Genomic DNA, 114,699 nt, shown 5'->3' on the forward strand with positions numbered 1-114,699 from the left:
TATTTTCTATGGATAGAGTATTCTTGACTGAAAGTTTTGTCTTTCAGAATTTTGAATATATCATTCCACCTTCTCCTAGCCTGTAAGGTTTCTGCTGAGAAATCTGCTGAAAGCCTGATGGGGGTTCCTTTGTAAGTTTTTTTCTTCTGCCTTGCTGCCTTTAATATTTTTTCTTTTCATTCACTTTTGCAGCTCTACTACTATACGGCTTGGAGAAGGTCTTCTTACATTGATATAGTTTGGAGATCTATTGGCTTCTGTCACATGTATTTCCAGCTTCTTCCCCAGGTTTTGGAAGTCCTCAGCTATTATTTCTTTGAGCAAGCTTTCTGCTCCATTCTCCTTCTCTTCTCCCTCTGGGTTACCTATAATCCTTATGTTGCATTTCCTAATTGAGTTGGATATTTCTTGGAGAATTTCTTCATTTCTTTTTAGTCTTAGTTCTCGCTCCTCCTCTATCTGAAGGATTTCTATATTTCTGTCCTCCAGACTGCTAATTCTGCCCCCCATAATATCAGAACCTACTGTTCAGGGAGTCCAGATTTTTCTTTATCTCTTCCGTTATGTTTTTAATCTCCAACATTTCTGATTGGTTCTTCTTTAAAGTTTCAATCTCTTTTGTGAAGTAGCTCCTGAAATTGTTGAAGTGTCTATCTGCATTCTCTTTTAGCTCATTTAGTTTTTAAATGATAACTCTTTTGAATTCTCTGTCATTTAGGTTATAGATTTCTGTGTCTTCAGGATTGATTTCTGGGTACTTGTCATTTTCCTTCTGTTCTGGAGATTTAATATATTTTTTTCATGTTGCTTGACAGCATGGGTTTGTGCCTTAGCATAGAGGGAATTTGGTCACAGCTCCCACATGCCACCATCGGGGGAAAGGGGCAGGAGCTGTGTAATCTAAGCCCACCAGGATCCACATCAGCTGTGCCTGTCTGAGCCTGGGCCACTCCTTGGGATTGCAGCAGCCCTGTGGGGTCTCCCATCAACTGGAAGAATAATCACATGGGGGTTCTGGGCTGCTGCCACCTAATACCACAGTCTTGTCCAGACACACTCTGCCCTTTGGGACTGCAGCAGGTCTATGGGTGTTCATGACAGCCAGTGGCACTTTTGCCTGGGCCACAGATATGCTGCTGTCTGCTCCTAGGTTGCACCAACATTTGTGCTTGGTGGGTGGGATCTCTCCACTGGATCTGAGCCAGAGCCACTCCCTGGGTCTGAGGTGGGACTGTGGGCTTTCCTACTGGACCAAAGAGTGATCATCTGGGGACTCAGAGCCACTGCCTCCTGCTCCCACAGTCTTGCTGAGTTGCACTCCCTCCTTTGGGACTGCAGCAGTACTACGGGCATAGGAGGCAGCTTGGGCTTGTTTGCCTGGACTTGCAGCTGCACCACTGTCTGTTCCTAGGTCACACCAGCCTTTGTGCTGGTGGATGGGACATCCCCACTAGGATCGAGCCAGAGCCACCCCCTAGGACTGCAGTGGGACTGTGGGCTTTCCCACTGGACCAAAGAGCGATCATGTGGGAGCTCAGGGCTGCCTCACCTGTTTCCACAGTCTCTCTGAGACACACGCCCATCCTTGGGGCCACAGGTGTGCAAAAGCAGTTGCATTTGGGTACTGGGCTGCCGGGGGGCAGGAGAATTCTCACCTATCTCCACCACCTCCACAGGGGTGGTCCATCCACCTTCAGATGTATAGCAGCACGAGTCTCTCAGGCATCCTGAGGTGCTACATGTGTATCCTCCATTGATCAATGAATGTTCATTTAGTTGTAGTTCAAAGGAGGAGAGACAAAGGGAACAGCTTACTCCATCATGTTGCTGATGTTGCTGTCTTTTTATTTCATTTTCAATGGCAACATTTAATGTAAAACCTCCAAAAGACGGTTTAAGCTAAGCTTATATTCCACATCACCATATTGTTGCAACTACTAGAATTGTAGGTGTTGACCTTAAAAATAAAACAGCCAGTTATTCTACCAGCAAAACAAATTTATTTAGGAATAACCAAAGGATTGAAATCCAGGATGTGCATGCTGTGACAGACCATAGACAAATCTAACAAATGAGGGAGAGGAACATTGTATTATATAGAAAAAGGAGGAAATGGGGGGAAGGTTTGAAGGAAAGTCCATTGGAGAAAAGCAAGAGTTCAGGATGGTGATGGCTTCTCTCTGGCTGAGTTGCTGGGGTAGTCAATTTCTGTTTGGGATGCAATGTAAGTTTCTTCATGTAATTAAGTATTCTTTCCTGTTGAGGACTTCTGTCAGGGTCTGTAATGACTATCTTTGCTGTAACTGACTTTGAGTGGTGCTGTGTGGGAGTTCTCCCTTCTGGCCTCCTGACTTCATTTTAAATGAGGTTTCCCTTTATTAGGTTTCGCATACGTATAGTGCCAATGATGATAACGATCATGATAAAAGGCATCTTCAAGCCACAGATTAATATTATTTTACCAAACACTAACGGAATTAATGAACTCATTACCTCACTAGAACCAATGGAGCGGATGAGGTCCCTGAGTAAGACTGCAAAGGAAAAGATCAAAAAGGAGAAAACCCATACTGAGTGGAAGGTAGAAGGGGACTTTATTTCACAACTAATATGTACCTGTTCTGCATTTCCTTTCCCCATCTCCATCATTCCTTCACTTTACTCCAGAAGGAAAACATAGAATGACCCTACTAAGGGGAAGAGTACTATTGAATTATTCCACATGGGAATGGATCTTTTTGACTTGATAATAAAGAGAGTTAAGACCCTGGGCTTCTGAAAGCTTGGCTTGAAGAAACCCAGAACAGTTGTCTGGCAAAAGACAAATAATCAGTAATATTTGTCAAATGAATGAATGGATAAATATTTGTGGAATGAATCTTTATGTCTCTTGGGACTCTCTATGGCTTGTTTCTTTGGGTGACATGTCTCTTGTTGGGCTGGGCTAGTAGATGGGTCTCAGGCTTCTTTCCCACTGTGATGTGAGGAACCAGGGGGAGAGGCTACTTTTGCCTATTTACTGAGGTCAAAAGGCCTCCTCTCAAGTTGATGTGGTCTGGCATAATTTACCAGGTATGGGTTTCCTAAAGATAGTAGCTGGTTCCTAGTGTTCATAGTCTTATTTTGGTTTTCCAGAAGATTTTGTGATTCAGGCTAAGGCTGACTGTTACTTCACCAATGGGACAGAAAAGGTGCAGTTTGTGGTCAGATTCATCTTTAACCTGGAGGAGTATGCACGTTTCGACAGCGATCTGGGAATATTTGTGGCATTGACAGAGCTGGGGAAGCCTGACGCTGAGCGGTGGAACAACCGGCCAGATATACTAGAGAGGAGTAGAGCTTCTGTGGATGCACTCTGCAGACACAACTACAAGCTGGGTGCACCCTTCACTGTTGCGAGAAAAGGTGAGGTGGAAGGTGAGGTCTGCCAGAGTTCAGGAATCTCCTACATGTGAACCTGGCCATGGCTCTTCTTCCTTATGATAGGGAATTTCCTGCTTCAGGATAAATGGGTTATGAGCAGGGGAGTCTGTGTGTATGTTCTGTCCCCACTTGTGACTCACTCAATATCCTCACAGGGCAGATCACTGCGGTCTTAGTTTCAGATCTCAAAGGTTCTCAGAGACTTTACAGACTAGTTGGTCCTCAAATAGAAGGAGTAATTGTGGGAGTGTCTGATAAGATCTAAATCCTCTTTAGGGTCACTGACATCCCCAGTTTCTGAGTCTTGGGGGCTGAGATTTTCCCAGAATTTCAGTTTCCACTTGGGTGATCTGGGAAAGAGATTAGGGGCTGAGATAGTCCCTAAAGAAATTCCTGTCTTGGCTTGGTGGTTTTTCCTTCACAATGTCTCATTATTCTGTTCATTCCTAGTGCAACCAGAGGTGACAGTGTATCCGGAGACGACCCCATTCTTGCAGCACCACAATCTGCTACTCTGCTCTGTGACAGGTTTCTATCCAGGGGACATCAAGATCAAGTGGTTCCGGAATGGGCTGGAGGAGAGAGCAGGGGTCATGTCCACTGGCCTTATCAGGAATGGAGACTGGACCTTTCAGACAATGGTGATGTTGGAAATGACTCCTGAACTTGGAGATGTCTACACCTGCCTTGTTGACCATCCCAGCCTGCTGAGCCCTGTTTCTGTAGAGTGGAGTGAGAATCAGCTTCTTGTATACCCTGGGACTGACTTAGGGTTATACTGAGTCTATATGAGGCCTGGGTTACCTCAGCAATCATCTTGGTCACAATACTAATTTTTCTTTCCCTTGATCTGAGGGAGTCATAGAAATTGGAGTCCTTGGTCTATGCTGGGAGAAAACATGGCAGACATCTATCCTTGTATCTTCCAAGAAATAAGGAGGTCTAATCACCTCTTCACTTCCTTCCAACTTTGGGAACTAGTGTCCTCTAATACTTTGACCTTAGTATTCAGAGGACATTCCCATGGGCTATGAGAATCAGCAACAGAAACTGCATGGGTGCAAACCTTGGCCTCAACAAACCATTTCTAAACTTATTCCTTCTCTAGATAGCATTGAATTTGGTGTCCAGTCCAGGCTCTGGGATTTCAGGAAGGCACATAAAATATTGGGAGATTTTGACTAACTTGAAGACCTGTTTCCCATAGGAGCTCAGTCTGAATATTCTTGGAGGAAGATGCTGAGTGGAGTTGCAGCCTTCTTGCTTGGGCTAATCTTCCTCCTGGTGGGGATCTTCATCCACCTCAGGGCCCGGAAAGGTAATGAGCCTCTGAGAAGTCCCCTGCCACCTGCCTCATGGCTTCCCCCACTTCCTACTTTTCCTAACATCTAAAATGTGGAAGGCTGGGCTACCAGGGAAGATGTGGAAGGCTGTGCTATCAGGGAAGGCTGATTGTACTTTTCAGGGATACGTGGAATAGTCTTTTCTGAAGCCAAAAACATTCTAGGGGGTAAGCGGAGATGGAGCTCTGATACTGCAGGTCATCCCCCATCCCTCAGGATAACGACAACATTTGGTCCTATTGGGGCATTCTATTTCTTTACTCTCCTTCATTCCAGGATATGTGGAAACTCAGTTGTTTGGTGAGAGGGTAACGTCTTCCTCCTTGTGTTTGGGTGGCAGATCATTCTCTCAATCCGATGGCCAGAGGGAGATGTCTTGGGGATAAGACGCAAGCGTGACTCTGGATGAGTGGAACTGTCTGCTGAGTCCCTGAATGGGAGGATGGTGGTCCCTCACGAGACTTTTATCACTGTCCCTGCAGGTCTCCCACCACAGACATACTAAGGTCCTAACTGAAGCTTCTGCGCCTGGAGCCTGAAGTAGTACCAAGTGGCGTAGGCCCCAGACTAAGTAAAGGACATTCATGAAGTCAATGTTCTGGAGTGACTCTTTTTCCAGGAGGCCTCAGAGGAGTCCTGAACTTATTCTAGAGTTTGTGTTCTGAGATCATGCATCTGTCACCCTATGCCCTTCTTCCTTCTACTTGTCTGTGTCATTAGTCCCCATTTGCAAAAACAGTGTCTAGAAATTCCACAAAGACCTGACTCCTTTCAGCCCTGAACAGTTTACTTTTCTATGGTCCAGCCAGCATTGTAAGTATTTATTCTGTCTTTCTCTCTTCCATCTGCAGTTTCCACAGTCTTCAGAAGACAAATGCTCAGATAGTCACTGTTTCCTTTTCATCATTTTTGAAAACCTTTTTCATTGCAAAATAAAACTGAGATACACTTCATGTTCTTGGTTCCTTTGTTGAATATTAGCAGTCCATAGATGTGTGGGTTTATGTCTGGTCTTTCAATTCTGTTCCATTGATCTGTGTGACTGTTTTTCTGCCAGTAGCATTCTGTTTTGACTACTATAGCTTTGTTGTATCTTTCAAATTCATGGAGTGTTGTACCTTGAGCTTTGTTGTTTTTTCTCAAGATTCCTTTGGCTATTTGTGTTCCACATAAATTTTAGGATTCTTTGTTCTATTTCCATGAAAAGTGTCATTGGGATTCTGATTGTGACTGCATTGGAGAAAGGAAAATCTCTTCAATAAATCGTATTGGGAAAACTGGACAGCCACTTGGAAAAGATGAAAGACAGCCATTATCTTACACCTTACAGAAAAATAACTCAAATGGATTAAAGACTTGGGTGTAAGACCTGAAACCATAAAATTCCTAGAGGAAAACATATACAGTATGCTCTTTGACATCTGTCTTAGCAGCGTCTTTTCAAATATGATGTCTTCTCAGGCAAAGGAAACAAAAGCAAAAATAAACAAATGGGACTACATCAAACTAAAAAGCTTCTGCACAGCAAAGGTAACCATCAAGGCAATGAAAAGACAATCCACCAACTAGGGGAAAATATTTCCAAATCATAGATCTGATAAGGGGTTAATTTCCAAAATATACAAAGAACTCATACAACTCAATAACAAAAAATCTACCCAATTAAAAAATGGGCAGAAATTTTTCCAAAGAAGATATACAGGTGGCCAAGAGGACATGCACATTTGTTCAAGATAACTAATTATTAGGGCAATGCAAATCAAAACTACAATGAAATATCACCCCAAGCCCATCAGAATGGCTATTATTAAGAAGACAAGAAATAACAAATGTTGAAAAGGATGTTGAGAAAAGGGAATACTTGTACATTGCTGGTGGGAATGTAATTGGTGCAGGCACTATGGAAAACAGTATGGAGATTTCCCCAAAATTAAAAATAGAAATACCATATGATCCAGCTATTCCACTTCTGGGTTTTTATCCAAAAAACATGAAACACTAATCCGAAATGATATACGCACCTCTATGTTCTTTGCAGCATTATTCATAATAGTCATGACTTGAGGACAACCTAATTGCTCATTGACAGATGAGTGGATAAGGATGACGTGATATATATATATATAATGGAATACTACTCAGCCATATAAAAGAGAAAAGCATGCCGTTTATGACAACATGGATGGATCTTGAGGGTATTATGCTAAGTGAAATAAGTGAGACAGAGATAGACAAATATCATATGATTTCACTCATATGTGGAATATAAGCAAACAAACAAACAAACACATAGATAAGGAGAACAGATTGGTGGTTACCAGAGGAGAAGGGGATATGGGAAGGGTGAATGGGGTAAAGGAACACATGTATGGTGACGGATGGACACGAGACTTTCGGTGGTGAACATGACGCAGTCTATACAGAAACTGAAATATACTGATGTACACTTGAAATTTACACAATGTTATAAACCAACGTGACCTCAATAAAATAATAGAAAGCAAAAAAAATTCACCCTTACCCCCCTCCCCAAAACCCCTCAGATACCAATAACCACACAAAATGTATAATTTAATGAATTATTTAAGGCAAAACTCCTGTAACCACCACTCGGGTACAGAAATAGAACTTTGCAGCCACTGCGAAGTCTCCATGTGCCTCAGGCTAATCCAAACCCCCTCCCTCCTCTCAAAAGTAATCATGTTCTGACTTTCATAGTAACCACTTTTTTGTATTTCTTCGTAGTCTAGTCACTCAAGTGTGAAGTCCTGGACACTAGAACTTAGTTGTCTTTTATGTCTCTTGTACTTTAAAGGTTTCTCCTCTACCCCTTTATTTTCCTTATGATTAATATGTTGAAAAGCCTGAGCCATGTAACCTGCAGAGTTTTCCACAGCCTGGATTTTGGTGATTGCACAAACAGTGCAGGCTAACATGTGCCTCTGTGTTCTGCCTTTCCTGAAAATTGGCTTCTGGAGGCATCCACTTCCTCACATCTCTCTGCCCCCCTGATCACCCTGACCCTACTTTAGTTTTGGCTCTATCATGTCTGGCCTGTGTTACTCTAATATCATCTAACACTTTCCCTGTGTCCCTCCAACCCATCCTTTCCACCAGAGTATTCTCTCTAAAATGTGAAACTGCTCATGGTACTTTCCTTATTATCAACCTGTGTAATGGCCCCTTCTGTCTGCAGAATAACATCCTAAGTCCTTAGTCTGATGTATGAGACCTCTATTCCTAACCCTTTAGCATCATGTGTCCCTCTCCTGCTTTACCAATCCCAAACTACTCTCACCTCCCTCAAAACCCATGTCTTTCCCTGTCTCCACGCCTCTCGAGCATCATTAGACTTGGAAGCCATTCTCCATGTCCTTCAGCACAAGTGTCTTTTCCACTAGAAAGTTTCCTAGTCTTTGTGACTCCAGAGTATTTTAGGCTTTCCTCTGCCGAGCACCCCTGTCTGTGTATTTTCAAGATGGTAAGCAGGGCTCTACAGCTTATTTATTTATTTTTATCTCTCCAGAGCTCAGCTGACTGTCCGTCACACAAGTGCTTAGTAACGAATGACTATACTTCATTGCTCCTGCCTTGTTTGTTACCAACTTCCACCAATAAAAACAATCTCTCCAGTTCTTTTCCCTGTTGCCACATGACATCCTCAGGGAAATAAAGTTTATTAAGTTTCTGAACCTCTTCTACCTGGGACAAGGCTTTACCATTTCAGACCTTGTCCCCCATCCTCCTCCATACCTGCTCTGATTGCAGATTTTAATTTTTGTGGCTCTCAAGGTCATGGAGTCTCCATGTTTGTTATGTTCTGATTTATCTTTATCATGCCAATCCTACTTGTCTCTGCTGTTCTTTAAGTGATTTGTCCTCAATTTGAAGACCCAACTTTTGATGGATTGTCAGTGCAAGGGTTTCCTGGTTCCCCCTCCTTGTCCAAAATCGATCATTTTTTCAGCTTTTCAGTTTTGATTGATCGTGCCTTTGTGACTTCTAAGAGAGGAAGATTCTAAGGAGTGTCCCTGACAGCAAAGATTTCACCCAGAACTTGGCCTGAATCTGCCCTTCTGCCATCTTGCTCCATCGGGAAGGCTTTTTTGCTTTCATCATTGTCCCAGGAAGGTGTGGTGACCTCTTAGAGTTGGGCTCCAGAATGTGCTGTGGGAGGGGGAGGGTAAGGTGGGAGAAGCAGTCACAAGTCGGTGGTTGGATTTTTGGGGCAGAAAGATCTCCTTATCTATAGCATCCTCAATAAACCAGGGATGAGCGGAAAGACGACTAGGGTTTCATGTCAAAGTGAGGAATACTATGAAGGTGCTATATTAACCTTCAAATAAAATTCCAGTTGGAAAAAGTTCAGAAATTTAACAATCTTAAACTTGAGTCCGATTTAGTTACGGAAAGATCAGGGTCATCGCTCCGGGGATGCGATGTGCCCTTCGACCACCAGATGGCGGTCGAGACTAAAATGTAAGTTGATTTTCTCAACTAACTCTGCGGTGGGAATCCCCGTGGAAAAGTGGACGTTTTCTAAGGGGCTTTCCCCACGTAGCCTTCCCATCTCTTTCTTGTCTCACATTACCTCAATCTGCCAGTGTTTGAAAGGAGCGATGGGCGTTAAAAAAAATCGAAGGAAGGGAGAAGAGGTGGTGGGAAGGTTTCTGAGCAACAGGGAAGCCCTCCTGCTTGTGTCCATCACTGCCCGTCTCCTTTCCCTCAACCCCCTCTCTCCTTAGGCTGCTGTGCTTAATTACCCCACTCGCCCCCTGATCGCTGAAGTCTCCAGCTGTAGCAGTAGGGACCTGGGTCAAAGACAAACTGAATTTAATATTCTATAAAATGGTCTCACAGATACCAAACAAAATCTGTTTAATTAGAACTTGAGTTATAAGAAGCAAGTCCGTTTGGCAAGTTGGCTATTCCGTGACCTCAGGGCACTGGCCAGCTTCCCAATGACCCTGAGATGTCCCCAGGGACCTAATCACAGGGTCCAAGGCTGAGAAAGGACAATGGAGATAGTTCAACCCACGCGTTTGCTGCGTATAGTGTAGCCCTCCGAGAACTGAGCTCCAGGAGGGCTGCTTTTCCCCCTGATGTTTGGGTGGCTCGAGCAGCGCCACTCATTAACTATTTGTTCAATGAAAAGATGAAGTGGAAAAATCCACATCATACTGGTCTAAAGAACTTATCTAGGGTCATACAGCCTGTGAATGGCAAGGCCAGTTCTAGAACTTGGGTTTTTTGACTTTTAGTTTGGTTCTTCTTTCAATAATTTGTATGACACCACAATATTTACATTTTGAGGCATTTGGTCCTGGTTACTGAGCGAAAGTTTTCATCCCTTCTTAAAGTAATATAGTACCAGACAACTGGAGAGATTTTCTTTCTGTTGAAAGTATCTAAACGATATACGTTGTTCTTTAATCTTGACCATGTTCATTAGAGTCCTCTCTTTCCTTTCCTATCTCCCTCCTCAGATGAATAGTTTTGTTAGCATTTACACCTTATCTGAATATTTACATATATATGCACACATGTATATACATATACATACATATGCATAGATAGATAGATAGATAGGTACACTCATACACACTAACTATATGGTGTTTCTTGAGAGACATTAAAATTCTTGTCCTTATTTACCCTAGAATATGTTACGTGAATTCTTCATGTGAATAACAATTTAGCTGTACACTACTTTCTGCAACTCTTTGATTTAGAGTTTGTATTTTTCTTACATTAGTGGCTTATATTTGAAACCACCATGTGTTTGTTTGTTACCTGACCACAATGTCTTGCGCAGAGCAGCCACACAGGTCTCCAGTCTAACTCACCGCCATGCAATGAGCAGAGCAGCTAAAAGCCGCCTGGGTGCTCACTACGATTGCCTGAGTGGTTGGCCCAGGGAACCTCTTCTGCCAGCTGAAGGGGCTGATATGAGACCAAGCTTCAACTTCCTGTCATACCAGAGGATTTACAACTTCCCATGGGCTGAAGTTCTCCAGATGCTGGCAATGGGTGTTCCCAGACAACTCTTGTAAATATCTGTGCCCAAATCCTCTCTTCTTGGCACCAGAGAAATCTGAATATCCCCACTGACATGGTTGCCTTCTCCCATGTGCCCTATAAAAGGGGGAGCAATAAGGAGGTGAGATCCCTGCCCTGGAATAGATGCTCGATGCTTGTCCAGGCTCAGATCACCTCTCTGTGAGGGGGGAGGGTGGTGCCTGTGCCTTTCCTCTGTAGTTGACTCCTGGCCTTAAAAGTTTCCCACTTCTCCAGTGAATCCTTAACTGGTGCAGGGAGACCCTGTGCACAGCAGCACTAACCATCACTGTGTTCCACATTCACTTCCACCTTCTCTGGAGGAAGACTGCCCACCTCTGTGAGCCCACACCCATGCTGGGCTGCAAAGTGAGTTTTGGCTGTTGATGCTTATCAAACCTTTGTGCTATTTTTGCGTGGTAACAGAGGAGCCAAGACACCAAAGTATATAACCTTTTCTTCTTCTTTCTCCCTCACTCCCTCTCTTCATAAATCTATGAGTCTATCTATCTATCTATCTATCTCTTCATCATCGTCATAATCGATCATTTGTCTATCTGTCATCTGACTCTGTATCTGTCATCTATCTGTCTGTCTATCATCCATTGTCTTTCCATCAAGAGATAGTATACCATTGTTGTTTAGAGCACAGACTCTGGAGTCACAATGTCTGAGTTTAAATGCCAGCCCTGCCATGTAATGATTATGTGAACATAGGCATGTTATTTGACATTTCTATGCCTCAATTGCTATGTCTGTAAAATGAGAATGATAATAGTATGTGATCTTATATGATTTTTATGAGGATTATTATTATTTTTTTTAATTTTGAGATTTTTATTTTATTTTTTATTATTTTTTTGAGGACGATTAGCCCTGAGCTAACAGCTGCTGCCAATCCTCCTCTTTTTTGCTGAGGAAGAGTGGCCCTGAGCTAACATCCATGCCCATCTTCCTCTACTTTATATGTGGGACGCCTACCACAGCATGGCTTGCCAGGCGGTGCCGTATCCACACCAGGGATCCAAACTGGTGAACCCTGGGCCCCTAAAGCGAAACGTGTGCACTTAACCATTGCACCATGGGCTGCCCGGCAGTTCTATTTTTAGTCTTTTGAGGAAACGCCATGCTCATTTCTATAGTGACTGCAGCAATTTACATTCCGAAGAACAGTGGACAAGGGTTCCCTTTTCTCCACATCCTCGCCAACATTTATCTTGTGTTATTGAGGATAACCATTCTAAGAGATTTGACTTGACATCTCATTGTAATTTTGACTTACATTTCCCTGATGATGAGTGTTGTCGAACACCTTTCATGCACCATGGGCCATTTGTTAATCTTCTTTGGAAAACTGTCGATTCACTTCCTCTGCACATGTTTTAATTGGGTTGTTTGATTTTTGTGTTGAGTTGTATAAGTTCTTTGTATATATTCTAACCACTTTTAAGTAATATTTCTCATGTTTTCACTGTTAAGGTGCATGAGTTCTTTATATTTTTGGATATTAACCTCATATCAGATATATGATTTGCAAATATTTTCTCCCATTCTATAGGTTGCCTTTTCATTTTCTTGACAACTTCCTTTGCTGTGCAGAAGCTTTTTATTTTGATGTAGTCCCATTTGTTTACTTTTGCTTTTGTTGCCCTTTCTTTTGGGGTCAAATCCAAAAAATCATTGCCAAGACCAATGTCTAGTTACTTACAGCTTACGTTTTTTTCTAGGAGTTTTCTGGTTTGAGGTCTTGTGTCCAAGTCTTTAATTCATTTTGAGTTAACTTTTGCGAATGGTGTAAAATGGTCTACTTTCATTCTTTTGCATGTGGGTGTCCAGTTTTCCCAACACCACTTATTGAAGAGAGTTTCCTTTCTCCAATATATGTTCTTGCCTCCCTTGTTGAAAATTAGCTGTGAAATATGTGTGGCTTTATTTCTGAGCTCTCAATTCTGTTCCATTGATCTGTGTGTCTGTTTTTCTGCCATTACTATGCTACTTTGTTTACTATATCTTTGTAGTATATTTTTAAATCAAGGGGTGTGATACCTGCAGCCTTTTATTCCTCTCAGGATTGCCTTGGCCATTCAGGGTCTCTTGTTGTTCCATATAAGTTTTAGGATTCTTTGTTCCATTTCCATGAAAATTGTCACTGGGATTTTGATAGGAATTGCATTGAATCTGTAGATTGCTTTTGGCTATATTAATTCTTTCAATCCATGAGCACAGAGTATCTTTCTATTTCTTCATGTATTTTTCCATTTTTTTAAACAATGTGTTATAGTTTTCAGTGTAAAGGTCTTTCCTTGGTTAAACTTAGTTCTATGCATTTTATTCTTTTGTTGTGATTGTAAATGGGATTGTTTTCTCTTTCTGCTAGCTCATTTTTAGTGTATAGAAATCTGATTTTTGTATACTGATTTTGTACCCTGCAACATTACTGTATTTATTAGTTCCAACAGTTTTTTTTGGTGGAGCCTTCAGGGGTTTTCTATGTATAATATCATATCATCTTCTAAGAGAGACAATTTTAACTCTTCCTTTCCAATATGGGTGGTTTTTATTTATTTTTCATGCCTAATTTCTCTGACTAGGATTTTCAGTACTATGTTGAATAAAAGTGGTATGAGTAGGCATCCTTGTCTTGTGTCTGATCTTGGAGGAAAAGCTTCCAGCTTCTTACCATTGAGTGTGATGTTAGCCATAGGCTTGTCATAAATGGCCTTTATTATGCATAGGTGTGTTCCCTCCATGCTCTGCTTGTTGAGAATTTTTATCATGAATGCATGGTGAATTTTGTCAAATGCTTTTTCTGCATCTATTGAGATGATTATGTGATTTTTCATCCTTCATTTTCTTAATGTGGTGTATCACATTCATTGATTTGTGGTGTTAAACCATTCCTGCCTCTCTGGAATAAATCCCACTTGATGATGGCGTATGATCTTTTTCACGTAATGTTCAATTAGGCTTGCTAATATTTTGTTGAGGATTTTTGCATCATGTTCATCAGGGACATTGGCCTGAAATTTTCTTTTCTTATAGTATCCTTGTCTGATTTTGGCATCATAGTAATGTTGGCCTCATTAAATGAATTTGGAAGTGTTCCCTCCTCTTCTATCTTTTGGAAGAGTTTGAGGATTGGTATTAATTTTTCTTTAGATGTTTTGTAGAGTTAACCAGTGAAGCTGTCTAGTCCTGGACTTTTGTTTGTTGGGTGGTTTTTTTTTAAAGGAAGATTAGCCCTGAGCTAACATCTGCTGCCAATTCTCCTCTTTTTGCTGAGGAAGATTGGCCCTGAGCTAACATCTGTGCCAATCTTCCTCTATTTGACGTAGGATACCTGCCACAGCATGGCTTTCCAAGTAGTGTGTAGGTCCGCATCCAGGATCTGAACTGGTGAACCCCAGGCTGCTGAAGTGGAACCTGTGATCTTAACCACTGTGCCACTGGCCTGGCCCCTTTTGGGTGGTTTTTGATTACTGATTCAACCTCCTTACTATTAATTGTCTGTTCAAAATTTCTATTTCTTCTTAATTCAGTCTTGGTAGGTGGGATGCTTCTGAGAACTTACCCGTTTCTTCTAGGTTGTCCAATTTGTCGGCATATAATTGTTCATAGTAGTCTCTTATGATCCTTTGTATTTCTCTGGTATTAGTTGCAATGTCTTCTCTTTCATTTATGATTTTATTTACGTGAGCCCTTTCTATTTTTTTCTTAGTGAGTCTAGCTAAGTATTTGTCCATTTTGTTTATGTTTTAAAAACATCAGTTCTTAGTTTCATTGATCTTTTCTATTGTCCTTTTAGTCTCTGTTTAATTTCTTTCTGCTCAGATTTTTATTATTTTCTTCCTTCTACTAACTTTGGGTTTTGGTTTTTTTTGGTCCCCAGTTCCTCAAGGTTTAAAGTTAGGTTGTTTATTTGAGATCTTTCTCTTTTTGTGTAGGCGTTTATCAGTATGAACTTCCCCTTTAGAAGTGCTTTTGCTGCAGTTCTAAAGTTTTGAAGTTCTAGAAGTTTAAAGTTCTAAAGTTTTGATATGTTGTGTTTCCATTTTCCCTTGTCTTAAGATATTCTTTTATTGCTCTTTTGATTTCTTCTTTGACCCACTGGTTGTTAAGTAGCATGTTTTTTAAGCTTCATGTATTTGTATATTTTCCAATTTTATTCTTGTAATTGATTTCTACTTTCATACCACTGTTGCTGGATAAGATACTTGATATGATTTCAATCTTCTTAAACTTATTAAGACTTGTTTTGTGGCTACCATATGACCTACTCTGGAGAATGTTTCATGTGCACTTGAGAATAATGTGTACCCTACTTCTGAGGATGGAATGTTCTGTAAATGTCTGTTAAGTCCATCTGGTCTAATGTGTAGTTTAAAGCCAATGTTTCCTTATAGATTTTCTGTCTGGATGATCCATCCATTATTGAAAGAAGGGTATTGAAGTCCCCTACTGTTACTGTATTGCTATTTTTCTGTTTAGGTTTGTTAATATTTGCTTTACATATTTAGGTGCTCCTATGTTGCGTGCATAAATATTTACAAAAGTTATCTTCTCTTGATGGATTTCCTTTTTATCATTATATAATGACCTACTTTGTCTCTTATTACATTCTTTGTCTTAATGTCTATTTTGTCTAAAATATATAGCTACCCCTGCTCTCTTTTGGTTTCCATTTCCATGGAATATCTTTTTCCATCCCTTCACTTTTAGTCTGTGTGTGTCCTTATTTCTGAAGTGAGTCTCTTGTAGGCAGCATATAGACGAATCTTATTTTTCTGTCCATCCAGCCACTCTATGTCTTTTGTTTGGAGAATTTAGTCCATTTACATTTAAAGTAATTATTGATAGGTATGTACTTATTGCCATTTTATTAATTGTTTTCTGGCTGTTTTGCAATTCCTCTTTTACTTTCCTCTTCTCTTGTTCTCTTTGTGATTTGATGAATTTCTTTACTGATATACTTAGATTACTTTCTCTTTACATTTAGTGTGTCTACTATAGAGTTTTGCTTCGTGGTTGCCTGGAAGCTCACATAAAACAACTTACACTTATAACAGCCTATTTTAAGTTGATAACAACTCAAGTTTGAAAGCATTCTAAAGCTCTACATTTTACTCTCCACATTTTAAGTTTCGATGTCACCATTTACATCTTTCTTTATCTTGTATATCCCTTAACAAATTACTTTAGTTATAGTTATTTTTACTACTTTTGTCTTTTAACCCTTATGCTAGCTTTATAAGTGATTACTACCTTTACTACATATTTACTTTTACCAGTTAGATTTATACTTTCATATGTTTTCTTGTCACTAATTAGTGCCCTTTGTATCAGCCTAAGTAGTCCTTTTAACATTTCTTAGAAGGCTAGTCTAGTGGTGATGAACTCTGTTAGCTTTTGCTTATTTGGAAAATTCTTTATTCCTCCTTCAATTCTGAATGACAACTTTGCTGGTCAGAGTATTCTTGGTTGACAGCAAATATTTTAAAACTTTTTATTGTGAAATAATTATAGACTCACAGATCTTTGCAAAGACAGTACAGAGAGATCCTGTGTACCCATTCATGTAGTTTCCTTAAATGGCTATATCTTAAGAAACTATAGTACAATATCAAGACCAGGAAACTGGTATTGGTACAATGTGTTTATAGTTGTATACATATGTTTTATCACATTTGTAGATTCGTGTAACTACCACCACAAGTTACTTGCACTTTTTATACTTGATGTCCCTCTCTGTATCCCATGATATGAAGGACCTTGTGTGTTTGTTTTTGAGAAGGAATAGAGGTAGGAGATCACTATGATATGGGGTCATTAAGGGCTTTCTCTGAGCTCAGGTAAATATACTTAATTACAGAATGCAGAAAACACAAGAAAAACTGGGGATGGAAGCAAGAAAAACTTCACGATCCATATGTGACCAAAATTCAACAATATAAATGAAAACCATTACTGTTTTGTAATGCAACTCTCCTCTTCTCTTTTCTTTCTAATTCTTGTCCTTGAAGTTGTATGAAGCAGATGACTTTCACTCCATGTTTCATTGAGAAAAACTTTACAAAGAAATGTGGGCAGAATGTGAGTTCAGATGCACAGGAGGCAGTAAGGGTTGAATACAAAGGTGACCGGGAAAGAAGGACGATGAGGTACTGCACTCAATATTGGGGACTTCTAGGCTTAGGGAAGGGTCTGAGGAAGCCAGCAGGGAAGGCATTTTCTGCAGGGTCACTGAACCAGGAGCAAACCAGATCCTGAGAAAGCATTCTTTTGGTAGAATAAGAGCCAAGTTGGAAAACTTTTCACGCTACGAAGAAGCTAGGATAGAAGGTTCCTCCTTGAGGGTCGCCATCGTCACTTCAGCTCAGGAGCCCTGCAGAAGACAGAGGAGAGTGTTGCTTCCAGACCTCACCCTACAAGCAGCTTCTTTTCCCCTCTCTCAGGGCCTCATGATAAAGCTCTGCAGTCAGGAGAAAAAATTCTTTTGTCACCCTGAGCCAACGCTACTTTAGAGAGCAGGGCATTTATTAAGTGGAGAGAAGAAGCTTTACTGCAAACTGCCTGATCAGAATTCAATGTCATTCCCATTATTTCTTCTCTTGTCTTGTCATCTCTACCATCGGTTCCAGGAGACCCAAACCTATCTCTAAAAGATTAAAGAACATTACCTGTTGGCTGAAGTCCACCATGCCCTGAGAAAGAGAAGAGAACACATAACTTAAAAGATATGGAGGCAAGTCTGCCCCCAAATACAATGTCCCCAGCTGCTGGCTCACTACCTGAGATTTCGCTAACACCACAACACACATGATATGATACCAGGGTGGAGAGGAGAGCAGAAACTGAGTGTATGACCCATGAAGTTTCTGCCACACAAATCCAGTGTAACTTCATCAGCCTTAATGGCTCTTCCTGCATTTGCCCCTGGATCTCAACCCAAGATCTCCATGCATATCGACCCTTTTCTTACTTGTACAGCCATAACCTCTTATGTTTCAACATAGTAACCATGGTCGATTGATTTCTGGGTTTCCAGGAAATTTGAGGTTGATCAGTTACAGAAGGTCTTTATACAGGGTCACTGGTACACAGAGAACTAACTTGAGCAAAGCCATGATTCTTCCCCAAAAGGCCTGTGGGGAGTCTCAGCTGCCGGCAGAGTCCTCACCTTTCTGGTTCCTGCAGTGGATGAACAGCCCTGCCCCAAGGAAGAGCAGCCCCAGCACGAAGCCCCCGACTCCACTCAGCATCTTGCTCTGCGCAGACTCAGACGGGGCCCCTGAGAAAAGAAGCTAGTTTTAGTGATTTTTACCCCAAATCCGACTTTTCTAATTGAGACTCTGGGACTGAGAGCTTTGAGAATGGGAGAAGGCTGCCCTGGAAGAACTGCAATAATTGGCCATTTCTGGAAAAGAGATTCAAAAATCACTCTGGGTAACTGCAAAGTTCAAGCATTAAACTCATTTAAATATCACAAGCTCAACATCTGAAGGAAAAGGAGCCTGGACTAAATGAGGCGGACAAGCTTGTTGAGGGTGACAGAGTTTATAAAAGGTGAGCCAAGATTGGACTTCCCTTCTGTCAGGAAGGTCCCTACATTGTAGAGGATGTGCCTCTTCTCAGATCACAATGAAGAGCTCAGAGCAACAGTGCCAGGAGCACAAGCCCAGCCTGAGGCAGGGGACTGGTACCCAGGGCCAAGGGGGAACCATGAACTATGATATCACAGGAAGGCTCAAAACAGGGATAATCTCTTTTATACATGCCAGGCATAATTGCTTCCCCGGGGGGTATAGGTATTTGTAGAAACTATCAGAAGATATCTATAAACTATCAGAGAATTCTATCACAGGATATCACAGTGCTACCCCCAATATCTTATGCTGAAGGAAAGGAGAACACGGAGTGAATGAAAATATGGTGTAGGGAGAGGACAAACCTGACACTCAGGGATAAGGAAAGTCCCCTCTTTGGTGGGCAAGGAATTTATGGGGTCAGAAAGCTTCTCACTCCATTCCACTGTGACAGGGCTTGTCCGGCTTGGGTGCTCCACTTGGCAGGTGTAGACCTCTCCACTCTGAGGAACTGTCTCAAGCATCACCAGGGTCTGGAAGGTCCAGTCTCCATTACGGATCAGACCTGTGGAGATGACTCCAGCCTCCTCTTCCTGGCCATTCCGGAGCCACCTGACTTCGATGTGGCCTGGATAGAAGCCATTCACAGAGCAGACCAGGAGGTTGTGGTGCTGCCGGGGCTGGGTCTTTGCAGGATACACAGTCACTGTAGGCTCAACTAGGAGAGAGAAGGTGGAGGGAGTAAGTGAGGAGGACAGAGTAGGTCTCCTTGGCTGGCTGCCTTTCTGCCTCTGTCCAAACCCAAGCCTCTCTCAAAGCTGCCATGTGGCTGAACAGGAGCCAGAGTTGTGAGTCCTGAATTTAACGCTTATGGGCCCATTGGATTCAAGAGGTGTTGAGGAAAATTGTGGATTTTTTTCATATCTTGAAATAGTTATTCATTGTTGAAGTATTTACAAAGCTTTGTAAGACCATAGGGTGTATTAATTAAAAGCATGATTTCTGGAGCTCGGCTGCCTGGGTTCAAATCTAGGCTCTTCTTCTCCTTACTGGTTGATCATAGGAAAGTTTTTAAATTCCTCTATGCCTCAGCTGTCTCACCCATAAAGTGGGGGTAATAATGCTAACTTATCTCTTGGGGTTATATGAGGAACAATGGACCTAAAATATATAAAACAATGGCTGGCAGCCTTCAATTTTGTTAGCTATTTACTGTTGTTGTTTATGGTAAATAAAATATGATTCACAGTAGTAGGATAAATTGGGGAACAGTGGTACGATAGATGGAGATAGGGGATGAAATCCTAAGAGGGCACCTCGATGCACTCACAGCTTAGAGCACTACAGAAATGGTTCTATCCTGGGACCAAGCAGCAACAGACAGAGGTGATCTCTAAATCTATGAGTTGAATCCTAAGAAAAACATGAGTCCTGAAGGAGAGGGGAAGAGCAAGGAAAGCCATTCACTTAAAAAGTTATTTTTACACTCAGTTGATCAATCTCTCTTCTTTGCAAAAAAGCCATATCTATTATTAGAATTGTTATAATTTATAATTATCTCTCTTTCTAAACTGACATTTGAGGTCAGGGTAGGATCTGGGACCCATTAATACTGTGCTTAGCATCTGAGACAATCTCTGACACTACCAGGCCCTCAACAAATAAGATTATTTTCAAGAAATGGGAAACTGGGGGGTGCAACATTTTTACAGTACTACAAAACAGAAAATTTAAGATTGATGGTATATCATTAGTAAAAATTTTTCAGCATACTTCATTAAGCAAAAATGTTTAAATTCTTAACATAAAAATAATAATCAAAATATAATATAAACGACAAACTGGAGAAGATGTTGACTCAAATATCTGCAAAGTGTTAATAATCCTACTGCATGGAGAACCCATAAAATCACTGAGAAAACACTAGGACCCTGATATGACAGATAATAGATAATGCTTGGAGCAACAATTACAGCTGGCCAATAAATGTGTGAAAACATATAACCTTATAAATAAAAGAATAACCTTATAAATAAAAGAAATATAAATTTAAAAAAGATATAAATTTCCAACTGAGTGGCAATATTAAAAAAAATCTAACAAAGTGGAATGTGAAGTAAATTGTGCTACAATTATACAAAGGAACAACCTGTAACTACTTAAATACTATTAGCATTATAAAAATAGTCACATCAGTATGTTAAGTAAAATTATTATTCAAAAAGCTATTTTCACCATCATTTCAACTACGCAAATATATACACACTAAAAAAAAGTGGCAGGAAATTGAGACCTAAAAGAAGCCTCAGAAAGGTCAGAGGTGCCTGGGAGTTTCCTCCTCCCACCCGGTCCGTCCATATTAGTCTCTCCCACAGATTTCACTGTCGTTGAAATGCTTATGCACACCAACACTTACTTTAGGAGTTTCAGGATGAGGAAGAGTGTGTGCCAAGATCAGTCTGTGAGTAACCCTTCACATTCTCCCAAACCTTTTACAGTCCTGCTCTCTCCTCCCCTGACCTTCACCCCAACCACGGACACCACCTTCAGTTTCCCTCCCTCCATGCCTGGCCTCTCACCCCAACCAACATTTCCCCCCTCTCCAGCCCCCTGCGCTGCCGCTGCCCGCCCCCACAGCCACCCTCCTGCACCCACCACCTCACACCTGCCCCCTTTCTCCCTTCTCTCAGACCCCAGGCCCACTCCCCCCACCACACACACACATTCTCTCTGTCCCACCTCAGCTCACAGTACACCCCTCACACACACACGCTGTCCCCCCACAATCACACACTGACAAACCACACACCCTCTCCACAACCCGCTCTCACACGGTCCCTTGTAACTTGTACTCGCTCACAGTCCTACACACTCACCGGGACTGAGTCTCTCCGTCTCTGTCTCTGTCTCGGTTTCTCTCTCTCTGTCTCTCTCTTTCTCTCTCTCTCTCTCTCACACACACACACTCCCCCGCGCTCACCTCGCCGCGGCACCAGGAAGCTCTCGCTGACGCCGTAGTTGTGTCTGCAGTACGTGTCCACCTCCGCCCGCTTCTGCTCCAGGAAGTCCTTCTGCCCGTTCCAGTACTCGGCGCTCCGCCGCCCCAGCTCGGTCAGCGCCCGGTACTCGCCCACGTCGCTGTCGAAGCGCACGTACTCCTTCCCGTTATAGAAGAGTCTGTGCAAGTATAGCACCCGCTGAGTCCCGTTGGAGAAATGACACTCGAAGGTACTATACTCCAGGAAATGTGCTATGGGGACAGGAAGGATCCGGTCACCCGGGCGGGTTCCCGAGAAGAGATGGATGGCGACGCCCACCAGTGAGGAGCGTCCAGGCGCGCGAGGGGGCACTAAGGCACCCCTGACTGGCTCCACAGGCACCACGCACGAACTACCAGCACTGCACAGGGTCATCTTTCATCTGCCCGCGGAGGAGGGAGACCTGGCCGGGCGGGGAAAATCTCTCTGGTCCGGAGCCATTCAGGATCCACTGGGCTTCCGTGCTTGGCTGCAGACCTCTAAACAGCAGCTGGAGCTGGACAAGGATTTGTCTCCACCACCACCGGACGCCTCCACCTGAAAGACGCTCACCGCTCCCTCCTCTCATCCCACAGCTCTTCAGCTGTTCCTTAAACTCTTCCCACCTCATTCGCTCTGTAAATACTTTATTAGTGCTGTCCCCTGGAAATCCAAAGAAGGGAAAAACAGACATCTTCCCTCCACTCGTGAAGCTTAAAATTTAGTGAAAATGATGGACAAAACTCAACCGCGCAAGAATTTTTATGGAGTGAGAAATGTCAAAACAAAGGTGTGGAGTTTTAGGACAGAAAATAACAGGATGATCTCAATTACCTCAGGGCGCCAGAGAAGTGGTCTCTGAGAGTAACATTTAAGATGTGACAGGAAAAGTTAAGGTGATGTGAGCTAGAGAAGAGGGGGTGTGTGTATATGTTTGGGGAAAAGGGAGGCACATTTCAGGTAAAGGTAACACCACGTGGAGAAGCTTGAAAGAATTGATGAATTTCCTCAAGAAACCAGAAGAAACCAGTTCACTGAAGCAGAGACAGTGAGAGGAAGGAAGGTAAAAGGCTAGCCTGGAGAAATCAAGTGGAGCGGAGGACTTACAAGCCTTGTAGGTGATGTTAGGATTTTGAATTTATACCAACTGTAGTGGGAAACTCCTGAAGAGTTTTAAAGAGATTAAAACCATAATCTCAATACAGATCTACACTCCTTTTTCTGCTTTTCTAAATCCAGATAGCTCAGGAAACCAGATTTTTAAAAAAATTTGGTGTCAGAACTCATTTGGAGTCTCTGACCTGATGAGGTATGGGGTCAAATGTGTCTCTCAGCTCTTATTGGTTGTACGTGCTTCTGTAGCTTCAATGTGCTGACATGCACATATGTATAAATATCCACATACATATCATATAAATGCACACATTTTTGAGGTTTTTGTCTTTACATTTAATTGAACTGTGAAAATGTCAAAAAAGAGTTAAAGAATAACCCTGGGGTTAAAAGTGAGATGAACGAATGGAAGCTTCTGATAGCATCAGTAGTATGGAAAGCAGAATTACTTCAGAAATTTGAGGCACTTTACTGAAAAATATTTGCAGCGGTCACCACTATTTGTGATTTAAAAAGGCAAGTTGTTGAAAGTTAACAGAGATGTCATAACCAAGAAATCTTGAACATTTTCATGAAATTTTGAAAAACATTGCAAAAGGCGAAAAATAAAAACGAAGATCTTGAGCTTGCCTTGATTGAATGGATTCAACAAGAAGTGATGGATGTGTGCAACTGTCTAGTTTTTTTGGTAATGAAAGAAGCTAAAAGAAACCATGAAGAACTGAATTGGAGGGTGTGTGCTTAAAGCATGAGTGTAGAATTTTTAGAAGAAGCACAGCATAAAGTAGAGTTTCCAACCTCGGCACTGTAACATTTTGGACCAGATGATTCTTTGTGGTTGGGGGTGGTGAGGGCTGTTTTGTAAATAGTAAGCTGTCTACCAGCATTCCTGGCCTCCACCCACAAGTTGTCACCAGAAACTCCCAGTGTGACAACCAAAAAGGGCTCCAGATATTGCCAAATGTTCTGGGGTGAGAAGGAGCAGGGAGGAGGGTGGTGAGCTGTCTCTGGCCGGAACCACTGGTGTAAACCACCTGAAAAAACTGTGGTGAAGAAGCCACTGCTAATAATGGGGCAGCTGAGAATTAAACTGACAAATTTGCCAATATTACCTCTGTTGAAAATCTAGGTCCTACGTTAAAGTTATGCTTTTTAGGAATCTGGTCCCAATGCAGAGCTGTTTTTCCAACAAAATAAATTTTTTCATGACCACAGTTTACTAATTTCTTTGCGTTGCCAATCAGTCACTCTGATACTGCAATTTATAGTAAGAAATATGTATTTGGTCTTTGTCCCCTTTTCTGGCACAGAGCTACTAAAACTTAGGGAATTTATAAGTGATGAGAGCGATAAAGGTGTCTTTTGTTATGTTAATGAGATAACTTATGGATTCCACCTTGGGATGGGGCCTGGGTGCCAGGAGATTCAACCATGCGATTGGAGGGTTGGAAATTTCAGTATCACCTTCTTGACCTCCAGGGAGGGGAGAGGATTGGAGATTGAGTTCAATCACCAATGGCCAATGATTCGATCAATCATGTCTATGTATTGAAACCCTCATGAAAGCCCAAAAAGACGGGTTTCAGAGGGGTTCTTGGTTCATGAACATGTGAAGATTTGTGGGAGAATGCTGCACTTAGAGAGCATGGAAGCTCTGTACCCCTTCCCCATACCTTGTCTTGTACATCTCTTCCATCTAGCTGTTCCTGAGTTATATCCTTTTATAATAAACCAGTAATCTAGTAAGTAAAATGTTTTTCTGAGGTCTGTGAACCGCTCTAGCAAATTAATCAAACCCAAGGAGGGGGTCACGGGAACGTCCATTCTATAGCCCTTTGGTCAGAAGCACAGGTGACAACTTGAACTTACCATGGGCATCTGAAGTGGGAGGGGGCTGTCGTGTAGGACTGAGTCCTTAACCTGTGGGATCTGATGCTATCTCCATGTAGCTAGTGTCAGAATTGAGTTGAATTGTAGGACACCCAGCTGGCGTGGGATAATTGCTTGGTGGTGTGGAAAAACTCCCTACACATTGGAATTGGTACCAGAACACTTTAGCCACCAAGTTATATAATTTATCCTTCACATCATCTTCTTTCATAGTTTCTCTGTAGCTGGTCCACTACTTATCTATGGTACTATAGTATAGCCACAACCTATTATGTCTGTTCAATGTCCCAACTAATTCATTTTCTAACTTTCAGTCTCCTACTCCCAATAATACCAGTAGGCATCAAATTACCAGCCGTGGCCAGATGTAGAACTCTCATTTCTGTAGTCAATCTCCTCAGAAGGGGAAAAGCTGCGAAAGAGATGACATTGTCATATAGACAGTTTGCAAAAAATTAGCAGGTCCCCAGACCTTGAGTAGAGATCTTAACAAAGCTCCTTTTGCCCCGTAGAAATGATGGAAGACAGGAGTGCACTCTGGATCATACCAGATTTGTCTCACTATTCAGAAATTCTCTACCTTCTTGACTCATGAGAAAGTCAAAAAATAAAAATGTGTGAAGTTTTTGCTCACTGTAGCTTGTATGGTTAGCACTGTTAATTCATGCTCGTGTCCCCAACTTAAGGTTACTAGATTTAGCACATAAAACTACAGGATGCCCAGTTAAATTTGGATTTCAGATAAATTATTATTGTTGTTTATCTGAAACTCAGATTTATATGTTAATCCTGAATTTTGTTTGGCAACCCTAGCCCAACTGGCTAACAAAATCTCAGAAGGAGTGTGTTTAATGCTTCTTTGTATTCTTCAACACATGATCATGATGGCCTGCGGATAGTATGAATCCATGTGGGACTTTAAAAATAATAAATTCAAAATGAATCTAAATTTCTCCTACATATTGGAAGTAGCAGGCCTTACATCACTCTCCTACCCAAAGACACAAACTGGCACACACGTCGTCAGAAATTTTATCAATTTTACCCAATTGAGCCATTATTCACTAATGGTGATTAGAAGCCCAAGCTCTAGGATCAGGAAGCCTGAATTTGAAGTCAAACTCTTCCAATGGGTCAGTTTTCAACAGCCTTTTTCTTTATCTCTAAAATGAATTTAATAATTGCACATTCCTCACAGGATTATTATTAATTGTGAAATTAAATAGTGACTCTTCCTAGTGCTGATGACATAATAAGTACTTAATAAATACATTACCATTTGAATTTTTATAAATCCTATGAATGCAACCTCATAAGGTCTTTCTATTCCTTAACTTCCTAAAGCAAATAATACCTTCATCATGATTTGGCAATTGTCTTCTATTAATTTTATCACTAATTACCATTTTGAGCACATAAGTGCAGAAACATTGGTTTACGTGTAACAATGGAGTATACATGAACCTAATAAAAAAGGAATATGTTGACGTGGAAGAGAGGGACTTTGTATATACTCAGATTTAGACTACATAATCTGTGTTCTAGTACTAACTATGTGACATTGTGTTACTGAAACTCTTTGAATTTTACATTCCATATATATATTTTCATTGCTACAGATATGATAAGATAGCTATGAAAATTACATACCAAAATTTATAAGCCTGGTACATAGTAACTGCAAAATGTTATGATGCTCCATGCTGATAGTGACCAGACTTGTTTTGTTCATCACTCCATCCTTATCACCTAGGGTAATAACTGGTGTTTTCTAGGTTACTAATAAATATTGGATATATGAATTAATGGCTTTTTGCACATCCATCACATCTGCCTACAAAGCACCGTGGTGCTGCCTTGCTAATGACTGAACATCTCTGGTTCTCAAGTTCTCCAAGCTTGTCTTCAGGCTCCTTTATTGTTATATTTTAGGTCCTGCTGACTCCTTGATCCCAGCACAGTCTTTCTCTGGGGTTGGCTACCCAGAAGAGTCATCTCCTTCACTTCTTCAGCTCCCATTTTCTCTTCTAACTGTCAAATCTAGTTTCTATTTTGTATACTGCGCTGACTGTAAATGTCAGGTCCACCAGACCCAGTGTTCATTTCTCTATCATGTTCTCTCTTCAACCATCTCTTAGTGGTACTCACCATAACCGACCAAGCCACCTCCTGGAAAAGAATCTACTTGCCTTCATTTCCATGCATCACATTCTCTTGATTTTCATCGATATCACTCTACCTCCATCTCATTCCCCTTTGCTGACTTATTGGCCCTTGGCTCTCTGGGCATGGCCCTTGCCATCTTCTTGTCTTCTACATACCACATTCTTTCTATGTAGCCTCCTCTGTTTTCCTGGAATTTAACACAGTACGTGTGTCAGTGACACCAACATGTATACCTCTAGCTCTGGGTCCCCTGAACTCCAGTCTCATATATTCAACTGACACCTTAGACCTCCACATAAAAGTCAACGATTATTTCAAACTTAAGCAAAGCCTTTACTCCTAACCACCCACTTCAAATTATTTCCACACACAGTCTTCCCTATCATAAACAGTACCACCATCCGCCTAGTTACTGTGAAAGACGAAATCCTTAGTAATAAGCTCAATTTTTCTATCCCCCAACCCCTAACTTTAATTCATTAACAAGTCATACAAGACTCCATACCAAATCTGTTCACTTTATCTTGACCACTGTCTTTGTCACTACCACACTAAAGGAAGCCACAGCATGTCTGCCGTGGAGAATTCTGCCCTGCTCCTAAATGGTCTCCCTGGCTCTACTTTCGAATCTCTACAATGCAATCTCCATATGGTAGCTAGGATTATTTTTAAGAAATAAATATAAATTGACTTTCTTTGTAACCCTTCAGTAGCTTCACATTTCTCTTTAAATAAAATTCAAATTTCTTACCCTGGTCATCAGGGCCTAATATGATCTGGCCCCTGACTTCTCAAACCTCATCGTCTGCCACTTCCCAACTTGCTCACTCTGCTTCAGCTACTCTAGCCTTCTCTCTGTCCCTCAAACACAGCAAACATCTTCCCACACTTCAGCCTTTCCCCTGTTCCCTCCCCCTGGAACACTTGTCCCTTAGATCCTTCACGTGACTGGCTTCTTCTCACCATTCATGTCTCATCTAAATATCACTTTCTCAGGGAGAGCTCCCCGGCCACTTGAACTGAAGTCAGGTGAATCCATTCTGTCTGTTCCATAACTCTGATGTGTTTTTATTCAGAGCACTTATTTCTTTCTGAATTTTTTTTCTTTGTTAAATGCTTATGGGGGTGCCTTTCTTCCCTGTCAGTAGGTAAGTTCCATAGTAATAGAGGACTTTTCCATCTTGTTCAAGTAGAATTCTCTGAGCCTAGAACATAGCCTGGTATATAATTGTTCCTCAGAAAAATGTTTGTGGCTAAATGAATAAACTTGGGCTTCTGGAAATTGATCATTGTGGGGATCCTGGAAAGCAAGAATGGGCTCATGTTCCAACACTTTTATTCTGATGACACATTATATCCCTCCGCTTCCTGTGAGAAGTTCAGACAAATTTCCTATTTTCCATCTACCAGTTGGAGGAACATTCAAAGGTAAGGAACAGGTGATTTTAAAAAAGAGGAAAATTTTCATTAAGTATCATCTTTTTCGGTGGGTCTGTTACAGTGCTGAGGGTCTGTGTAAACTTTGGGGATTTTCAATAATGGTGATGACATGGCTGGGCAATAACAGGGAAGCACTGTAAGTAGAGGTAGACAAACATGGTTAGTTAAGGCAGACAGGAGGCATGATAAATGAACCTATGACATTTGGGGCTAAGACTCCAGGAGGGCAATGAGTTCTCTTGACTTGTTTACTGACTTTCAGCCCTATGGGATATAAATAAGTTTTGTACTCTCTCTGTAATTCTGTTCAGTTGTATGCTTTGAACCATATGAAATTGCTGATATTTGAGTATTTTTGGCCTACGAAAATAGAATTTCATATAATTTATTCTGTACTAGTTGAATCCTTTCTTGTGGACTCAGCCCAGAGAAAGGGGAAATGTAGGAGAAACTGATAGTATAGAAAAGTTCAAAATAGATTTATAATGAACACTAACCCATGCCAGTTTTCCAGAAGATGACTCGAGTTCTTTAAGGCATCAAAGAACACCCCACAGATGCTCCTTACTATAGAGTAATTCTAAGTTCTAAGAATCCTTGCTTCAGCTCCAGGGTTCTTTCCATGGGAGAAATAGAGAGCACTAATCCCAACTTCTGTCAGAGACCCTCCCAGACAGGGATACAGGCCTTATAAACATTGGGGTTCAGGGAGAAAGAAAAGAAGGTAATGGGGGAAGCTCTTGATGCATCCTCACCTATTAGGGAGAGGCACCAACATCAGAGATCCTGTTGAGGATATGGCACAGGATCTTCCAGGAGAGATCTTTTTGATTCTTTTTGACTCCTCATAAAATTTTCAGAGAAACTTTCCCTTTTTCTGGCATAACTCAACATAAAAAAGAGGGTTACTGGATGAGAGTTATTTTGAAATTGTTACTTCTAATTCTTCTCAGGATCCTGAGGGAATGGGATGCAAGGCTGGAGAGATCTTATTGGAGGAGAGAGGAGAAGAAATAGCCTATTCATAGAGGCTCCTCATGCAGCTCTCATAGAGAGGACAAGCATCCAGGCCCCTTTTGTTGTGGAAAGATTGGGGAGCCATATGATAAAGATGGGTGGTCACTGAAGAAAATGACACAATTTTCTCAGGGAAATGGCCTGGACGCAGTGACAAAGTTAACTCCCTTCCTCCCCCTACCCCAGAACAGCTCACTACCCAAGGTGTGCACTAACGTTGGGTGTTCCTGGCCCAACCAAGGGGAGGGTTTAGTACCATCAGCATCACTGTCAGAGCTGCCATCCAGGAGCCTCCAGGGAACCACAGACACACCATGCTGGAGAACAGGAGAGACAGGGTGCAAAAGGCAAGTCTCATCCAATGAGGACTAAGACTCTCTTCCACCCACATCCCCAAATAGTATCAACCAGGGACCTCATTTTTTTGTTCCTGGATTGGATAATCTCAGTGTTGAGAACCAATCAGCATCAGAAATGAACAGCATCATCGGTTGCTGGTCAGAGACTCAGTTTGAGGGTCGTCTTCTGAAAGTTAGATTTCATTTGTTAGAAACATTGTTTTAATTTGCTACTTTAAAGGTTTGATCCAGTTGGATCTGTCTACGAAAATAATCCATATCCAATCTATAAATGAAAATTTGGGTGAGTTTATTCTGAGCTTAAATCTGAGGATTATAACCCAGGAGAGTCTTTCCACAAAGGAACAGAGCACTCCAAAGAAGTGGGGGTATCAAGGGTGGTTATATACCCTCAAAGAGGATGTTTCACATAGGATTGAAAGGTCCCTTTTACAATAGTCCCGAGACTGCTCTGTCGGCACAGCGATTGATGGAAACAGCAGGTAGATCTTCTGTCTCTGTGAACATAGCAGGGTGGCAGTCTGTTGTCTCCAGCTGGGTGGTCACAGGTGAGCTGGGAGGTGAGTGCAGCAATCAGTTCCTAGCCTAAGGAAAAATGCTTATCCCTAAGGAAATGCTAATGTGGGGGGAAGTTGCACCTTTATCTCAAGGGCCTTTGTTCTGGCCATAGGAAATGTCTAAGCAGATATGCAATGCGTGCTCAATAGCCACAGTCAGGCCCTTTTGAAAAAAAAAGTCAGGCCGAATTAGGTTTATACCAAATGGCTTCCTCATATACTCCAATATATCCTGTTGCTTGCCATTTTTATTTGTCAGATCTGAAAAATTTTACTTGGGCCCCTATTGTGTGCCAGCTCTGTGATGGACAGTGATGTGTACATAAACTGAGTGCCTTTTTGGGGCATTTATTGCTCTCACTTGAAGACAGAGCTATTTTGATGAATAAATGTTTGTGTGTCTAGGAGTTGAAGGGGTGGAGGGAAGATGATTGCAAGTTGGGAGACCTTTGATCTAGTCCTTATTGCACCATAACTTCGTGTTGTAGATTTTGGAAAATTACTTAATCTGTCACAGTTGAAATGAAAGCACTGTGATCTTTCGGGTATTTCAATACTGAAAAATGCTGTGATTCTTTTGGTGGCTCAAGGAGCAGCATACCCCTGGTAATTGGTCACATGACAGAATTATAGCTGTTAATTGGAGAGTATAATCTGTACCTTCTTACAGTTAGGGATGCCTCTGATAACCTAAAGAAAATTGAAAGTTAGTCAATAATTTAATCTGAGTGAAAAGGTTTTCAAAGTTTGTCTCCTGATGCTGTCACTGAGTTTAGTGGCACCTCCAGAATACGCATAGAGAAAGAGGATAGAGGAGGCCATCTACGTGGAAAGTACTTTTGTGCAGCACTTGAAAGGATCTTTGTATAGCACTTAACCTAACAATGAGATAAGGCCAACTGTCCAAATCAAAGTACGCTGGGGGCTGAGAGATCCACAAAGGACTCAAAGTCAGCCTTTGGCAGAGCTCTGCTTTAGGATAGTTAATGTTTTATGTGAAAAAGTGTTAAGTTTCTTACTCCTGGCCCCGTTATGATTTCCTCATTTTCTTGTCAGTGTCAGTTTATAATTCACCTTCTCTTGTTTTATCCTAAGGAAAGATATAAGAAACTTTGCTAATGAATACATTATAGAATGTTCAGGAAATAGAACACTATGGAAAAACTATGACTTACATCCTTTGATGTAATCATATAATTTATGATTAGAAATTTTTTGATGTAAACATGTAATTCTACTTATAGATATATATAAATACATATATATAAAAGCATATAAATGTTTGGAGATATATATAAACATAATTCTACTTATAGATATTTATTACATATTATTTTAATAACAATGTATATCTCAGATTCAGAATGGACTTTAAAGGACAACTCTGTATCCAAAGTTTTGCATTAATTCACACTCCACCATAGTTTTGTTATGTAGTTATTCTTTATGTGACTTAATATTTCTAGTGACAGAGTACTTACCATACTGCAATAAAAATGACTAAAACTTGTTGAGCAATTTTTTAAAAATTATTTTATTGAGGTCATATTGGTTTATAATATTGTCTAATTTCAGGTGTACCTTCTTAAATATTGGCTTCTGTATAGACTGCATTGTGCTCACCACGAATAGTCTAGGTTTTATCTGTCACCCTACATATGTGCCCCTTTGCCTCTTTCACCCTCCCCACCCTGACCCCCTTCCCCTCTGGTAACCATGAATCTGTTCTCTTTATCCATATGTTCGTTGATCTTCCACATATGAGTGAAATCATACAGTGTTTGCCTTTGTCTGTCTGGCTTATTTTGCTTAATATCATACCCTCAAGTTCCAACCATATTGTTTCAAATGGGATAATACTCTTTTTTATGGCTGAGCAGTATTCCATTGTATATACATACCACATCTTCTTTATCCGCTCCTCTGTTGGTGGACACTTGGGTTACTTCCACATCTTGGCTATTGTGAATAATGCTTCAGTGAACATAGGGCTGCATAGAACTCTTTGTATTGTTGATTTCATGTTCTTTGGATAAATACCAAATAGTGGGATAGCTGGATAGTATGGTATTTCTTTTTAAATCTTTTGAGAAATCTCCATACTGTTTTCCATAGTGCCTGCACCATTTTGCATTTCCACCAGCAGTGTATGAGGGTTCCCTTTTCTCCTCATCCTCTCCAACATTCATTATTTCTCGTCTTGTTAATTATAGCCATACTGACGGGTGTGAGGTGGTATCTCATTGTAGTTTTGATTTATACTTCCTTAATAATTAGTGATGTTGAAGATCTTTTCATATGCCTGTTGGCCATCTGTATATCTTCTTTGGAAAAATGTCTGTTCATATCCTCTGCCCATTTTTTGATCAAGCGATTTTTTATTGTTGTTGAGATGTATGAGTTCTTTATATATTTTGGAAATTAACCTCTTGTTTGATACATGTTTGCAAATATCTTCCCCCAGTTTATGGGTTGTCTTTTTGTTTTGTTCCTGGCTGCCTTTGCCCTGCAGAAGCTTTTTGGTCTGATGTAGTTTCACTTGTTCATCTTTTCTTTTGTTTCCCTTCCTTGAATAGACATAGTATTTGAAAAGATGCTGCTAAGACTGAAGTCAAAGACTGTACTGCCTCTATTTTCTTCTAGGAGTTTTATGGTTTCAGGTCTCACTTTCAAGTCTTTAATCCATTTTGAATTAATTTCTGTGTATGGTGTAAGATAATGTCTACTTCCATTCTTTTGCATGTGGCTGTCCAGTTTTCCAAACACCATTTATTGAAGAGAATTTCCTTTCTCCATTGTATGTTCTTGGCTCCTTTGTTGAAGATTAGCTGTCCATAGATGTGTGGTCTTATTTCTGGGCTTTCAATTCTGCTCCATTGATCTGTGTTGTCTGTTGTTTTTGTCTTTTGTTTTTGCCAGTACTATGCTGTTTGGATTACTATAGCTTTGTAGTATATTTTGCAGCCAGGAATTGTGATGCCTCCAGCTTTGTTCTTTTTTCTCGGGATTGCTTTGGCTACTCAGTGTTTTTTATTGTTCCACATAAGTTTTAGGATTCTTTGTTCTATTTCTGTGTGAAGAATGTCATTGGGATTATGATTGGGATTGTATTGGATCTGTAGATTGCTTAGGTAATATAGACATTTTAACTATATTTGTTCTTCCAACCCATAAACATGGAGTATCTTTCCATTTCTTTATGTCTTCAGTTTCTTTCAATAATGTCCTATAGTTTTCAGTGTATAGGTTTCTCACCTCCTTGGTTGAATTTATTCCTAGATATTTTATTCTTTTTGTTGTGATTGTAAATGGGATTGTATTTGTGACTTCTCTGCCTGCAAATTCGTTATTAGTGTATAGAAATGCAACTGATTTTTGTAGGTTGATTTTGTACCTTGCAATTTTTCTGTAGTTATTGATTAGTTCTAATAGTTTTCTGGTTGATTCTTTGGGGTTTTATGAGAGTTTGCACCCTTGTCCTATTCCTGTTCTTAGAGGGATGGCTTTCAATTTTTCACTGTCAAGTATGATGTTGGCTGTGGGTTTGTTATATATGGCCTCTATGATGTTGAGATACTTTCCATCTATACCTGTTTTATTGAGAGTTTTTTTAATCATGATTGGATGTTGGATCTTGTCAAATGCTTTCTGTGCAACTATTGAGATGATCATGTGATTTTTATTCCTCATTTTGTTAATGTGGTGTATCACATTGATTGATTTGTGGATGGTGAGCCAGCCCTGCATCCCTGGTATAAATCCCAATTGATCACGGTGTCTTATCCTTTTAATGTATTGCTGTATTCTATTTGCAATATTTTCTTTAGTTTTTTTTGCGTCTATATTCATCAGCAATGTTGGCCTGTAATTCTCCTTTTTTGTGTTGTTCTTCTCTGGTTTTGGTATCAGGGCAATGTTGAGCCTCGTGGAATGTGTTAGGAAGTGTTCTATCTTCTTCAATTTTTCCAAATAGTTTGAGAAGGATAGGTATTAACTCTTCTTTGAAGGTTTAGTAGAATTCTCCAGAGAAGTCATCTGGTCCTGGACTTTTGTTTTTTGGGAGGTTTTTCTTTATTTGTGATTGGTCTATTCAGATTTTCTATTTCTTCTTGATTCAGTTTTCAGAGGTTGTATGAATCTAAGAATTTATCCATTTCTTCTAGGATTTCCAATTTGTTGGCATATAGTTTTTCATGGTATTCTCTTATAATCCTTTGTATTTCTGTGGTGTTGGCTCTAATTTCTCCTCTTTCATTTTTAATTTTATTTATTTGAGTCTTCTTTCTTTCTTAGTGAGTCTGGCTAAGAGTCTATCAATTTTGTTTATCTTTTCAAAGAACCACTTCTTAGTTTCATTGATCCTTTCTATTGTTTTTTTTAGTCTCTATTTCATTTATTTCTACTCTAATTTTTATTACTTCCCTCCATCTGCTGACTTTGGGCTTTGTTTGTTCTTCTTTTTCTAGTTGTGTTAAATGTAGTTTAAGATTACTTATGTGAGATTTTTCTTCTTTGATGAGGAGGGCTTGTATTGTTATAAATTTACCTCTTAGAACTTTTTTTGCTGCAACCCCTTAAAGTTGGTATATTGTGTTTTCATGCTCATTTGTCTCCAGGTATTTTTTAAATTTCTCCTTTGATTTCTTCATTGATCCAATGGTTGTACAGGTGCATGTTGTTTAGTCTCCACATATTTGTGACTTTCCCAGGTTTTTTCTTATAGTTTATTTCTTGTTTCATAGCATTGTGGTCAGAAAAGATGCTTGATATGATTTCAATCTTTGTAAATAAATTGAGGCTTGCCTTGTTTCCAAACATATGGTTTATCTTTGAGAATGTTCCATGTGCACTTGAGAGGAATGTGTATTCTGCTGTTTTTGAATGGAATGTTCTATATATTATCTCTTAAGTCCATTTGGTCTAGTGTTTAATTTAAGATCACCATTTCCCTGTTGACTTTCTGTCTGGATGATCCATTCATTGATGTAAATGGGGTATTGAAATCCTCTACTATGATTGTGTTGCTGTTGATTTCTCCCTTTTGGTCTGTTAATAGTTATTTTATATACTTTGGTGCTCTAGGGTTAGGTGCATATATGTTCATAAGTGTTATGCCCTCTTGGTGGAATGTCCCTTTTATCGTTGTATACTGCCCCTCTATGTTTCTCATTGTCTTTTTTATTTTGAAGTCTGCTTTGTCTGATATAAGTATGGAAAAACCTGCTTTATTTTGCTTCCCATTTGCTTGGAGTATTGTCTTTCATCCTTTCACTCTGAGCCTATGTTTGTCTTTAGAGCTGAAATATGTTTCCTGGAGGAAGCATATTGTTTTGTCCTTTTTAAAAAACCCATTCAGCTACTCTATGTATTTTGATTGGAGGATTCAATCCATTTACATTTAGAATGATTATTGATATATGAGGGCTTAATACTGCCATTTTACCTCTAGTTTTCTAGTGGTTCTATATTTCCATTATTTATTTTCCCTTGTCTTTCTGACTGCCATTTCAGTTTTGTGGTTTTCTGTGATGGTTTTCTCAGTTTTGTCTTAATTTATGATTTGTGGCTCTGCTCTGATTTTTTTTTTTGGTGAGGAAGATTGGCCGTAAGCAAACATCTGTTGTCAATCTTCCTCTTTTTGTTTGAGGAAGATTGGCCCTGAGCTGACATCTGTGCCAATATTCTTCCATTTTGTATGTGGGATGCCACCACAGCATGGCTTGATGTGCAATGTGTAGGTCTGCATCAGGGATCTAAACCTGTGAACTCTGGGCCACCAAAGTGGAGCATGTGATCTTAACCACTACATCGCTGGGCCAGAACCTCTGCGCTTACTTTTTGTTTAGTTGTTAACATGAAGTTTGTGTAAAAGACCTCATAGATGAGATAGTCCATTTTCCTATAGCCTCTTACCTCCATTAGCCTAAGTGGGTTACATCCCTTTCCTCTTCTCCTTCTGAGTTTTTGTTGTCACATATTGTTCTCTTCTGTGTTGGGAGTTTGTGGCTAAATTGAAGTGTTTATGGTTATTTTTGATTCTTTCTGTCCCTTTGTCTATTATGTTATAATTAAGTATTTACTAATCTGTTCTAACACGGAGCTGCAACTTCCTGATTCCATCTGTATATTTCTCTCCTTGCTCAAGGTTTTGTAAACCTTTGCTTTTTAGTTTCAGATGGGAGGGCTCTGCTCAATATCTCTTGTAAGGCAGGCCTTGTGGCATTGAGGTCACTCAGCTCTTGTTTATCTGGGATAGCTTTTATTTCTCCATCATATCTGAAGCACGGATTTGCTGGATAGAGTATTCTTGGCTGAAAGTTTTTGTCTTTCATTGTTTTGAGTATATCATTCCATTCTTTCTAGCCTGTAAGGTTTCTGCTGAGAAATCTGCTGAAAGCCTGATAGGAGTTCCTTTGTAGATTATTTTCTTCTGCCTTGCTGCCCTTAGTATTTTTCCTTTGTCATTTACTTTTGCCAGTTTTACTATTATATGCCTTGGAGAAGGTCTTTTTACATTGATGTAATTAGGAGTTCTATTGGTTTCATGTATTTGTGAGACCAGTACTTTATCCAGGTTTGGGATGTTCTCAGCTATTATCTCTTTGAACAAGCTCTCTGCTCTTTTCTCCCTCTGGAATACTTATAATCCTTATGTTGCATTTCCTAATTGAGTCAGATATTTCTCAAAGAATTCCTCCATTTCTTAAAAACCTTAGTTCTCTCTCTTCCACCTGAAACATTTCTATATTCTTTTCCTCTAAATCATTAATTCTGTCCTCCATAATGTCAGCTCTGTTTTTTAAGAATTCTAGATATTATTTTTTCTCTCATTGTGTTCTTCATATTCAGAATTTCTGTTTGTTTTTTTTATAGTTTCAATCTCTGGTGAAGTATTCCCTCTGCTCATTAATTTTATTCCTGAGCTCATTGAATTGTCTTTCTGAGTTTTCTTGTAACTAATTGAGTTTCTTAATGACAGATATTTTGAATTCCCTGTCATTTAGATTGTAAATTTCTGTGGCTTCAGAGTGTTTCTGAAGATGTGTCATTTTCTATCTGTTCTGAATTATTCCATGGTGTTTGATAAACTAATCCTTTGGCAGTGCATTTGTGGTAGTATCAGCTCCCAGATTCCACCTGCTACAGCTGGGGGAAAGCAGGAGCTGTGTTTCTGATCCCACCCCATCTGCTGGAAGTCGTGCAGGTACACTGGGCACTCTGGTAGGCTTTTGCATGTACTCCAGATTGCAACTGCCTCCGCTTACAGTCACACCAGCTGCTGTGCTTGGTGGGTGGGGCTTCTTCACAGGGTCTGAGCTGGGGCCACTCATTAGGGCCACAGTGTCACGATGGGCACTCACACCAGCTTTGAAAGCATGTGCATGCTCACTCAGGATTGCTGCCCCCCTCTTCTTACAGTCATGCTGATGCTTGTTTCCCCTGGTGGAGTTATGGTGGCATGGTGGGTACTACCATTGGTCGGGAAAGCATTCGCATGTGAATGCAGGCCTTCTGCTGCTGCTTCTCACAGTCTTCTTGAGGCAATTTCCCACTGGCAGTGCTGTGGTTCCATGGTGGGCATTCTTGCCAGCTGGGACAGCATTTGCTTGCAGTCTGGACTGTCCCGCCTCCACTTAGAGTACAACCAACTACTGTGTGAAGACCTTTATCTGGCTTGCTTCTGCTGGGAAGGGATAGGTGAGTGCTCACCTATCTCCATAGCCTCCCAGGGACCCAGTCCCTCCGCCTTCAGATATATAGCTGCATGGGTCTCTCAGGCTACCTGTTGTGCTGTGTGGATATCCTCCAGTGGTCAATGAATGTCCATTTAGTTGTAATTCAGAGGAGGAGAGACAAAGGGAACAGCTCACTCTGCCATGTTGCTGAAGTCACCAACAGCTTATATTTATAATAGTCTGTTTTAAGTTGATACCAACTTAAGTCTGAATGTATTCTAAAACTCAATATTTTACTCTACTCCCATGTTTTATGTTTTTGATGTTACAATTTACAGTTTTTTAATCTTGTGTCCCTTAACAAATTATTGTAGTTACAGTTATTTTTACTACTTTTGTTTTTTAACCTTCATTCTAGCTTTATAAGTGATTATTCCACTGCTTTCGCTACATATTTACTTTTACCAGTGAGAGTTATACTTTCATGTTTTCCTGTTCCTAATTAGTGCCCTTCATTTCAGGCTAAAGAAGTCCCTTTAAAATTTCTTATATGGCTGCTCTAATAGTGATGACCTGCTTTAGCTTTTGCTTGTCTGGAAAATTCTTTATCTCTCCATCAATTTTGAACTACAGCTTTTCTAGTCAGAGTATTCTTGGTTGGCAGCTAATATTTAAAATCTTTTTATTTTGAAATAATTATAGATTCACAGATCTTTGTAAGACAGTCCAGGGGATCCTGTGTATCCCTTCACCTAGATTCCTCAAATGGTTATATGTTAAGCTATAGTACACTATCAAAACCAGGAAACTGATATTGATACAACGTGAGTGTGTAGTTTTATGCCTATCTTTTATCACATTTGTAGATTTGTGCAACCACCACAACAATAAAGCACAGAACCATTCCATTACTATGGAGCTTTCCCTCATGCTTCCCTTTATAGTCACAGCTACTTTCCATCAGTCACCATCACCCTAACACCTGACAACCACTAATTTGTTCTCCATCTCTATAATTTTGTCATTTTAAGAATGTTAGATAAATGGAAACATATAGTATATGACTATTTGAAATTAACATTTTAAACTCAGCATAATGTCCTTGAGATCTGTCCAAGTTGTTGGGTGTATGAGAAGTTTGTTCTTTTCTTTATTGCTGAGTAATATTCCATGGTATGGATATACTACAGGTTGTTCAAATATTCACCTGTTTAAGGGCATCTTGGTTCTTTCCACTTCAGGACTATTACAAATTAAGCTGCCGTGAACATTTGTGTAAGATTACTATGTGAACATGAGTTTTCATTTGTTTAGCAATAATGCCCAGAAATGTGATTACTTAGTCATGAGGTAAGTGTATGTCTAGTTTTTCAAGAAACTGCCATACTATTTTCCAGAAGGATTGTACTATTTCAGAGTGTGTGAGAGATTCAGTTTCCCTGCATTCTTACCAGAATTTTGCATTGTCAGTATTTCATATTTTATCTGTTTTAATAAGTATGTAGTGATATGTCATCATGTTCTTAGTTTGTGTTCCCTTAATGGGTAGTGATGCTACACATCATTCAGTGTGCTTATTTGCCATCTGGATATCCTCTTTGATAAAATGCTCCTTCGTATCTTTGATAATTTTATAATTAAAATTTTTAAATTTTTTTATTGTGGAGTTTTGAGAGTCCTTTATATATTCTAGATATATGCCTTTGGTGATATTTGGAGTGTGCAAACATTTTCTCTTTGTCTATAGGTGGTTTTTTTTTTCTATTTTTTAAGTCTTTTTTTCAGAAAAAAGTTTTTAATTTTTATAAAGCTCAATTTATTGTTTTTCTTTTCTGGATTGTGCTTTTGGTGTCATGTCTAAGAACTCTTCATCACGCCCTAGGACCCAAGCATTTTCACCTAAATTTTCTTCTAAATGTTTAACAGTTTGCATTTAAATTTATGCTCTATTTTGAATGAATTTTTGTATAAAATGTGAGAATTGGCCCAGCTTTCTTTTTCTCCTTTTCCTTTTTTTTGGCCATGGATATTCACTTGCTTCAGCACCATTGTTTGAAAAAACTATTCATCTTCAATTGAGTTTCTTTGAACCTTTGTCTAAAGTGAGTTGTTGTAGGTCTGTTTCTGGATTCTCTAGTACTGTTCCATCAATATATGTGTCTATCCTACCACAATACCCATAGTCTTGACTACTGTAGGTATATAAAAGTTTTAAATTTGGTTAGAGTAATCCCTCAACTTTTTCTTTATCAAATTTGTTTTACCTATTCTAAATCCTTTGCTTTTTAAAATAAATTTTAGAATAACTTTGTTTAAAATTAGTAAAAATTTTGCTGGAATTTGTTTTGAAATTGCATTAAACTGTGATATCAATCCAGGGGAGAACTGACCACCTTTACTGTCTTGAGGTTTCAGCGGATGAATGTGGTAAGTCTCTCCATTTATTTAGATCTTTGATTTCTTTCATCAGCACATCAGCATACAAGTCCTGTACATGTTCTATTAGAGTTTTACTTAAGTGTTTCCTTTTTTTGAGTCATTATAAATATTACTGTATTTTAAATTTTTTTAAAAATATCTTCATTGCTTCATTGCTTTTTTATGCTTCATTGCAATACAGGTTGATTATTTTGGTTGATCTTGAATTCTGCAAACTTGATGAACTCTTTAGTTCTCAGAGGCTCTTTTGGGAGGAAAGGCATTCCTTGGTATTTTTGTTGTTGTTGTTTTTTTCTTTGGAAGATTAGCCCTGAGCTAACTACTGCTAATCCTCTTTTTGCTGAGGAAGACTGGCCCTGAGCTAACATTCATGCCCATCTTCTTCTACTTTATACGTGGGATGCCTGCCACAGCATGGCTTTTGCCAAGCGGTGCCATGTCTGCACCTGGGATTTGAACCGGTGAACCCGGGCCTCCTAGAACAGATCGTGCGCACTTAACTACTGTGCCACCGGGTCCTTGGTATTTTTAATATAGACCATCATATCAACTGAGGACAAAAATAGTTTTATTTCTTCCTTTCTGATCTGCATGCATTCTGACCACCTCCTCTTCACCCTGTTGATGAAGGGGGGGGTCTCCCACCCTAAATAATATGAAATGGCTGAACACACCACACTCTGCGTGGACAGATGAGATTGACAGCAGTTTATCACATATACTCACAGCCTGAGGGACAAGGACACTGCATTCCCCGTAGGGCCACATGGAGGTTGCATTTAGGAACAGAATGAACCAGTAGGGGCTGTGAGAGGCAGGATTTGTAGTAACAAGAGAATAGAGTCCTTCTGGTTCCCAAAGGAGGGTACTATTGGTTTTTTTGAGTAGTTCCATGGGCTGGCAGGGAACTGAAGCCCTTAGGCTGAGGATCAGGTGGAGTGCACCTGTTCAGGCTTACAGGAGAAGTAGCCAGGTGGGGATGCTTTCCTGCTGGGTGGGGGAACATATCTGGTAAAAGCAGGAGAACTAACAGTTAAGCCTTTTGGGCCTTTTGAGCCTAAAAGATGTCATGGCAGTACTTGAAATTTAGAGATCTCACAATATAACATGCCATTTATTTCCTTTTCTTATTTTATTGTGTTGGCTAGGACTTCTTTTACTAGGTTAACTGAAAGAAGGAGAAAATGCATATGACCATCTTGATAGAATCAAAAAATATCATTTGACAGAATTCAACATCTGATCTTAATTATTAGAAAATCTAGTATCGAAAAAACCCCTAGTATTAAAAAACAATTTTTTCAATCTAAGAAAGGATAGCTACCCTATTGCACACATCAGACTCAATGGTGAAATATTTAAAAATTTCCCCTTGATTTCTGGAGTATTGGAGGTGTAAGACAATGAAAAATGGCAATAAATAAATAAATAAATAAAAGGAATAAGGTGGTAAAAGAGGTAAAATTTCCATTATTTACTTTTAACATGATCATGTACATTTTATTACATAAAATATTTGAGTGTTCTTCAAGTTAAAACTATTAAATAAAATATATTTGGAAAAGTCTACCTTTCAATTGTGTTCCTTACTACTCATTCCCTCTCTTGCCCTATAGGCAACTATTTCTAAAATCCTCCCATTGTTTCTATTTACAAATGCATGCAGAATAGAATAGAATGGGTACAGCTAGATATCCCTAACCTTCTCCTCTGTTTTATTAGACAAAATGTTGTATACTACACACACTCTCCTGTACCTTGCTCCAAATGTATTTTAGATATTATTCCATAGCAGGGTACAGAGATCCTCTCATTTTTTCTTCTACCTGCAGAATATTTCATTGTTTGGATGCACATCAGTGTATTTATATATCACCCCTTTTCCCCCCAGCATTATCTCTGATTTCTGCTGCAGTAAGATCCATACAGGATTCTCCTGTGGCAGACAGTTTGTTACCCAATCTGGAGAGTCTCAAAAATATATCTTTTCCACTAGAGTTGTGGCTTTGTCCTGATGGCCTTCTGGGACCACTAATGGGGAAGAGTACATTCCAAGGCAAAGAGTCAGCATCCGTCAATTTTTGTTCAAGCGACAGAAAAAAGATTGAGGTTTTGAATCCTACCCTTAACAAGTGAAAGAGGAATACAAGAAGTTCCTAAGTTTAGATATTCTCTTTAAAAAATCAGGGAAAAAGAGACCAAAGAATATGATTATAAAAATCTTGAAGGCATCATATTCTAACAAATTACCTGAATTTCTCCTATTTGTAGTCCCCTCTCTGTATTCCATGGTGTGAAGGACCTTCTGTGTTTGTCTTTGAGGATGAATAAATGTAGGCGATCACCAGCATATGGGGTCATTAAGGGCCTTCTACTAGCTCAAGTAAATATGCCTAATTATAGAATGGAGAATAGGCAGAAAAACTGGGGAAGTAAGCCACAAAACCTTCCTGATCCACATGAGGCCAAAATTCAGGAATATAAATGAAAACCATTACTGTATTGTGATACAATCTTCCCTTTCTGCTGTTTTTCTACTTCTGGTCCTTGAAGCTGTATGAAGCAGATGATTTTCACTCCATGTTTATTTGAGAAAAACCTCATGAAGAAATGTGAGCAGAAGGTGAGTTCAGATGCAATGGAGACCATAAGCGTTGAATACAATGGAGACTGGGAGAGAATGAAGATGAGGTACTGCAATCAATATTGGGGACTTCCAGGCCTAGATCTGGGACTGAGGAAGCCGTCAGGGAGGGCAATTTCTGCAGGGTCACTGAACCAGGAGCAAACGAGATCCTGAGAAAGCACTCTCTGGGTGGAGTAAGAGTCAAGTAGGAAATGCTTTCATGCTGTGAAGCAGTTGGGACAGACGGTTCTTCCTTGAGGGTCACCATCTTCACTTCAGCTCAGGAGTCCTGCAGAAGACAGAGGAGAGTGTTGTTTCCAGACTTAACTCTACAAGCAGATTCCTTTCCCATCTCTGAGGGCTTCCTGTTAAAGCTCTGTAGTAAGAAGAAGCAAAAAATTCTGTCACCCTGAGCCAAGGCTACTTCAGAGCACAGGCCATTTTATTAAGTGGAGAGAAGATTTACTGCAAACTGCCTGGTCAGAATTCGAAGTCTTTCCCATTATTTCTTCTCCTGTCTTGTTATCTCTACCATCTGTTCCAGGAGAACCAAACCTCTCTCTAAAAGAGAATCAAAGGGCATTACCTGTTGGCTGCAGTCAATCGTGTCCTGGGAAAGAGAAGGGAAGACATAACTTAAGGTATGGAGGCAAGTCTGTCCGCAAATATAATGTCCTCAGCCCCAACCTCCCCCCACCTGAGAGTTCTCTAACACCATGACCCCTATCACATGATGCCAGAGCAGAGAGGAGAGGAGAAAATGAGAGCCTGTGACCCATGAAGTTTCTGTCACACAAATCCAGTGTAATTTTGTCAGCCTTAGTGTCTCTTCCTGCATTTATTCCAGGGTCTTGAAAGATCTCCATGCATGTTGACCCTTCTATCACTTCTTTGGGCCATAACCATTCATGTTTTAACACAGTAAACATGGATGGTTGATTTCTGGATTTCCAGGAAATTTGTGGTCGACTAGGTAAACAAAGGCTTTGTACAGGGCCACTGGTATATAGAGAACTAATTGAGCAAAGCCATGATTCTTCCCCCAAAGGTCTGTGTGGGTCTCAGCTGCCAGCAGGGTCCTCACCTTTCTGGTTCCTGCAGTGGATGAACAGCCCCGCCCCAAGGATGAGCAGCCCCAGCACGAAGCCCCCGACTCCACTCAGCATCTTGCTCTGTGCAGACTCAGACTGGGCCCCTGAGAAAAGAAGCTAGTTTTAGTGATTTTTACCCCAAATCCAATTTCTCCAATTGAGACTCTGGGACTGAGAGCTTTGAGAATGGGGGAAGAAGCCTGCCCTGGAAGAACTACAATAATTGGCCATTTCTGGAAAAGTGACTTAAAAATCACTCTGAGTAGCTACAAGTTTCAGGCATTGAACTCATTTAAATATCACAGCCCTGACGTAAGCCCACTAGTTCATCTGATGGAAGAGGAGCCTGGGACTCCTTGGGGTTGAGTAGCTTGTCTAGGGTGACAGAGCTAATCAAAAGCAGAGCTGAGATTGGACTCCCCTGGGGTCAGGAAGGTCCCTATCTTGTAGATATTGTGCCTTTTCTCAAACCACAATGAATAACTCAGAGCAATGGTACCAGGAGTGCAAGCCCAGCCTGAGGCAGAGGACTGGTGCCCAGGGCCAGGGGAACCATGACCTGTAATATCTTGGGAAGGCTCAAAACATGGACAGCTCTTTTCTGTCTGCCAGGCAGAATTGCCTCTCCAGACGGTATAGATATTTGTAGAAATTATCAGAGGATTTCTACCACAGGATATCATGGGGCTACCCCCTGTGACCTGTTTTGAAGGAGAGGAGAACATGGAGGAAATGAAAATAATATGGAGTGGGGAGAGGAGAAACATGACATTCAGGGAAAAGCAAAGTGCCCTTATGGTGGGCGAGGAATTTATGAGGTCAGGGAGCTTCTCACTCCATTCCACTGTGACAGGGCTCGTCAGACTTGGGTGCTCCACTTGGCAGGTGTAGACCTCTCCACTCTGAGGAACTGTCTCAAGCATCACCAGGGTCTGGAAGGTCCAGTCTCCATTACGGATCAGGCCTGTGGAGACGACTCCAGCCTCCTCTTCCTGGCCATTCCGGAACCACCTGACTTCGATGTGGCCTGGATAGAAACCATTCACAGAGCAGAGGAGGAGGTTTTGGTGCTGCAGGGGCTGGGTCTTTGCAGGATACACAGTGACTGTAGGCTCAACTAGGAGAGAAAAGGTGGAGGGAGTAAGTGAGGAGGACAGAGTAAGTCTCCTTGGCTGGCTGCCTTTCTGCCTCTGTCCAAACCCAAGCCTCCCTCAAAGCTGCCATGTGGCTGAACAGGAACCAGAGTCATGAGTCTTGAATTTAATCCTTACAGCATGGGCCCACTGGATTTGTGAGCTGTTGAGGAAAATTGCGGGATTTTTTTCATATCTCGAAACAATTATTCATTGTTTAACTGAAGTATTTATGAACCTTTGCAGGATATAGATTAATTAAAAGCATACGTATTAATTAAAAGCATGATTTCTGGAACTAGGCTGCCTGGGTTCAAATCCAGGCTCTTCTTCTTAGTGGTTGATCTTGGGAGAATTTTTAAATTCCTCTATGCCTCAGCTCTCTCACCTGTAAAGAGGTGAGATAATACTAAAAACATAATACTAACTTACGGTTATATGAGGATCAAAGAACTTGAAATAAGTAAAACAATGGCTGGAACTCAACCTGGAATATATGTTAGCTATTTATTCTCTTTGTTTACTATGAAAGAAAATATGATTCAAAGTAGTAAGGATAAATTGGGGAACAGTGGTGGGATAGATGGAGATAGGGAATGAAATCGTGAAAGGCATCTCAATGCGCTCACACCTTAAAACAGCGTCAGAAATGGTTCTACCCTGGGACCAAGCAGGAACAGACAGAGGTGATTCTCTGAATCTATGAGTTGAATTCCAAGAAAAGCATGAGTCTTGAAGGAGAGGAAGAAGAGCAAGGAAAGTCATTCACTTAAAAATTTCTTATATTTACGCTCAGCTGATCCATCTCTCTTCTTTGCAAAATAAGTGCACATCTATTATTGGAATTGACATAATTTTACAATTCTTTCTCCTTCGAAACTGACATTTGAGGTGAGAGTAGATCTGGGACTCATGAATACATGTGCTTAATGTCTGAGACAATCTTTGACACTACCAGTCCCTCAACAAATACAATTATCTTCAAGAAAGGAGAAACCTGGGGGGCAACTCTTATGATACCACAAAATGGTAAATTTAAGATTGATGGTATACCATTAGCAACAATTTTGCAGTATATTTCATTAGGTAAAATGTTTAAATTCTTAACATGGAAAATGATAAACATAACCAAATATAAACCACAAAATGGAGAAAATGCTGAATCAAATATCAGCAAAGTGATAATAATCTTACTGCATAGAGAACCCATAAAATCACTGAGAACACTAGGACCCCAGAGATGACAGGAATGGATAATGCTCAGAGCAGTAATTACAACTATCAAATAAATATGTGAAAAAATAGAAGGATCTTAGAAATGAAAGAACATAAATTAAAAATAAAAAAAGATGAATTTCCAAGTGAGTGGCAGTATTGAAAAAAAACTAACAAAGGGGGATGTGAGGTAAATTGTGTTACAACCTTGCAAATGAATAAGATGTAACTGTTTCAATACTATTAGCATTATAAAGTAGTCACATCAGTATGTTAATTTTAAGTAACAAAATTATTGACAAAAATAATAAGAATAATAAGTTTTCACATATTGAGATTTATGGGGAAGCCATTCTGGTTTAAACCTGATTCGGCCTTAAACTTGTTTTTCCCAGAGCAGCCTGACTTATGGCCCGCAAAACATGCATTGTACATCTGCTTCACACATTTTCCCAAAGCAAAGAGTGCACTCTTTAAAATGAGGTATGAATGTCTCCCTTCCTCTGATGCCAATACCAGTACTTCTTTGAGGATAAGATTTCTTCCAGAAAACCAAGGTCAAGTTGATCTGCTGTGTACATGCTAAACTGCAGCAAACAACTCCTTGTGACTTTGAAAAAAAATTGTATTCCTGTCTGCTTGATGTGTGTTCTTTGCTCTGAAGTGGTATGTAACCTGCTGTAAACCACACTTCTCCAGAGTGCTTTCCTCCCTGGTGGATACCGTGCTTCTGGGCTAGTCCTCAGCTCAAATAAATCTCATCTTGTCTTTCTAATCTAGAGCTCCGTTATTGATTCTTTGCATTGGCATTATTTAAAAAGCTAGTTTCACAATTGTTTCAACTATGTAGCAATATATACACTAAGAAAACAAAAAAAGTAGCAGGAAATTGAGACCGAAAAGAAGCCTCAGAAAGGTCAGAGGTGCCTGGGAGGTTCCTCCCTACTCCCTCCCTCCATATTAGTCTCTCCGGCAACTGTCTTTCTCCAGGCAGTGCTTATGGACATCAACACAGGCACACTTGTTCCAGGGGTTTCAGGATTAGGAAGGGTGTGTGCCAAGAGCAGTCTGGGACTAGCCTCCTCACGTTCTCCCAAACCTGTCACATTCCTCATCTCTTCTCCCCTGAATCCTCACCCCAACCACAGACAGCACCTTAAATCTCCCTCTCAGCGTGTAACCACCCACCCCAATCAATGATTCCCTCCTCTCCAGCCCCCTGTGCTGCCTCTCTCCCTCTTCCCATTCCCTTTTCCCCTACAGCAGCCCCCAAGGCCACGTGAAGCTCTCCTTCCTGCATCCCCCACCCCACACCTACCCCGACTCTGCCCACCACAGGCCCGCCCCCAACCCACATTCTCTCTGTCCCACCTCAGCTCACAGTACAACCCTCACACACACATTCTCTCCCTCCACAATCACACACTGACAAAAACCACACACTGTCTCCACAACAGGCTCTCACAGGAACCCTCGTAACTTGTGCTCACTCACAATCCTACACACTCACCTGGATTGAGTCTCTCTCTGTCTCTGACTCTGTGTCTGTTTGTCCGTCTCTCTCACACACACAACTGCCCCCGCCCCCCGGCAGCCCATCCACCCCGCTCACCTCGTCGCTGCACCATGAAGCTATCGAAAATCCCATAGTTGTGTCTGCAGAACGTGTCCACCTCGGCCCGCTTCCGCTCCAGGTCATCCTTCTGCCGGTTCCAGTGCTCAGCATCCAGCCGCCCCAGCTCTGTCATTGCCCGGAACTCCCCGACGTCGCTGTCGAAGCGCACGTTCTCCTCCCCGTTATAGAAGTATCTGTCCAGGAGTCGCACTCGCTCCATCCCGCTGGAGAAATGACACTCGGACTTAGCCTGCACCATGAAATGTGCTGTGGGGCAGAAACGATCTGGTCACCGGGGCCGGCTTCTGAGAAGAGACTGATGGCGGTGCCCACCACCCATACGGGGCGCCCAGGCGCGAGTCGGGGCACTAGGACACCCCTCACTGGCTCCACTGGACCCCCAGCTACCAGCACCCCAGGGGTTCATCTTTCATCTGCAGGGGGAGGCCTGGCCTGGCGGAGGAGACCCCTCAAGTCCAGAGATATTCAGGATCCACTGGGCTTCCGGGCCTGGCTTCAGACCTCCTAGCAGGAGCTGGAAGCTGGAGGAGGATTTCTCCCCATGACCACCTCCTCCTAGTTGCTTCCACCTGAAGGACACTCACCGCCCCCTCCTCTCATCCCACAGCTCTTTAACCATTCCTTAAACATGTCCCACCTCCTTGTTCATTCTGTAATCACTTGGTTAGTAAAGACCTTGTGCTGTCCCCTGGGAATCCCAAGAAGGGAAAAACAGACATCTCACCACCACTCTTGGAGCTTAAACTTTAGTGAAAGCGACGAACAAAAAACAACCACACAAGAATTTTTACAGGAGTGAGAAATGTGAGAAGAATAGTGTGGAGTTCCAGAACAGAGAATAACAGGATGATCTAAATTACCTCAGGATGCCAGAGAAGTGGTTTCTGAGAGTGACATTTAAGATGTGACAGGAAAAGTTAAGGTGATGTGGAATAGGGAAGAGTGTGTGTGTGTATATGTTTGGGGCAAACGGGAGGCACACTTCAGGTAAAGGTAACACCATGTGGAGAAGCTTGAAAGAATTGTCTCTGGCTAAGAATCACTGGTGTAAGCCATCTGAGAACACCATGGTGAAGAAGCTGCTGTTGATTATGGAGCAGCTGAGAATTATATTGACAAATTTGCCAATATTGTATCTGTTGAAAATCTTGGTCCTACATGAAATTTATGTTTTTTAGGAATCTGGTCCCAGTGTAGAGCTACTTTTCCAGCAAAATAAATTTGTTCAGGACCAAAGTTTACTGATTTCTTTGCCTTGCCAATCAGTCACTGTGATACTGTGATTTATAATAAGAAATATATAGTCTTCATCCCGTTTTCTGACACAGAGCTCCTAAATTCTGTATGTCTTTTGTTATGTTAATGAGGTAAATTTAGGGATCCCAATTTGGGGATGCTGGTTGCCCGGAGAATGAACCAAGTGATTGGAGGATCAGAATTTTCAGTCCCACCCCCTTGGCCTTCAGGGAGGGGAGAGGTGCTGGGAATTGAGTTCAGTTAGCAATGGCCAATGATTTAATCAGTCATGCCTAAGTGATGAAATCTCCATAAAACTTTAAAAAGATGAGGTTCAGAGAGCTTCTGGGTTCATGAAAATGTGGCTATTTAGGGGAGAGCGGTGCGCTCAGAGAGCATGGAAGCTCTGCGTCCCTTCCCCATACCTTGTCCTATGCATCTCTTCCATCTTCTTGTTCCTGAGTTATACCCACTTATAATAAATTGGTAATCTATTAAGTAAAATGTTTCTCTGAGGTCTGTGAGCCACTCTAGAAAATTAACCAAACCAAAGGAAGTGGTCATGGGAACCTCCAATCTATAGCCCTTCGGTCAGAAGCACAGGTAACAAGCTGAACTTGCCATTGGGGTCTGAAGTGAAAGGCGGCTGTCCTGTAGGACTGAGCCCTTAACCTGTGGGATCTGACCTTATCTCTGGGTAGGTAGTGTCAGAATTTAGTTTAATTGTAGGACATCCAGCTGGTGTAGGAGGACTGCTTCACGGTGTAGAAAAACCCCTTACACGTTGGAATAGGTACCAGGACACTTCAGCCACCAAGTTATATATTTATCCTTCACATCATCTTCCTTCTTAATTTCTCTGCAACTGATCCACTACTTATCTATTGAATTAACTGCAGCCACAGCCATTTTCTCCCTGTTCAATGTCCCAACTAATTCATTTTCTAACTTTCAGTCTCCTACTCCCAATAATACCAGTAGGCATTAAATTACCAGTCTGGTCATATGTAGAACTCTCATTTCTGTAGTCAAGTCCCACCAGAAGGTGAGACACTGACAAAGAGATGACATTCTCATATAGACAGTTCACAAAAATGAGCCAGTTCCCAGACTCTGAGTAGAGACCTTCACAAAGCTCCTTTTACCCCATAGAAATGATGACAGAGGGGAGTGCACTATAGATCAGACCAGGTCTATGTCACTATCCAGAAATTCTGTAAGTACCTTCTTGACACATGAGAAAGTTATAAAGTGAAAATGTGTGAAGTTTTTGCTCACTGTAGCTTGTATAGTTAGCACTGTTGGTTCATGTTCATGTGGCCAACTTAAGGTTACTAGATTTAGAAAATAAAATACAGCATGCCAAGTTAAATTTGGATTTTTGTTGTTTATCTGAAATTCAGATTTAACTGGTCATTTTGAATTTTATTTGGCAAGCCTAGCCAACCTTTCCAACAAAATCTCAGAAGAAGAAGTGTATTCAATATTTCTTTGTATTCTTTGACACATGCCTATGATGGCCTGCACATAGTGTGAACCCATATGGAACTTTTCAAATAATAAAGTGAAAATGAATGTAAATTTCTCCTACACATTGGAACGAGCAGGCCATGCATCTCTCTCCTACCCTAAGACACACACTGGTACATATGTATATCAGAAATTTTACCAATTTTACCCAACTGAGCCACTATTCACTAATGGTGGTTAGAAGCCCAAGCTCTAATTCAGAAAATATGAATTTGAACATGAACTCTTCCACTTGGGGCAGTTTTTAAACATTCATGAATCTTTTTTCTTTATCTCTAAAATGGATTTAATAATAACATGTTCATCACAAGATTATTGTTAATTGTGAAATTAAATAGTGACTCTTCCTAATGCTGATCACATAATAAGTACTCACTAAAAATATAACAATTTTAAATTTTATAACTTTTATGAATGCAGGCTCACAAGGTCTTTCTATTCCTTAACTTCCTAAAGCAAATAATATCTTCATCATGATTTGGCAATTGTTTTCTATTAATGTTATCACTAATTTCCATTTTGAACCCCTAAGGGCAGAACACATTGATTTATGTATAATAATGGAGTTTACATGAACCTAATACATAAGGAGCATACAGACGTGGAAGAGTGGGACTTTGTATACACTCAGATTTAGACTATTTAATCTATGTCTGGCTAACTATGTGACACTGTGTTACTTAAACTCTTTGAATCTTAGATTCCATAGATATAATGCTTTTAATAGATATAATGCTTTTAATAGATATAATGCTTTTTATTGTTACAGATATGATAAGATAGTTATGGGAATTACATACTGAAATCTATATGCCTGGTACATAGTAACTGCAAAATGTTATGATGCTCCATGCTGATCGAGACCAGATTTTTTTGTTCTTCACCCCATTCTCATCACCTAGGGTAATAACTGATGTAGTCTAGGTTACTAATAAATATTGGTTGCATGAATTAACAGGTTTTTGCATACCAGTCACCTCTGCATACAAGGGCACTCTAGTGCTTCCTTGTGGATGACTGACATCTCTGGTTCTCAAGTTTTCCAAGCTTCTTTTCAGGTTCTTTTATTCTTATACTTCAGGTCCAGCTGACTGCCTGATCACTGAGCACAGTCTTTCCTCGAGGTCAGCTACTCAGAAGAGTTACCTGTAATCCATTCTTCACTTTTTCAGCTCCCATTCTCTCTTCCAACAGTCCAATCCAGTTTCTATCTTGCGTACTCCACTGACTGCAAATGACAGTTCCACCAAACCCGGTGCTCACTTCTCTGTCATATTCTCACTTCACCCACCTCTTAGTGGTACTCACTGCCACTGGCTACTCCCTCTTTACTGAAAAGAATCTACTGTCCTTCACTTCTGTGTATCACATTCTCATGGTCTTCCTCAATATCACTGGTAGCCCCATTTCATTCTCCTTTGCTGACTCATTGGCTCTAGGTTTTCTGGGTGTGACTCTTACCCTCTTTTGTCTTCTACAAACTCTCTCTCTCCCTATGTAACCTCTCTACTTTCCTGGAATTTAACAGAGTACGTGTGTTGGTGACATCATCAGCTCTGGCCTCCTTCTGAGCTTCAGTCTCATATATTCAGCTGACCTCTTGACAGCCCTACATAAAAGTCAAAAATTATTTCAAATTTAACTTGAGCAAAACCTTTATTCCTAACAACCCACTTCAAATTATTTCCCCTCACATCTGCCCTCTCTCAAACAGCACAATCATCCACCTAGTTATTATAAAAGAAAAAATCCTTAGGGATAAGCTTGATTTTCTATCCTCCCACTCTACCATTTAATTCATTAAAAGTCACACAAAAATCTATCCCAAATCTGTTCACTTTGTCTTGACCACCATCTTTGTGACTCCCACACTAAAGGAAGCCACAAGCATGTCTGCCCTGGAGAATTGTACCCTGCTCCTATTTGGTCTCCCTGACTCTATTTGCGAATATCTACAATCCCATCTCCACGTGGTAGCTAGAATTATTTTTTAAAAATAAATATAAATTACTCTTTGTAACCCTTCAGTAGTTTCACCTTTCTCTTTAAATAAAATTCAGATTTTTTACCCTGGCTGTCAGGGCCTAATATGATTCTGCTCTTGACTTTTTCTCCAATCTCATCTTCTGCCACTTCCCAACTTGCTCGCTCTGCTTCAGCCACTCTTGCTTTCTTTCTGTCCCTTAAACACAGCAAACATCTTCCCACACTTCAACCTTTCCCCTGTGCCCTCTACTTGGATGGAACACTGGTCACTTAGACCTTTCACATGACTGAGTTATTCTCACCATTCATGTCTCAACTAGATGTCACTTTCTCAGTGGGAGCTCCCTAGCCACTTGAACTGAAGTCAGGTGAATCCGTTCTCTCTGTTCCATGACTCTGATGTATTTTTTCGAAGCACTTACTGCTCTCTGAAATTTTTTTCTTTGTTAAATGTTTATGGGGTTATTACCTTTCTCTCCTGTCATTAGGTAAGTTTCATGGTAGTAGGGTCTTTTCTATCTTACTCAAATAGATTTATGTGAGCCTAGAACAAAGCCCAGTATATAATAGTTGCTCAGAACAATATTTGTGTCTAAATGAATAAGCCCAAGGTTCTGAGAATTGGTCATTGTGAGGACCCTGGAAAGCAAGATTGGGCTCAAGTTCCAACACTCTTTTATTCTGATGACACATTATATTCCTTCTGATTCCTGTGAGAAGTTCAGACAAACTTCCTCTTCCTCCTACTAGTTGGAAGAAACATCCACAGGTGAGAAAAATGTAGTTTTAAGAAAGAGGGAAAATTTCATTGCTTCAGTTCATCCAATGGATCTGTTATAGTGCTGAGGGTTTGTGCAAACTTTGGGGATTTTCAGTTATGGTGATGACATAGCTGGGGAAGGAATAGGGAAGAACTGGAAGTAGAGGTAACCAAACATGGCTAATTAAGAAAAACAGAGGGCATGATGAATGAACCTATGACATTTGGGGCTAAGACTCCGGGAGGACAATGAGTTCCCTTGACTAGCTTCTCGACTTTCAGCCCTATGGGATATAAACAAGTTTCATGATTTCTGTGTAATCCTGTTCAGGGTGTATGCTTGGAACTATATAAAATTGCTAATATTTGACTATTTTTGGTTTATGAAAATAGAATTTCATATAATTTATTCCTTCTTTTGGGCTCACACTAGAGAAATGGGAAATGTAGGAGAAACTGATATATAGAAAGGTTCAAAACAGATTCATAATGAACACTATCCTATGCCAGGTTTTCAGAAGATGTCTTAAGTTCTTTAAGCATCAAAGAACACCCCAATGATGCTCCTAACTGTAGAGTCATTCCAAGGTCTGAGGACCCCTGCTTCAGATCCAGGGTGCTTTCCATGGTAGAGATAGAGAGCACTAATCCCAACTTCTGTCAGAGACCCTCCAGGACAGGGATACAGGCCTTGGGGTTCAGGGAGAAAGGAAAGGAGGTAATGGGGGAGGCTCTTGGTACATCCTCACATATTATGGAGAGGTACCAATATCACAGATTCTGTTGAGGGCATAACACAGGATCTTCTAGGAGAGATGTTTCTTATTCTTTTTGACTCCTTATAAAATTTTCAGTTATGCCTTTATCTGACATAAATCTACATAATAAAGGGAAACGTTGGATGGGAATTATTTTGAAATAGTTATTTGTAAATCTTCTCAAGATCCTAAGGGAATGGAATGTAAGGCTGGAGAAGTTTTGTTAAAGGAGAGATGAGAAAAAATGTCCTATATATATGGGGGCTCTTTATGCAGCTCTCATTGAGAGGACAAGCATCCAGGTCCATTTTGTTGTGGAAAGAATTGGGGATCTATATAATAAAGATAGGTGGTCATTGAAGAAAATGACAGTTTTTAAAGGGTCGTTGTCTGGACACAGTGACAGAGCTAACTCCCTTCCTCCCTCCTCCCCACAGTAGCTCACCACCCAAGGTGTGCACTTACGTTGGGTGTTCCTGGCCCAAGTGAGAGGAGGGCTCAGTACCATAAGTATCAGTGTCCAGGAGCCTCCAGGGAACCACAGACATGCCATGCTGGAGATCAGGAGATGACAGAGTGCAGGGGAGCAAACAAATCTCAGTGAGTTCTAGGACCCTTCCCCTCTCACATCCCAAACAATACCAACCAGGGACCTCATTTCTTTGTTCCTGGCTTGAGTAATCTCAGTGTTGAGAACCAATCAGCATCAGGGATGAATAGCATCATCAGTTGCTGGTCAGAGATTCAGTTTGAGGGTCGTCTTCTAAAACTTAGATTTCCTTCATTAGAAGGATTGTTTTAATTTGGTACTTAAAAGGTTTGATCCTGTTGTCTGAAACATTTCAGTTGGGCTCCTATTGCGAGCCAGTTCTATGCTAGTCAGTGATGTGTATATAAGTTTGAGCCTTTTGGGAGCACTCATCTCTCTTGCTTGAAGGCAGAGCTGTTTTGAAAAATGTAGGCTCATGCGTCTAGGAGTTGAGGGGGCGGAGGGGGGATGATTGCAAGTTAGGAGACCTTTAATCTGGTCTTTATTGCACCAAAATTTAGTGTTGTAGTTTTGGGAAAATTACTTAACCTCTCATCCTTGAAATGAAGGTGCTGCGATCTTTCAGGTATTTCAAGACTGGAAAATGCTGTGAATCTGCCGACAGCTCAGGGAGCAGCATCATCTGGTAACTGGGATTGACTGGGATGTGACAGAATTCTATCTCTTGATGGAGAGTATAATCTGTACCTCCTTACAGATAAGGATGTCTCTGAGAAACTAAAAAAATTTGAAGGTTAGTCAATAATTTAACCTGAGTGAAACTGTTTTTCAGGTTTTTCTCCTTGCTGTCACTGAGTTTAGTGGCACATCCAGAATACACATAGAGAGGGAGGCTTTTAGTTTGATGTAGTCCCACTTGTTTATTTTTGCTTTTGTTGTCTTTGCTTTTGGTGTCAAATCCAAAAATTCATTGCCAACGCTGATGTCAAGAGGCTTGTGGCCTATGTTTTCCTCTGGGAATTTTAGGGCTTCAGGTCTTACATTCAAGTCTTTAATCCATTTTGAATTAAATTTTGGGTATCATGTAAGGTAGTGGTCCAGGTTTATTTTTTTGCATGTGGCCATCCAGTTTTCCCATCACCATTTGTGAAGGGACTCTCCTTTCCTTACTGTATATTCTTGGCTTCTTTGTTGTAAATTAATTAAGCAGATATGCTTGGATTTATTTTTGAGCTCTTTATTCTGTTCCATTGATCTATGTCTCTGTCTTTATGCCGATACAGTTGGCCCTCTGTATTTGCGGGTTCTTCATCTGTGGGTTTAACCAACCACAGACCAAAATATCTACTGTGGTTTTCTCTGTACCGAACACGTGCAGACTATTTTTTCTTGTTGTTATTCCATAAACAATACAGTATAGCATCTATTCACATAGCATTTACGTTGTATTAGGTATATTAAGTAATATATAGATGATTTAAAGTATACATCAGGATGTGTGTAGGTTATATGCAAATACTACACCATTTTATATAAGCAACTTCAGGCGTCTATGGATTTTGGTATGTGCAAGGGGTCTGGAACCAATCTCCTATGGATACTGAGGGACAGTGTACTATCTTGTATTTTTAATATTGCTTTGTTATATAGTTTGAAATAAGGGATCATGATGCCTCCAGCTTTGTTCTTCTTTCTCAGGATTGCTTTGGCTATTTGGGGTCTTTTGTGGTTCCATACACATTTTAGGATTATTCATTCTATTTCTGTGAAAAATGTCATTGGAATTTTGACAGGAATTGCATTGAAGCTGTAGATTGCTTTGAGTAGTATGGACATTTTAATAGCATTAGTTCTTCCAATCCATGAACATGAAATATTTTTCCATTTATTTGTCTTCTTCAATTTCTTTCATCAACGTCCTATAGTTTTCCAAGTACAAGTCTTTCACCTTCTTGGTTAAATTTATTCCTGCATATTTTTTTTGAAGCAATTGTAAATGGGATTGTTTTCTTAATTTAACTTTCTTTTATTATCTCCTTTATCTTTGAATATCTTTTGTTATTTCTGGCAAAACTTCTTTTTATGAAGACTATTTTGTGTGATATTAATATGGCCATAGTATCTTTATTGTGATTTGAGTTTTCATATTACACATTCTTTCTTTCAGTTATTTTTTATCCTTACTTTCTGACATCTGACATGTATCCACCATTTTGAATACATTCTTACTTTCTATGATCATCTTGCATTTTTCTTTCCTCAGTTCTAGAATTAGTTATCTCTCCAGGGAGATAACTTTTAGAGAGAGGTTCCTTTTAGAGAGAATGGTATTTAGAAAGCAAGATCTGTGTGCTAGGTGTACCCATTGCTATTGGGATGTCAAAATTCTTTATGACAGTTTCTTTATGACAGTTATTTTGAATTCTCTGTCAGTTCAATTTTAATCTTTGTGACTTCAGGCTTGGCTTCTGGAGAGTTGTCATTCTCCTTCTCTTCTGCTGAGTTACTGTGGTTCTTCATGTTGTTTGATGAATTGATCCTCTGTTGGTGCACTTGTGGTAGTAACCACATTTCCTGTTTGGGTATGACTTTGGTTACTTTGGTTCTCAGCTACTTCTGGTTGTATTTGAGAGCCTGCATTTTCCACTTTCCATTGCCTCTGCCAGAGGCATCATCAGTGCCCTCCTTGTGCCACTTGTACCTCTGAGGTTGTTGGTGCCTTGCTGCTTACATTTTTGCTGCAGTCTCAGGTGATGCCACTGGGGTCACGAGGCTGGGAGCACTTCTGCTGCTTCCAAGGTTGCCTGGGTCTCGTGTTCCTCCACTGGCTTAACCTGGGCTCTCCATGGGCTCAGACGCTGCTGCCCCATGAACCACCTATGCTGTTGCTGCTAGGTTATGGGCATGTTGGTTGCACTGCTGTCAGAGGTGCTGTGTTCACAGGTGTTGTTGTCACTGCCAGGGGCCTGGGGACCTGGGGACTTGTATGCAGCCTCTGCTGCTGGTGGAGCCAGTATTGGAGTGCTGCCACTGGGTTTTTGATCACTGATTCTGCTGTGGTTCCTGAAGTCTTTCATCACAGATTCCACCTGCCACTGCTAGGCAGGGAGCTGGAGCTAAGTAGGGAGAAGTTTTTGTTGGTGCTTACTGTGCAGCTTCTGATCTGGTGATAGCAGGTGTGTTTTGTGAACTCATATTAGGGTGCCCTGCCCCAGCTGGGAAAATCTGAGTTTTGTATATTTTCTCTACTGTTGGAAACACCTGGCCACTTTCAGGTAATGGGGAGAGGGCATGTATGCTGGATATGCTAGGAGATGTTCAAGGAGCAAACTATGCCTATTTTCTCTACCCTAACCATAACTGCTCACAGGAATGCAGGCTGTAACCACTGGGAGATGGGCAGAGAGACAGCTGTACCTGTCATCTCTGCCTCCACTGTGACTACTTGCATGTGAGCAGGATGTATCTGCTTGGAGATGGGCAGGGAGCAAGCCACAGCTGTTTTATCTCTGCCCCCACCTCAACCACTCTCAGTCACATAGGCTGGATCTGCTGGGAGACAGGCAGGAAGCAAGCTGTGTCCACCTTCTCTGCCTCCACCATAACCACTAGCAGGCATGTGGTCCACTGTGAGGATCTTGGCCCTGGATTGCAGCTGTTGGAGGAGGGAGAGGGGACCACTCCTCTAGTTCCTCTAGTTCCACTACTTCCTGGCTGTCCAGTCCACCCACCTTCAGATGTATAGATGCATGGATCTCTTAGGCATCTTGTTGTGCTGTGTAGGGGATCTTCTGTTGGTCAATGAATGTCTGATTGGTTGTAACTTAGAAGGGAGAGACAAAAAGGAACAACCCATTCTGCATGATGCTGATGTCACTCCAAGAATTCTTGTATACTACTGGTGGGAGTGCATATTGGTACAAACATTAAAAAAAAATTCTCTTTGGCAGAATCTACTGAAGCTGAACATGTGCATACCCTAGGATCTAGTGATTCCACTAGTAGGTACATACCCAATAGAACTGTGTTTATATGCTCACCATAAAGTATACAAAGGAATGATTATAATGGAACTACTCATGATAAATACAAACTGGAGACTACAAAATATACATCAAGAGTAAAATATATAAATAAATTTAGTAATATGTATACGATATTTATGTTATAAGAACAAATGCACTAGTCTTGCAGCAACAACATGGATGAATCTCACAAACATATTTTTAGGTGGAAGATGCCAGATACAAAAGATTGCATAGTGTATGACTTCATTTATATAATATTCAAAACAAGTGATATTAATCCATGCTGCTAAAAGTCAGAATAGTGTTACCCCTGGGGAGGGGGTCACTAGAAGCCAGCATGAGGGGACTTCTGAGTTTGAGGTAAGTATTCCATTTCTTGATGTGAATCTTAGTTCAATTATTGTGTTCACTTTGTTAGCAATCATCCAACTGTACTATTATGATTTATGCTCTAAGACAGACAAGAAAATCATGGGTAAACTCCCGTTAGTGTAACTAGAAGACAGAAAATGCTATGAATTTTGAATGAACGCATAAACAGGGAAATACTCAAATCTAGCAAAGCCAAATTTGGAGGCCACCTCAGAATGGCCAGAATGACCAGAAAAGAAAAGAATGGAGTGGGGACTAGGGGTAATGGGCATAGAGAAAATCACTCTGCCAAAAAAGTATTTTGTTCTGAGTGGGGAGATTTGGAAAGGAAGTCTGGGACGTAGGATACAAGTGCACTGTTGCTGCGGAATCCAAATAAAGGAGCTTGAACGTGGAGAGAATCAGAGGGGATAGTCTTGGGTAACCTGTTGTTATGGGGAGTGAAGTGGTGACTTAAATCTTGGAGGCTCCCTGAGAATCATGGTAGTAAAGGTAAAAAGGAAGGAAGTGGCAGAATTAAATTACTTTCACAAACAAAAGAAAATCACAAAATCAGATCTATCAACCTCTTCTCTTCCCCAAAGATTCTTGTTACTAAGGAAACTGCACTTCACTCTCCTAACAGTGGAAAATGATCTTGAATTAAGAAACCTTTTTACCTTGAAGAAACCTACAAACATTCTTACCTCAACCCCCGTACAATTGTTTTTGCTGGTCCAGAAAGTTGACATTCCAGAATGAACACAAAACTGTGGATGTGATCCACTAAAGCTACTGTCAGATGATGCCTATTTTCTCCAAAACAAGAACAAGAACGTCACCAACACCAGGGAAGCAGAAGAGAATTGTGACACTATGCCCCCAACTGAATCAGGCTTTTGTGAATTGAAAAAAATTTCAAATTAGAAACAAATTAGACTGAGGAATTAAATGTAAAGAAAACAGGAAGTCAAGAAATGAGAGTTAACTGAACTCAGGAAAGAAAATAATAATTAAAAAGAGAAAAAATCATATTATAAGTGAAGACTAAGCTGCAAATGGATAAAAAATTCAAATTAAAACACAAGAGGCATGGCAAAATGGCATTAAAAGAGTCAAGAGAATGACAATGAAATAAAATAGGTAAACAGGTATCAGTGATTATATTGGTTTTCCACTGCTGCATAACAGAATACCACAAACAGCAGGTTAAAATAACACACAGTTATTTTTCCATAGTTTCTGTGGGTCAGGAGTCCAGTCACAACTTAACTGGCTTCTCTGCTTGGGTCTCAAAGGCTGCAACCAAGTTGTATCACTCTGTTTTCCTAACTGGAGGCCTGACTGGGGAAGAATCCACTTCCAAGCTCATTCAGGTTGTTGGCAGAATTCATCTACTCATGATGGGAGCACTGACGTCTCTGTCTCCTGCTGGCTGCTGGCCAGGGGCCACACTCATCTCCTAGAAGTCACTTGCATTTCCTTGCCACATTACCCTCTCTCAGGCCCTCTGAGAATATGGAGTGTACTTCAAAGCTAGCAGAGAAGAGTCTTTTCTCTCCAGCATGCAAAAATGAAATCTCATACAATAAAATATAATGACAATTGACATTCCATCATCTTCCTAGTCAAGGGAATGTCATCGTAGTACATTTGCCATATAACATAACTAATTGAGGACCCACCATCTGTCACCTTTGCCATATTATACTGGTTAGAAGCAAGTCACAGTTCACATTAACTCTCATTGGAGGAGATTATAGAAGGACATGACTCATTGGGGGTCACCTTAGAGTGTGTCCATCCTCTGATTTCCAGTGATTCACATCCCTCCCATATGCAAAATGCATCCATTACAGTCCAAAGTCCCTGAAATTTTCACTCCATTACAACATCAGCTCGAAGCCCCAAATTTCATCGTTTAAATCAGGTTCAGGTGAAGATAAGGCTTCTGGTTGTAATTCATCAAGCACAACTCCTGGAGTACAATTCCTCTCCATCTGTGGACCTGGAAACAGGAGACAAGTTTTCTGCCTCCAATACACCCAACTTATAATTGTGGTGCAGATATAGGATAACTGCTATGAGTATTCCTGTTCAAAAAAAGGAAATATAGAAGGTAAAAAGGAGGTGCTGGTGCATGGCAGTTCTGAATTCCAGCTGGTAAAACTCCAGCCTGAGGTCCTTGATTAGATTTCAAGGACTTAGAATAACCCACTCTCTCACTTTCATAGTTCTGGATTGGGAAAGGCCAGCATTCCTCCTTAAAGGGCGGCAACCTTGCCAGCTCTTATTTCCCTGACTAATCTTTGGTGGCTCTTGGCTCTCTCTACAGATTCTTGGTTCTGTCCTCGGGGTTATCCTTGTTTTTCACGGATGTTTTATCAGACTGCTTCCTGCCAGTGGAATTTGGAGTTCTGATAGCCTCCTTTTATTTTGTACTTTCTCCTGCTCAGTCCAGGAAGCAGTAGTTCTTAAAAACTGTGTGTCGTCTGTGGATTTTTTTGGGATTCACTCCATTAGACAAAGCCATATCTCTGCTCTTTTTGAGACAATCACTTCTCTGTGTTGGTCCCTGCTGAGATGTTTGAGGGACAACACCTAAGAGGATGGGTGAGGCACACCTTCAGCCTCTTGAGAGGGCCCTTTGTGTGACTGAATTCTCCATCTATTTGATCTTTCTGAAGTGTGTCTGCCACAGTGATGCAGTGATTGATATCGGTAAGTAAATGAAAAGCAATAGGATATATTGAAGTATATGAGGAAGCCATTTGGTGTAAAAAGAATTCTGTCTGAACTTGTGTTTCCAAAAGGGCCTGACATAGCCTGTTGAGCATGCATTATACATCTGATTTAAACATATGCTATGTCCCAAAGACAAGAATAATGTCCTTAAAGATAGGAATGTATCTTCCCCCATATCAGCATTTCTTTAATGATAAGCATCTCTTCCTGGAAACTAAGGATTAATTGCTGACCTGCTGTGCTCACTTGTGACTGCTGACCTGCTGATCACCACTCTACTGTACCAGCTGAGCATCTTGTGACAATTGTAAAAGGGATATTCCCATCATATGTGATGTATGCTCTTTGTTCCAAGATGGTTTATAACCACTCTGTATACCCCACTTCTTTGGTGCCCTTCCTTTCTTGGGGAAGGAAGGCCCTGAGCTAGTCCTCAGATCTAGCTCGTAATAAACTGACTCCAGTTTTGATTTATGGATTGATTATACATTATGTGCATTGACAGTATAGAAGGCAGGCAAAAGAAGGCAAAATTCGTATATTGGAATCCTTAAAGAAGAGAAGGAAGAATAAGATAATGTTAAAATGGTTTCATTTTAAAGTACTTTCATTCTTGAAGGTAATGAGGGGCACTCTTTAAGGCAGGTGAAGAAGTATTAGTAAGAATTATCAGTTAAACTGTTCAGGCAATGGTCTTATAGTCATAAAAATACACGTGGATGGAAGAGAGAGAAGAAAGAAAAGCTGAGCCTTTGTTCCAGCTATCTTGAATCACATAAAATTGAGAAAATATGCTGAGGAAGTTCTATATAGCAACCTCCAATTACTGCATAGTAGGTGTAGAAGAGAGTTTAATGAAAGAAATAATAGAAGATTTTTTTCTGACCTAAGGGAAGGGTTTAGTTTTTGGATGGATTTGATTCACGAAATTTAAAGGCACCAAGCAGGAATAATGAAAATATCCAAGTAATCATATACATAGTGATGAAGTTTTTTGTCTATAAGATTAGAAACCGAAGAAAAACAAACAATGCCAATAAAAAATTTCTCTCAAAGCTTCAAGAAAGGAAAAAAACAAGCTAACCAACAAATAGCTTATACATAGAAGGACACGACAGGAAACACTTTTCTTATCAGAAATATCAGAAGCTAAAAACAGTGGGAAACCAAGGAGGCTAACTTAAATGCAAGAAGCTGGGTGTTGCAGGAAAGGCAGTGTAAGAGAGGAGATTTTGGCTAGGAAGATGGAAGAGAGACAAGGCAGAGAGAAGAAAACCTGAGCAGAAGCCAAGAGGAGTAGATACCAGAGAAAGGAATTGCTAAAGAGTGTGTTATTTTAAAACCTGCCCTGGGTGACAAAATTTTAATTGCCACACCCTTAGAGACCCAAATTACATTTCAAAAATGTTGGAGTTATGCTTTGTTTTTCTTTTGATTATAACTCATCGATTCTACTGGAAGTTCAAGATCTCTCTTACTGTCCCAAGATATTGACAGCTATAAGGGTATTAATTGGGTTGCAAACACCAGCAGGGAGAGACACTGCACTTTAGAAATTCAAGGCAAGCTGAGACTTTCCCTTCTTCCTCTTGCTTTCACAGATATGGACTGGGAGAGGCCAGCGTTCCTTCCTAGAGCGTGGCAACCCAGCCAGCTCTTATTTTCCTGACTATTCCTTTCATGTTTCCAAAATACGATGCAATCTGAGACGTGGTTTTGGATGGTTGAGAAGCAAACAAGCATGAAGTGGAGCAGGACTTAAAGAGTGCTGTTGCCTGAAGACCAAGGAACTCAGTCTTTTACATGTTCTAACAGGTAAGAGATTGCTACTATAAAATTGCATGCTTAAAAAAAGCTCATCACTGCCAACACTCTAGTGCAAGCCACTATCTGTATTCACCAGCTTTCATCATCCTCTGCCATTATCTAATGCATTCTTTTTTTTTTTTTTTGAGGAAGATTAGCCCTGAGCTAACTACTGCCAGTCCTCCTCTTTTTGCTGAGGAAGCCTGGCCCTGAGCTAACATCTGTGCCCATCTTCCTCTACTTTATAGGCGGGACACCTACCACAGCATGGCGTGCCAAACGGTGCTGTGTCCACACCTGGGATCCGAACCGGCGAACCCCGGGCTGCTGAGAAGTGGAGCGTGTGAACTTAACCGCTGCGCCACCAGGCCGGCCCTTCTAATGCATTCTTGATACTTCAGAACGAGTGATATTTTATTTTATAATTTATATTTAAGAATTATCAGAAGGATACATGTAGATAGTTTAAAAATTGAACACTAGAGATGTATTTTAATAAAACCTTCATGCCTTCCCTTTACTCCAATGGAACATACACACATACATATATAACCAAGAAAATACCCATAAATTCCTATTTTATTGGGTGATTTTAACATGAATGGACTCTAAATTATGTTCAATGCCTTTTTTGGGTGGGAAATCTAAGAATCAATGAATTTATAAGGATTAAAATCAAATCATACAAAGTTTTTCCACTGACCAAAATGAAGTTAAGTCAGAAATCAAGGCAAAAATACATTAACAAATATTTGTAAACAAACCAAAAAACCACACTTCTTCTCAATAAAAAGTAGGTCAGCAGAAAAACCAGGAGAAACTTTAGAAAGTATTTTGAGATAAATTAAATAAAACACAATACATCACAAAATATGCATTGCACCTAAAACAATGTTTCAATGGACAATTACGGCATTAAATTCATATACCAGAAAAAGGGAAAGATCTCAAATCAATGGACTAAGATTCTAAGCAACTGGAAAATTGAATAGATATTTAAGCCCAAATTAAGCCAAAAAAAGTAAATAATAAAGATCATAGTAGAAATCAATGGTATGCAAATCAGAAAAATGATAGGGAACATCAATGAAACAAAAATATAATTCTTTGGGAAGGTCACCAGCTGGTAAATTTCTAACGAGTCTGATCAGGAAAGAAAACATAGTTTACAAACATCAAGAATGAGAGAAGGGCCATCTCTACAGATTGTGCAGAAATTAATATTGTAATAAAAAGAATATATGAAAAATTTTATCCTTATAAATTGGACTACTTAGATAAAATGGGAAAATTCTTTGAAAAATATAAAGTACAAACTACCAAAGTTCTCTCAAGAAAGTGGAATAACCCCAAACAGCCCTATATCTAATAAAGAAATTGAATTTGTAGCCAAAAACCTTTACATAAAGTAAACTCTAGGCCCATGTGTTTTCAACTGGCAAACTCTTCCAAGAATTTAAGAAAGACATAACATCATTACATAAACTGTTCCAGCAAATAGAAGAGGAATAAATACATCTCAACTCACTGTACAATACCATTACTATCCTTTACCAAAATCAAAGACACTACAAGAAAACTATAGACCAATATCCCTCATGAACAGATACAAAAAATTCTTAACAAATTTTAGCATATCAAATCTGACAATATAGAAAAAAAGAATGCAGCATAACCAGATGGAGTGCATACAAGAAATGCAAGTCTGCTTTAGCATTCAAAAATCAGTCGATGTAGTTCACCATATTATCAGACAAAAACAACAAAAAATTAGCCACTGAATTAATGTAAAAAATATACTTGACAAAATCCAACACCTATTCATGATAGAAATTTTCAGCAATCTAGGTAAGGAAATTTTCCCAATCTAACAAAAGGCATCTAAGAAAAGCCTACTGCTAAGAACACGTTTACTGGTGAAAGTACGAATGCTTTCCCTCTAAGATTGAGACGAAGGCAAAAACTTCTGCTTTCACCACTTCTGTTCAATATAATACTGAATGTTCTATCCAGTGCAAAGAGCAAGAAAAAGAAATCATGGGCATGTCAATTGGAAAAGGTAAAAAAACCCTGTCTTTATTATAGATAACACGATTGACTCTATAAAATGGGGATTAGCTAATTTTTTCTGTAAAGGGCCAGATAGTAAACATTTTAGCTTTGTGGTCTAAGAGACAAAATCAAGGATATTATATAGATATATTAATAACTTTCCAAAATGTAAACGTTTAAAAATGTAAAAATCATTCTTAGTCCACAGATTGTACACAAACAGTGGTTGGTTGAATTTGGCCTACTAGTCATAGTTTGTCAGTACCTATAACAGAACATCTTGTAGATGCTACAAAAAATCCAGTATAAGGAAAAAATGAGTCTAGCAAGGTTGCAGGATACAAGTTCAATAAAGATGATCAATTTTATTTCTATACACTAGCAATGAACAACTAAAAACTGAAATTTAGGATGTCAGCAACATGGCGGAATGAGCTGTTCCCTTTGTCTCTCCCCATTTTGAACTACAACTAAATGGACATTCACTGACCAATGGAGGAAGCCCACACAGCACAACAGGATACCTGAGAGACACACGCAGCTATACATCTGAGGGTGGATGGACTGGCTCCTCCACCAGGAAGTGGAAGAGCTAGGTAAGCATGCCCTGCTCTCCCCTGTAGCCTGCTGCATGCACGTGAATGATTTCCAAATTGGTGCAAACACCTAGGAAGTGGGAACACACACTGGGGTGACGTAGGAGGAAGCAGTGATAACTGTTAGCCAGTGCTCATGGTTGCTCTCCTGGCAGGAGGAGGAATCCACCATGACCCTGTGCTGTCAAGGAGCAGCCATAGCATGGGTTCCAATGAGGAAACCCCGTCCTCCATACACAGAGGCCCCACAGACCGTGGACCCAACTGTAAACAGAGTCCATAGCAGATCTAAGTACAGGAACAAATGCTACCCAGGCACATGGCAGCGCTCACAGTCCTGCTGAGCGCCCAAAGAGGGAACATGCCCTGGGTGGCTTCGGGAATAGGTACAGTAGCTTTGAGTCCCCTTGGGTTCACTTTCCTAGTGGGGTGAGGGAGCCTCCTGAGCCCCTGTGCCATCAAGGAGCAGCCCTAGCTCATGCCCCAGTGAGGAAACCCCACCCACCAAGCACAGAGGCCCTGTGGACCACAGACCACACTGTAAACAGAGTCCACAGCAGACCTAAGTGCTGGAGCAAATGCTACCCAGGCATTCACCAGCACTCACAGTCCTGCTGAGCCCCCAAAGAGGGAACATGTCATGGGTGGCTGGGGGAAGAGGCGGCTGCAGCTTTTAGCCCACTGATGATCACTTTCTGGTGGGGAGAGGGAGCTCAGAGTGCCCCTGAGGTGCCAAAGAGTGGCCTTAGCCCAGTGAGGAAGACCTCCCCACCAAGGAAAGTCCACACTAGTGCCTCAACAGCTCTCCAGGCTGGGGCAAGCACCCGTAATACCCTACAGCTCCCATCAGACCAGTGGGGCCAGAAATTCTGCTTCTGCTTCCCCCTAGAGGTAACAGGGGGAATCTACATCCTAAGAATGACACAAATGCCCTGACAAAAGATTAGCTCATCAAGCACCATAAGAAACTGCAGCAACAACTCAGACCAGAAGGAAAATGTCAACTTTCCAGAAACCAACACTGAAGACACAGAAATATACAATCTAAATGACAGAGAATTCAAAATAGCTGTCATAAGGAAACTCAATGACTTACAAGAAAACATGGACAGACAATTCAAGGAGCTCAGCAATAAAATGAATCTCTTCACCAATGAGACTGAAACTATAAAAAAAATCAAGCAGAAATTCTGATATGGAAAACACAATTAATGAAATAAAAATAATCTAGAATCATTAAGAAATAGAAATGATCATATAGAGGAAAGAATTAGCCTTCTTGAAGATAAAAATGTAGAAATTCTATAGGTGGAGGAGGAGACAGAATTAAGGTTTAAAAAAAATGAAGGAATTCTTTGAGAAATATCCTGTTCAATTAGGAAAAGCAACATAAGGATTATAGGTATTCCAGAAGGAGAGGATAAGGAGAAAGGAGAAAGGAGCAGAGAGCTTGTTCAAAGAAATAATTGCTGAGAACTTCCCAAACCTGGGGATGGTTTCAGATTTACAGATAAATGAAGCCGATCATATGCCCAACGTCATCAATGCTAGAAGACCTTCTCCAAGGCATATAATAGTAAAAATGGCAAAAGTTTGTGATAAAGAAAGAATATTAGAAGCAGCAAGGTAGAAGAAAATAACCTACAAAGGAAACCCTATCAGGTTTTCAGTGGATTTCTCAGCTGAAACTCTATAGGTTAGGAGAGAATGGAATGATATATTCAAATTAATGAAGGACAAAAACTTTCAGCCAAAAATACCCTATCCAGTGAAACTTTTCTTCAGGTACAATAGAGAAATAAAAGCTTTCCAAGATAGACAAAAGGTGAGGGAGTTCATCGCCACTAGACCTCCCCTACAAGAAATAATTAAAGATGCCCTCAAACTAGCAATGAAAAGGAAAGCTCTACAAAGCTCTGCACAAGGAGATAAGTAGACAGACGTGATCAGAAACCTTCAGCTCCCTACCAGAACAAAGAGGCAAAGACTCAATTACAACTTAAAAGAGGAAGGGAAAGAAAGCATCAAAATAATTATAAACACTTCAACTTAGCCACAAACTCACAAAGTTAAAAACAAAACAATTTTTAATAGCAATCACTCAGAAGGGGAGAGGAAAGGGAAGGAACCTGTTTAGGTTAGTGGAGATAAGAGGCTATAACAAAATGGACTATCTCATCTCCAATATCTCTCATACAATTCCCATGGTAACCACTAAACAAAAAATCAAAGCAGAGCCACAACTCACAAAAAGAGAGAAAACTGAGAAATCCCCCTCAGAAAACCAACAAAACAAAATGGCAGTCAGAAATACAAAGGAAGAGAAACAGTGGAAACATAGAACAACCAAAAAACAAGAGATAAAATGGCAGCATTAAGCCCTCATATAACAATAGCCACTCTAAATATCAACGGATTGAATTCTCCAATCAAAAGACATAGAGTAGCTGGATGGATTAAAAAACAAGAGGCAACAATATGCTGCCTCCAGGAAATGCACCTCAGCTCCAAAGACAAACAGAGGCTTAGAGTGAAGGGATGGTAGACAATACTCCAAGCTAATTACCAACAAAAGAAAGCAGGTGTTGCCATACTTTTATCAGACAAAGCAGACTTCAAGTTAAAAAAGACAATGAGAGACAAAGAGGCGCAGTATATAATGACAAAAGGGTCATTCCACCAAGAGGAAATAATGCTTATTAATATATTTGCACCTAACACAGGGGCACAAAAGTGTGTAAAGTAATTATTAAGAGACCTAAAGGGAGAAATTAACAGCAACACAATAACAGTAGGGGACCTCAACACCCCACTCACTTCAATGGATAGATCAGCCAGACAAAAAGTCAACAAGGAAATAGTAGATTTAAATGAAACACTTGACAAGATGGACTTAATAGATATATGTAGAGCATTCCATCCAAAGACAGAAGGATATACATTCTTCTCAAGTACCCATGCAACATTCTCAAAGATAGACCATATGTTGGGTAACAAGGCAAGCCTCAATAAATTTAAGAAGATTGAAATTGTCCCAACCATTTGTTTTGACCACAGGGCTATGAAGCTAGAAATCAACCACAAAAACGAAACTGGGAAACTCAGAAATATGTGGAGACTAAACAACATACTACTGAACAAACTCTGGATCATTGAAGAAATCAAAGGGGAAATTAAAAACTACCTGGAGACAAATGACAATGAAAATACAACATACCAACTCTTATGGGATGCAGCTAAAGTGATCATAAGAGGGAAATTCAGGGGCCAGCCCAGTGGTGCAGTGGTTAAGTGCACACGTTCTTCTTTGGCGGCCTGGGGTTTGCCAGTTCGGATCCTGGGTGTGGACATGGCGCTGCTTGGCAAGCTGTGCTGTGGTAGGTGTCCCACGTATAAAGTAGAGGAAGATGGGCACGGATGTGAGCTCAGGGCCAGTCTTCCTCAGAAAAAAGAGGAGGATTGGCAGATGTTAGCTCAGGTCTAATCTTCCTCAGCAAAACAAAAGAGAAAAGAAAAAGAGGGAAATTCATAATAATACAGGCCCACCTCAACAAGCAAGAAAAATCTCAAAATATGTAATCTTAAAATGCACTTAACAGAGCTAGAAAAACAACAGACAAAGCCCAAAGTCAGCAGAAGGAGAGAAATAATAAAAATCAGAGCAGAAATAGATGAAATAGAGACTGAAAAAACAGTAGAAAGGATATAAGAAACTAAGAGCTGGTTCTCTGAGAAGATAAAAAATAATTGACAAACCCTTAGCCACACCCACCAAGAAAAAAAGAGAGAAGGCTCAAATAAATAAAGTTAGAAATGAAAGAGGAGAAATTACAACAGATACTGCAGAAATACAGAGAATTATAAGAGAATACTATGAAAAACTATATGCCCACAAACTCTATAACCTAGAAGAAATGGATGAATTCCTAGACTTATACACCCTCCCCAAACTTAATCAAGATGAAATAGAGAACGTGAATAGATCTATCACAAGTACAGAGATTGAAGCAGTAATCAAAAACCTCCCCAAAAACAAAAGCCCAGGACGAGATGGCTTCTCTGGAGAATTCTACCAAACATTCAAAGAAGATTTAGTGCCTATCATTCTCAAATTATTCCGAAAAATTGAAGAAGATGGAACACTTCCTAACACATTCTATGAGGCCAACATTACTCTGATACCAAAGCCAGACAAGGACAACATGAAGAAGGAAAATTACAGGCCAATATCACTGATGAAGCTAGATGCAAAAATCCTCAAGAAAATATTGGCAAATAGAACACAGTAATACGTTAAAAGAATTGTACACCACAATTAAGTGGGATTCATTCTGGGGACAAAGGGATGGTTCAACATCTGCAAATCAATTAGTGTGATACACCACATAAGCAAAATGAGGAATAAGAATCACAGGATCATCTCAATAGATGATGCAGAGAAAGCATTTGACAAGACCCATTTATGATAAAAAAACTCTCAATAAATTGGGTGTTGAAGGAAAGTACCTCAATGTAATAAAGGTCATATATGACAAACCCACAGCCAACATCATACTTAATGGTGAAAAACTGAAAGTCATCCCTCTGAGAACAGGAACAAGGCAAGGGTGCCCATTCTCACCCCTCTTATTCAACATAGTACTGGAAGTATTGACCAGAGCAATTAGTCGAGTAAAAGAAATAAAAGGAATTCAAATTAGAAAGGAAGAAGTGAAACTTTTGCTATTTACAGACGATATGATTTTACATATAGAAAACCATAAAGAATCTACCAGGAAACTACTAGAAATAATCAACAACTACAGCAAAGTTGCAGGGTACAAAATCAATTAAAAAAATCGATTTTATTCCTATACACTAACAATGAACTAGCAGAAAAAGAAATCAAGATTACAATCCCAGTTACAAATGCAACAAAAAGAATAAAATACCTAGGAATAAACTTAACCAAAGAGGTGAAAGACCTGTACACTGAAAACTATAAAATGGTGTTGAAAGAAATTGAAGAAGACACAAAGAAATGGAAAGATATTCCAAGCTCTTGGATTGGAAGAATCAACGTAGTTAAAATGTCCCTACTTCCTAAAGCAATCTATAGATTCAACACAATCTCTATCGAAGTTCCAAGAACATTTTTCACAGAAATAGAAAAAAGAATCCTAAAATTTATACGGAACAACAAAAGACCCCAAATAGCCAAAGGATTCCTGAGAAAAAGAACAAAGCTGGAGGTATCACACTCCCTGATTTCAAAGTATATTATAAAGCTGTAGTAATCAAAACAGTATGATACTAGTGGAAAAACAGACAAATCAATGGAACAGAATTGAGATCCCAGAAATAAACCAACACATCTATGGACAGCTAATTTTTGACAAAACAGCCAAGAATATACAATAGAGAAAGGAAAGCCTCCTCAATAAATTGTGTTGGGAAAACTGGATAGTCACATGGAAAAGGATGAAAGTAGACCATTGTCTTACACCACACACAAAAATTAACTCCAAATGAATCAAAGATTTGAGTGTAAGACTTGAAACCATAGAACTTCCAGAAGAAAACATAGGCAGTACACTCTTTGATTGGTCTTAGCAGCATATTTTCAAATACCTTGTCTGAGCAGGCAAGAGAAATGAGAAAAAATAAACAAATGAGAGTATATCAAACTCAAAAGTCTCTGCATGACAAAAGAAACCATCAACACAATGAAAAGTCAGCCTACCACTTAGAAGATATTTGCAAATTATATATGCAATGAGGGGTTAATATCCAAAACATATAGAGAACTCATAGAACTTAAATACAGCAAAACAAACAACATGACTAGGAAATTGGCAGAGAATCTGAAGAGACATTTTTCCAAGGAAGATACACAGGTGACCAATAGACACATGAAAAAAAGTTCAACATCACCAATTATTAGGGAAAGACAAATCAAAAACACAATAAGATATTACCTCACACCAGTCAGAATGACTATAATTAACAAGCCAAGAAATAACAAGCATTGGAGAGGATGTGGAGAAAAGGGAACCCTTGTACATTGCTGGTGGGAATGTAAACTGGTGCAGGCACTGTGGAAAACAGTATGGAGATTCCTCAAAAAATTAAAAATAGAACTAGCATATGATCCAGCTATTCCACTTCTGGGTATTTCTCCAAAGAACACAAAAACTCTAATTGAAAAAGATATATGCACCCCCATGTTCTTTGCAGCACTATTAACAATAGCAAAGACTTGGAAACAACCTGAGTGCCCACCAACAGATGAATGGATAAAGATGTGGTATACATATACAATGGAATAATATCCAGCCATAAAAAGGATGAAATCTCGTCATTTGTGACAACATGGATGGACCTCGAAGGCATTCAGCTAAGCAAAATAAGTCAGATGGAGAAAGCCAAATACTGTACGATTTCACTCATGTGTGAAAGATAAGAACAACAACAACAAACAAACACACAGATATAGAGAAGAGATTGGTGGTTACCAGAGGGGGAAGGTGCTGGGGGAGACAAAAAAGCTAAAGGGGCACATTTGTACGGTGATGGACAGCAACTATACTTTTGGTGGTGAACATAATGTAAAAAAAAGATTTGAAGAAACAATTTAATCAAAGAAGATAAACAGATGGCAAATAAGCACATGAAAAAATGCTCAACATCATAAACCACTATATAAACATGAATTAAATTCACGAGATACCATTATATTCTCATTGGAATGGCTAAAATTAAAAAGACTGATTGTACCAACTCTTGACCAGGATGTAAAACATCCAGAACTCTCTTACACTGCTGTTAGGAATGTAACTGATACCAAAGTCGCTTTGGAAAATCGTTTGACAGCTTTTACAAAAGGTCAACAAAACATACTACATTTTTAAAGCATTCCATTCCTAGGTGTTTGCCCAAGAGAAAAGGAAATATGTATACACAAATACTTGCACAGAATGTTCATAGAACATTTACTTGTAATAGCCAAAACCCAGAAACAGCCCCAAGTCCACCAACAGGTGAGTGGATAAAGAAATTGTGGCATGTATACATGTATATATACACACAATCAAATGCTACTCAACAATAAAAAAGAAGAATTCATCAATACATGCAATGATGTGGTTGAATCTCAAAATAGTAATTCTGGTCTTTCATATGCATTTGAAAAGAATGTGTATTCTGTGGTTTTTGGATGGAATGTTCTGTATATATCTACTAAGTCCATCTGGTCTAATGTGTCATTTAAGGCCAGTGTTTCCTTATTGATCTTCTGTTTGGATGATCTATCCATTGGTGTAAGTGGAGTGTTAAAATCCCCTACTATTATTGTGTTACTGTCTATTTCTCCTTTTATGTCTGTTAATAATTGCTTTATATATTTAGGTGCTCCTATGTTGGGTGGATAGATATTTACAAGTGTTATATTTTCTTGTTGGATTGTTCCCTTTATCATTATGTAGTGCCCGTCTTTGTCTCTTGTTACAGTTTTTGTTTTAAAGTCTATTTTCTCTGATATAAGTATTGCTACCCCCGCTTTCTTTTCTTTGTCATTTGCATGGAATATCTTTTTCCATCCTTTCACTTGCAGCATTATACACAATAGACAAGACTTGGAAGCAACCTAGGTGCCCATCAAGGGATGAATGGATAAAGAAGATGCGGTATTTATATATAATGGAATACTCCTCAGCCATAAGAAATGATGAAATCTGGCCATTTGTGATAACATGGATGGACCTTGAGGTTAGTATGCTGAGTGGAATAAGTCAGAGGGAGAAAGTCAAATACCCTATCATCTCAGTCATAAGTAGAGGATAAAAACAATGGCAAACAAACACATAGCATTGGAGATTGGGTTGGTGGTTACCATAGGAGAAGGGGAGAGAGGGGAAGGCAAAAAGGGGGATTAAGCTCACATGTGTGGTGATGGACTACAATTAGTTTTTGTATGGTGAACATGATGTAATCTTCACAGAATTCAAAATATATCATGATGTGCATCCAAAATCTATATAATGTTATAACCCAATGTTACTGCAATTAAAAAAATAAATAAATAAAATTGGAAAAAATAATTCTGAATGAAAGAAAGAAAAAAGAGTTCTTGTATGAACCCATTTATATAAAATTATAGAACACAAAAACTAATTTTGTATACAATTTTAGAAAATATTAACTGATAGACAGAAAGCAGTTTAGTGATTGCTTGGGGATTAGGGGTTGAGGGTGGTTTACAAAGGGTCACAGAGAAGTTTTAGGAATGATACTGTGTTCACTGTCTTGATTGTGGTGATGGCCTTATGGGTGCATACATATGTCAAAACTCATGAAATTATACACTTTAAATATGAGCAGTTTGTTGTATGTCAATTATATAACAATAAAGCTGTAAAAAAATTTTGTATAGAAACCCACATAGGAACAGGGTATATTGCTACGTTTATCTATATATTCTTAGGGAGCTCTATTACATTTCCGAATTTTTTCATGATTCTACTTGCATATTTGATTTCATTTCTTGATATTTTACTTTTTACTTCTGTTATGAATGCAAAATTTTATGTAAATATACTTTTCTTGTATGCCTTCTTAGTATTTGATATTCCAGAGGCAGGTGATGCTGTCCCCTATCTGTAGAAGAGCTCTTTGTCATCAATGTTGTGGCTGCTGAGATTCTGTTGTATCAGAGGTCAGGAGTGTGAGCTAGAACATTCCATTGTACTTGAATGACCCTCTTTCCATTGTTGCCATGATCTTGTTGCTGGAAAATAGCTCTGTTATATTCCCAAACTATATATTTAGAAACTTCTGAAATATTTGTGCAACAATTGCCTCCACATAACAAGAAAATATTCTATGATAAAAGGCATAATCAGAGAAAAATTAAAATATAGTAGAAAGTTAATTATAAAATGAGCAGATAAGTATATTGACAGAAAAGGCAAGTGTAGTGGTTATTCTTGCCCCTCTATCCTTGCTGATAGTCCTTTAAATTCACATAGTCAACTCTCTAAAATCTAATAGATTTTGATTACTTTAAATCGTAAAATATGAGATCTCTTTTCATTAACTCTTTTACTATTTGACTGCATAGATGTTTGTAATTCCTAATGATTCTACACATTTCTTGCTATGTTTATTTTATGCTGTGTTTCTCCCTAATTGCAGCTCTCATTGGTCTTCTCAGTGACTTAGTCTGCTAGAGACAAGTGATGCTGCCTCACATCTACTCCTCATTGGCTGGAGAGGAAACCATTATACCCTTGAAAACAGCTCTGTACAGTCTCTTTGAGGTCAATATCTTCATTTGAATGTTAGGTTTAAATGTCAGACTTTTGGTTAAGGGAAACAGTTGTAAGAAGCCACGTTGTACATGTGTGTATCTTCCAGGGTGCCCTGCCTTGCCTCTACAAGATTACCCTAATCTCACAGGGAGGTGGTGGGATAAGTAGGATGATGGGACAGATACCACTTCAGAGCTCCAAGTCACAATCAGGTCATAGATCTTAAATCAGGGGTGGCCCAGCACTAACAGGCATTGCAAGAAACTAATGAATATAAATGTCAGCAGCTTAATGTGTTTCCTTCTTGGGAAACCCAGGAAATAGTTCTCATGTGAAGGGTTCAAATGAACAGCAGAGTAAAATGAACATCATTTATAACCGCGCTGTTTCCCTGATGTTGTCTTTAATCAATGAAAATAAATGACTCCAGACCCATTGGTGAGCATCTGATTCTCACAGCTTCTGGTCAACGGAAAGGCTCCACGGTGTACTAGTGGGTAAGAGGGAAATAGGGCTGTGGTAGGGAAAATGTGCCCAAATGCCTTCCCAGTCATCTGGGAGCTAATTAATTTTCTCAGGGAGTGAAAGGGAATTTCTTCCCATTTTTCAAATGTCTTCTTCAATTTCTTTCAATAATGTCTTATAGTTTTCAGTGTATAGGTCTTTCACCTCCTTGGTTAAATTTATTCCTAGGCATTTTATTCTTTTTGTCATGATTGTACATGGGATTGTATTCTTGATTTCTGTCTTTGTTAGTTTGTTGTTAGTGTATCATAGCGACTGATTTTTGTATGTTGATTTTGTACCCTGAAACTTTACTGTACTTGTTAATTATTTCCAGTAGTTTTTTGGTGGATTCTTTGGGATTTTCTATATTTAGAATCATGTCATCCACAAGTAGTGACAGTTTTACTTCTTTTTTCTCATCTGGGTATCTTTTATTTCTTTTTCTTGCCTAATTGTTCTGACTAGGACTCCAATATTATGTTGAATAAGAGATGGGGAATAGCCATCCTTGTCTTGTTCCTCTTTTTGGAGAAATAGCTTTCAGTTTTTCACTAATGAGTATGATGTTAGTTGTGGCTTTGTCATATATGGCTTTTATTATGTTGAGGGACTTTCCTTCTATGCCCATTTTATTAAGAGTTTTAACCATAAATGGATGTTGAATCTTGTCAAATGCTTTCTCTGCATCTATTGAGTTAATCTTCATTTTGTTAATGTGTTGTATCATATTGATAGATTTGCAGATGTTGAACCATTCTTGCATGCCTGGAACAAATCCCACTTGATAATGGCATACAATCCTTTTAATGTATTGTATTCAACTTGCTAATATTTTGATTCCACCATTTCAACACAAGGGTGTCTTGGTTGGCTTGGTAGGGGAAGAGGAGAAGAGTCATGGGATGGTAGTTAAATTCTTTGGACAGAACCTTGTTTTTTGTGAGGAAGATTGGCCCTGAGCTAACAGCTGTTGCCAATATTCCACTTTTTGCTTGAGGAAGATTGTCGCTGAGCTAACATCTGTGCCAATCTTCCTCCATTTTATGTGGGATGCTGCCTCTGCATGGCTTGACGAGAGGTGCTAGGTCCATGCCTGGGATCCAAACTTGTGAACCCTGGGCCGCCAAAGCAGAGTGGGTGAACTTAACCAATATGCCACTGGGCTGGCCACTGGCCAAGAACCTTTTGTTCACTAACCATTGGCTAGAACTCATCACATTGTCCCAGGAGACTAGGAGGTATATTTTTCCATGTGCCCAGGAAGTGAGGAAGTTGGTGAACAGTAGTGTCATCTTGTATACCTCCCAATGTTTTCTTTACCTTATCTGTCATGATCTCCCAGGAGAAGAAATTACTATTCTGATTGGACAGATTCTCGGGCAGAGCATGTTTACCAATAGAGGGGGATCACAGTACCTCAAAAGGTTACATAGTTGCATTTTGCCCCTGTTTTCTGAATCCTATTTCTGCCATCTTGAACAGAGTCCCTTTGTGACACAATTATCTTTCTTCTTCCCACACTATTACTCATATACTTGGAATCTATCAGGATTTACAACCAGCTAACGGTACAAGTGGGGTTTAAGAGGGAACATGAGACCATGCTTGGAGTCTCATACTTCAGAGAAGCTAACCATATAACTCTCTATTGAAGTATCGGGGATTTGACCACTTAAAACAGAGTAAGCCTTTTATTTACAATTTTCTATCACTATCTATGGGTAGAGCTTTCCTGAGGGCATCCCAGTATATTTCATAAGGCATAACTCAAGTATTCCTGTGTCTTCTGGTTAACTACCATCAGAATCTTGCCTAACATACCCATCAAAGCATGTGTTTCTCGTTTTTTTTTTTTTTTTTTGAGGAAATAAGCCCTGAGCTAACTACCGCCAATCCTCCTCTTTTTGCTGAGAAAGCCTGGCCCTGAGCTAACATCCATGCCCATCTTCTTCTACTTTATATGTGGGACGCCTACCACAGCATGGCGTGCCAAGTGGTGCTATGTCTGCACCCTGGATCTGAACAAGTGAACCCAGGCCGCCGAGAAGCAGAACGTGAGAACTTAACTGCTGTGCCACTGGGCCGGCCCCAGCTTGTGTTTCTTTAGGGAAGTGACAAAGAAGAAAAAATTCTATTGTATCTTCTCCTATTTAATAAAGTAGTTTGCACATATTTATTTATTGTGGATAATCAGTAATTTTTAAGGGATTCTAGATAAACTTTTTGTTTCCTGTTTATTTCTATTCTGTTGTCCACAAATACTGGGTATTCCAAATTCTAAAATTCTGTGTTTGTGAGGCCACTTATATCAAATATCAACTTCATAATGAACTCTTTCTAGACTAAGTTAGAATTTAGTCTTCTTATGTTACAGTTAATTTTTGGTTAATTTCATTCTCCTGACATTACGGTGGATTGTTTCCCTGTCACTCCATCTAGGTTATACATTATTTGAGGACAAGGAATATGTCTGTTTCATCATTGCATGGCCCATAATAATGAGCATGGAAGGCTCTATTCTAAATAAAAGATAAGGAACTTATAGACCACTTGGGTGAAAAAGGAGCCTTGTTCTCCTTAGCTATCAAATATATTTTGTTCCAGCTCTTTTTAAGCATAAGATCTTGCCTTGTTCTGAACTGAGTTCATTGAAGCCACGCACCTGGAAATTCCTCAATCCCCTCTTTCTCACCCCAAATCTTCCTGTCTTTATTCTTGTATCTGAAGAAGTGTTCCTTTTTATTGCCAAGCCTGACAATCTCTCTCATTCTTTGGATTCCATTCAGCATTTTGAGGATAATTTTTCCTTTCTTCTCCTTTTTATCTTCAATCTCTCCCATGTGCAGATGGCTTCCACTTGACTCAGAATCTTGTTAAGGGCTCTCCCATGTGAAAAGTAACTTTGCCTTACCATCGCTCTTCTTTCAAGTGCGAGTCTCATCTTTTCCCTTGTTTTCACTTCCAAAATTCTTGAAGGACTGTTTACATCTGCTCCCTTCATTTCCTCATTACAATCTGCTCTTTACTCTTTGGAAATATAGCTTCTGGCTTTAACACTCTATGTCCCATTGAAGGTTATTTGTGCCCCACTAACTATAAAACACAATAATGCTTTCTTATATTTTATCCTCTGGAACATTTTTACAGCATTTTATTCTTCTGAGAACCCTCTCTCCATTTGTTCTCTTTTTTGGCCCTCTCTTGGTTTACAGGAAATCACACTCTCTAGGTTATTCTCAATCTCTTTGATTTCTTCTCTGATAACCCTTTACTAATTCCTCTTATGGCACATGCTTTAGAATACTGACTTTCTTTTTTTATTTACACACTTTCTGTTGGCAATGTGAACCACTCCATAGGAAGGGAGCCCTACTGGTCAGACTAAACCAAAGACAGTGCCAAATCAGGATAGCAAGATACCTAATAAATAATCTGACTAGTTCTTCTAGGATCACTCACTACGTAGAATATATTTTTTCTCCCAGAGCATTTTCTACATACCTAAAATACTGTCAGGGATTCTGCAGTTAAACAGTTTTTGAATGGTATAACACAACTTTATGAAAATATTCTACCCAACACCTGAAGATGCAAAACTCCTCTATCCTGATTTGTTATTAATGTGACGAGTTTCCAGTTTTTCCAGTTTTGAGGATGCAAGAAAGATATCTATATTCTTAATGAATATTTTTTGAATGAGTTGTATAGGGGCAAGCCCCATTCTGAAGAGGCTGATGATTTTACTGTATCATTTTTTTCTTCCAGAATGGGTTCTGGTTGGGTTGCTGGGTGGTGGCTCTGTTAGTGAATCTAATCAGGCTTCATTCCTCGATGACTCTAGGCAGAGACTCTCCAGGTAAGAGGGGAGCAATTTTTTTTCAGGTATGTATGCAAGAATTGGCATGGGGGAGGGAGGCCTCTTTCTTTATATCTAGACTACAGAACAAGCTGGAACTGGTTTCTGGCTTCAAAGAGAATGTTCTTGCCTTTGACAGAAAAGTATTCCTTCCTTCTTCATGACACACAATGGCCTGCTGGGAAAAAGGACTTCATGTACTGGAGACACAGATTCAAGGAAGACGGAGGCAGGAAAAAGGGAAATATTTCATCTTGCATATGATTCTTATTGTATCAATTTCAGTCTGAAGAACTTTAAAAAATGGAGGCAGTCTGAGAATAGTTGCTGTTGTTCAGCCAGAATTTGCTCTGATGATTGTGACTGTTTCCATATTTATCCAATTGGGGTGTATGTGAACAAAAGAAGTTGAGAACAAGGGTTACTTCTTTTGGCATTTCTTACGCCCCTACCATATGATCAGAATTGTACCAAGAAATTTTGAGAAATTAGAGAATTTGAATGCATTGTCCACATCCTCAGGGTACTGGGTCATGTATTTATTGCTGCTATTTTTCTAGCTGAGGAGATAGGCTATGGAAACATGAAGCAATACTGCACCATAAAAAACATATTTACCAGCAGAAAACAGGATATAATGTGCTAAAAACAGAACCTGTTTGAACGTCAAAGTCTCGTTAATTACAAAAGAGGAACAGACCTGGGGGGAGGGTTAGTGGGAGAAGATCATTCTTCTTAGAGAATAGAAACCTCTCTGAGCTTATAGTCTCCTTTAATCAACACACATGAAAAAAACATCAACCCAGATCTTAAATCTGACACAGATCTGAACAAAAAATGATTATTTTTCTGATTTAGACAGTAGCAGGAAATAGAGAATCGTAGGTTAGAGCTGCATCTGAAATCAGCTACTGACTGAGAGACAAGTACGGCTGACCCAGGAAAGATGCTACCACCCTTATACTTAGTCAATAGTTCCTGGAGGAGGCCTCTGAACTTAGAAATGAAAACAAATTTACAACCCAAGATCAGTGACAATTATCCTTCAAGTCTCAAATTAAATGTCATTTCTTCAGGAAGACCTTTCCTGACCAACCTGCATTATTAGTCCATTTTAATTGTTCTTTTGTTATTGTTGTTCTCAAGTGCATAGAATCAAGTTAATCTTACCCAATGAGTTCACAGCACGTTGTAATCTTTTGTCTGAACAAAGACTCTGTCATTTCTTCCCTTATCTCCATTCTCGCTCCTTCCCTTCCATAGATACACATTCTAATGTATCTGGTATGTCTTTAAGTATTAGGATGGACATTAAAAATACGTAGCTGTGTTTTTCTCTGTATATCTTAAATTTTTCTTTTCTTTTTTTTTTCTTGGAAGATTACCCCTGAGCTAACATCTGCTACCAATCCTCCTCTTTTTGCTGAAGAAGACTGGCCCTGAGCTAACATCCTTGCCCATCTCACTCTACTTTATATCTGGGACGCCTGCCACAGCATGGCTTGACAAGCAGTGCGAAGGCCCTCACTCGGGATCTGAACTGCCGAACCTTGGGCTGCTGAAGTGGAAAGTGCAAATTTAACTGCTGAGCCCTTGTATACCAGGCTGGCCCTTGTATATCTTATATTTTAACAATTGTCATTGTGCATTGAATCACATTCTGTTCCTTATTTCACTTAACCCTATGCCTTGAGCTTTGAGGTACATTGTATGAACATAATATATAGCTCAAACTAATAACTCTCAATATTAGTAAGGTACTTTGTAAGCAGAAAATCATAAGGGACAATGGAGTTGGATTTTTTTATTCCATTTTCAATGATGACGTTAATAGAAAAGCTCCCAAAGAAGGTTAAATCTAACCTTATATTCCACATCACCATATTGTTGCAAGTACTAGAATTGTAGGTGTTGACCCTAAGAATAAAACAGCCAGTTGTGTTACCAGCAAAGCAAATTTATTTGGGAATAGCCAAAGAATTGCAATCCAGGATGTGCACGCTATGACAGACCATAGGCAAATCCAACAAACAAGGTAAAGGAACATTATTTTACAGAGAAAAAGGAGGAAATTGGGAGGGTTTTTTTTTTTTTGAGGAAAGCCCATTGGAGAAAAGCACAAGTTCAGAATGGTGATGGTTTCTCATTGGTTTATTGCTGGCATAGTCAATATCTGTTTGAGATGCAATGTATATTTCTTCCTATAATAAAGGATTCGTTTCAGTTGAGGACTTCTGTAGGGGTCTGTAATTGACTATATTTCCTATAATTGGCCTCGGGTGGTGCCAATTATATGAGGCATGGTATGTCCTCCTTATGGACTCCAGACTCCATTTTAGATGAGGTTTCCCTTTATTAATTTTCACATATGTATATTGTCAATGATAAGGATGATGATGATGACGACGATGATGATAAAAGGCATCTTTAAGCCATGGATTAATATTATTTTAACCAACACCAACAGAGATCACGAACTCATTACCTCACTAGAGCCAATGGAGGGGATGAGGTCTCTGAGTAAGACTGCAAAGGTTCAAAAGAAAATTACTGGAGAAAAACCATAGTGAGTGGAAGGTAGAAGGGGACTTTATTTCACAACTAATATGTACCTACTCTTTGCCCCACCTCCATCACTCCTTCACTTTACACCAGAAGGAATGAGTAGAATGAACTTGCTAAGGGCAAGAGTATTATTGAATTTTTCCACATGGAGATGGATATTTTTGACTTAATCATAAAGAGAATTAAAACCTTGGGCTTCTGGAACCTTGGTTTGGAGAAACCTCACCAGTGTCTGGCAAAACACTAACAGTCAATAATCTTTGTCGAATGAATGAATGAATAAATATTGTTGAATGAACATTTATGACTCTTGGGACTCTGTTTGGCTTGCTTAATTGGGTTACCTGTCTCCTTGGTCTGCTTGGTAGGATGGGTCTCAGGCTTCTTTCCACTGTGATGTGAGGAACCAGAGGGAGGCCTATGTTAGAAGAGGCTACTTTTGCCTATTTCTTGAGTTCAAAAGGCCTCTTCTCAAATCCATGTGATCTGGCATAATTTTCTAGGTATGGGTTTCCTAAAGATGAGGGCTAGTTTTCAGTCTTATTTGGTTTTCCAGAAATTTTGTGATTCAGGCAAAGCCTGACTGTTACTTCACCAATGGTATAGAAAAGGTGCAGTTTGTGGTCAGATTCATCTTTAAATTTGAGGAGTATGCAGTTTCCACAGTGATGTGGGAATGTTTGTGGCATTGATGGAGCGGGGGCAGCCTGAGCTGAGCTGTGGAACAATCAGCTGGATATGTTGGAGAGGAACAGAGCTTCTGCGGATGTGCTCTGCAGACACAGCTACAAGCTGAGTGCACTCTTCACTGTGGGGAGAAAAGGTGAGGTGGAATGTGAGGTCTGGTGGGGTTTAGGAATCTCCAACATGTGAAACTGGCCATGGCTCGTCTTCCTTATGATAGGGAATTTCCTGCTTCAGGACCAATGGTTTCAGAGCAGGGAAGTCTGTGTGTATTTTCTGTCCCCAACTGTGACTCACTCGATATCCTCACAAACTTGGTCACTGTGGTCTTGGTCCCAGACTTCCAAGGTTCTCAGGGACTTTGTGGTCTGGTGGGCTCTCAAATAGAAGGGGTGATTGTGGGAGTGTCTCATAAGGTCTGAATCATCCTTGGGGACACTGACATATCCATTTTCTGAGTCTTGGGGGCTGATATTTTGCCACATTTCCAGTTTCCACTTGGGTGATCTGGAAAAGCAATTAGGGCAGATTTAGTCCCTAAAGAAACTCCTCTCTTGGCCTGGTGCTTTTCCTTTACAATGTCTCATTTTTCTCTCCCTTCCTAGTGCAATTAGAGGTGACGGTGCATCCAGAGACGACTCCTTCCCTACTGCACCACTATCTCCTGCTCTGCTCTGTGACAGGTTTCTATCCAGGGAACACCAAGATCAGGTGGTACGGGAATGGGCTGGAGGAGAGAGCATGGGTCACGTCCACTGGCCTTATCAGGAATGGAGACTGGACCTTTCAGACAATGGTGATTCTGGAAATGACTCCTGAACAGGGAAATGTCTGCACCTGCCTTGTTGATCATCCCAGCCTGCTGAGCCCTGTTTCTATAGAATGGAGTGAGAATCAGCTTCTTATATTCTCTGGGCTCAACTCAGGATCATACCGAGTCAAGGGGGCTTGTGTTATCTCTGCATTCATCTTGGTCACAACACTAATTTTTCTTTCTCTTAATCTGAGGGAGTCATAGAAATTGGAGCCCTTGGTTTAAGGTGGGAGAAAACATGGCAGACATCTATCCTTGTATCTTCCAAGAAATAAGGAGGTCTAATCACCTCTTCACTTCCTTCCAACTTTGGGAGCTAGTGTCCTCTAATAATTTGCTTTTAGATTTTAGGGGGAATTCTTATGGGCTACAAGAATCAGTAACAGAAACTGCATGATTGCAAACCTTGGCCTAAACAAACCATTTCTAAATTTGTTCATTCTGTAGATAGCATTGGATTTGTTGTCCAGTCCAGGCTCTGGAATTTCGGGAAGGTACACCGAATATTGGGAGCTTTTGGCTAAACTGAAGACTTATTTCCTATAGGAGCTCAGTCTGAATGTTCTTGGAAAAAGATGCTAAGTGGAGTTGCAGCCTTCCTACTTGGGCTAATCTTCCTCCTGGTGGGGATCATCATCCACCTCAGGGCTCAGAAAGGTAGTGAGTCTCTGAGGAGTCCCTGTCACCTGCCCTGTGGTTTCCCCCACTTCCTGCTTTTCCTAACGTTAAAGAAGTGAGACAGGGAAGGCTGATTAACTCTTCAGTGATACCTGGATTAGTCTTTTCTGAAGCCAGAAACATTCTAGGAGGTAAATGGAGATGGGACTCTGTAACTGCAGGTCATCCTCCAGCCCTCAGGATAATGACAACATTTTGTCCTATTGGGGCATTCTATCTCTTTTCTCTCCTTCATTCCAGGATATGTGGAGACTCAGTGCTCTGGTGAGGAGGTAATATCTTCTTCCTTCTCTTTGGGTGTCAGATCGTTCTCTTAATCCTTTGGCCAGAGGGAGTCATCTCAGTGATAAGATGTAAGAGTGGCTCTGGCTGAGTGGCGCTGCCTGCCGAGTCCTTACAATGGGAGCATGGGGGTCTCTCATGAGTCTTTTCTCACTGTCCATGCAGGTCTCACAAGCTGTTCACCCACCACAGCCATATTAACATCCTGATTGAAGCTTCCCTCACTAGAGCCTGAAGTACTACCGAGTGGCCTGGGCCCCAGACTAAGTAAAGGACATCCATGAAGTCAATGTTCTTGAGCGACTCTTTCCCATGAAGTCTTGGAGGAATCCTGACTGATTCTACAGTTTGTGTTCTGAGATCATGCATTTGTCACTCTTCTGGCCTTCTTCCTCCTACTTGTATATGTCATTAGTCCCCATTTCCAAGGACAGTGTCCAGAAATTCCTCCACAACCTGACTTCTTCCAGTCCCAAACTACTTACTTTTCTATGGTCCAGTCCTAACACTGTAGGTAGTTATCCCATCTTACACTCTTCCATCCATAGTTTCCACAGTCTTCAGAAGACAAATGCTCAGTCTGTTTTCTTTTCACTCTTTTTCAAAACTTTTTTTATTGAAAAATAAAACTGAGAAACATAGTATCTTCTTGGCTCCTTTCTCAGTTATTAGCTGTTCATAGATGCGTGGTTTTACTTCTGGGCTCTCAATTCTGTTCCATGGATCTGTGTGTCTTTCTGCTAGTACAATGCTGTTTTGACTACTATAGCTTTGTAGTACATTTTGAATTCAGGGAGTGTGATACCTTCAGCTTTGTTCTTTTTTCTCAGGATTGCTTTGGCTATTCAGGGTCTTTTGTTGTTCCATATAAATTTTAGGATTCTTTGTTCTATTTCTGTGAAAAATGTCCCTGGGATTCTGATTGTGATTGCATCAGAGAAAGGATAGCCTCTAAATAAATGGTGTTGTGAAAACACAACCACCACCAAGCATTAGAATGAAAGTCGACCATTATCTATACCTTTCACAAAAAATAACTCAAAATCTATTGAAGACTTGAGTGTAAGACCTGAAACCATAAAACTCTCAGAAGAAAACATGGGCAGTATGCTCTTTGACATTGGTCTTAGCGGTATTTTTTCAAATGTGATGTCTCCTCAGGCAAGGGAAACAAAAGAGAAAATAAACAAATGGGACTACATCAAACTAAAAAGATTTTGCATAGCAAAGGAAACCATCAACAAAACAGAAAGACAACCCACCATCTAGGGAAAAATATTTCCAAATCATATATCTGATAGGGGGTTAATTTACAAAATATATAAAGAACTCATACAATTCAATAAAAAACCAAACAACCTAATTAGTAAGTGGGCATTTTTCCAAAGGAGATTTACAGATGGCCAAGAGGACATGAAAAGATATTCAAGATCAATAATTATTAGGGTTATGCAAATCAAAACTCCAATGAGATATCACCTTATGCCCATCAGAATGGCTATTATTAAAAAGACAAGAAATGACAATCATTGGAGAGGATGTGGAGAAAAGGGAACCCCAGTACATGGCTGGTGGGGATGTAAAATGGTGCAGCCACTATGGAAAAGAGTATGGAGGTGTCTCAAAAGATCAAAAGCAGAAATACCATATGATCCAGCTATTCCACTTCTAGTTGTTTACCCAAAAAACATGAAAACACTAATTCGAAAAGATATATGCACCCCTATGTTCATTGCAGCAATATTCACAATAGCCAAGACTTGGAAACAACCTAAGCACCCATTGACAGATGAATGTATAAAGAAGTGGTATATACACACAATGGAATACTACTCAGCCATAAAAAACAAGAAATCGTGCCATTTGTGACAACATGGATGGACTTTGAAGGTATTATCCTAAGCGAAATGTCAGACAGAAAACACTAATATGGTGTGATTTCATTCAGATGTGGAAGATAAACAAACAAACACATAGATAAGGAGAATAGATTGGTGATTACCAGAGGGGAATGGGTTGGAGGAAGGGCAAAAGGGATCAAGGGCCACATTATGTATGATGATGGATGGAAATTAGACTTTTGGTGGTGAACATGATGCAGCCTATACAAAAGCTGAAATATAATGATGTATGCCTGAAATTTACACAATGTCATAAACCAATGTGACCTCAATAGAATAATAAAAAGTAGTAAAAAAAATCATTCTTAAGTAAACCCAAAAAACCCCTGAGATACTAATGTCCACACAAAATGTGTAATTTAGTGAATTATTTAAGGCAAAACTCCTGTAATCACCACTCAGGTATATAAATAGAATGTCGCAGCCACTGCGAAGTCTCCATATGCCTCAGGCAAATCAAAACCCCCTCCCTCCTCTCAAAAGTAATCATGTCCTGACTTTCATAGTAACCATTTTTTTGTATTTCTTCATAGCCTAGTCACTCAAGTGTGAATTCCCGGACACTAGAGCTTAGTTGTCTTTTATGGCTCTTATCTTTACAGGTTTCTCCGTTCTTTTCCTCATGAGTAATATGTTGAAAAGCCTGAGCCATTTGACCTACAGGGTTTTCCACAATCTGAATTTTTCTGATTGCACACACAGTGCAGTTTAACATGTGCCTCTGTGCTCTGCCTTTCCTGTAAATTGGCATCTGGATGCAGAGGCTGGATTAGATTCAGCTTTTGTTCCTTTGGAAAGTCTGTAGGTGGTGTTGTGATCTTTCACCATGAGGCGATGTCCAGTTGTCTCTCTTTTTATGATGTTAGTAACCATTGATGCTCATGGCCTAGGTCCTTTAATTCATTCCAGAATGAGGATATTCTAATCCTATCATTGCTTCATTTATACAGTTAATTGCTTCTATAAGGAGACACCACCCTTCATTTACTAGTAGGTTGCTGGGTGGTACAGTGGAAAGAAAGGATCACTGTTTAATTCTTTCCTCTTATTTACTAGTTTTCAAGTTAATGAATTTGTTTCCTAGTATTACCCAAAGGTGAGCAATTAGCTTCTACTCTTTATCTTTTTTGTATCATTATAAACTCAAGCATTTCAAAGTATTTGATGGATTTTAACTCATTGCAATTTTTATCCATGTTGAAATTCAAATATTTCATCTTTCATGAATGGAAACTTCTTCATGTGGCTCCTGAGTTCCTTTGATACAAGTCTTTTGAAAGTTTCTTTGTCATCTGGTATGACAAAATGTTGCAGGTTCATCCTTTACATTTCCTGCTAAGACCTGAAATCAACCATTTTCCCAGAAAGCCTTGCTTTTTTTAATGAGAAATGCCAATTAAGACCATAATCCAGAGTTAGGGACTGGTCATTGTACCAGTCCTTTTCAGTGGACATAGAAATGTTTATGTTTATATATATATTCATATTTATATAAACATAAAATTTATTTATGTATGTATTTAAAATATTAGTCTCTTCTATATTGCATTTGTATATCTTTTCTTCTATATCAAGAATTTTGGTTTTCAAGGAGACAAGGTAGACACAATTAGAATATTCATCCATACTTACTTATCTGCTTTTCCCACATTAACATACACAGCAGTCTAAGGATAATGATACTCATACCACAACCACCAAAATGATTAGTGAAAACAGTTAATATTCCTTTTGCCTTTGTTCTCCTCCTCACTCTTCCTTTTTTTTTTTTTTTTTTAAAGATTTTATTTTTTTTCCTTTTTCTCCCCAAAGCCCCCCGGTACATAGTTGTATATTCTTCGTTGTGGGTCCTTCTAGTTGTGGCATGTGGGACGCTGCCTCAGCGTGGTCTGATGAGCAGTGCCATGTCCGCGCCCAGGATTCGAACCAACGAAACACTGGGCCGCCTGCAGCGGAGTGCACGAACTTAACCACTCAGTCACGGGGCCAGCCCCTCACTCTTCCTTTTTATGGTTGTTCTATATCTATATTAATGGATCATATACCATCATGTAGAATATGGGCTTACTTTTTTGTCTTAGTTCTGCAACTAATATGTTTAATGCTCACGATGACTCCTCAAGTCAATGTCCCTCTAGTGCAGTGGTTCTCCAGGTATGGTGCATGGCCTCCTGGAGGTCCCTGGGACACTTTTGGAGGGTCTGCAAGGTCAAATCTATTTTTATAATAATACTAAGATATTTTTTCTCTTTTCACTATGTTATTTGTAGTGGTGGTGCAAAATCTATGGTGGGTAAAACTGTTGGTGACTTAGGACAAATCAAGGCAGTGACACCAAACTGTACAGGTAGTCAGGGTATTCTTCACTGCCATGCACTTGAAGTAAGAAAAAAAATGTTAGTTTCACTTAAGAATAGCCTTGATGAAGTGATAAAAATCATTAGCTTTATAAATCTTAAATCTCAAGTAGACATCTTTTAAATATTCAATGTGACAAAGCAGATAACATTTCTATGGCATAGCAACTGAAGGACAGTTTTGCTGTGGAAAAGCTTGTTTGAGCTGTGAGTACAATTAGCCACTGCTGTTGCTGCATCTCCTTTTTTTTTTGTGAGGAAGATTGGCCCTGAACTAACATCTGTTGTCAATCCTCCACTTTTTGCTTGACGAAGACTGTCACTGAGCTAACATTTGTGTCAATCTTCTTTTACTTTATGTGGGATGCCACCACAGAGTGGCCTAATGACCCACGCTAGGTCTGCACCCAGGATCCGAACCTGTGAACCCCAGGCCACCGAAGCAGAGAGTGCAAACTTAACCATTATGCCACAGGACCCGCCCCACTTCTTTTTTTTTTTTTATAATGGACCATCATTTTTCTTGAAAGAATGACTGACAGACATGCTCTGGTTATTTGGACTTGGGTATTTGGTAGACATTTTATCAAAAGTGAACAAAAGAAGCCTGTCACTTCAAGGAAAATAATTTTGAAAGTGAAAATTATACTTTCAAGAGAAAATTAAAATTTTGGAAAACTTGTGTTTGCCACAGCTTACCAATACTTAAATCTTTTCTGATGAGATTGAAGGTGATAATAACAAATATGATTTTTGATATTATTTAGTGAAGTGTGTCAACATTTCAAAGATCTGTCTAATTGTGTAAGCCAATACTTTCCAAATGATCAGTGCATGATATTGCAAAGTCATCATGGATAAAAGATCCACTCAAAGTGCACCAGTGAATTTTAACATACCAGACTATGAAAAGTTCCTGATAAGATTTCAGATTCCACATTACAACTAATCTGTAGGGATCTACCATTTGTTGAGTTTTGGTGTCTTCTGAGAGAAGAATACAGACAAGAGCTGAAAGGCAATCAAAATTGTTTTTCTCTTTTCAACTAGTACGTATCTGAGTGAGGTCACATTTTCTTCAGGTATTTCAACCCAAACAACATATTCTTACAGACTGAACGTAGAGGAGAATGTGACTAAGTTATCTTTATTAAGCTAGACATTAAAGAGGTTAAAAAACGTAAGACTATTCCATTTCCTTCACTGTTTTTCTGTGCTGGGAAATGTAGCTACTTTTCATATGTATGTCATTTATGTTAACATGTATTGGGGTCATTGTTGTTGCTTAAACCAACCAACAAATAAATATTAATGTCTTTTCATTTTTAATTTCTAATGTGGTGAATTTCACTTGACATAATCCACCTAAACTGAAGCTCGTTGGAACTCTCAATAATTTGTAAGAATACAAAGAGATCCGGATATCAAAAGTTTGTGAACTCTGACGTAATTGTGATTGTTTGAAGCTCTTTCTCTAGTCTGTTCCTCAGGAAGCGCTTAGGGAAGTTCTTGCATTTTACAGTTTGAAAGTCAGTTTTACTGGACATAAAACCTTAGCTCATATTTTCTAGTCTTGAGTACCTGAATAGTGTTAATACATTTTCATGTGACATTGACATCAAACAGTCTGATGACAATCTAATTATTAAGTCACTTACTATTTCTGCTGGGATGCCCAGATGTTTTTTTCTTTAATGTCCAGAAATTTTATTAGAATGCACCTTGGTTTTGGTCATTTGGGTTGAGTTTCTCAGATAAACTATACTCTCATTCAACATGTTGTTCAAATATTTTCTTATTTAGGAATGCTACATTGAGTTATATTTTTTAGTATTTCCTTTGATTTTTCTTTTTCAGAAAGTCTTATCATCTACATGTCAGATTTTTTTGGCATATCTTCAATATTCGTCTTTTTCTCTTGAATCTTCATCTCTCATTTCTTTTTCATTTAAAAAATTGTTCGTCTTTTCACCTTCTCTCTTCCTATTGAGGCCTCCTTCATTGTGTTTATTTGTTCTTCTGTTCCTTCTAGCTTAATCTTCATTTCTGAAATGATTTTTCTTTTATTTTTAATTATTTCCTGAATACTGTCGTCATATGTCTGAGATTTTCTAATTCCAATTTCTGTTGTTATTTAACTCTTCCAACACTTTCTTAATGACTTGTAGCTTGTTTTGAAATAGGTAATAGTTTAGTCTTTTTGGTAGTATGATTTTTCTGCTGTGCTTTCATTGTAAGGATTTCATTTTGTTCCATATTCCCTTTTTCCTGTGAAATATAGCTTTAGCCATTTTCTGTTGCTCATTTTATGTGAAATTAATTGTCCTTTATTTTAGAAGAAGGCATACTCCAGGATGGTTTCCTTTAACTTCACAAAGCCCCTTCTTCTGTTGCTTCGGCATAGTGCTTAAAAGTATGGCAGCTTGCTTTTTGAGAGTTCCAGATTCTGTTTCCACCCCTCACTTTGAACTCTTTTTCCTTTATCTCCCTGGCCCAATCTGGCTCAGTTTTGATTCTACCCCCAACTTTTCCTCAATGTATGGTCCTGCCTTGGAAAAGTGCCTAGAGATGGTTAGTTTAGAGAATTCTTAGAGGTGAGACTCCTTTGTCACCTTCTAACCCTACCCAGGCCCCTGGTGTTCAACTGCTCTTGGATTGGGAAGACCCCTCCTAGTTTCCTCCGCTGTTCTTGTATTGGTCTGCTGTGTTTTTCAATGAGTACCTGCTGTCTTTCTGAGACTTATCATATTCTCAAATACGCCAAATGCCTGGTGGCTTCCCTCTGCCTTCTCCAGCACAGACACTTATTCCAGGCAGATTGTGTGACTAAGATCTTCACCAACTTGTATTTTGAGATTCGTGGGGTATCTTGTCATCTACTTTCGTTGAAAACATTGCTAATATGCTTTTCAAAATTAAACTTTTAATTTTAATATATTAGATTCACATGTACTTATATGAAATAGTGTGGAGATCCCATACTCTTTATCCAGTTTCCCCTAAATATAGTATTTTGTAAACTCTAGTAATCTATTCCAGTTTGGATATTGACATTGATATAATCAAGATACAGAACATTTCCATCACCATAATCTCCCTCATCTGGCCCTTTTATAGCCACATGCATTTCTCTCCCATTTCCAATCCTTCCTTAATCCCTGGCAACCATTAATCTGTTTTTCATTTCTATAATTTTGTCATTTCAAAAATGTTACATAAATGAAATCATACAGTATATAACCTTTTGAGATTGGGTTTTTTCACTCAGACTAATTCTCTGGAAATTCATCTAAGTTGTTGTGTGTATCTCTAATTTTTTCCTTTTTATTGCTGAGCATTATTTCATGATATGTTTGTACTACTTTTAGTTTCCAGTTTTTGGCTATTATGAATAAAGCTGCTATAAACATTCACGTATGGATTTCTGTGTGAACACATTTCTCTGGGATAAGTGCTCAGGACTGTACCTGCTGGGCTGTATGGTGGTTGCATGTCTAGGTTTTAAAGAAACTGCCAAACTGTTTTCCAGTGTAACTTAACCATATTAATTTCCACCAGCAATGAATGAGTGATCCAGTTTCTCTGCAACCTCATCAGCACTTGGTATTGTCCCTATTTTTAATTTTAGACATTCTGATAGGGTGTGGTGGTATCTCACTGTGATTTTAATTTGCATTTCTCTAATGGCTAATGATTTTGCACATCTTTTCATATCCTTATTTGGTATCTGTATATCCTTCGGTGAAGTGTTACTTTATGTCTTTTGCTCATTTTCTAATTGGATTGTTTTTTTACTGTTGAATTTCAAGAATTCTTTATATATATCTGGGTATCAGCCCTTTCTCAGTTATGTAATTTGCAAATATTTTTCCCAGTTTGTAGCTTGTCTTTTCATCGTCTTAAGAGGGTCTTTCGCAGAGAAAATGTTTTTACTTTTGGTGAAATCCAATTTTTAATTTTTCCTTTTATGAATCATCTTTCTGAGGTTCAGTCTAAGAACATTTTGCTTAGCCTTATATTCTGAAGATTTTTTCCTAAAAGTTTAATAGTTTTACATTTTACTTGTTAGTCTATGATCCATTTAAAGTTAATTTTTATATAATGTGTTATACGTTTTGCTTGTGGATGCCTAATTGCTCCATCAGCCTTTATAGAAAAGTTTACTTTTCCTTTACTGAATTCCTTTTGTACCCTTGTCAAAAATCTGTTGTGCATATGGTATGGGTTTATTTCTGGGTTCTTTATTCTATTCCCTTTATCTATGTGTCTGGACCTCCACAAATACCACACAGTCTTGGTTACTCTAACTATATAACAAGTCTTGAAACAAGGCAGATGGATTTCTTCTGTATTATTTTTCCTTTTCAAAAGTGATTTTACCTCCTGAGGTTCCTTTGCCCTACCATATAAATTTTAGAATAGTCTTGTCTATATTGAAAAAAAATCTTGCTGGGATTTTGATAGGAATTGAGTTGAATCTGCTTATCAATTTGGAAGAATCATCATCTTTACTATGTTGAATCTTCAAATCCACGAATGCAGTATATCTCTTTTCACTTCTATACCACTAAGTATTATTTAGCTGTAAGGTTACTTTTTGTAGATGCTCTTTATTAAGCTGAAGAAGCTCCTCTCCATTCTTCTTTTTTTGAGCATTTTATCATGAATAGGTGTTGAATTATGTAACGTAGTACTCCATATATGTACATCATTGACTTGGATGATATTTTTCTTACAGCTGCGTTTTCTACTGGTTGTCAAATGAGCTATATTCTTTCCATTTATTGTCTACATAAAGTCTTTGAACATGGACTCTACAGCATCTATTTCCTTCGTTTCCAGGTTCCAACATAAATTATACCATTTAAGCTACTTACGTACTTATCTGGTCTATGCGTCACAGAGTTTAGTTTTGTTATGAGAGTGTACTTGCATTTAGTTCCCTTTTATACTCCTAGTGCCTTTTTTCTCTTACATAAGTGGTGCATGTACTTGAACTCACAATATTTATACATTCTCTGTTACCATCTCTTCCTGTGCTGCAGCATCTGTTCCTGGAGAGGCCTGTTGTGCTGTGTGTTTCCTTTAACACAAACCCTCCATGTTATTTGAGGGCCAGGTCTGCATTTAAGGTTTTTCAGGCTGACACAGTCTTTATTAATGAAACATTCAAAAGCCATAATTGTGTTATTCTTTAAGAATTACCCATAAACAGAATCATGACTTATTTCCCAAATATTCTGCTTCTCAAATCACCTATCAGAGTGTATTTCTATACTTGGAAAGTTTCTTTTGCTGTCAGAGCTTGAAGTTTTTTCTCTTAGCTTATCTAGTTTACTGCTAGGTAGAGTGATTTGGCTTTCTCAGTTTCCTAGTATTTTCTCTCTATCAAAGGACATTAGAATTGCTTGGAGTTAACCGTGTAATGAACACCCAGCATCTTGCATATTTCATTTTCTTTGCTGTTGTGCAAGAAGAGCAAGTTCTGCTTCCTGTGCTGACAAACTTCTAAGCCTTCTTGAGTCAGACAATTGCATTGATAATTTAGCAGAACATTGTTAATGTTTTATCATAATACAGTCAATTCAATTTGTATTGATTAGGAGTATATTCAATATTAACTATACAAAATTTTTATAAATCTCAGAAGCATGGTAGATACTTTTTTCTCAAAGGGGATTAAAAATGAAATGTATCAAAGTTTTCACCTTAGAAGATAGCAATGAAGGTCTTTTTCTCCTTTTGTTTCCCTGAAGACTTTAATAGTTTAGAATCATTTTACCTTTTAAACAAAGTCATACATGGGACATGGTTTAAAATATCAGGTATTTCTATAAGGTTTGTAATAGAAAGCAGCAGACCTCACTGCCTCCTCTTTTTCTCTTTCCAGACAGAAACTCTATTAGGTAGCCCCATTTTCCAAGGACAAAAATAGAGGCTTAGAGAGGTTAATTAACACACCCAAGTTCACATGGGCAGGAAATGACGGAGATGTGACAAGATCTCAAATCTTTTTGACCCCAGAGCCAGTGCTCTGAGCTATATTGCTTCTCAATTACAAGATATATGCATTTCCTATTTCTCTCATAACAAATTACCACAAATTTAGGGGCATAAAACAACACAAATTTATTCTCTGACAGTCTTGGAGGTTATAACCCTTCAGTGGGGCACGTGGGGCAAATCAAGTGTTTGAAGGTCTGTGTTCCTTCTGCAGGCTCTGAGGAGAATCTATTTCTTGCCTTTTCCAGTTTCTAATGGCCACCTGCACTTCTTGGCTTGTGGTCCTTCCGGCAATCACTTCGCTCCGATCTCTGCTTCAGTCATCACATCTCCTTCTTTGACTCTCCTGTCTTCCTCTTTCAATTACAAGGACTCTTGTGATTATTTTGGGTCCACTCAGATAATCCTGGATAATCTCCCCAATTCAAGATCCTTAATCACAAATACAAAGTCCCTTTTCCCACGCAAGGTAACATATTCACAGCCTCCAGGGATTCAGATGTGGAAATGGCACTACTTTGCTTACCATACTGCCAAGAGTTTCATCTGAATGACCCATAGTAAATGCAAAATATCTGAAATGGAAATATTCCTTTCTCCTTAAACTCTCTCTCTATCTGTCTTGCCATCCTTAGTGATTGGCATCTCCCCTCCTGTTCTTCAAGCATCTTCTACCCTTCCCCTTCTCCTCTCTCCCAAATACATCAGACAGAAGCACATCATCTTTCATCTGCTTCTTCACATCTCTTTGACCCTCTGTATCGCCCTGACCTTGCTTTAGTTTTGGCTCTATCATGTCTGGCCTATTTTGCTCTAACACCATCTAACACTTTCCCTGTGTCCTTCTAACCAATCCTTCCCACCAGAGTATTCTCTCCAAAATGTGAAACTGCTCATGGTACTTTCCTTATTATCAACCTGTGTAATGGCCCCTTCTGTCTGCAGAATAACATCCTAAGTCCTTAGTCTGATGTATGAGACAACCTTTGAGCTTCATGTGTCCCCACCCCCCCACCCCCCCCGCTTTACCAATCCCAAAGTACACTCACCTCCCTCAAAACCCATGTCTTTCCCTGTCTCCACGCCTCTCGAGCATCATTAGACTTGGAAGCCATTCTCCATGTCCTTCTGGGTCAGCTTGAGTGTCTTTTCCACTAGAAAGTTTCCTAATCCTTGTGAATCTGGAGTATTTTAGATTTATTCCACTGAGCCCCCTTGTCTGTTCTTGTGTTTTCTGGATGTTAAGCATCTTATTTATTTATCTATTTTTATGTCTTCAGAGTTTAGCTGAGTGTCCATCACACAAGTGCTTAGTAATGAATGATTATGCTTCATTGCTCCTGCCTTGTTTGTTATCAACTTTCACCAATAAAAACAATTCAGTTCTTGTCCCTGTTGCCACATCACATCCTCAGGGAAATAACAAAGTTTGTTAAGTTTCTAAACCTCTTCCACCTGGGGCAATCCTTTACCATTTCAGATCTTGTCCCCATCCTCCTCCTTATCTGCTCTGATTGCAGATTCTAATTTTTGTGGCTCTCGGTCATGGAGGCTCCATGTCTCTTATGTTCTGACTCGTCTTGATCATGCCAGCATTGATTTATCCTGATCACGCCAATCCTACTTGTCTCTGTTGTTCTTTAAGTGTTTTGTCCTTAATTTGAAGACACAACTTTTGATGGATTCTCAGTGGGAGGGGTTCTGGTTTCCCCTCCATGTTCAAAAAAGATCATCTTTTCTGCTTTTCATATGTAATTTCTAAGAGAGTAAGATTCAGTGGAGTGTCTTTGGCAGCAAGGTTTTGCCTGGAATTTGACCTGAATCTGCACTTCTGCCACCTTGCTCCATCAGGAAGCCTTCTTCTGTTTCATCGTTGTCCCAGGGAAGTGTGGTGACCTCTTAGAGTTGTGTCTCAGAATATGCTGTGGGAGGGGTCAAGTAAGGGGCGAGAGACAGTCACAGGTCTTCTGTGGGTAGGATTTTTGGGGCAGAAAGATGTCCTCATCTCTAGCATCCTCAATAAACCAGGGATGAGCTGAAAGAAGACCGGAGTTTCATGTTCAAGTCAGGGATATCACCATGATGCTAGATTAACCTTCAAATAAAATTCCAGTCAGAAAAAGTTCAGAAATTTAATCTCAAACTCGAGCCTGGTTTTGTTACGCAAAAGTCAGTCATTGCTCCTAGGATGTGATGTGCACATTGACCACCAGAGGTGATCGAGACTGAAATGTAAATTGATTTTCCCAAGTTCCTCTGTGGTGGGAATCCCCGTGGAAACCTGATGTTTTCTAAGGGACTTTCCCCACGTAGCCTTCGCGTCTCCTTCCTTTCACATGTTACCTCAATCTTCCAGGCTCTAAAAGGAGCGATGGGGGATACTGAAATTGAGAGGAGGGAGAAGAGGCGGTAAGAAGTTTCCAGACCAGCAGGCAAGCCCTCCAGTTTTTGTCTGTCACTGCCCGTCTCCTTTCCCTCAACACGCTCCCTCCTTAGGCTGCTGTTCTTAATTACCCCACTCACCCCTCATCGCTGAAGTCTCCAGCTGTAGCAATAGGGGCCTGGGTCAAAGACAAACTGATTTAATGTTCCATAAAATGGTCGCATGGATACAAAACAAAATCTGGTTAATTAAAACTTAAGAGTTACAAAAAGCAAGTCCATATGACAAATTGGCTATTCTGTGACCTCAGGGCACTGGCCAGCCTCCCAATCACCCTGAGATGTCCCCAGGGACCTAAACACAGGCTCTAAGGCATAGAAGAGGTAATGGAGATGATGCAGTTCAACCCATGCGTTTTGCTGAATATAATGTAGTCCCACTAGAACTGAGCTCCAGGAGGGCTTTTCTTTTTTCATTCATGTTCTGGTGTCTAGAACAGTCCCATGAAATAAATACTTGTTAATGGAAGAATGAAGTAGAAACATCCGGGCCATACTGGCCTAAAGAGCTTATCTAGGGTAATATAACCTGTGAGTGGCAAGGCCAGTTCTAGAACTCAGGTTTTCTGACTTTCAGGCTGGTGCTCCTTTCACTAATTTGTAGGATGCCAACAATATTTCTATTCTGAGTCTTTTAGTCCCAATTTTTGAATGAAAGTCTTCATCCCCTCTTAAGGCAGTTTAGTCACCAGAGAACTGGAAAGATTTCCTTCTCTCATAAGGATCTAAAGGATATATATCCTTTTCTTTCTTCCATCTGGACCATGTTCATTAGAGTCCTCTCTTTCCTTTCCTATCTCCCCCCCCAATGAATAGATTTGTTAGCATTTATACCTTATCTGAATATGAATATTTATATAAATATGCACACATGTATATACATGTACATACATATGCATATGAATATGAATATTTATATAAATATGCACACATGTATATACATGTACATACATATGCATATGCATATGAATATTTATATAAATATGCACACATGTATATACATGTACATACATATGCATATGCATATGAATATTTATATAAATATGCACACATGTATATACATGTACATACATATGCATATGAATATGAATATTTATATAAATATGCACACATGTATATACATGTACATACATATGCATAGATAGATAGATATACACATACACAATCATCATTCTATGGTGTTTCTTGAGAGACATTAACATTTCTGCCCTTGTTTACTCTACAATATGCTACATGAATTCTTCATGTGAATTACAACTTGACTGCAAACCAATTTCTGCAACTCTGCAATTCATACTTAGTATTTTTCTCAAATTAGGGGCTCATATTTGAAGCCATCATTTGTTTGTTTGTTTCCTGACCATGATGTTTTGCACAGAGCTGCCACACGGGTCTCCACTCTAACTCACTGCCGTGCAATGAGAAGAACGGCTAAAAGCCAGCCAGGTGCTCACTTGGATTGCCTGGGTGGTGAGCTATCTGGCCCAGGGGACTCTTCTGCCAGCCCAAGGGGCTGATATGAGACAAACCTTCAACGTCCCGTCATACCAGAGGATTTACAGCTTCCCATGGGCTGAAGTTCCCAAGATACTGGCAGTGGGTGTTCCCAGACAACTCTTGTAAATTACTGTGCCCAAATCCTCTCTTCTTGACCCAGAATAATCTGAGTATCCTCCTGACAGGGCCAGCTTCTTGCACGTGCCCTATAAAAGGTGGAGCAATGAGGAGGTGAGATACCTGCCCTGGAATAGATGCTCAATGTTTGTCCAGGCTCAGATGCCCTCTCTGTGGGAAGGGGGAGGGTGGTGACTGTGCCTTTCCTCCGTGGTTGACCCTTGGCCTTACAAGTTTCCCACTTCTCCCGTGAATCCTTAACTCATGCGTGGAGACCCTGTGTATAGCAGCAATCATCACTGTGTTCCACACTCACTTCCATCTTTTCTGGAGGAATACTGCCCTCCTCCGTGAACCCACACCCATGCTGGGCCTACAAAATGAGTTTTGGCTATTGATGCATAACAAACCTTTGTGCTACTTTTGTGTGGTAACAGAGAAGCCGAGACAAGAAAATATATAAACTTTCCCTCCTCTTTCTTCCTCCCTCCCTCCCTTCATAAATCTATCTAGCTATCATCTTCATCATCATCATCTATTGTATATCATCATCTATCTCTGTATCTATCTCTGTATCTCTGTATCTATCTATCATCTTCGTCATCTATCATGTATCAATCTTTTATCTATCTCTGTAACTATTTATCTGTCTGTCTCCTATCATCTTTTTATCGAGAGATGGTCTACGATATTGGTTTAGAGCACAGACTCTGGACCCATAATATCTGAGGTTAAATGCCAGGCCTGCCATGTAATGCTTATGTGAACATAGACACGTTTTTTGACATGCCTAAATTGCTATATCTATAAAATGAGAATGATAGTATTTGATTCTATATGTTTTTTATGAGGATTATTATTTCTTAAGTGCGTAGAACAATGCCTGGCACTCAGAAATGTTAAATATCTATTAAACAAAATAAAATTTTATTACACCACACACATTGTGTATTATGACATAAAGATACATGTGTTTAATATAGACATGTCAATGTATATTACATTAATAAATTAAATCAGCTTGAGCATACGAGAGAGGAACGATAATAGGACAAAAGCCAAAACGGTCTCTCATTGTGTAGTTTGTTCTGAGCGTGAGATGGTAAAAGCTGTCTCTCCTGAGCTTTCAGATACAGACTCTTTTTTGTGCCTCTGGATTTGGGAACCCTGTTCCAAGAACAGAGCTGTGTATATGTGCATGTGGACTTGTTATGTCAGGACCCCTGTGGAGACACACGGGTCTAGGCAGATGGGGACTGACCAGGCAGGACATAGAGGAATGATTTGAAATGGTTAGATGTGCCTGAGTTTAAAGAGAGGTATCAGGAGCTCACAGTTCATTATGTGATAAACTCTAGATTAGATAAAAGAAACACATTTCTCTTTTTGATAGTCATATAAAAAATTGAAGCCATACTCATTCTACTTCAAAGTAACATGTAAAGCTTCTTATTGCAAAGTCTGTCTATTGCTCTTGATAACAATAGACCTCTGGGGTGTATATATTTTTTCAAATGTGGAAACATGGTGCATCTAGTAATATAGGTTGCTCATTAGTTTCCACAAAATGAGAAAGAAAATACTCCTTTTATTTTCACTGTGTAATTTGAAAGAGAAAATTTGTGGCAAAAAGTGTAGTTAAATGATACATAAGTAATTAATGAAACTGGTGTCCAAAGATGGCATGGGTTAAAATGTATAAGCCTCAAAAACATTACAAAGCAATTGAGTGATTAATTAATAATTGCTAATTAAGGAAACAGTATGTTGCAGACTATTTAAGATTACTGAGGTTGGTAGAAATAAAACTACAGAGTAATTTCATCATATTTCTTGATTTCCAAATGAGATATAAAATAAGACCTTGGGTCCTCTGGTAGTAGGGGAAAGTTCTGATGTAAACATTGAACTCTATCCACAGAGCCTAGATTCTGAGAGATCCTGATAAAAGAAGTTGGCATCTTCTTGGCATTTGTCCCTGAGAATCTTCCAAAGCTGAGAGAATCTGGATTTACACAGATGGTGTTCACCAGGGAAGTCTCTCTGGACTGTTCCCCACTCCCTCAATCCATATTCCCTGCTTATCCTTGTCTGCCTCCTCCTTCCACCTCCACATCTGTCTACACTATGCTTATTGCCAAATAGGGTGATTAGAAGGACTTTACCTAGAATCAAGATATTTTCCTGGGTCCCCTTACTCTCAGACATTTCTCAGCACTGGGTGCCTTTAATAACAGAGCAGAGATGAGGGCCACGTCAAGAAGAAAGCTAGAGAGGACTGGAGCAGGAACCAGCTGGCCCTGTCAGATCAGGTTTCAGCCATTCCTACAAGACATCTGAGCTGTAAATTCTGTTATCACTTAAAGAGACTATGTAAAGTTGCCTCTGAGAATAGGAAATTCCAAGTATTGAAGAAGTCCAGGTGACAAAGCCAAGCAGAACTGAAGTATCTATGGTTCCCGAGGACAGGAAACATGCCAATGCCTCTGCTTTCTCAGTGGGCCATGGGGTGAGAGGAGGCAGGCATGTGGATGGGGGTTAGGTGAGGACTGTGTGATGCATTCTAGGACTCATATTTCATATTCTCTCAAAGAAAATAATTTTTTTTTCAAAGATTGGTTCTTCTATATTTTATCCCTAGTGCCTAGTACAGTGACTGATACAGAAAGAGTGCTAAAATATTTATTGATTAAAAACATTTAGTATGTTTCTCCAAGCAGAATGTATGCACCATGAAGGTGGCTATTTTATCTGTATCCTCAGCTTGTAGAAAGCATATCTTAGGTATTCAACAGACATTTGTCGAATGCATATTACATTCTTCAGATTGATCTTCTTTGAACTTTTTTTTAAAATTTGAAAACCCAGAAGATTATGGGTAATAGTGTGAGCCAAAGTCAAACACTATAGAAAGACTCTCCTTGTAAAAATATTTTTTCTATGTCTATAATGAACCTCAAAGTTATCCGGATACTTATAACAGGGGTACGAGGGACATGTCTGATCAATGTGGGGTCTCTATTCTCAAGTGATTCCAGGACTTTATCCTTAATTGTATATGATATATGAAACATAATGAGTGTTTATTTGCTAGTCATCAGCATTCATTAATTCAAGGATTTGTTGAAAAATTACTTGAATGATTTATGTGAGATTCTATTTCCTCAATAAAAATTAAAGGGATTTTTATAATTTATTAGGAGAGGTGTAACTGGGGTTCATATATATATGTATCTATTTACTAACATAACATTTATAATATATAAAATCAGTTAATGTATATCATTAAATAAGCTCATATTTAATATTAATATGCAATATAGATACATGCTTTGTATCAATTTGCAAGACAATTGTGAGGGAGCATTATGATCAGTATCACTCTTCTGATTCAATTGACAGCCCTCAGGCATATTCTTGGCTATGTATTTAATAGAGTGTACAAAAGTTGTATTATTTGAAACTATGTGATTTTGTTTTTTCAATATTTTGCTCAAATGATACTCTTGTTAGTATAAATGACTGAAGTATCAATGTATAGTTCAACTGATTATCAAATGTACATCATTAAAAAAATATATAGGCTGTGATTTGAGGCAGGTTACTCAAACTAAAGGATGGTTTTCTTCTCTGAAAATTTAAATAATAATAATTGCCTTATAATTTGTTAATAAGATTACATGAAGTAATATATCTTAATGTACAGTACAGTGTCTGGCATCCACTGGATCTAAATATGATAGCTATCGTTGTTATACCACAAGAAATAATAATATTGATAATTATAGTAGTAGTTATGTGTCTGTTTTTCTCTGGGCTGTATTCATATTTCCAAGAGCTCCTATAAACCTTCATTTTAAATCATTTGCCTCCTGTTTTACTTCCCATTTCTACTTTAGTAACTGGGTTTGTCAATAGCCTCAGAGGTAGCAAGACATCCCTCAGAAACTAATTTTTTCTGGAGAGCATGCTCTGAATTTTGATTAAGTAAGACATGAGTTAAGAATGCAGATAACTGATTAAATAACTCGATGAGCTTTACTCAACTGTCTATTCATCATGACCTCTATTTTGTCCCCTCTAAGAGCACACAACAGAGTTTGTTTCTGGGGAAAATGAACTACTATGTCTTCAGTTATAGGTTTCTCTCAGGATCTGCAATTAACATGTCATATACACCATTTTTTTTCATCTTAATAACCCTACCAAGTAGTTACTGTCTAGACTTCAAAGTGAAGAAGCCTGAGGGTAATAGAGATTATGTAATTTGTTGAAGGCCAGAAAGTTTATAAATTCTCTAACTGTGATACGAATACATTTTCTCAAAATCTGTCATCATTTACATTATATCCCGTGGAGTCTTATAATGCTGAGTCAAGGAAGAAAATGAGGATCTTTTTGACAGTTATCTTCTCTCCCAGGGAATATCATTATTTTGGGGAAGAAATATTCCACCTTGCCATTGCCAAACCCTAAATATAAGAACTGGAGAATTTAAATAAATGTCCCAGGAAGAAATACTCCAAATCACTTTCTTCTTCTGGTTCCTGAAACTCCATGCACACCTTCAGCATATCACCAAGTTCAGTGATATTTAGTGATGACCTAGTGCTGAACAGCAAGTTGATAGTCTGTGAATAACTTTTGAAATGTGAACTTTCATTAGAGATATTTACCCAGGGCTGGTTCTGTGGCTTAATGGTTAAGTTCAGTGTGCTCCGCTTTGGCAACCCAGGTTTGTGGATTCAGATCCCGGGCACAAACCTACTCATCAGTCATGCAGTGGTGGCAACCCACATATAAAGTAGAGGAAGATTGGCACAGATGTTAGCTCAGGACTAATCTTCCTCAGAAAAAATAATGTTTACTCAGAGACAATGAGAACTTAAGTTGTTGGGTTGACCGGCTTTTTTCCTAGGAACTGTCCAATCCTAAAATTCATAGAAGGTCTCCTAGTTTTCACTTTCTGAAAAGTGAAACATCAGGTTAATTGGTGGCGGCTGTGCTGACTGCCAATGCTTTTGTTAAATTGTTTCTGTTTCAAGTCTGGAAAAATGACTATGACAACCCTCAGGAACCCTTGGACCCTAGTTGGAATTGTGATGGTTGTTATGGTGCTGAGGACTCCCACAGCCTACCACAGAGTTGCTCCAAGTAAGGGCTGGACTGATACCTCCAGTGATCCCAGATCTTGGAATTAATGTCTTGGAGGCACTGGGGCTTAGGGTTCGGCGTGTTGCACTCAGACCAAATCACAGGTAGAATTTGGAAAGGCTCTTATCACGGTCCAGATTTCTCCTCCTCAGGAAAGAGAATTTTATTAGATTCCTTCTTTCAACCTCTGCAGTGGAGGGAGGATAGTTTCTCTCAGAGAAAAGACTGGGATCTCAGAATTGGAAGAACAAGAGAAAGTACATTTCCATACCAGATGCAGGACAAAAAGCATATGAGACCACTTGAGAAGCATTAAGAAAGCTCAGAGAGTAAATGAAAAGGATTTGCCACCCAAGGGACTTTCTGGGCCAAGTAGTGTTCATGTACTATTGGACTCTGGGTTGGAGAAATTAAAAACAGCACTGGGCTTCGTAGCTTCACTATCTGAAGAGCACAGTTGCCCATTCCTTGAATGTAAGCAGTGGGTTCACAGAGATAGTGTTGTAGGGTCTGAGAGGGAAAACGGGATGAGGACAGGCAGTGACTGTCATTAATTCTGAGTTTATGTACAAACGAGTCAGTATTGATGGTGAATAAGGCTATGAGAATGGTGAGAAAACAAGGGAATTAATATTTATTTTCACCCACTAAATCTCAAATCCTATAACAGTACCATTAGACAAACTACCTCACTTAATCTTCCCAGAAGTCACAGCACACACACACACACACACACACACACACACAGAGTGATTACTCTAGGGTAAGTATTATTATCCCTCATTTTATTTACATTAGTTATTTTGATGTATAAGATAACACAGACATTATATTAATAAAAGTTTCAAAGAAATAACCAAATAACCAATAACCAGGTAAAAAAGCCTGAATATTACCAGCATTCTAAAAGACTCCCATGTGCCTCTTCCTAATTACACCGTCTTCTATCTCCCTGAGGTAAGCACTATTATGACTCTTGTAATCCTAATTTATATAGTTTTTAACATATGTGAATGTATCCTTAAACAATATAGATTAGTATTTTACCCTTTAAATGTTCTATAAATGTTGCATTTTGTCTTGCTTCTTTTGTTCAATATTATGTTTGAGAAGGTCTACCATAGATCTTTCATATCACAGCAGTCCATCTATTTTCATTGTCACGCAGTAGATTCCATTTTGTGAGGGTACAACAGTGTACTTACCCATTCTAATGTGGATGGACATATGGGTTGCTTTCATATGTTTTTACTTGTATCTGGATCATAGACCAGAGTATATAGTCAGATTGGAATTGATGGGTCAAGAGGGCATGTGCATCTTCAACTTTACAAGAGAATGTCTGTCATTCAAATTGATGGTCCTTTGTGCACTCTTAAAAGTAGTTTATAAAAGAACCCAATTCTTGGTAGGTTTGGTATTTTAGACTTTTTAAAAGTTCCCTTATCTGATGGGTATATACCGGTATTTCATTGTATTTTTAACTTGCATTTCTCTGATTACTAGTGATTTTTCTTATCCACTGGTATTTACTCTTTTTTGAAGTACCTATTTGGAGATTTTCTTATTTTTTTCCTATGATATTATCTGTATTTTTCTTATTTTATTTTTAAAAGATTCAAAAATATATTCTGAATCAAGTCCGCTGTCAGTACATGCTTTGCAAAGACTTGTTTGTACTTTGTGACTTATCTTTTTAACTCTCTTTATGATATCCTTAGATAAGCAGAAGTGACCTTGGGGCGATCTCCCTTTATGGCAGTTGAAGCCTTACTGTACATGGGTGGGAGTGGAGGAAATAATGGTCTGGAGCTGCTCACTCATTTCCTTTTGGAGGGTGAGATCAAGATTGAGAAATGCAATTTTCCCACTACCCAGGTTAGTGAGTTTTTCTTTCCTTTTCTCTTTTCTTTCTTGCTGATGACAGCATACCTTGAGGTCCACTCACAGGTATTATTCCAACTCTTCTTGCTCAGAAATGTGACACACGTGGAATGGAAAAGGAGTCGAGTGGGCTTGTCTGGGCAATCTAATGCGCTTTTGTTATTTTGTCCTTAATTCTTGGCACATTCGTAACCTGTGAGTTGGAACAGGGGAAAAGTCTGGAACATTCTGCATAGTTTCTGCAGGAAACTTCAGAGATCGTTTCCCAGAATAAGATCCAACCTTTGGTCTCAGCCATTCAATGAAGCTTGGATGATGCCCCCAGATTCCAGTATTATGGAAAGTTGTGCTAATCTTGCTAGTAGGTGACGTGACAGGAATTACAATTCTTACCTGTCCAGTTCGTCCACGACCCGTGCTTCACCAAAGCATTTAGTTAATGCTCTTCTGCCTTCCACGTGCCCCTTCATGCTGAAGTTTTGTGTTCATTTTAGCAGAGTATCATCTTTACTCATTAGCAAGAGAGGTAATGAGAAGCGGGTGTTGATACAGTATCAACCTGAGTGTCCTGATCTGCAGACAGACCCCGAGGGAGGGCAGGGGTGAGTTTTCTTCAGGGATTGGTGTAATTTATGACTCTTCCTTCTCTTTCTTCCAGAATTCATGCACTGACCCCAAACATTCTTCTTCCTGGCATCTGTCACTTTTCCCCTGGTCTTGTCCTGCTGTTACTCTTGTCCACAGTTCTCAGCTTCCCTTCTATCAGGCCTGTGAGCAAGCCACATCTGCCAACTCTGTCAACCCTCATGGTCTGGCTCCCACAGAGACTGAGAAGCATTTGCAAAGACCTCTTTTTGTTTTTGTCTTTCCTGAATATCTGCCTTTGACTCTACTTTCCACCCTGTACTGGAGGCGCTGCTCTCTGTGCTGCCTGCTGTGTCTGAACCACAGTGCTCTCAGTGGGCATTTCTGATCTTGTTCTCTTTCTGAAGACTGCCCAAGAATTAATTGTCACACTCTTTCAATAATTTTTTTCAAGATTAATAGATTTGTGAATCAGTTGGGTTTCCATTTCTGATTGAGTATGATGGTGGTGGTGAGGAAACACTGAGCAAAGAAAAGCTCAGATTCTCAGAACTCAAGTTCAGTTATACCACAAAGAGGGGACTATCCAGGCAAGGATTCTAAAAAGTGACGTGTCCCCATATTTGGTATAATTTAGTACCACATAAGAGTGTGAAATGAGGTATGAAATAAATTCAGTTTTCCATCTTCCACGGGACCTGGAAGCTGGGCTTGTGTGCAGCAGTATTTCTGGCTTCTACTACAGTCTGACGCAGAATTTGTGCAAGTGAAATTATTTTGTGCCAGTTGCGGCACTTAATGCCTCATGTTGTAGTGAACCGAACTTACAGCACAAATATCTTCTGTCAGGTGCACTTTGTACACTGGGGCCAAAAACAATGATTATTAATTAAATCTGATGTACTCATATGTATAGTTAGCAATGGAAGTTTTATTGGAAAGTGCTTTTTCGTTGCATATGATGAAAATCCTCCTAATACCACCTTAAGGGAAAAAATTATTTTTTTGTGTTCATGCAACTTAAAAATTCATATGTGAATTTGGCTTCAGGAAACTGCCAATATCCCAAGACTCAAATGAGATCTCCATCCTCCCTTCTCTCTTAGCTCCCTGTCACCTCTCTCCTTCTGTCCTCACTCCTTACTCTCAGTACACTTCTTTCTCTTTCTACTCTATCTCTCTGCCTGTCTGTTTGCTTCTCTTCGACTTTCTCTCCTTATCTCTTTTGCCATCTCTGTCTGTCTGAATGAGATTTCTTTCTCTGTCAATCTATTAGATAACTTTTCTGTCTTTCTGTCTCTGTCTCTGCATTTCTCCTTATATCCATACCTCTGTTTATGAATGTCTCTGTGACTGTTTCTCTCCTTTATTCTCTCTCTATGACTCTTTCTCACACATATATCTTAATTTACTGTCTCTGTCTTTCAGAACATCTTTCTGTTCCCCTCTTTGCTTCTCAATCCATTGGCCTATGTGCCTTACTGTCATTTTCTCTCTGTCATTCTGTCTGTTCCTTGTCTTTACCTTTGTCTATCTTCCCTCCTTAAGTTGTTTATCTCTCTGCCTCTCTGTCTCTGTTCCTCTTTGTGTGTGTTTGCTTTCTCTTGCTTGTACTCTCTCTGTGTGTCTGAGTTCTGCTTTTCCCTGTTCATTTCTCTATTTTCACCTATGAGAGTCAAGCATTTTCCACATTGCTAGGAAAATGGTTATCTCATATTTTCAGCCCATCACTTGAATCGCAACAGACCATTATGTCAGCTCCAATTTATCAGTTTACCGAAAGCCCAGCTTGAGTGACAGCCGAAGTTTTCAACCAAGCACTTTAGCCACAGGGATGTCAGACTCTGATTGGCCAGGCTTTGGATTTGAATCTACTTCTGTCTCATGGATGGAGTCTTCTTTTTCCCCCAAATGAGGATGGGCAAATAACAAGATTGGATAGGTTACAGTAGTGGTAATAATAACACAACAACAACAATTATTATAATTCTTTATATAGTTCTGATATGTAAGTTTCTCTTTCTCTCTGCCTTTCTCTTTCTTATTTCTGGTAAGAAAATTCAGAAGATTCTCCCTCTCAGCAGAGTTTATGTAGTCTGTATATGACCAAAGCTTCCCTTGTCCCATTCTAAAGGGAGAAAATACCAAATCATATTGACCCTCAAGTCCAGGCTCTCTGGTGACATGAATTTCTTTTCTGATTTGAATGTGGCTCTTATTGGCTCTAGAAACAACCATGAAATGATAAATTCATCTCCTTTCAATACAGGAAGAAATGATAGCATAACCACAAGAAAACTATAATCGGCAAAGGAGGAAAAGGTTCAGAGCATGTCCTGCTTAGAGAGATGGCAGAAGAGTGAGGTTGGCTACACAACCCAGCTGGACCTTGGCTCCACTCCAGAGGAGGGTCTACATTGTTCCTCATCCTCCATTCCTCACCTCTGTGAGGTGGCACAGGGCAGGACTATTCTGTGCATTGCACAATTTAGTCATCCTCTTCATTTTGGTGTGTTTCATGGGGTCTTGGGGTGGGTGTGGGGCACATTGGATACTGAGGAATACCTTAGGCATTGTGCAATCCTAAATTCTTCATGAAATATTTTTTTCACCCTAATGGGGAATCTGTTAGGTAGCAACTAAAACTAAATTCTTGTTGAGTCAAGATCCTTAAATGTAGCCTCAATTCTTGTAGTTTCTCTCTTCCTTACAGGTGTAGGTGTCCCAAGCATAGTTGCAGCTCTTAAGTTTACCTGTTTCCTTCTCCTGTGAACGGGCAGAAAAGGGTGACAAGGAGACTGACTGTCCAGATCCATCTTCCCAGGTCACGTTCCAGCAAACAACTTTTTAAATGGGAGGCATTTGTACCTTTATCAGGAAAGAATCATATTACATTTGGAAGGTTCTTAGATGATCATTCTATGTACCCTTACACAAATATTTTTGTGACTTTTTCTGGGTATCAATTATTTCTCATTTTGTGTGTCACCTTTTTGTCTAAATTTACTTCCAACAATGTCTTTATGGGGCAGACAGTTCCATTGTCACTGGTTCCCTGTGGTGCACAACCATTTGACTCTCATTTATCTTGGATTTTAGGCCATGAGCAGAAAACATGGCTCCTAAAAGTGAAAGAATTTCAGTCTAATAATGGAACCGAAGGATATAAAACAGAAAATCTCAGGCATGTACCCTCAGAAAAACAAAACTGAAGGACTGAGAAACTGATTTCCTGTAAATGCTTGATTTACAGAAAACTGATAATATTGGAATTTTCTTAAATGATAGGGGATTTGTCAGAGATTGCCTCATATCAACCTTGAGAAATTTTGCTTAGGGTTTCCAGAGGCCTGAACAAGAAATGACCCAGGTTGGATTGGTCTCACAAAATAAGCTAAACTGAGCTTTGTTTGTATGACCAGAGAAGTTTGGTCTGCTTGGGGAATTTTCAGAGCTGGTCTCCATTTGTTTTTTATTGTAACAGATTCTAACTGAACTCACTCCTCTTTACATTCCCTGCCCATACATACAGCCTACCTCAAACCCTCAAGGGACTCACCTGTAGCCTGCTACAGTTTGCATGTCCTGAATTGCAATTTCTGGTATTCCTGAATTAATTCATCTTTTTGACAATTTTGAGCTTGCCTCAGTTTACCTCTTTATTTAGGTTGACATAAGAAATACGATTAGTATTTATGCTTTTGGATGAATTGGCTTGAAGAGAAATTTGATTCTTGTTGAATTACACCATTTTTTTTTTTTGAGGAAGATTAGCCCTGAGCTAACATTTGCTGCCAATCTTCCTCTTTTTGCTGAGGGAGACTGGCCCTGAGCTAATATCTGTGACCATCTTCCACTATTTTATATGTGGGACTCCTACCACAGCATGGCTTGCCAAGCGGTACCATGTCCGAACCTGGGATCCGACCCAGAGAACCCCGGGCCGCTGAAGCAGAATGTGCACACTTAACTGCTGTGCCACCGGGCTGGCCCCAACACCAATATTTTTAATGTTAGAATCTTAGTAGCCTCATGATCTTAGTACAGGAGATATTTTATTCAGCTGATCTGTTCCCACATAATACGAATTGCTATTCCTGACATAAAGGACACATTTCCTTCTAAACTCAAGTGGTTGTATGTCTTAGTTTCTGCCATATGTTAAAACCAAATTTCAGGTAGTAGTTTTAGTGTTAATCAAGAGTCTTTCTGTTATAACCATTAGGAAACTTCGTCAAACAACAATAAGTGAAGAGAGAGAAAAGAGAGAGCGAGCGAGCAAGAGCGAGAGTGTGATTGAGAGAAACATTGGTTTTCGTATCAGATCACACACTTGTTTCTCTGTTCCATGTCTCCATCTCTCAGCTTTGTTTCTCCCAGTGTGTTGGCCTTATTTTCTCTTACTTTTTGCTCAACATTGTGGATGTGTCACATCTTCCAGTTATATTATCCCTGAATCAAGGGGGCTTTTGTAATAACTCCAGGTAGAAAAATTCCAGGGAAGGATAATATTGACCACACCGGGCCACATACTCATCCTTGAATCAAGCATTGTCTTCATTGTTAAGGTATTTGATAGGCTAGGTGGAGGTCAGTTGCCCACTGCTGTATTCATGGGGATGTAATCTCTTATCAGAAGGAAAAGGAGGGAAGTTACTGGGAAACATATGCAATACTTATTGGAGTTACATACTAGAGCATTTCTTGCACGCACCTCCCCAATATACATGCTACTGCTGTCTACTTCTGAGGGGAAAAACACAGTTGCCAAAGTTAGGGGCATCATTGTACTGATAGCATTTGAGATTTGTTGTGTTCATATGAGCCTATCTGGTTATAAACTATTTCTTTTTGTTGAGATAGAATTGCCATATAACATTATGTTAGCTTCAGGTGTCCAACATTATGATTTGATATATGTATGCATTGTGAAATGATCACCACAATAAGTCTAGTTAACATCCATCACACAGATAGTTAGAAATTTTTATTTTCTTGTGAAGAGAACTTTTAAGAGCTACTCTCTTTGCAATGTTCAAATATATTGTACAGTATTATTAACTATAGCCACTATGCTATACCTTACATCACCAGGAATTATTTACTTATAACTGGAAGTTTGTGCATTTTGATGATCTTCACTCATTTCACCCATACCCTACCTCCCACCTCTGGCAACCACCGGTCTGTTCTCTGTATCTATGAGTTCACAATTCTTTGGCTGGAGGTTCCGCATATAAGCGAGATCATACGATATTTGTCTTTCTCTGTCTGACTTATTTCACTGAGTGTAATGCCCTCAAGTTCCATCCATGTTGTTGCAAATGTCAGGGTTTCCTTATTTTTAATGGCTGAATAATATTTTTTAATATATATATATATAACATAACATAACATAATATATATATATATATATATATATATATATATAATCTGTCACATTTTTTTAAAAATCCATTCATCCATCAATGATGGATTCTTGAGTCGTTTCTCTGTCTTGGCTATTTAAACGAACATGGGGGTGCAGATATCTTTTTGAGTTAGAGTTTTCATTTCCTTTGGATAAATACTCAGAAGAGGAATTACTGGATCATGTGGTAGTTCTATTTTTAATCTCCTGAGGGACCTCCATACTGATTTCTATAGTGGCTGCACCAATTTTCATTCTCACCCACAGTACACAAATGTTCCCTTTTCTCCACATACTCACCAGCACTTGTTATTTCTTGTCTTTTCCATAATAGCTATTCTATCAGGTATAAGGTGACATTTCATTGTGGTTTCAACTTACATTTCTCTGATGATTAGTTATGTTGAACATCCTTTCATGTACCTGTTGGCCACCTGTATGTCTTCTTTGTAAAACTGTCTATTCAGGCCCTTCACCCATTTCTTATTTTTTTTTTTAGTTTATTTTTAGTTTATTTGTTTATTTATTTATTGCTGAGGAAGATTCACCCTGAGCTAACATCTGTGCCAATCTTCCTCTCTTTTGTATATGGTTCGCCACCACAGCATGGCTGATGAGTGGTGTAAGTCTGTGCCCAGGATCTGGACTGTCAACCCATGCCGTTGAAGTGGAGCACTCTGAACTTAACCACTCTGCCAAGGGACCAGTCCCTAAATTCATTTTTTATCATCATCATCTACCCTAAGGTTGGTGTATTTTTTCAACTTTATTGAGACGTAATTGACACATAACATTGCATAAGTTTAAGATGTACAACATGTTGGGTTGATACACTTATATATTGCAATGAGATTGCCACCATAGAGTTAGCTAACACCTCCATCACGTCAATAATTACCATTCTTTTTTTGTGGTGAGAACGTTTAAGATCCCTTTGGCCCACATCTCCCCATTTCCACCATCCCCTCCTCTCTGGTAACCACCGTTCTACTTTCTGTTTTGATGAGCTTGGAATTTTTAGATTCCACATGTAAGAGAAATCATGCAGTATTTGTCTTTCTCTGTCTGACTTATTTCACTTAGCATAATGCCCTCAGGTACCATTTATGTTGTTACAAATGGCAGGATTACTTATTTCCCATGGGTGAATAATATTCCGTTGTATATATATACTACATCTTCTTTATGGATTCATCAATTGATGGACAATAAGGTTGTTTCCATACCTTGGCTATCGTGAACAATGTTGCAATAAACATGGTGGGGCAGATATCTCTTTGAGATACTGAGTTCATTTCCTTTGGATGCATACCCAGAAGTGTAATCATATGGTAGTTCTATTTTTAATGTTTTGAGACAGCTGCATGCTGTTTTCCATAGTGTTTGCACCATTTACATCCCACCAAAAGTGCATAACGTTTCCTGTTTTCTCCACATTTTAGCCAACATTTAACTCATGTTATTGACAATAGCCACTCTAATAGGTGTCACTTGATATCTCATTGTGGTTTTGATTTGCATTTCCCTGGTGATGAAAGATGTCTAGCACCTTTCATGTTCAAGTTGGCCATTGTTTGTCTTCTTTGGAAAACTCTCTTTTCAGTTCCTCTGCACATTCTTTAATTGGGTTTTTTTTTTTCTGCTATTGAGTTGTAAAAGTTCTTCCTATGTATTCTGCCCATTTTTAAATCAGATTGTTCATGTTTTAGCTATTGAGGTGCATGAGTTCTTTATACATTTTGAACATTAACCGCTTATAAGATATATGATTTACAAGTATTTTCTCCTTTTTGGTAGGATACCTCTTCATTTCCTTGATGGTTTCCACTGCTGTGCAGAAGCTTTTATATTCTGAGTAGTCCCATTTCTTTATTTTTGCTTTTGCTGACCTTTGCTTTTTGTGTCACATCCAAAAAAATCATTGCCAAGACCAATGCTGCTTACCACCTATGTTTTCTTCTAGGAGTTTTATGGCTTGAGGTCTTATGTTCAAGTCTTTAATAATTCATTTTGAGTTAGCTTTGTGTATGGTGTAGGATAGTGGGCTACTTTCATTCTTTTGCATGTAATTGTCCAGTTTTCCCAGTACCATTTATTGAAGAGACTTTCCTTTATCCCTTGCATGTTCTTGGCTCCTTTGTTGACAATTAACTGCCCATATATGTGTGGGTTCATTTCTGGGCTTTCAGTTTTGTTCCATTGATCTGTGAGTCTGTTTTTCTGCCAATATCATGCTATTCTGATTACCATAGCTTTGTAGTATACTTTGAAATGAGGGAGTGTGATACCTCCAGGCTTGTCATTTTTTCTCAGGATTGCTTTGGCTATTCAGGGTCTTTTGTTGATCCATACAAATTTTAGGATTCTTTGTTCTATTTCCATGAAAAGTGTCATTGGGATTTTGATAGAGATTTCATTGAATCTGTAGGTTGCTTTAGGTAATATGGTAATTTTGGCTGTGGTAATTCTTCCAATTCATGAGCACAGAATATCTTTCCTTTTCTTTGTGTCTTTTTCAGTTTCTTTTAACAATGTTTTACAGTTTTCAGTGTACAAG

At 39.4% G+C, this 114,699-nt stretch overlaps 3 protein-coding genes and 1 pseudogene across 12 annotated transcripts in view; 2 read left to right on the top strand and 2 right to left on the bottom strand.

Moving 5' to 3' along the window:
• The window catches only part of LOC106834616 (HLA class II histocompatibility antigen, DO beta chain), a 12,270-nt gene extending 6,551 nt beyond the window's left edge, over nt 1–5,719 (top strand). Inside the window, exons 2-5 of one of the 3 annotated variants that reach the window (XM_070515139.1) lie at nt 3,136–3,405; nt 3,874–4,155; nt 4,631–4,741; nt 5,249–5,719. In XM_070515139.1, the coding sequence (XP_070371240.1) occupies nt 3,136–3,405; nt 3,874–4,155; nt 4,631–4,741; nt 5,249–5,271 (686 nt within the window). In that variant the 3' untranslated portion in view covers nt 5,272–5,719. Of the gene's footprint in view, nt 1–3,135; nt 3,418–3,873; nt 4,156–4,630; nt 4,742–5,248 lie in introns of all 3 variants that reach the window. The other 2 variants (XM_014846371.3, XM_070515138.1) reach the window with 2 other exon arrangements.
• Nucleotides 5,720–16,312: 10,593 nt separating this feature from the next.
• On the bottom strand, nt 16,313–29,425 carry LOC106834617 (DLA class II histocompatibility antigen, DR-1 beta chain). Of its 8 annotated transcripts, XM_070515142.1 has the most exons (8): nt 29,266–29,402; nt 26,616–26,779; nt 24,779–24,838; nt 21,387–21,656; nt 18,843–19,124; nt 18,001–18,111; nt 17,501–17,524; nt 16,313–17,205 (listed from the first exon to the last, which is right to left on the bottom strand). In XM_070515142.1, exons 2-8 carry the CDS (start codon nt 26,629–26,631, stop codon nt 17,192–17,194), a joined length of 777 nt encoding a protein of 258 aa, XP_070371243.1. In that variant the 5' UTR covers nt 26,632–26,779; nt 29,266–29,402; the 3' UTR covers nt 16,313–17,191. The 8 variants fall into 8 exon arrangements, 4 of the variants coding, with proteins under 4 accessions (XP_070371243.1, XP_070371241.1, XP_014701858.3 ...); XM_070515140.1 differs by having other exon boundaries at nt 21,387–24,838; XR_001398881.3 differs by lacking the exons at nt 24,779–24,838; nt 26,616–26,779 and having other exon boundaries at nt 18,772–19,124; nt 29,266–29,424.
• A 14,323-nt stretch (nt 29,426–43,748) lies between these two features.
• LOC123288219 (DLA class II histocompatibility antigen, DR-1 beta chain-like) lies at nt 43,749–54,702 on the bottom strand. Its single transcript, XM_044776368.2, has 4 exons — nt 54,517–54,702; nt 47,758–48,027; nt 44,633–44,914; nt 43,749–43,901 (listed from the first exon to the last, which is right to left on the bottom strand). Exons 1-4 carry the CDS (start codon nt 54,602–54,604, stop codon nt 43,768–43,770), a joined length of 774 nt encoding a protein of 257 aa, XP_044632303.2. The 5' UTR covers nt 54,605–54,702; the 3' UTR covers nt 43,749–43,767.
• A 125-nt stretch (nt 54,703–54,827) lies between these two features.
• Nucleotides 54,828–84,993, top strand: LOC106834628 (patr class II histocompatibility antigen, DO beta chain-like; annotated as a pseudogene).
• The last annotated feature ends 29,706 nt before the right edge of the window (nt 84,994–114,699 follow it).

The sequence above is a fragment of the Equus asinus genome, chromosome 8 (genome assembly GCF_041296235.1).
Source record: "Equus asinus isolate D_3611 breed Donkey chromosome 8, EquAss-T2T_v2, whole genome shotgun sequence".
Taxonomy (NCBI): Eukaryota; Metazoa; Chordata; class Mammalia; order Perissodactyla; family Equidae; genus Equus; species Equus asinus.

What these genes read in the sequence shown, in the direction of transcription:
- LOC106834617 (XM_070515140.1), bottom strand. Translation starts at nt 21,819, where the DNA reads ATGACCCTGTGCAGTGCTGGTAGTTCGTGCGTGGTGCCTGTGGAGCCA. An exon ending in CCCTGTCACAGTGGAATGGA is followed by an intron (nt 18,112 to 18,842) that starts GTGAGAAGCTTT and finishes TTCTTTTCTCAG; the next exon opens with GGGCCCCGTCTGAGTCTGCG. An exon ending in CCACTGCAGGAACCAGAAAG is followed by an intron (nt 17,525 to 18,000) that starts GTGAGGACTCTG and finishes TCTCTTTCTCAG; the next exon opens with GGCATGGTGGACTTCAGCCA.
- LOC123288219 (XM_044776368.2), bottom strand. Translation starts at nt 54,604, where the DNA reads ATGGCATGTCTGTGGTTCCCTGGAGGCTCCTGGACACTGATACTTATG. An exon ending in TTGGGCCAGGAACACCCAAC is followed by an intron (nt 48,028 to 54,516) that starts GTAAGTGCACAC and finishes TCTGCCCCACAG; the next exon opens with CACATTTCATGGTGCAGGCT. An exon ending in CTTCATGGTGCAGCGACGAG is followed by an intron (nt 44,915 to 47,757) that starts GTGAGCGGGGTG and finishes TTTCTCTCCTAG; the next exon opens with TTGAGCCTACAGTCACTGTG.